Here is a 144,179-nt window from a genome sequence, read left to right as displayed (position 1 = left end):
TAGCCCAGGCTGCCCCGCTCACTCCTGCTACAGGCAGCACTGCCAGTGGGTCCTTCCTGCAGTGAACAGGCTGGCTCCTCATTTGTTTCTCACTGTCAAGATGATGAGTCCAACTAGATTTCTTTCTGTTTGTATTTGCTGCTTGTCTGTGCTGACAAAACATGCGTAGTTTGTAGCTCCCTCGCTTCAGCTGGCTGCCGTTCCATTTAATGCAAGGCGCTTCATCAGAGGTCATTTACTCAGTATGTTGCTGGGCCATTTACAAATACGAGCTGATGAATATTTCATCCTTGTTCACCAGGAATTCTGTTGAAGTGTAGAGCTTCATGGCAGTGAGTCAGTACGTGATGCGCTCAACCTGAAATTGTTTCCTTACTGCATCTCTTGTCAGACATGCTAATTGCTGATGTTGAGGAGGTAAAGTTGGTGGAAGGGGGAGGAATACATATATGTATTAATATAATACTCTTTATCTCACCTTGATTCTACTTAAATATCCCTGGAATCAGTGCTGCTTGGGAAGGGGCTCTTTCAATGAAATAGCAAGAGCAGCTGTCTCTTCCCATTTGCTCGAAGAGCAGTACCCAGGCTGGCTTTCCTTCCTGCAGTGCCACACCTCCAGGAGGGAGGCTCTGCTGGACTCGGAGACTCCTTCTTAAGTGCCAGGAAGAGTGAGTACTTGCAGCAGAGTAGGTGGTGAGACCAATTTATCTTGCTGCAAAACGTGCTAGTGGAAGCAGGGCACAGCATGCAGGGCATACATGCTGGTGTTAATGCCTGCCTGAGACTGCAAAGAGCCTGGAACGATAGTTCTGCAGAGGGAGACCCGAGACATTTGTCTCAGAGTCCAGTGATGATTCAGGCACCAGCATCATTAGGTATTTTATTGCTGAGCCAACTAAAGAAAACAGGGGCTGGGATAGAGTACCAAAGTTGACAGCAGGGGTCTATAAAGATAGTTTACCTAGCAGCTGCCAGCTGAGAGGGAGGATGTTGCTGTACCACAGCAGCGGAGTGGCAACAGAACGTCCCAGCTGGATGGTGCAGATGTGCTGGTGCTTCCTGCCTCACCAGTTGACTGGGGAAGAGCCAGTGGGGAGGTGTTCTCCTGTTACAGTGTTGTTTATGTCACTGTAAAACAGTTTGTATTGCACACCTGGATGTTCTGGACTGCGCGGCTTTCATGGTGAATGATGTCTCACTCTCATAACTAGTGCTATGGAGAGCATTAGTGTGTGCTGTGTTTCACTCGTGAGAAAATAATCCAACTAAAGAGGTCCTGTAATCGTCCAAGCTGCTTGAGCCCTTTCCCTTGGTGGTGCTGAAGCCAAGCTCTGGGGGTGTGCCAGTAACAAACGTTATTTGTGACTGTGTCAGACACAGGAGAGGGAAAGGAGGCCACATGTACCTGGAGGTAGTCTGCTTCCCTGCATGCTCAGAAGCTTCTCTTTGCTGCCCAGACCACAGAGATGGGCTGCAAAATGTGCCTGCTCTTCGTTTACTGCTGGCTGGTCATCTGGTGCTTCAGAGCTAGAGCAAAGGAGAGAAGCTGTGAATATATAAAACTTGGTAGGTTTGTGGGGTAGTAGGAGGTCATCCTGACAGATGCAGAGGAGAAATGTTGGTAGTTTGGAACGAGGCTCCACAACTCCTCTGAGGGTGGAAAATGAGATAGGCTCCTCTTCTTTTCATTTTTTCCATCTCAGCTTAGTCTACGTTACACAGTTCATGCAGCTCTCAATCTTGCAGTTGTCTGGCACAGCATGTGCTTATGCAGCTCCCATGCTGCCCTGTAGGTAAGGCCCTGCAAACCTGGTTGGGTGCCCTGCTTTGTGTGAAGCTCTTGCCATATGCTGTGCAGAACAGTGACAGGATCTGGAAACTGGGCAGATGTGGACTTAGCATTGCATCCCCCAGCCTGCTGGCTCTTTTGGGACTGAGCAGGAGTTTCATGCTGGTGACACTGTCTAGTCACTGCTGTTCAAAGGGGTCTGGTGTGAACTCATGGTACATGAACTGGCCCTCTGCACCAAATTGCCTGGAATGAGCTTTAATCTTAATGATCTTTGGGGCTTTTACTTTGGGGTATTTTTTGTTTTATTTTTAAGATTCTCTGAATTCTCTAGGGCGTGGACAGGCCACCACTGTGCTATTCAAGTCTGCCTGTGACTGTGTGCGTGTGTGTGTGTATATATATATATATATATACACATGTGGTATGCGTTCTCTTATTTCATGTTTTGACATAGTGTCTGGAAGCACACCCAGGAGAGGTCTGGTTATCCTAGGTACAATGTCATAGCCATTGGTTCATGGGGTTGGCTCCGCCTAGGAAAGGCCCAAACCCAGTGAAGACAGTGGGAACATTTGCTGTAGAAGTAGGGTTAGTCTGGGATGGCCTTTTCGTGACTGGAAACTTTAATCTCCGTCCTGCCAGAAGCTTCACTAATTTGTCTGGGAAAATCAGCCTTTTTGACTGCTTTAAACCCCTCTGTGCTTTATCTCTACTTTTTTTTGAGTAGGTTTTGGAAGGTTTTTGTTTGTAGTTTGTTGTTGTTTGTTTGTTTTTTTTCTTTAAGCTTGACTAATGTCTTCATGTTTTTTCAGGTTGGTACCCTAGGATATAAAGTGCTCGCTGAAAACCAGTGAAGGGGAGGCAAGCTTGTAAAAGGAGGATATCATCTGGAAGTTACGTGTATGGAAACTTGATGCCAATATTCATGAAATGCAATAAAAGAAGGCAGTGTGGAAAAAAAAATGTGAGGGTATCCTAGACTCCATCGTAGTCTTTATTGGACTTCTTAAATTTTTTAAAAATATAATTGGATTTTTAATTTGACCAATTGTAATGACAGAATGAAACTGATTCTGTAGCCAGTTCTTCCAAAACAGCTCAATTAACCTGTAGATCTTTAATAACTTTTTGTAGAGTGAGACTTCTTTTCTGTGGGGGTGCAAGCGTATGTGGGTGGTTACTGAGAATACACTTCTCACTGTCTCTTCCACTCTCTCTTTCTGATGCACACAGATATTATGGGCCAAAATTTGCCACTTCTGTCATCTCAGAAATAAACAGGACTAGTCATAGGGCAAAACATGGCTTACTACAAATAAAAGTGACAAAAACTGTACCTGAAGAAGGAACAAAAATGGTCATTTTTAATAATACTTGGTTAGTTTCTGAAGTGAAGAGTGAACAAATGAACTTGTATTATGCTCTAAGAAAAGAAAGAAGAATTATTACTGTTCTAGAGAAACTTGGTGAAGGGAGGGCAATTAGAATGGAAATTGCTATTTGAGGCAGCGTGTCTAAATTTTGATTCAGGGTGGGTTTTCTCAGCAGCATAGCTGACATTTCTTGGTTTTTCACACTATGATTTTACAGTATTTCAGCCATGAGTTAAGTAAGTTCAGATATTGCACAAAAGAGTAAATATAGCAGATTTTACTTTTTTACTTAAAAAGTAGATGCTGCACCTGTCCATGCCCTCCATTAGTCACTTTTCTCACCAGACATGGATGCTGTATGCTCTGTCAGTCCATCTGCCAGCTTATGTCTTTGCTTGTCCATCTCTTAAGCAAGCCTGCATCATCAGCCTGTCCATCAAACGTGTTTCAGACCTCAGTGTAAACTGGTCCGAGCCCTCCCACTGTTCTTGGCTGTTTCCAGGGCTGTGGTTGGGCAGGCAGGGGTGCTGGTAAGAAGCCCGAAGAAACATGGAGGGGGAAAATCCCTCTGTTTCTCTTCTTGTTACCAGCTGATGCAGAACTGTTTGGCTGCTTCCATCTCTGGCAGCCCTGCATTTGGTGATACTGAAGACCAACTGCAGACTGAGCTGTGTTAGCAGGATCTTTTCCATCAGGTCAAGGGAGGTGGTTATCTTCCTTTTGTGTGGCACTTGTTAGGCCATGTCTGGTGTACTGTGCCCTGTTCTGAGTCCCTAGCACAGGAGGGATATTGGCAAGTTGGAGTGAGTCTACTAAGACATGTAGGGGACTGGAGTATATGACATACAAGGAGTAGCAGAGGAAGGATGAGAGGCAACAGGCACAAGTCACAGCATGAAAAATTACAGCTAGATATAAGAAAGAAAATCTTCAAAGGCAAGGTAGTCAAACACTGGAAGAAGTTGCCCAGAAGTGCTGTGGGATCTCATCTTTGGAGGTATTCAACTTTGGAAGTTGGACTAGATGACCTCCAGAGGTCCTTTTGTACTTAAATTATTCTGGGGTTCTATGACTTCGTGCAAGAGTTTGAGCAAGTGTCTTACGTGATCTGTACCATCTCTGTAATGCACCAGAAAGACTTCCAAGCAAGCATCTTTGCACTCCCTTTCAGAAACAAAACTCCCTCAGGACTGTCCATACCATGAGCAGCTTTGCCACAACTTTGCAGGCTGCCACTCTTCACCCCATGCACAATGAACTTTGTCTTTGCCTGTATTTTCCTGTATGTGAAAATGGCTATTAGAACCATTTCCAGCTGAAAACATTATCTGCTCTAATGAAAAGCCTGAAACAGTAGAAAACACACTTGAAAATTAGGTCTACTTCAGCCCAGTGCTTTCCATGTATTTTCCTGTGCTCCTCCACAGATTCTCATGGAAAGCTTCTTCCTCTGGCAAGTCTTACTAAGGGACTTGTGAGGGAGGGTGGTTCTCTCTTTTCACCAACAGATGTCATTGATGAACTCTCTCTTCTCTTCCCCGCCCCTCCCCCAGCCTTGAAGTTTCAGGCCACCAGGCTTAGACTGTGAAGAGCCACTATGTCAACTTTTAAAATGAAACAGAGAACTTGTCTTGGGTCTCAAGAGGTTGAAATGAGGATCCGTGCTTTGAATCAGCCAAATGCAGTCCATACCAGCATATCTGAATAGGACACAGGGCAAATAGGAATTTTTCTTTAAGTTTTGAAAAAAAAAAAAAATCTAATCTCTTCTTATTCAATGGGAGAAAAAAATTACAGAAGACTTTATCTACAAGTATTCCACGTTTTTACAGGATCATTTGACAATTCAGGTTGGAATTGATCTTGGGAATTCTGTAGTCCCACCTCGTGCTCAAAGTAGGATAGGCAGTGAGGTTAGACCGGGCTACTCAGGACTTTACTCAGTTGGGTCCTTAAAACCTACAAGAACAGAAACTGCACAACCTCTTTGGGCTATGACTTTTCTAAAGAGGTCAGTTGTTCCAAATTTTTTGGAAAAACATTGGTAAGATGAAGCCCTAGTTCAAAGGAATATGTCGCACTGTCAGCAGAGAACTATGAGCAACCTGAGTACAGCTTGAATAAGTCATTAAAATGTCCTCCAGCTTTCCCTTTGTCAAGTGGATCCAGTAGCACTGGAGGTGCCAGAAAGACTGTATCCTAGTCTGAGTTGCAGCTGAGCTTCAATGCAATCACAAGTGCTGGCACTCTCATTGCCTTCAGCCTTGGAACTCATCCAGTTCTGGACAAAGTCATGCTGGCCGTAAAACCCAGAGCTGAACTCTGGAGGCAACGTGGGGTTTCTTTGTTAATTTAGAGTGAATGAAGGAAACAGTCATTGAAGGGCACTCGCTTGTTAGCAGTCAGTAAAGTAAGAAAGTTCAGGATTTCAGTTTGAGATCTCATGCAAAGATATGTTAATTTTGAAACTTCTTCACAGAAGCTACTGCAAGCTGGGAATGTTGCAGCATATGCCAGCTTAGCAGAAAGATGCCACAAGTTACTGAGTTTGACCCAGGAATTCTTGGTTGAAAGAGTATGGCCTGCGCTCTGTGGGAAGCCAGACAACTGCCAGGTTTCGGATCAGCAAAGTTCTTGAGCACTGCGTAAGTCCCCTTTGCCAAACTTTTTGTGGTCTCAATATTGGGGCTGCTTTCATGAGTTTTCGTGAGTGAGTGGATCTGTGATGGGAGTGTAGAAGAACAGTGTGGTTAACTGAGCTAACATCAGTCGCAGAAGCTTTTTTGAAGCATCTGCTCTGAACACCGACAAAGACTAGCTAGTGTTTTGATAAGATGGAAAAATTTCTTGCTCCTTTGTCCCTGTCTCCTTTTCTATGGACTTGAACTTGATGAAGCACCTTTTCTGGGTCAGCTTCAACAGGATAGATGAATTTCTGGCATTTATCTTGATACCAATGCCAGAAAAAAAAAAATCAATATTTAATAATTCCTTCTTAATACAGCCCTCCTGTGTCCCTACTCAGAATATTCAAGGTCACCAAGTGCTGTTCAAAGGCATGGGAACAGTAAAAGCTGTGCTCTGAACACTATCATACACTATGTGTTGTTAAGCTCATAAGTTGCTTTCAAGGACTCCCCATGACAGCATTTAACAGTGATCTCAATCTGATGTACTCAAATGGCTTCCTTGTTAACTGAGCAAGAACAAGAAACAGCTTCTTTGAAATGATGCACATGTTTCCTCTTGATAATGATGCTCTCCATCAGCCTATTAATAGTAGAAGCTATATTTAATTAACAGCTTTCCTACAGCCCCTGTTCCCCTCCGGTCTGGCTCTGAGCTCAGTCATGGTGGCTTTTTCTCATTTGTCCATTGCCATAGAGGTCTCTCTTTTTGTTCTTCTAGAAATGGATGGTGAGCTATTGTTTGTATTTTGGGATCAGTTAAGGAGATGAACATGTAAGACAGTCTGCAGACTGCTGAGTTTACTTCGCTTAAAGGGAGTGAAGGAGTAAAAATCATCAGAAGTGACACAGGCTCCAAATTTAAGGAGATTAGGGTACCTAGAAGCCTGAATTTCACTGGTAGTTAATGAGATCTATTCCCAGGTTTTTTTTACAGGATGCTGTACCGAAATGTAGACATTTCCCCCATGCTCCAGTCAAAGGACAATACAGACAAGCTTAGGCTTGTTTTCCACAAGGCTCAAAGTGCTTTTCAGCAGTTGTTTAATTTCATAGCGTATACTACACATTCTCTTTATTTTTTCTGATTTTCCCCTTTCAAACTGTGCTGTTATATATCCTTTACGGTTCTTCCTGTTGTTCCATGTAGGGGTTGAATCCTTATGGGAGGAACCCGTCTGCAGTCACTGATCCTCGGATAACTACCTGTAAGATTCATGCAACTTAGTGCATATGTGGTCATATTTTACCTCCTGTTTTGATCAACTCTCCTACTTTTTACTTTCTACACTGTGCTCCAAGTTTCAGGGATATTTGCTATTTTTAGCTGTGCTGGCCCTACTTTTAACTTAATTTTGTATTGCCTTTCTTGCTACCTTTTGCAGATAATCTGCTAGCAAAGTTGCACTTGATAATGAGCAGGTAAAACCTCTCATGCTACTGAGTAACCATAGGCCTGTATTTATGGTTTCACATGGACAGAGCTGTGTTTTAGAACCAGCAGTTTCCATGATGAGCAACTTTTTCCATGTTGACACTGCAAGTAACAATTGAAAAAGTTTGGAGACCTCGTCTCTGCCTATAAATACACCAGATGAATCTTTCTTAGCCCCTTCTGAGGCCTTGTAACTTAAACTATGTGGTAAAATCTAGCCACTGAGGATTTATGAAGGTTGGGTAATGGCAATTTATTGACTTCAGCGTTCTTGCTCATTTACAAAGACAGTCAGCTGAAGGAGAAGCATTCATACTTTATTACTCTTCCTTGAACAATGACATTTTTATTTCTCAAGAATTGTTTTTCTTTTTAATTTAAAGGCAAAACACAAGTTCCCTTAATTTGACACATAACAGAAGATTGGCCTGAGATGCTTTGAATTCATTTTCTAATAATTACAAAATTCACTGTCCAATCTTACTTTCTAATAACTGTAGGATTAAAAGTTGAAAAACAGACTGCTCGAGAAGAATAAGTCATTGCTAAGATGTCACAGTTACATTTAAAAAAAAAAAAAATTTTTTTTGACCGCTCCTTCACAAATCATCCTAATTTCTGTGAATGCTCTGCTATTACCAATACCTCAACAAAATAACAGAAACTGTTATGAGAACAGCAGAACTAATTAGACATGGATGCCTATGAGTTTGTGTCCTAAACCATACACCAGTGCAAAACTACCAGCTCTGGCAAGAGCAAACACCAGTGATGCTAGTCTGCCGCCAAATGTGTACGGGTTTGTTGGCTGTCTCAGGCTTGCTGGAATATATAGTGGCTGAGTTTTGCCTGCTTTCCCTTAATGGAAAGCACTAATTTTGGTCTTTCTTGTCTCTCCAGCTGCCAGATCCCTGAAACTTATAAAAATATAATTATCTGTGAGACTCCAGCCCTTCTTTCAAATTTGGTTAAAATTAGCTAAGGAGAAAATTCACTAAAGGGAGCTGACAGACAGGAATTGGGCCAAAAATACATCAGCTATCATGTCAGTTGTGTGTGTCATGGGTAGCTGTTATTTTAATACTGCATTTCTCCTAGACCAGCCTGTGGGGATAGCTACTCCAGCGTCCAGGAGGTGTGATTATTCTGTGCCTGTTTCAGTGAAGAGCTACTCGGAGATGTTCAGGTCCACCTCCTCCAAGCACTGCTCAGTGTTGAATGTCATTTCACGCTATCGGGGGGGCTCGGCAGCCCCAGGTTTTCTGTTCCTTGTGGATTTGGGGGCACACCAGACGGCTCTGCGCGAGGCAGGTGGGACTGGCCCTACAGGTTTGCTTGTGGCTACGCGCTTTAGGTAAAAGCGTCAACCAGGCTGTAACAGCGTGGGGCTCCTCTCTGGAGGAAGACGTTGGCCCTTAGCAAGCGCCAACCCTCCACGCACAAGTTGGTTTTGCTTTGTTGTTATGGGCAGAAATAACCAACCTTTCTCTCTAGATCAGAGCTAACGCAGTAAGTCCCTCTGTTCCATCTGAATTTTTGACTGTACAAGACTCAGTCCAGCTCTTACGTTTTGAGCCTGTGTAGTATAAGGTGCATTCAAGTGTGCAGTAAGGGCTGTATCCAAAGTACAACATCCATTTGTGTTCGGCACTGTCACCCCCATAGCATGATATCTTGCACAGGCTCTGTTGAAGAGCTAGTTTTCATTGCTTGGGGTGGTTACCAATTTTAGGCCCTACTGCTGCAGAAGACCCATATGCCTGGATTTAACTTTGTGCCCGAGAGCACTTCTGTCAAAATTTGTAGGTATATTCATCTATGTGCATTTAAGCTACCTAGGTTGTCCTGGCTGGGGTCTTTCTGCAAGGTATGTTTAACACCCTATGTCTGCAAGGGTACCACAGCCACTATTCTAGGGGTATAAAGGAGATAGTGTGATACCTGTCTTTTCAAGGTGCCCTGCACTGCTGAAGACTAAAAAAAGTATTTCTCCGTTGCACAATGCAATTTGGTGAAGAGATTTCAGAGAGACCTCTAAACTAGTTAGCTGTAAGTACTGTAAGCAATATAGCTGCATTAGCACAGAGCTCAGCTGGGTAAATTAGCATTGTGCAGCATAGACATATCCTAAATTTCTGGTATGGTTTCCTCAGTGACACTTTTTCAAACCACAGCTTGAAAATAAAATACGATTTTTTTTTTTTTCACCTCTCCAAAACACTGTGCTAGGAAAGCTTGCATACATTTTTCTTTTTTATTATCTCACTATCTCCTCTTTTAAAATAAACTCTAACCTGACTGCCTTATTTTATTTATTTTTTTGCTTTTATTGGTGGCATCCTCTCATTCATCTGAGCCTGGATCCCCTGTAACCAAAGCTGTTTCAGCTGGGGCACAGAAGATACTGCCTCTGCATTATAAAAAGCTATTGTTTCAGTTCCCTCATGACCTTGTGATGGAAGGCTAGACTTGATCAGAAAAGGAATGGAGATCTAACATCATTATGTCCCTATATAAATCTATGCAGTTCTGATCATACCGTTTCAAACAGGACGCAGTAGGACTGGAAAATGCTCCAAAAAGGGCAAGAAGGATGATAGATGCTGTAGCTTTTATAGCATGAGAGTAAGTCACGTTCTCCAGTCTAGGAAAAAAGTGACTGTGGGGAGACTGTTGAGGGGTGCCATGGAGGTCTGCTGTGAACAGTATGGAGAAAGTAAGGAACTGCTATGGGCTACCACAATGCAAGAATACCTGGTGAAATTCACTGGGGAAACAGGTTTAAAGGTCTTCAAGGAAGAAATCTCCTTACAGTGATTGATGAGCAGTGGAACTCATTGCCACAGCATGCGGGCAAGACCAAATGTTTAAAAGGAGTTGAAATGATGATATGGATGAAGGTAATTACCTTGATGGTAGTTCAGTAATGATTAAGTAGGTGGAAATCAGGAAGGTAAGGATGGGTTATTCCTCTCAAAGGGAGAATAAGAGATTATTATCCTTTGTCCTTCTTGGAGTGGTTGCTGGCATCACTGGCTAACCCACTAGGTTATTCTAGGTACTAAGCTGTCTCTACATGTGACAGCAAAACTACCATTTTACACGGTGTAAGTTCTTAAGATAAAGCTTTGAAGAGCAAGGGAGAAAGATACAAAACACTGCTGGCTGAGGAATATTTGCTCGTTCAGTCTCCCAGAGGAAGAGTAGCATCATAACTGTACCTGTTTGAAAAGACTGTAAGAAAATGAAAACTGCTATGGTGTGTCAGAGATTGATGCTTACCCTGACATACCTCTCCTGCATCCTGCAGTCAGGTGCTTAGGGAATTCCTGAGATTAAAGTTACATCAGGATTGCTCTGCTTAATCAATTACAGTAGCTGTATTAGATCCCTGTAAATTGGAAATAAGGGCAGGGAAAAATGAGATACAGCCAAGATCATAAGAACTTATATGAGGCTTCAGTTCTGCAACTGTTTAAACATACTGTATAAGGTTCTCTTTCAAGCAACTTGCTAAGGAGAAGGTGTTTTTGCAAGGAAAGTCTTGGCTCAGTAGAGAATGGACTATATTCAATATTTGTTGAAGTCTTATATAGCTAACTTTTCTTAACAGGATGTAGTTTTCTGTGGCATTTGTTTAATGGCTACATGGTGTTTTTCTTTTTCCTGGCTCCACCATCCCAAGAAGTTGATGAATGAATGGAGTGAAAATCATGGATTGTTGGCATTTTTCCATCCTCAAAAGTGGTACAAAACAAAATTTTAAGCTTATGATTGATATATGGATTTTGGAGTTGGTTTCATATGGGGGAGTAAATACGAAGGTTCTGAGATCAGATAATTTCTGTCCATCTTGAATGCTCATTCTGAGGCAGAATGATTACCAGAAACTGGACTGCAGGCAGTAAAATACAAGTTTCGACACACAGAGTTTGGAGCTGGCTAAAAAGATAGCATGACTGATACTAGAAATCTGATCCCTGATCTTGGTTATGTGCGAGCAGTCAAAAATAGTGTTATTTTTGCTAGAAGAGTTTGTTCTGTCTCTGCCTTTATACCTGGCAGAGAGGCAGTAACTCCAAGGCACAAATCAGGAACTCCCACACACAGCCCTTGATTGCTTCTTTTTCAACTCACCATGCAATTGCCATATGTGAATCTAGCAAGTGACACTTCCTAATGTAAAGCGCTATCACTTTCCTAAAAGTACAGGCTTAAATAGACTGTATGATTGTGTAAATTAAATCAATACCAAGCCTAGCATGTGAAGAAGGATGGACTTCTAATAGGACAAGTGCTCTCTGCTAATAACAAACAGTAGTTATTGATACTGTCGGCAAAAGGTCAAGAATTTGGATGTCACAGAAACCTGGATTCCTGTGTGCACATGAAATAAAACCTAGTGAATTCAGGGTATATTGACACTCTGCTATGGTGGTCAAGTTGTCCCCATCCCTTTCTGTTTTCATCCTCTGCCTGTTCTGCTACTGAGCTAGTCAACATATAGATCAGGGCAGAGCAGTGGGTAATCACACCTAATCCTTCACTTAGTGCATATTTTCCAGTATTTTAAGACCTATCTTTCACAGATTGTCCGAGTATCCCACCAATACGCATACAACATATAGAGGTTGTTTGTAGAGAAAAGAGCGAGGCAGCCTGGGAAATGTCTGTCTTGGTCTTCTCCATGTTGAAACAACAGCGCTTCTTCAGAAAAGATCCAGAGCCAGCATGCGCAGGCACTGCAGGGGTGAGTAAGATGGATTTGGGTCTGGATATCTAAAGCACTGACAAGTAAATTACAAAGGGCAGAATCTTCATTACTCGTGATTTAGGAGGCATAAAGAGACACAACTTGATTTGTGGATCCCAAGTGGAGTTTTCAAGGCTGACAATTAATAATACGAAATCGACTTGTAAACTGAATGAATCTGACACAGGGTCATGGAGAGAAAATTAAATTTGGAAGCACTAGTGTCATTTTTCTAGTTACTTGTGAGAAGTGTGGAACTGTGTGTGCAGATACCTTTCTACTTCTCTCCTCCTGTGCTTTTCTCCTGCCCTCCCACCCCCAAATTCAAGCCTTTCTTTGGGCATTTAAGTATTTAACTTCTTAATCTTGAAATTTGAAGTCACAAGACAGTTGGGTGACATTTTACAAGACGAAAACCATTGAGTCACCCTCTCATAACTACACAACTGTTAAAGTCCCCATATGACTATCTCTAATTCCCAGCAGTCTACTGCAAATAAAATCATATATTGAACTGTGCTACTTTAATATCCCAAATAAAGCTCCCACATGACTTCTAGTTCAGCTTAGAGCTTGGTTAGCCTAATACTATGGTGATGTTTATACAGATCACAGACTGTATTAAATAAAATTCTCCCCGTAAATGTTTGTGAGAGATTATATTAAGATAAACAGTCTATGGAATCTCCTTAAAAATGTAGGGTGCTTGGCCTCATGCGAAAAGGTATTTAGGAAGATTAAGCCACAACAGTACTTCTGAAAGCGTATCTTTACTCCTCCACAACCGAAGGACTGTTCTGAAAAAAAAGGTTCCTTTGCCTATGCTGATTTTCAGCCCCATCCTTTCAAACTCACATGCAAAGGGCCCTTTGGGAAGTAGCATGCTTAGTGTGATTTCCAGGCGCAGGTTTCCAGGCCCAGGAGATCTCATTTGCTCTGATTCCTTTCCAACTATCTGCTCACAGGTGATCTTAGGGGATGTATGATATTTATACTCTTTCACAGTTTCTCCATTAGCTTTCGAAGTGACGGGATGATTTCTGAGTTGGAGGCAAAGGAAAGGATAGCAAGAATCAAACCTGTGCATTTGCAAAGAAAAGATGGGGCATGGTCTGTGCCTATTTTTAATGGCATCTAACCCAGAGGTAGGCAAGAAGCTGCTTCTGGGCTTCCTGGGGATTGCAAATCATTGAAGTGCAGCTCTTCTGTGCAGCACAGGAGCTTTCTTCTGTGAGAGCAAAGTGTGGCTCCTCTGCCTGCTTTCAGAGGGACAGGCAGCACCTTGGGTAAGAGCTGTGGCAGGGCTGGGGTCCTCCAGGCCCTCGGACGCAGAGAGGTTTGGGGATGGATCTGGGCTCTCAGACAGGGAGGTGTCTGAGGGTGAGGTCCTAGCTGGAGGAGGCAGAGCGAGCAGTAGGAGACTGGTACATGGTAAATGAAGATTTTTCTATGTGGCTGGCTTGCTAGATCAGGAAGTCTGACCCTTTCCTTTACCCGCTTTTTAAAGAAGGGCAGTGGTACAATGGTTGTGTATTTTAGCACTGTAATATATACTGTATTTTCAAAAATGTCTTTTATCTTTGCTAGTAGATGTGTTTCACTTAAACTGCAGTTTCAACGCTTTGTAAAAAAACTCGAGCGTTACTAATTACTGTGCTGAGGAAGCTTCCAGCACGCAGTTAGAGCTGCCCTGTATGATACAGTATTAGGCCTTGCATGTTTCTCTTCGCTTAGCAAACACTGCGACTCAGAGGATGACCTTGTGCCACTGTGGATTTTTGTAGTATTTTTATTGTGAAACACACAAAAGGAGCTCTCAGAAGTGCTGTGTGATGTACGGTCTGCGTGATTGCCATCAGTGATATGTTCCCGGTACCTGCCATGGGAAAGGGAAATGCAAATGAAACATTTGTTTCCTCGGAAAAGGCTCTAACTGCTTGAATCAGAGGGACAGGCTCAGGCTGCTTGGCAGATCAGAGCTCGCCTCTGCCCATGCGGCAGAGAGCAGAATCTGCCTTTGCACTTCTTGACTGTTGGTACAAATTCGTGGTGCCTGCTCACCAGCTGGTGACATGAGGTGGTGGCTCCTGCTCCTGCCCGTGGCGGGGAGACCCTGCATAAAATTAACTGATGGCTGCAAACTTGGCGCCTTTCAGCAGAAAAGCTAAAAAGGCACTGGCTCGGAGTCCGACTCTCCCCCCGCTGTGGTCCCTTCGCATTGGGCTGGCGCGGGGGGACATGCAGCCCTGCCCGCTGCGCCGCAGATGCTCTGAGTTGCAGCAACGCGCTGCTTCGGGCTTGTCGGTCCAGCAGCCGTCGTGGTCCCTGCATGGATGCAGACTTTTAGAAGGAGCTGCAAAATGTCAGGGATTTTATCCATGTGACCTGCCCCTGCTGTGCAGACCAGAGTTGATGCACAGCACAGAAAGGCAGGTAAGCTTATGCAAATAAGCACACAGACACGCATGAGAACTTTTGCTGAGTTTAATTATGAGAGGGCGCTTTATTTTTAGGACATATGTTTATTTCTGATGGCTATGTACGTGCCTGTGCACAGTGGGCTTTCACCTCCTTCTGAGAGAGAAGACCCCCTGATCTATCCAGGGTAGCAGCAGGGTTTTCATTCACTCCTCTACTTTGGGCTGCTGTTTTAGCATTTTTGTCTTAGCACCCCACCTGGTTACAGTGCCCAGCTGCAATCATGTTGTCTTTTCCGAGCTGTCTTGCTACCACTGTTCCGTAGATGAAAAAGGCAGGCGGTGGGACTACAGCTTGGTCCCCATTAGGCCTGGAGAATAGCACCTCTGCTCACATCAGAGGTAAAAGTCTTAGGAATCGTCTTTGCCATGACACCAGCCTCCCACAGAACAGATCCCAGCTTAATGGCAATTGTAGTGAAATGCTGAGAGAATTGAGATGTACCAGCAGAAAGAAAGGAAAAACTTTAAAGGCTGAAGTGACATAAATGTTTTGATTCTGGTTCTCTGTGTCTTTTCAGGTTTTTACTTTGTTTTTTGTCACTCACAAGTTTTTCTGAGACCATTTATGCTGCCAGTGAAAATCTAACTTGATCTTTTTCTTGGAAGTAAATATAGTCTGGTTTGATCAACACTGGTCAGATGTTTCTAGTTAGAAGGGGGAGTGGAAAAGGAAAACTCTTTTTTGTTATATAAAACAAGCTTTGGTGTCCCCTACACCCTCTGGCTTTTTAGCAGCTCAAATGGTTTAGAGAAGAAATAAATTATTTGGTGTGAATATATTCCTGGAAGAGTAGTACCCTGAGGTTTCCCAAGATCTGAAGTTAGTTTTTATGTGACAGCGTTTTCCTACCTGTGCATCTGGTGTGTTTTGTGGCACATCAAGACTTAGGTCTGTGTGCACATTTCCTAGACTCAAAGAAGACAATCAAAATTTTGTCCCTCACTTAGAGGCTTCTGGCTATTGCTTCTGGTTTCGTTGCAATTGAAAGTTAGGGACCAAGTGTATTGCTTATTGACCTCATGCCATAGCCACAAAAGGTGCAGCTCCGTCCCCTGCACCTCCGTGGGGTGCTCATGTGAAGAGTCGCGGTTCTGCTCTTACCTGCTGCTTTCCCTACTGCCGAGGGCGGGGATCTCTCACCCTGCTGCTGCCTCTTGTCTCTCAAAAACCCAAGGACTGCCTATGTCTGGTCCTGACACTTTGCTTTAGATTGTCTACAAAGCTTGTGAAGTTAAATAGGCAAAGCTGTCAAGCTTCATGCATTTCTTTTGACTATGTAGCATGGACTGCTGGAACCATGTTATTTCATGTAACTTTCACTTGTCTATTTTTAAAATATAAGATTCTGACGTTGGTGGCTACAAAGAAGAGTTTGAGAACCAAAACTCATCAAGGTCAAAAATCTGAAGACAAATCCCCTCAGAATTCATAATTGTTTAGAAAACTGTTCTGTTTCTAAAGTAGTCTGGTGAGGAACTGAGTCACTAATTTTGAACGCTAATGGCTGGTGAGTACTGGTGAGAAGGCTGGGTATGCACTCCAATGAATCAGACATGGCTGAGTTTAATACTGATCAGAAGATCTAGAAACGTTAAGGAAAGCAATGGCACATTTGGGTTTTATTGTAGGAAACCCTGCTATTATGCTATTGAGAAGATTTTCAGCTAATGAAGTGTGTGGGATATTTTCACTGCATCTAGCCAAACATGTAAAATACTGTGTGAAAGAGTAGGGTAAAGATATGTAAAGACCAAGAAGTTGTTAGTCTTGTATCTATGTTTCCTGGGCCACCTAAAAGGTAGGTGGGAGATCCCTTTTGTTCTTGCCTGTGACTGTGTCTAGGCTAAGGCATATGCCTAAACAGCTCTGTTTCTGGTATTTTTGAGTGTTGCTTTTTAAAATTCTTTTTACAGTTTGCACATGCTTTTACCTGATTGTTTGCAAGCACATGGGGCCTCAAAGATATGTAAGCTAAAGCACCTTCAAGTTCTTCATGTTTTTCATCATTTTTCTTCAAAATAACAATAGAAAATGCCACAAGGAAATCCCATCTTGTGAGCAGAGATAAGTGTGCCTGATTTTCTGTGATAAGATTAACAGTGTGGAATAGCAGCCACTCCACAGTAAAAGATTCTTTTGCATTTTTCCCATGTTTTCCCACATGTCTTTGAAATGTAGAAAGTCATACTTTTGAACACGTTTGAGAGCTAACAGATGTTGTAACTGGGATATTTGAGGTTGATGCTATTAGAGGCAGTAACCTACCTGGGTGTGAATGTGGTACTTGCCATACGCAGGTTCCACAAAGTAGTTTAGCCTAAAATTTAGGGTAAACTTTTTAGTATGGCTCTAATATGGACGTAATAAGGAGAATATACTCTGCAGATTGATGAACTTAATACTGCCTTTATCCTACTATCTGGGCTAAGGTCTCAGGTGAGGGCCTCCAAAATCTTCCAGCATGCAAAGACCACAGAGGGAGATCCTCTGTGGTGAGTCTGGCAGAATGAAAGTGGAAAAAGAATGTTTTTGGAGATTGGGTGCTCATAAGGAGTAGTGTGGGTTATATAGATGTTATTCACTACCTAGGTTCCTAGGCAGAAGGCTGAGCATGCAGTACTTTTTGCAATCTGTTCTTGTGCTTGAGAATGATCTTGGCAGAGATGCATACTCACAGCATTGTATTAAAAGTAGGTTTGATTATTTCTCATGGCAAAAGTAGAGCAGTGGCTGTGGCAGTAGGAAGAGAAACGGTAAAATGAGTGCAAATGGAAGCTCATTTCAGTGAACGTTCCTATTCTGCTGCTGGAAGAAATGTGGCTGAGAGATAACACAGACGGTGCAGCAGCCTGTCAGCTACCTTTCTTCATTAACTTAGACTGCAATAAAACACAGCTTTTTAAAACAAAGTTCAAGTAGCCAAAGCCGCTCTGTGGAAATTAATTTCCTCTGGAAGCTAGTTTCACGTAACTCATCACCTACTTCACTGAACATTATTCAGCCCTGTCACTGGTGACAGAAGTTCTTGACAGAGCTGCTGGAAACTGGGTCATGTGGTGGATAAAACATAGCCCGCTTTCCTCAGACTGCTTTTAGCGTGGACCTCCTGAGACTGCAGTAAATAATAAATACCTGCACGCCACCGTGGACACTTTGTGTGGTGTTGCAGAGCTCATCTTCGTTCCGTGAGAGGAGGAGATCATATAACAATATAAAACCACAAAGCGTCTATGTAGAGAGAAACTTTTGGCTGCCCATCTCTGTTTCTGAGCTGTTACTGTGCTGATTTTTTTCTTGAGTATGTGTAGGTGTACATTGTTGGACGATGCAATTTGTACCCTCACAGGCCTGCCTCCCAGACTGGGGGTGACTTCTGAGGACTTCATTGGTGTGCTGGGAGCGGCTGTTGGTCATTGATGCCTCAGCAGTCGCACTGACAAGAGGAGCCCTGTGGTAAGCACCCAGCTATGCCTGGTTACAGGGGGAGATGTTTGTGCTGTGATGGCAGCGGTCGCTGCCAGAACAGCGATTTCATGTCTTCCCCATAGGAAAAGGCTGTGCACCACATGGAAGTTAATGTCTTTAAGAAGTCTTTATTAAAAAGGCAAAGCAGTGCTGTTACGGGCTTTTAAAAAGTCACATCTTTTAGTTGAAAAGGAACCTGCAAAGAACTAAAAGAAAAAAAATTAAATTTGTGATCTATTTTTGTGGTATATAAAGATCTATTCCTTTCTCTTCCCTTTCCCTCTCCCCTTCCTTTTCCCTTTTCTATTTCTCCCTAGAAAGGTTAGGAGTTTTCCCAGTTATTGTTTAACAGCTTGTTATCCAGCCTGTAAATGCTGGATTTCAGTGCTTCCTCTCACTGGAAGAACCAAGGTACTGAATCATTAACAAGGCTATCCTTTGTGCCAAATGTTTGTTTGTGATTAATGTTAAGCAGATTTAAAAAAAAAAAAGGATTAAAATATCCTCTTGACTAAAATACTCATCCTGCAATTTTCTTCCACAAAAATGCATGTTTCGGCAACTCTATTCACGTACATTTTTCTTTTTTTTCTGTCAGAGCATACTCCAAAGAATTTTTACCCTTCCTTCCTCACTACTCTGCTTGGATGCCTTCATAGCAACGGGAGACAACATCCGCGTGATCCCAAAGGTGAAGTTGCGTGTTATGGCTGAGTCTTACAAACAACTTACATTTGCTGAGGGGGAGAGATCCTCTTCCTCCTTGTCCTCCCTACCCCTGCACTTGCTCTCAGCTGTGCAGTCTCGTGCTGACTCTGCAGCTTCTAAAACTTTTCACTGAACCAATTTCACCCCTATCCTGGCAGAAAACTCAATTGCTTTTTCTGAGGTAATTTGTTGCTGGATTACTGGGTTGTATCAATTCCCAGAGGCTCCCGGCAAGCACCAGAGCTGGTGGAAGGTAAGCAAGAGAGCATGTCTAAGAGTGATTTAGGGGGTGTAGGACTTCCCCCTTTCAACAGTGGCAGCAAAATATTGGATGGGCTCAGCTGTCCTGTGCTGCTTCTCCACTGAGATGGAGTCACTCGTTACTTGAGCCGTAGTAACTCACCGCATGTGAACTCTCAGCCTGCCTCAGGACTAAAAGGTGGATGTGTTCACATAGAAATACAGTCCTGAGTGTTCAGGTGAGATGAGTGTTCCTGCTGTCTCTCAAGCCACATTTCACCAGGATGAGGGCTGCTCTCACAGCAACTGATCTCTAGTAGCAGTGTATCCCCTTGGTGTGGATGGGAGTATTCCTTCAGGGGATTTCTCAGGGTAGAGAGAGATGTGGGTTTCATCCTTCCAGAGTTGTTTTTTGTAGCGATGGGTCCATGGTTAGCTTTGAGGTGATGCTAGTCAGAGGAAAAAATGAAGAAGAGAGCTACCCACATTAGAAGTGGAAAATTGGATTAGCAAATACAAATTGCAAAGGACTGCAGAGATAGGAAAGACAATGCCAGTGGATCAGCTCTCATTAATCTTGCCACGCTGTCAGCATTTCATCCCCATTGTCTAGCAGTTACATCTGGGTGTCTCCCAGTTGTCTTAGTACATGCAAGCGAGGAACTGGAGATCCCTCCTGGGAAACGACACCTTTGTTAGGCTTCCATCTCAGTTGGTGCTACACAAAAGAAAAAAGCAGGAAGGGCTTTAATAAAAACATAGAGAGCCCCAGCAGTCTGAGCAGCATGAACATTATGTTGGTAGACGGGCACTGTTGCCTTTAATAGGTTATCTTTTTCCATTAGAAGACTGTTTAAATTTTTAAGTGGTGCACAAGCTCATAAGGGCTTTTACAGTGTGGGTTCCGATTTTCATGTGGGTTTTGAATGTGTGGGAGAAGCTGATGCATTAAGAACTGCTCATGAATCTCCTCTATTTCCAGTCCTCCCCCTGGGAACTATTGATGGTCATTTCATCTTTCTTATGTGACTTTTAAGATCCTCAAAAAAAAAAAAAAAAAAAAAAAAAAAGGAAATGGTTTTCTGGTTACTTCCCAGTGGGATATCTTACAAAGAAATACCAGGGCTGAAAACGAGGAGTAGAACATAAATTCCAAACAGCTTAGATTCAACTAAACCCACAGTCAGGATTCTCAAAATTTATTTTGATGGAAGTTCCAAATAAAGTTAAAGCCGTGGAAAAGTAAAGAAAAAAATAGCAGAAATAAATGACAATTTTTCTATTGTGATTTTGGGTTAAGAGTTTTTAAATAGTTGTGCTGATGCACAATATATCCAGTGATATGACTGGCTTCCAGATGGGAGGTGGGGAACTGTATTAATGAATTAAGGGTCTGATGAAAGGTCATTTTTTTTCTATCACATAGACTTCAAATCAGTCAGTGTGTCTCACTTGCTCTTTCTTCTAATCAGAATGCTGCATATTCCAAAATCTCTTTTCCCTGGTGTTTTGCAGCTAAAGTAATTTCTAATTTGCTTTTTTAAACTTGTTATAGGTATGGAGAGAAGCTTAGTCGTATAGAGAAAATGCTCCTTGCTTTGAAGATCTTGTTTGAACTGCTGATGGAGAAATGCCCTGAAAATAAAGATATTTTCAGGTTCAGAGAACAAAAGGGGGAAGTGCACAGACCAGAGAAAGAAAGGTAAGCAACTATCTATTGGAGAAATTGCCTTGAAGTAAGTGAAATTATTTCCCCAGAGATAATTTGGTATTAGGAGTCAAATTGTCACTAAACAAAAAGGCAAATCAAGAGCAGAAAATTGATTTTGCTTCCAGTGTGTTTCCTCCATTTTTTCCCTAATTAAAAATTGAAGAAGGATGTGATAAATCTAGCTATTTTTTTTCCTCACTGTTGTACTCGACACTGAAGAACCTCTTCACTGTATCTGTTTTATTGCAGGGGTGGAGTGAAAGCCCCTAGGTTAAATTTTCAGAGGTGAGCACCTATGTTCAGTTTAATTGGAAAAGCAATGGTTTTACAGATAGTGAACATCTGCATCCTCTGCCTATCGTTACGGAAAGTTGTATGTCCAGCATGTATGAGAAAAGATACACAGATGTGAAGTGTAATCATTCAGGTCAGTGGTTTTGGACTGAGTGATCTAGTCAAACACATACAGAAACTCATGGTGGGGAAGTGAAATGAAAAGTTATAAAAAAATTAAATAATTAAGGAGTTCAAGTCTCTCTCTTCTGGACAAAAGTTTGCATGTGTGTCTTTTGCGATCATCTGTTTCCTCTCCCAATACATGCACGCATAGAGACTACATATTTCTTCCTGCTTTTTGGTCTTGCACAACTTTCCTTCACTGCTCCTGGACACTCAAAGCACTTTGCACGATACTTCCCTTTTGGCTTCTCATTTTGCCATATCTGACGCTAGCATTTCTCACCAGGTTCCTTCTCTCTGTTGTTCATTTGTTAAATGAACACTTTCTCCCCTTAGTTGTTGTTGGTTTTTTTGTTTTTTTTTTCTTTCCTGGAGAATGGATGACAGGGATGCACAAAATACATCCAAGCATTGCTTGCATGTTTGGAGACAAGAAAAGCAAGGTGCCAGCTCTAGGGGAAAGCTCAGGGTTTGCACTGTGTAATTTATGTTTAATGCCACAGCAGAATCTGTTTTTTGTGTCTGGCTCTTCAAAGATGTAACTTCTGTGGCATGTTTTGCAGCTCCTCTTGTGCATGAGAGAGTAAAGGACACTTTGACTCACTAGTCCCTAGTGACTTTCACATCCCTAGAAATGTTCAAAAAAGAAAGGGAAGAAAAAAGTACAAGAAAATACACTCATGGAACTGCTGAGGTGATGTAATCTTTCGTGTGTATCCTTTATTTTCCCTTCTATCTCATCAAATTTAAACAAGCTAATCCTATGAAGGATTAAAGCTGTAATGTCTCCATGCCATGTTTCTGTGTTCTGGGCTTTTCTCGTGGGTTAGCATTTAAGCTGTAATGAGGTTTGGTCAAAGCAGAGGCAGCAACTGCTTACACATGAAATGGTAGAAGGTAGTGCCTTTTGGTGAAGGGGTGTTATTCTTATTTTCAGTCACGATGAAAACCCTTCACTCTATGATATGGCCCCTTAAAGCACCTGGGAAATGGGATGTTTGATCTGGGTTCATTGAGACCTGATTTGCCCTTTGTGGGTGAGAGGGAGGAGAGCTGATGCTGGAGGAGAGATGGCCTCGACACAGTTCTTGTTCAGGGTGCCAAAACCAATTCTGCTCTGCAGAGGCACCTATGTACCTCCGTGTGATGGCATGCAGAGCTCAACGGTTACTTCTTTATGAATGCAGAGGGGCCGGCACAGCTAGTGCTCGGGCTGGGGCCTGCTGCTACTCGTGCTGTCAAAAAGGGTGGTGGTTGAGTTCAGTGGGAGCAAGGAACAGCCTGGAGAGAATAAGGGAGTTATACAGAAAATTAGTGTACTGTTAGAGATGTGGAGAACATCATGCAGTGACCTGCTCTGGGACAGAGCAGAAGAAACTCATGGTGATGGAAGAACCAGGACCGCTGCCTCCCCGTGAGGAGAAAAGAGAGTAAGAACGGCATCGGGCAGACAGGCAATTGTACCTGTGTTTTCTGGAGACGTAAAGCAGGTTGCTGCAGGACTGGTTGGCTTGATTTTATCCAGGTAAGGAAGCTGGTATCTTCTGGTATGAGGGTTGGGAAGTTTCATGTTGTAGCCTTCCTGTTACTACATGATGGGCTCCATGATGTTTGCTTAGGTCTGGCATATCTGGCAAAACAAGTGTGAAACCCGACTATGGAAGATCTGGGGCTTTTTGGCAGCCCCGACGTACAGTGCATCTGATCTCTGTCCCAGTGGTTGCCCAGTTGCTCCTTTGTTTGGCTGTGCTGGGTGCCTGGGCAGCACGCGTGGAGCAGTCCTGATTGCCCAGGCTTACACCAGGGGGGTGACCAAGGCTGGCTGGCTGCCTGCTGCCAAAGTCAGTGCATCTGGCCAGCGGTTTTCCTCCGAGTTGCTTCCAGGCCCATCACGCCAATAGGAGAGGAAGTCATGAAATGTGTGTGTTTTGCCTATTGCTGGTTAATCTCTTTTATAAACACCTTGGGCTCGATCCAAATAGCACTGAAGTCAGTAGGATTCTTTTGAGTCTAAGGAACTGGACCCAGCCTGTTTGTAGCGACATACTGTGAAAAACCAAAGAGCCACATTCAGGGTGCATCTCCCTTGCACTCTAATACTTGTTCCCATTATGAATTTCGTTCAGTGTGTCTCTGCTTACAGCCATGATAATTTGGGCCATGGTCTCTGCCTGAAGCCCATTGCAATCCAATATTGACTTAGTAATTTCCTACTGTGATTTATAGTTCAAAGAAAACACCCCGGGCCTTAATCTGTCCTCTGTCCCATACTCTGTTGGGTTTACTCTGGGTTGAGATTGTCCTGAGTGTAAATGGTAGTTGGTCATGAGGAGTCTGAACAATTCTCCATAATGAGGGAGAGCTGGTTACCTTGTGCTCTATATGGTTAGATGTTCACATAGGGAAGTCCTGGAACTGAAATCCTGTCTTTCTGCAAGTGCATAGCGCAGACGCTGGCGTTACAGGCTGCTTAACTGCTCCAAGTGGGAAGGAGAGTTCAGTCCTTGTTCATGGCCCTTGTAGAAGCAACTTGCAAAAAGTGACAGTGAATTCTAACTGCAATATACTTACAAGTCTGCTGTGGAGAGGACTGGCTCCTGAAACTGGCTTTTAAAGGTCTGTCTCACTCTGATCTGACCTTCCTAGTTATTTGCAAGCACAGTTTGACATTTGGATAATTAAGCATATAATTTATGGCTGAAAAGGGAGGGCAGTTTTTTTTTTCCTGGGGTCTGACCCAAGATGTGGATAGGTCACGCTAATAGGAGTCCTTATATCTCTTTCCTGACTTCAGTAAACTCACCCTGAATAAGGTTATAAAACTTATATCAGTTAAGTCTTGGCTCTGAGAGATAGCAGGTATGGACAATCTCTACTGAAGCGAGTTGGTACTGTTGTAGTTAGCGTGCTTCAGGATAGTCTCAAAGGAGTCCCCGCTATCCTTTCTTCTACATGAAGATAATGCTTGTATTAAATATTTATATGGGCAGAAATGTTTTCTTTGTGGTTGGCACTGTGGTTATACTATAGTAAGATAACCAGTGGTCTATCTAACTGACATAATATCCGCTGGGGTGAATAATAAGGCTGGTCTGAATCCGAAATGGCTTGACAGGCTTTACTTTATCAGTCACGGCATGAGCACACAGCTGGGATGAAGGGGGGAATCATTTCAGCATGCAATGGGAGCACAACAGCGCAAGCCAAACAAGCACCTCTGTCGTCATGAGAAGCTGGGTTTCTGGAGAGAGCTTTCCACTTGCAGAAAGCCACCTTTTGTTGTATTTCATTAGTTTCCATGTTTTCTGTAAGTTCAACAAGTATACGCATGCAAAGACAAAATCAACCCCTGCTGTAGATTTATGGGAGCAAAGCTTTCACGAATGATGAGCTGCCTCGCACACAATTCACCACTAGCAGCCGTGGCTGGGTGCGCGCTTACTGTTTTGTGCCGGCATAACGGTCAGTAATTGCTGTGTGGTGCTTGGCTGCGATATGGACAGCACTTCTGCCTCTGGACACCCTGGGTGGGTGCAAGGAGCTGGCAGCTGTTGTCCTGAGCTGGACGTAGCATGTTTAAAAAGAAGATATCAACATTACACTTGTCCAGAAAAAGCCTTCTTGCTTACAGCTTTTTTTGTTGAACCCTCTTCATATTAGTTTAGATTACAGTTGTACTGCTTGCCCATTGTAAAGGTGGCACGTACGTCTCTGTTGGTGAAGGAAGGGATGAGTGACTAGAGGTTGGTCCTAAACTGGACCTCTGGATCCAAACCCCATGAAACTTTGAGAAAAGTCTGCTTCCCATATTGAGCTCTAGGGCTCTGGGTCGTGGCTGACGGGCAGCTCTAAGGCTGGGCTGCAGCATTGATGTACAAAACCAGTTGTGCTGTCCGAGTTTGTTTCTAACTGTACAACACTAGCTAACGCCTAGCGCAGAGGCCTCTCAGACCAGCTCTGTGATATGCTGCAATCTGCTTGCGAAAGGGAACTCGGAACTAGTTCTTGTGTTGGAAATGCTCTCTAGAGCTTGTAATGCCAGAGCTTGCTTGGGTATGACCTTGCGCTTTTTAGAGCCACATTTCCAAACCTCACGTCTGTTGCGTAAAAGGTGTAGACGTACTTGAACACCCAGATAGTTCACTCTGTGCCCACCGCTCAGAAGCATGTTTCTGTCACCATTTTAAATACAGTAGCTGTGTTTTTCCTGAGACCCTGTAAATTTCCTGCAAGGACATCAGGGAAGATTTCTTGGTTTACTTTAGATGGTATAAATAGCCCCATAATATCCAATGCTGTGTTTTGTGATACAGCTTTAGCTTGCTGTTATTTTGCATGTTTCCACTGGTGCAACCGGTTCCCCTTTCTGGGTATTACAGTGAGGAACCGGTCTTGTAACATTTGTCAACACAAGTTTCTGTTTTCTCATTGTTCACTTGAAAAAGTGAAGGAAAAACGGGCTGGTTTAGGAGAATGGGGTGTTCTCTGCTACTCTAGAGGCGGAAAAAGTTCCTGCCTTTCATAAGTGATTTTTTTTGTAACTAGTTTGTAGTCTCCTCTTTCTTAACCTTTCAGTGCCTAAGGGTTAAAATGGAAAGAAAAAGTGATGAGAACGAACCTTCTTGGCAGTACCCATTGAAGCTACAGCCTGGCCTTCTTGCTACTCTGTGTTTTGCTTTATGGGACCTGAGCCTTTACTGACCTGTTGAACAAAGATGATCAGGTCAAATGAAGATCAGGCTATAGCTCTCCAAGAGCCATTTGTTTTGCAGGAATGCTGATTTAGGCCTCAGCTGAAGGGTATTTTGAAGCATGCTGGTCTGGAGAAAGCACAATAGTTTCTTTTTCTTTTTTTTATATTTTTTTCACTTCTTGGGTTTCTCATCACCTGAAAAACGTGCAACCAGCTGAATGGTATTGAATGTTTTTAGCCTCTCGAACTGAAAACACTGTCTGTAATTGATGGTTTGTTTTAAGACCACAGGAAACTACTTGTCACTATCCATTAATGAGCACTTTGCTAGCTGTTTGCCATCTTAAGAAAAAGAGATGATGAAGCAGAAAACCCCACCATCCACAGTCTGCTATTTTATCCTTCCGTCAAACTAATACCGAACTAAGTCTGTGTACAAAACGCCATTTTCATTATCTGTGCTCACTATTTTTTTCCAGCCTCATTAAAACCTGCCAGAATAAGAAAAAATGAGCTAAATCCACAGTGAGCTCATTCTGTCTTGGGAGCGGGGAGGCTGTTGCTCCTTCCGATGGTGGCCGAGTCAAGGCTGGACCCTATTCAGTGCAGGAGGGGCAATAACTGTCCTGGCACATCAGTAGGCATCTACGGGGCTATTTGTCCTAGCTTGTATGGAGAAAAAGTGGTGGAGAAGACAGAGAGGCTGAGACACTGACCCACGTTCACAACCTGAGTGCATAGGCAGCATGGCAACAATCTCATCCCTGCAGAACAGGCACCTCTGGCTGCAACAGCAATGTAAATAATTTAACAGTGAGATTTATGGGCTTCTTTCTCACTGTGGTGCCTTGGATTGTATTTAGTCACATTCACCAAGATAATTGCCCTGAACTCATATGCTAATGGTACGTTAATGTGTAAGAGCAGAGCTGACATCTTCAGGTCACTGATTAAAAGGGAAAACCTCTCTTCTCTCAAAAAAAAGTGTGAAAGACTATTTTTATTTTTTTTTTAATTTATTTTTTGGGGGCAAGTTTTCAAAGGCACAATGGAATATCTCTCTACAGGTTGAATTGGCATCTGTTTGAATTCAAAGCTCTTTGGCTGTAAAAGCTCATTGTTTTGCTCATTCTCACAGTAATCAAACCACTGTGTCAGACTTGATACCTATACTCATACAGAGGAGGATATAGCAATTGCTTTGTGAGGGGGAAAAATGGAGCCATTGCTTGCAGATAACCTATTTCTTTTTAAAAATTGGAAAAATTCCCTTATTGTTTATTTGCTGCTCTGAATAATTGATGTTTTTCTGTTTTCCACAGCCATTTTCTGACATGCAAATAGCAATTTATTTTTATGTGGGATAAATCCTTCCTGTGTGCTTCCCACTCTGTGAAATGGGGTTGGGGGAAATATGCCTTTTTCCATGAAAATACTAATGACTGAATTAAAGCATGACTCAAGTGGGCAGTGTTCTAAGCAATAATATCAAAGTTGTCACAATTGTGTGTGGGCTTTAATGTTCCTGGATGGTGCTTGCAATTAGTCTGCAGATCCATGAGTCAAGGCAACTGTTAAAATCTCTCTGAACCTTAGGTGGGGCCCAAATGACTTATTTTGAGGTGCTAATGGAGTCATTTGAAGACATAACAGAGAACTGACGGCAAAACAGGGCCAGCTGGGAGCGCAGGGGATGTAGGCTGTTGCCTTGGGCAGCAGCAGCCTGCCAAGGGCACAGCAAAATGGTCACGTCTTCATCGCTTGCTCTGCCTCTGCCTGGGGAAATCAGGTTTGCTGCCGCTGCCAGGCCAGGGATCGGGGTGTGTGAGATTGGGGCCAGCTGCTTTCGGCGGTCACTGCTCCCACCTGGCTATTTACCTTCTGACAGCAGGAGCTGCCCGAGTTGAGAGGTATGGGTCATGATTTAAGGGGATGCTTTTTCCCAGTGAACATAGACATGATCCTTATCAACTGTGGTGGCTTGTTCATATCCTGCAAGATTTGTAGCTTGTGTGAGCATGGGTAGAGTCTCTGCTATGTCCCTGCTACCAGCCTGTGGTGCAGCTCGGCTGGAGGCCATAACCCTCCTCCTCCTCCTCTGTCCTCTGAGCTGGATTTTGTACGAGTGCCTGGTGTTCCCGCGGATGGGATGTGGCGATGCGGTTTGGAGCTCTGACAGCTCTCCAGTGCATGCAGGGTGGTTATATTTTCCAACACGTGGAGGTATGGATGTTGTCGGAACCTTTTATAGTGAATTTCAATGTAGAAGTAAAGTAAATTTTATTACAGTCCATAGAATTTATGTCATGTGAAGAAAACTTTATTAAAAGTTCAGGCCCCCAAAGACTGATGAATCTGATGTTCTGGAGTCAGTGTTGCTTGTGGCTGACAGGCTCCTTATTGCTTTGACCCTCTCTGTCCACGCCGATAAATCTTGATAATTAACTAAGTCAACTACTTGACTCCCCTTTACAAAATAGTTGTGTCTGCCATGATCTTCCACAACGCTGGGACTATGCAGCAAACTAGAGTTAGGGAAACCTCCTCGTGGTTTCTGGAGACAGAACCCTCTGCATAGCATAAGCATCAGTTCAGAGTAGCTTTCTAAAGGATGTGCCCAAATTTCACCATCTCATTTCATGACTACTCTCTTCAGTAAGGACTCTTAGTGAAACAGAAGTACAGTCCCAGCAGTGTACTGAGAGGCTGAAGCAGAGAGCTAAACAGAACTGGGCAGAAAATGTTATGTTCCAGCTGGAAAGGTGTCATTTTCTGGTAATCCTTGCCCAGTGCCTACACATACTCTTCAGGCAGTTGTATTAGAAACAGTAGTGGATGCTGCAGTATTGATTGGTTTCAGGAACAGAATGTAAAGTATTTCTTTGAGAGTTTGAAAGCCAGAAATCATTTTGCAGTTGGCTGTAGGATGGATGTCATTATTTCTGAAAGTAACAGCACAGGGCAGTGTGACTGGCTTGGAACAAACATCCCAGGCAAGGCTTGCTCAGGTGGTGATCTTTCTAAGCACTTCCTCCCTTTTGTTCCCATAATTATAGAAGTATTTGTATAGGGGGAATATGTTGACCATTTTTAACCTGGGTTCCACTAATTAATGTCACAACAGTCATCTGACACTGCCATAGTGGTTTCACTGGCAGAAAGTGGTGGCAGAGTACCAGAGACTGGCAAATACAGGGTCATAAGTGATTTTCTTCTAGTAGCTATAGAAGGTAAATTTTCTCCTTTGCTGTTCTAAGAGACAGCATTAAAGACAGCATTGTCTGTAACCATCTTATGTATCTGTTTTTAGAGATGCTTCTGTACAGTTGCAAATTACTAGTTTATTGTGTCTGACCAAGTGAGCTCTCATCAGTGAGCTGAGCTGTGGCTGCTGAACACATGCCTTCTTGTAACCTATCCCAACTGCTAAGGAAAACACATTAGTGTAAACTGCTCCCTGACTGTCTCCAGTGTAATAACCCTCATGCGGCACTTCAGATATGAAGAGAAAAATCCAGGTCACTGGAGCTCTGTTGTTGATTGTGGTGAGATTGGAGACGTAACCGCTTCAAGTTGCCTGTATTTAAGCACCTGAAGTAAGACCTTGTTCAGTTTTGGTCCACGAAATTCAGCTCCCTACTTTTGTGTATAACTGAGCAAGCCCCACAGGAAAAAAAAAAAAAAAAAAAGAGAAGCTTTGGAAAAAAATATCTCTGTAGAATAACTAAAACTTGGCAGAAATGTTTCCAGGCTCTCCAACTACATGGTTAGCTCCAAGTCCAGCACAAAAGCAGTATCTTCCATTGAGACTGTATGAAATGTGTATGCATTTAGTGGTACTTCAGTAGTGAGTGGGGCAGTATATGTTTTTAGCTACATACTTTTTTTTTTTTTTTAAACATAAAAAGGAACATATTTGATCTCTTCAAAATTTGGGATTATGGTATGTGAGGTGGGTTCATACTTGCTTTTAAATGTGCAACTGTTTTATGGTAGGGAGTATCTGGCTCAAGGTGGCTCCTCAAGAAAGGGGATGCCTCCTCTGAAAAACTCTGTATACCTCTGATGGACATACACAGTGCCTGCAAACCCTTTGGAGTGCTGCAGATTGAAACTTGACCAATCCTAGCAGTGAACTAGATTACTGTAGCATCAAAGAGGCTTCAGTACCTGATGGTGAACTTTAGGTCAAAGTGCTGCTTAAAATGAAAACCAAGTGATTTTCAAAATATATCTTTCTGGCAAATAAGTTGCAATTTATTGCCTTATTGCAAAATAGAGTACTCTGGATAATTCTAAGGCAGTTGTCACTGTTATCTAAGCACTGGTACTGCCACTGCATTGCCCTATGGCAGCAGGAGCAAACCACTGAATGATGGATATTTAATGAAAAGATTGACGTACATCCACAGTGAATCATTTGCTACAGAATTTTAAATAAAACGGTATTTATAATTCAGTGCCTAGGGCTATTTAAGTATACCACGTGTGAGTTGTGTCCACAGGGGAGAGAAGCTAAGGTTAGAGTAGCCTGGGCTGCAAATTTGGTAGTATATAAATATATATTTTTATCTGGTGGCAGCAGGAGTTGTCTGGATCAATTTTCAACATGGGTGTGTGTGTGTTTGTACGTCTTTGTACCAAAAGCTAAATGTTTAGATGTGCCTGATTTAAATTCAGCTGTCCAAACTCCTGATTTGTCCTCCCATCCTTTTCCACTGCTGTGTGTGTGTTTGCATTAAGACAGTCTTCAAGTAGGTGGTCACACTGTGTTTCCTCACTTTGGACTTCCCACCTCAGTCAAGATGGATGGTGCTTTTTCATTTCCTTTTATTCTCTTTTACATTACTTCATACATATCCTCTGACCCCCTCACTGAATATAGGCTCTCCTCAGGGACTGCAAATGCTCTCATCATAGTTTCTAAGCTGTTCATGAGCACAGGTGGATTTCTGCCAGCAGCTAGCGCTCTAGTGAGGTGAGGTGGTGTTAGCCCCATCTTGTATGTGAGCCTCTGAGATGCAGATGTTAAAGCCGTTACTGCCTGATGTGCCTACTTGTTTTGGATTCTATATCTGGGATACGGGGGACTAGGCTACTTAGCATTTTCTTCTCTGCTTGTATTTGCATTTAAAGCACAGCTCCCGTTGACCTTCAGTGGGAGGTGGGAATTCTTATGCGTTATGCATGTACCAAATGTCCCCAAATGGACACCTGGAAAATGAAACATGTGTACAGTCAGGATGCTGGCTTAGGAAGGGCCTTGGGAAACTCCATGGTGTAGGAAAGCTGTGCCCAAAGAAGGGTGAAAATCTTGTTTTCCAGGGTGGCACAGAATTTCCAGTACTACAAACCCACCCTTTCGATGCAATTTGGGAGACAGCTCAATCTCTGTCGCACCTGCTGTTGGAATTACAGCTCGTCCCAGAGCCAGGCATTTTGGCTGTGCGTCTCTCTCCAATGTTGACCATGTAGGCACTTTTTACTGTCAGCCCCTCTGTCCACTGCTCAGTTTGAGGGTGAGGACCTCTGGGCCTGAACAAGAGAAGCTTCTCTGCAAAACCTAAAGCATTTCCGTATCTTCCCTGTGGACTGCTTTCACCCTTTCACAGCCCCAGACGTTCCCATCTATGGCTTTCCTTTCTCCTCTGCCACAGTCTCCTAATGACCTTGCAGGAGGGGATTTAGGGCAAGAAGAGGGGCTCCTGCTCCACACTATATGAAGCCTCCAGTTCTTGTGTGGGTATGCAGGAAGGCAGTCCCTAACACTTTTCATTTGTACAGCCACTTTATCTCCAGGTTTATCGTCAAAGGGAAGCACCACACATCTCCCAACTCCTGTGACTGTGAGTCCTATCAACCAGAATTCACTTTAATATGCCTCCTTTGTGTCCAAAGCAGAATTCATCCTATACATTGAAGGAAGCTGGAAACCATGGGAAAATGACATATAACTAAACATCGGATCCTGGAGCATACAGTCCGTGGGAAAGAATTAGGGTCTGCACAGGCATCTCCCGACTTTTGGGGGATAGAATTTGCAACACTTTATTTCTTTGAACTGAGGGATATGAACTACGTGCCTGGCCTTCCTGTAAGGGAGGGAACTAGCGTCTGCAGGCTGCCTGAAAATGGGTCTTTGGTTCAGTTTTTTGCTCTCTGTGGTTATGTGATTTCTTAAGACTGACTTTATTCCCGAACTTGAGCACCTTCCTTGACAAGTAGCCTCACAAGTTCAAAGCAGTGTGCTACAAAACAGCACTAGTGTGGAGATCAGTATCTGGCAAGACTGGCTGTTTTAAGTGCTGTAGAAAAATAGCAAGAAAATAAGCGTATGTGAGACCAGAAGGCCGTTTATCCTACTAGCAGTTCTCATATGTGCTCACTCAAGCTTGCTGTGACATACCCTGGGGACTCAGCCTAATGGCAGAAACATTAAACTTTGGCATTAAGGGAATGGACTGTGTAAGTTGGTTGGAAGGGTACCCAAGAGATTTTATTATTTTGCTTATGATATTTATGGTGAAGCAGCTTCAGTTTTCTAGGAATATGTCTTATTTAATTTCCTTCTGATACTTCTCTGTTATACGAAGTGTTGATTTAAAGAAACTATGCAGAAGTAAGCAAACAGTAAATTTCTCAGAAATTTTTCCATTCTGTTTTTCCAAATGCTGTAGGCATCTAAAAATCTCACATTGCTCTGCGAGACAGGATGAAAACAGAGCTGAAGATCAGTTTGGGGTTTTGGCAAACAATACATATTCATGGGGCCAAAGAGAGTGAGAATATCTTGGTATCATACCAGCCAGGGCTCTTAGTGGGAAAAGAGACACCCGGTTTAAGTATGTTAGGAGAAGAGGAACCAGGAAAAGCCAGAACTTCAAAATACTCTAGCAGGTGGAAAATTCTCTTAAGAAGATCAAATCCTGCTCCTGTTTTATTAGAAAGGAGAACCCTGGTCTTCAGTGTCCCAGATGAATATCTTAATTGCTGGAAAACAGTCAGAGGTTTCCCCCCTGCCACCGCAGACTTGGTGTGAAGCACACGTGTGAAAAGTTTCCCTTCCTCATTTTCCTCCTGCTTGGATTCAAACATTAAGTCTGATCCCAGATTGATTCCATATTCCTTTTTCCTGAATTTCAAAGTCTTTTTGAGGGGGATCCATCCCAATGTAACCGACTATCACCTCCTCAAGCCGCTGACACAAGCTATTGCAGCACGGCTCCTTGCAGGGCTGGCTGAGCCCCGAGGGGCTGGCAGTGAGGGAGTCAGCCAGAGCTGCCTTGGACAACGCTGCCTTTGAGCTGTTACTGCTTCAGCTCTCGGCCTGACAGAGAAACAAAATGGAAATTAATAAGGAGCAGGAACTAAAGCAGAGGAGCTCCTGGTACGGGTGGAAGAGGCAACCCAGAAGCCTTCGGCAGAGGATTATAGATGTCAGCTTTTGTGTGTTTCCTTGGTGAATGAGGCACTGTGGCTGTGCGTCTTCCCTTTTTAAGCATTCACAACAGCATTTTTTTTCCCTGTTCATATGACTACTTCCAAATACTAACTTCAGATACATCCATGTGGGCTTTTGCAAATCTGTATGAACTCTCTCTGCTTTGCTGGATAGAAGCCAGCTTTGACCTAGCAGCTGTTTAGCCCTGTTTGCGTGGTCCAAAACTTGGCCTGATCTCTCTGGCAGGGTTTAAAAGCTCAAGCTCAGATTTTGCTAGCTGGCTTTCCATTGTAACAGTGGGTTCTTGTGCAGATGGATCAAAATAGAGGCAGACTGAGCTTGCAGTTACTTGCAAAGTAAGGCTGACTTTATCCTATGAATTTGCAGTATAAGAAACAACAAACCTAAATAGCATGTCAGTTCCTGACTCCATTTTTCATTGCTTCTCCTGTTCTGGGGGAGCTGCTACCTTGTCAAAAAAAAGCATGTACGGGAGAAAATACCGAAGAGAAAATCAAGCAACATATGGGACGTTCTCATAGTATTCAATTTTGTGGTGGAAGATGAGGACTGTTCCCTGTGACACCATGTACTAGAGATCATGCCCTGGTATATAACTTTAATTTGAACTTTCTCACTGCCAGTTTTGTTGTGTCAATGTTTGAGTGCTCTGCTGAGTCGGCACCGCCGGATGCAGGTTGTTCCTTATCAAGTGCTGGCAGGAAACGTTGCACCAGAAGGGTGGATGCAGAGACCCTGGCTGCTGGGTATTTGCAACGGGAGATAGTTTTCTAAGTGGCATAAGACAGTGTGGTTTTTTCATCATGTAAAAAGCCGAGCTCTCGTGGCATTTTCCTCTGATTGCTAAGTCCACTGCAGAAGAGTAAAAACATATGACACTTAAAAATAGGATATATCCTGAACCATTGCAAATGCCATCTGTTTCTCCAAGAAACAACTGGTAGGAAAAAATAACCTTGGGTTGAAACCTTGCATGAAGTTGCCATTTAAAATAAGCGGGGTTGGCTTTGTTATTTTTATTTTTTGGAGGTGTGGAGAAAGGGCTGTTTGATGGCAACCGAAAGAAAACAGAAATCTGGAACCAGAGTGTACGTGTTACTGGCATGTAGAGAAGTCGTGTTGTGAAGACCTGTTAAACAGCAAACTCTGGGATCTAAAATCATAGTGATACTGGAAGGGACCCATGGACTGTTTTAAATCATCTCATGCAGATGACTGCAGTAAGGTCTCTGCCCACCACCAGAAGGTGGTTTCTAGGGAAAATGTCTGCCTTACTAGTCATAAACAGATAAGACAATTTTCCAGTTGGGCCCAATTCTCTGGTGAATGGTATGGCTTCCTCATCCATTCAAATTCCTTCTAGTCTGGCAGCGAGGGGTGGATCCATAGCTTAAGGAATACTGACTCCATCCCTGTATGCTGCTCCCAAATCACAGCCAGGGCCACCGCCTGTGGGAACATGACCAAAGTCTCTTTGGACTTCGGCTGTTCCCAGTAGTCAGCACTGCTTCTTCTGGCCCTGTTAGGGTGTGATTATGTGATTGAAAAGGATTGAGTTTTTCTATAGTGGCAAGTTGCTGTCCCCCATGGAGGTGCAGTAACTAGCCATGCCGCCTGGCCGAAGTCTGATGAAGAATCCTGAAAGCCCGTTAGCAAACTTGGTCCCTTGTATGGTTTTGGATACCCTGCTGAGGAGTCAAGTGGTATATCTTTAGCGTATTCCCATGATTTCCTTTGGTACTGGAACAGTGTGAAAGTGAACAGCCAGTTACTGAGCTGAGGAGCAACTCACTTGCCTCCTTTTACGTGAGCTGATGGCCTCAGAGCATGTGGACTACATGCAGGTGCAGTAGCGTATGAAATCAGCCTGCCACAGGAGTGATATAAAGGCTGTGTCTTGGGAGTCTTCTACGGGTTAGAGATCTGAAAATGGGATGCCTGCATTTCAATGAGTTTATCCCTGTTCTACACTAATGTGAAGAGCAGCAGACTTGTACCTAAGACACTTGCCAAGAAACTGTGTGTGAGGTGAAGGGAATGAACACGGCATGGTGTTTGCTCAAACAGGATAGTCATGTTCCAAGGGAGTGTCCTAATCCTGTCAACCTCACTGTTTTTGCTAATCCCAAGTGGGACAGCGTGGTGAGGTAAGAAAAGGGCGTTTTATTGAATAGGCTTGATAGTGATATTTCTGACTCTTTTCTTTTTTTACATCTCACAGCCCAGGAATAGCTGCAGTGATGTAATGTTGCTATTTAGAAATTTTTCAAAGGATGTTTTGAGTTTGGTGTCTGTGGGATTGATAATTTTGCTTTGGAAATTAGTGCACCTAAGGTAAAAGGCTGTGTGCATGCATTTTCAGGCTCTGTCGGGCTATCTGAACTGGTCTGCTATGCTTCCGCTCCTCTTATTTCCAGTCTGAACATCTAAAGAGTTGAACAGTACTAGCTTGTGCTCGGCGTTTGTGACAAGCAGCTGAGGGATGGGACAAATCTACTAAACACGTTCTCTGCTGTGCGGGGGAATAAAGCAATAACCTGCTTGCCAGCGTTTGGTCCTAGTAGACCTAACTCCTGAGATTAAGACCTTTTGGTACTTGCCCTAGGGGATGAGTAAGTCTTTTGTGATGTGCTGCCACAGCACATTTCTGCATTCTGGAGACATGCCTTAACTGTGCTGCAGCAAAACCTGGCTGCATTGCCCCACAGTAGAGTGACAAACCACTGTGACCTCGAGGGTAAAACTCCCTGGAAGCATGAGTGATGTGTCTGGCATAGTTCACAGTGGGTGGGAGAGCAAGCTTCTGATTTCACAAGTGACAGGAAGACAAAAACCTCGGTTTTGCAGGAACTCTATTTTTTTTTGTCTGAAGTAGTTTCATACTGGAACAGTGCTGCTAACTTACCAGCCCGCAGAGAGAGGTAACACCGAGCCCTGTTTAAAACAAAATATACTGTTCTTGCAACACAGCTTGTATTTCTAGATTTGAGCCTTGCATGTGGGTCAACTATAGTTAATGTTTTAATCATCTAGCAATATTTCGAAAACACTCTGCTTTTGTCTACCAGCTTTTTCACTTCTTGGCAATGACAGTCTTGATCTCCCATGGCAGAAGTTCGATATCTCTCTAAAGTTGAAGTAAAATCTTCTGTACTCTGAAATGTTAGATCAGCCTTTTTTTTTTTTTTTTTTTTTTTTCCAGCTGTCAAGCTTAATGCATTTTTAAAGCATCCTCCTACTTTAAGGTACAGCTAAAGTTGTGAACAGTGAATATGTAACAGTGCATATATATTTACTGTACATGGATCTGTTCGTGAGAGACCTGGACTGAAAACTAAATTCTGCCACCCGCTAAATTTGGTGGAAGTTCAGCCCTGCTCACGGGTTTAGATCTAGCTGTGAAGTTTATAGCTTAGTGGATCTTTATAGTGGGTTAAATGAAAACCATTTTTAGGCAATACTGAATTTTGGCCCAAAATGTATGAGTTGGCTTGCAGTATATTCCCACCGTGGGCTTCTATGTCTGTATCCTATCACGTTCTCTTCTGTGACTTCCACCTCATGTTTGCCATGCTGCCTAATACTTAAACGAGTTCATTAGATAAGTCCGTGTTTTAAAAATATAAGCTGCATTTTTCAGGCTATGGACCAACATGTTAAAAACCATCTGTGATATCAATTGCTCAACTTATGCTCTCGAAAGAGCATGCTCTACTTAAGGCGAGTGCTCTGCACTTACAGAAAATTAAGATGGTTATTAAGTACCTCGATTCACTTTTGAATATTTCAGCTGAGACTCTATTGTTACAGCTTTTATTGTATCTAACCCTGTGGGCTTTTTTGAAAATGCAGTGGGGTTAAGTGCTTCTGCCATTTATCCTAGTTATTTGTGAGCCCCAATGTGGAGTTAGGTAACTAATTTCATACACATAACCTTGAAAACAGGTGGTGAAAGTGGTGAGTAAAAACTAAATGAAATTCCACAGCCTGAGGCTTAGGCAAAGTGTCCCTTTGGCTGTTCAGGTTAATGTGATTACCAGGGGAGGCTTCTTTTTCCTGAAGCATTTATTCCAGATATGTTTCTTTAGCCCTCTGTTCTGCTTGGCTGACTGTTTGCGGCCCATCCTTGCTCTTCTGTACATAAATAAATTGAATTGTTAGATATCGAATTAGGAATTCTCTTCTGCTATCAGAATGGTCTCTAAAGAGCGTAAGAATACTTCTGAAAAGAAAAAAAAATTATATTTCTAGGTTGGATTTTGTAAGCCACGCTGGTATAGCCATGCTGGGCATTACCTAAAATTGTAGCCCTGTAAAATGCAGCAAAGCTGCCATAAAAGTGAAGGGGTAAATGCATGTCGCACAAAACCCCTGTGTTTACAAAGTGACCTTCTGCACTGCAGGGACACTTTGAAGAGAAACGTTAAGGGTGATAAACCTGAGCTGTAGAGCTCTTCTGAATTTTAGTCCTTTTAAACATATTTGATAATCAGTACTTTATGCCATGTGGGAATAACAAAGGACTCCTCAAAACAGCAACGCCAGATACTGCCAAACTGAGGTAAAATATCCTAACACTTTCTCATTTCTTGCTCAGTATGTGCTGCTTCTGCCCTCAGCCACTACGAGTGGTGGGCATCTTGATTTAACCATTGAAGTAGACAGGCTTTCTGCAGGTCACTGGGGATTTCTACTCTGTCATTTAGTTCAGAGAGGGAAAAAAAAAAAAACAACCCACCTCCCCCCTCCGCCCGCCCCAGCCTAGGCTGTGAGCTTTTTAAACTAATGCTTGGATGTACTCCTTGGCTAACGTAACCCTACATTCAGGTTCTTCAGCTGTGGGGTTTTTTTGTTTTTTGTTTTTTTTGTTTTTTTTTTACTGCCCAGAATTTGAGGCCTTCCGATTTCTTCAAGGATTCCTGGTAGTTTTGTAGCCTGGTTGCAGTAAAAGCAATTGCAGCAGCAAAAAGAGCTATAATAGTTCCAGCAAGACTGCGGACCATGTGGAAACCTGGTGTGTGTCCCCTGTGGATGTGCAGACCCATTGCATAGCACCAGCGCTGTTCCTCTCAGTTCTGCCTGCGTGAATCTCTGTGCATCCTGGAAATGCTGGGCTCGCAATGCATGCCCCATGTTGTGTGTATGCCTATACTTCTGCCTGGGGAAGCTTTACCCTCTGCGTAAGCTTCTGAGTACATGGCCATGAACAGCCACAATCACCTGTTATAAATTTGTTTTCACATATTACAACTGCTACAGCAAAAATTAATAATTCACCACTGGTCAGGAACCAAGACTGACCTTAAAGAGAAGTAGACTCAGTTCTTATTTGTATATAGACCCTTTTTTATGCGCTTGATGTGTCATCATCAACAGATAAGGCCCTTTGCCCTTGCAAGAATGCTACAATGGGTTTTGACATATGTAAGAATCAGGAGCAAAGTATCTGAGAGTGCTGAATGGTTTATGTACATACTTTTAGGTAAGAGACAGATGACCACAGCATTCCCTGTTTCTCTTTTGTGGTTTAACCCCAGCCAGCAACTAAGCACCACACAGCCGCTCACTCACTCTCCCCCTCCGCCACCCAGTGGGATAGGGGAGAGAATCGGGAAAAGAAGTAAAACTCATGGGTTGAGATAAGAACAGTTTAATAGAACAGAAAAGAAGAAACTAATAATAATGATAACACTAATAAAATTACAACAGTAATAATAAAAGGATTGGAATGTACAAATGACGTGCAGTGCAATTGCTCACCACCTGCTGATTGATGCCCAGTTAGTCCCCGAGCGGCGATTCCACCCACTCCCCCCAGTTCCTATACTAGATGTGATGTCACATGGTATGGAATATCCCTTTGGCCAGTTTGGGTCAGCTGTCCTGGCTGTGTCCCCTCCCAACTTCTTGTGTCCCTCCAGCCTTCTTGCTGGCTGGGCATGAGAAGCTGAAAAATCCTTGACTTTAGACTAAACATTGCTTAGGAACAACTGAAAACATCAGTGTTATCAACATTCTTCTCATACTGAACTCAAAACATAGCACTGGACCAGCTACTAGGAAGACAATTAACTCTATCCCAGCTGAAACCAGGACATTCTCTAATGCTTTTTTTTTTTTTTTTTTGCATTCAGAGAGTAAAATGTCGAATGAAGCAGGGTGTCTGAGGGCACACCTACATAAATTAGGGCTGACAGCTTCACCTTCTCTGCTCACGCTCTGAGCTATGTAAAGTCACCATTGCTCCAAGTCCAGCCAACATGGAGCATGGGCAGTGAAAAGTTTGAGTCTGTGACAGTCTGCGTGCATGTGCCTTTCTACATTTCTTAGTTAACACTGTGGCTTGGGTCTCTCTTGCAAAGCTGCTGTCAGCCACTCAAAGTGGCCTATTCTTCCAATAAAGATTTTAGATTCCTAGAATATATGCCTTTTGTTGTTAACTGTGGCTTCTGGAAAATTCCAGTATCTTTGTGCAAGACTGTATTGACAATTACAGTTTGCGTAAGACATGTTGAATCATACGGTACAAACTGTCTTTAGTCGTGCACGTACTTGGCTGTCACTGAACTTTGCTCAGCCATCTACCTCCACCAGTTTCTTCCTCAGAATTCCTCAGGTTATTGCTTTGGTCAAGCAAGACTCCAGGCTCCACTTCTGTACTTCTAGATTTTCCTAGAAATACCTGTCTTCATGTTTGATTAGTTTGTGGTCAGCATTCTCTGATTCACTGTTAGTGTCTTGTCATGTGAGAGGCCAGCATTTTTTGGCTCAGTTTGGTCCATTGCTGATAGAGTACAAAAATGAACAAACTAATGTGAAACAGCTCTGTACTGGGACTGGGATGGTCCCCACACTTCAGAGTAGTATGGCTGGTTTGTGTTTTTGTAGAAATATCAGTTGAAAATTTTCATGAGCCTTACTTGTTTTAGTTCTTATTTGTTACACTCAATTCTGTTTGTTTGTTTGGTTTTTTTTTTTTTGTTTTAGATCACCTCAGAAATTCCCTTTTCATACTGGGTTCCCAGCTTACCACGTGAGTATATCAGCATCCATAATAAAATACAAAGACCTCATTGACATACCTTTCTTTATAAAATAGTTGAGATTTGTCAAATTCTGATGGTATAGTTGGTGGCTGAGTTACCAAGATAGCAAAGTTTCTTCAGAGCAGAGGTCTGCTGCTGTGCTTGGCTGATTAGCTCTCCCATTTTGACTGAGTGGTCATAGCTGAAATTAAAAAGCTAAAGGAAAAATTTCCGCCTTCACTTAGCAAGAGTTTGTGGCCAAGTTAATCAGCTGCATGGAGTTGCTGCATGGCGTGCAGAAGGCACATCTGCTCGTTGTCGCCTTTCAGGCCAGCGACACTGTAGAGGCACAGAACATTGTTGCCAATAATGCTCTCAAATCTGTTGCCATTATAACACTGGCTAATCATGCAAAGATGGTCTGAATTGTGTAGGTAATATTTTGCTTACTGAGAGAAATGTCTGAAGAGAAACGCAAAACCACCTTGTATTAGCTGATGAAGTTGCCCAAGGTTCCCAGAAGCAAATGGGAATCTGAAAGTTTTACCTGACTAAAGAGAAGGAAAAAACCCCATAGTACTAGGACCCAGCTCATGCTTAGCTATGCTTTACCTAAGCAGGTATTTCTGTTCCTACTTTAGTGTATACTAGAAAAGCAGATTCTGGATAATGATCTTAATTTTTCAAACAAAAATTTCTTTTCTGGTAAAAATCTGTTCTTTTGAAATTCAGATTTTTTGGATACAAATATATTTTTAAAAAATGTACAAAATGCTCTTTTCTTAGGTCAGCTTTGTTCACTTTTGAATAAGGGAAATCATGTGGTTTTAATGAAGAGATGTGAATAGGGCACTTGGCTGAGGTGTTGAATATGGTGTGGAAGCCCATTTCAGTAAAAGCATAAGAAAAAGTGTATTACACTCAGCTCCTAGCCAGGAAATAATGTCCTTGCAGAGAACCCCCTTTCTTTTCAGCCTGTAATCTACAGTTTGAGATGGTAATAATGATTCTAATATTGCTGGCTGAGAAATGGAGACATTCATATTCTCACAGAGAACTCACAGCAGTGACTGTAAATTACATGGTATTCTGGAAACACAGCAGGAGGTGTTTCCTTCCTCGGACAGTTTAATATAGGGCCTTCATCCCATAGTGTATTACCCATATTTAACTTGCATTTTGAGCAATATCACTGTGTCAAATAACAGTGTTGTGGAAGCTGTAGCACGTCTCCTCCGGGATAGAGGGCTGGCGGGAGTGCCTGTCTGTGCAGGTGAGCCGTCCCTCGTGGGCTGTGCCTTAACCTGTGCGAGAGCATCGAGACATAAGGTCTGGGCTGAAATTTTCAAAGTCTTCTTAGGGATTTACCTACTGTTTTTAGCAAGATTTATGAGGATTAACTCTTTCTCAGCCTTGAAAAGATCTACTCTATTGTCTTTACTCACAGCAATGTCAAAGGTTTTGAGAAGTTTCTTTTGCTTTATCTGGGGCCATTGTTTTGGGTGTGAGATGTTATCACTGGCAGTATGGGATTTTCTTCTAAATAATCATAGCATAAGATTAAACACTTTGTGGACATTAAAGGAGGACCCTGTCTGAACATCCTGGGTTCAATCTAAGGGGAGAACCCTATGTTCAGCTGGGATGTATGTTTTACTAGGGACTCTTCTAGGAGTTGTCTCACCTAACAGTGGTGAATAGCGATGACTGTTACTTAGTCAGGACAAATTAAGACACATTTGCATAATAAGGATATATTCAGCTGGAACCAAGTCATTAAGTGGTGCTTAAATTCATATTACAGTCTAAACTTTTGGAAGTTTCCAAATAAGCATTAAATGAAGATGTAAGGCAACAAATGTAATTTTTAATTGTTGAGGGTTTTTTTAAATTTTTTTTGGCCATATTTTACATCTCTTAACAACTATTTAGACTAAGGTTTTTAAATAGCTTTTCTTTTTTACAGCTGTTAAAATAGAACAATTTACTGTTCATGAAGCTGCCTCAATTCAGAGGATTTTAGTATATTATTATTGGCAGGTAAAAGTACATTTTTTTCATGTGCTTTTTTAAGTGCAAGGTTTTCCTCTATGGGCAGTTTTTCTGCACATTCTTGCAAAAGCTGCGACACAGTAGTGTTGCCTGATGTCAGTCACCTGGTTACCGCAGGCACGGGCTAGAGCAGCGGGTGGAGGAGGCGATGTTCTCAGGTGCTGCCCCGTGCTTGGCGTGAGGTTCCAGAAAACAGTAGCCAGCCTTTTGCCAGCATGGCACTCATCTCTGAGGGGGTGGGGAGGGACCTCAATGCACATGGAAATAGAGGCACCAGAGTGCTGGGTTGGGGGGGAAAAGAACCCTCAGAGAAATGGAGGAGTTGGTGGAGTACTCCATATTTTCTTGAGGAGCTGCTACAGGGCTGGGACCTTCCCTGCTGTTACTTCTGTATTTCCGAGACCCCAGCAGCATGCTATCCCCATGGGGATGGGGAGGAGGTCTGAACAATTAAGTTGCTCAGCATTGTTACTGGTTTGATTCCCACCTGAACGTTGCCTGTGAAAAACTACATCTTCCTGACAAGAAATCAGCTGCTGCCTGAAGCCTTTGACTTTGAGTAAAGAGAAACCCAGAAGTTGTGTGTGTGTACTTGCACACGTAAGAGAAGGGCTGATGGGTAATCACAGTCTGTGTGATAAAATGAGTTCAAAGAAAGATTACTGCAAAAATTCTGACTTTGAACAGACCTGTGATGTCTCTCAAGTGGGATGTTCAGGTGACAGTTTTGGCCACAAATGTTTTCTTGCTGATATTTTGGATCAGGTGCATTGGTTAATCATTAACGAGAACCAGAAAACATTGTTTAGAGGATCGGATGTATACTTAGAGGAAAAGAGCCAGAGTCTCTGCCACCTTAGATCAACAGCTTTATTGTGAAGTCACACGAGTACAGCTCTGCGCCACCCTGAAACATCAGTCTCCTTTGGCTAATCTTACTGAATTAGATAGGCTTTATTTTGCCCTCAGAAGGTATTTGATTTGGTTTTACAAAGAAAAAGTTGGTAGTTTTGATGGATGGATACGCTTGTTACACGCCTACTTGTATGCCAGTGAGGGCTTGAAAGCACTTACACTTCTTATCTTTTACACGGTCCTGAGACAAGGAAAAAAATATTTCTTTGGAGCATCTTTGTGGCTCTCGGATCTGAGGTCAATAGTATTCCTATTTTTACTTACTGTGACATAGTGCTATAAAGCCATCCTAGCTTCAAGTGTAAAAATGAGGAGCCTGAGACCCGTGCTTTGTCATTTGTCTCCCTGGCAGGGCAGGGCTGAGTTTCCCCGTGGTCTGAGAGGATGCACGCAGGGTGATTTTCCCAGCCTTGCTGCAGTGTGGTGTCTCAGCTGGCAGAGCAACACGTTGCCACAGGGCAGCAAGCCAGGTCTGAGGATTTCCATGTACACCTTCCTCCTCAGGCTGTGCGTTCATTTATGCATGCAGAGGAACTGCGGCTGAGCGCTGCACAGCGGGTGGACGTGGGAGCTCTCTGGGAGGCCACGGAGGAAGGCGAGCAGGAGCCTAGGCACAGCTCTGACTGGGTGCCAAAACCTCAAGCTTCTCAGAGCGCCAGGATTTAGACCTGTGGCTAATAAACGAATGAGGCATGGGGAGCAGCCCTGTGGAAAGGGACCTGGGGGTCCTGGCAGACAGCAAGTTCAACATGAGTGAAGAGTGTGCTGCTGTGGCAAAGCAAGCCAACAGGGTGCTGGGTTGCATCAACAAGGGCATCACCAGCAGAGAGAAAGAAGTCATTATCCCACTCTACTCAGCACTCGTCAGACCACACCTGGCTCCATACTGCTTGCAGTTTTGGTCCCCGCTATGCAAAAAAGATGCGGACAGGCTGGAGAGGGTCCAGAGAAGGGCCGCAAAGATGATCAAAGGACTGGGAAGCCTGCCATATGAGGAAAGGCTGAGAGAGCTGGGTTTGTTCAGCCTTGAGAAAAGAAGGCTTAGGGGAGACCTTATCACTGTATTCCAGTATTTGAAGTGTGGCTACAAAGAAGATGGAGACTCCCTTTTTACACGGAATCACATGGAAAAGACGAGGGGTAATGGGTACAAGTTACTCCTGGGGAGATTCTGATTGGACACAAGAGGAAAATTTTTCACATTGAGAACAATTAGCCATTGGAATATTTCCCCAGAGAAGTGGTGGATTCCCCAACATTGGACACTTTTAAGATTCAGCTGGATAGCGTGCTGGGCCATCTTGCCTAGACTGTGCTTTTGCCAAGAGAGGTTGGACCAGATGATCCTTGAGGTCCCTTCCAACCTGGTATTCTATGATTCTATGAAACAAATGACATCCAGCACTGCTGTTCCAGTTATGCTGTGACAAGTAGTGGCTGGTTTCCTACATTACCTTGTTTATCCACCTTGCAGTCTCTCCGCTGTGCTGCGTGCTGCTGGTATCAAGGACCATGAGCAGAGCAGAGGTCAGTCTCTCAGCTAGTTGTGTTTTAAATGCAGCACAGAGAGAGGATTTCATCTGTTGGAATACCTTAACTGCTTCCTGGGCAGGCTCCCTGAAATTCAGGAATTTACCTTGCTTTAGGCATGTGGAATGTGGTACTTAGCTTAAAATGGAGACTCCTTTTTCTCTTTGACTGGAAATCTCTTTAAAATATCAGCACACCCACACACTGAAGGTTGGGCTCATTTGATGCATACCCAAGATCTCCTGGGTGGTACAACACATTGCTGCCTCTGCACAGCTTTCCCTTTAATCTGCTGTGCTGGACTTTTTGGCAGTGAGGCTATTGCAGTCTCTCAGAAGCACTTTACACTATTTCTGTGAGAAAAAGGGTGAGTTTTTTAAAAAGGATGTACTCCCTGTCTTTCTAAACAAACATGGGGTTTTGGTCTTAATGTGAATCTGTAGCCTTAGCTGAAGTATATGTTGATATGCTAAATATGAAGAGAGATATTTTCCTTCGTGAAACATACACTGTCTTCTGATTCTCTCTATTATGGTAAGCCTTAAGTCCTGTTTAAATTCCCATCTTGGTCATCCAGCCTACTTACCAAAAATGGCATAATGCTGAAATACAGTGGAGGGAAATTATTTTATAGCTGTCATAATGGAGGACACTATTGGCACAGTAATAATGTGATTATTTCTATTTAGTGGAGTCAATGCCTTTAGGGCTGAATTATAGCTCCTCTTGATAATACCTTCAAAAAGTGGATGGAGGACCAGGAAATGCCTTTATTTGGGGAAATTTCTTGCTAATCCTCTTTGCTGGAGGAGCATGATCTTAGCACCTGCTGTTTTGACTCAGTTTCATGGCTTGCTTCTCTATAGTGCCATCTCTCTGGTGCCTGTTGGCGTCTGTTTTAGCACCATTAGCTGAGGTGAATATATTATGGAAGAGAGAAAAGGAAAATGTGGCTGCTAGGGAACTTTGACAATGCATCAAGTCTTTAAAGTGAGTAAATCATGGAGAAGAAAGAGTTACAGAAGATAGAAATGAGCCGAATGGAAAAAGGTGATTAATTAAGGGGTTTATTGTTATACCCAGGGTCCACTAGATTCTGACCATGTAAGTTTATCTCCCTTGGTCCTTCACAAGTGAGAATGAAGTTCAGACAATGACTTAAAGACTTAAGAAGAGCCTACTAAAATGAAACCTGAATGATAAAGGTCATGAAAAGAGGGATTTCTGTCCTTCAGTATATCTGGATGTTCTTCTTTTGTATCCAGATCTACTTCAGGTCACACCACTCACAAACCCAGGTCTCATTCTCAAGGTGTCTAATTACTAGGAATCAGTGATGTAAATTTCCTCAGTCTGAAACTTTCTTCAAACCTGGGGCCTGTGCTAGACTGTCCTGGTTTTGGCTGGGATAGAGTTAATTTTCTTTCTAGTAGCTGGTGTAGTGTTATGGTTTGGATTTTGTACAAGAAGAATGTTGATAACATACTGATGTTTTCAGTTGTTGTTAAGTAGTGTTTAGTCAAGGATTTTTCAGCTTCTCATGCCCAGCCAGCAAGAAGGCTGGAGGGGCACGAGAAGTTAGAGGGGACACAGCCAGGGCAGCTGACCCAAACTGGCCAAAGGGGTATTCCATACCATGTGATGTCGTGCCCAGTATATAAACTGGGGGGAGTTGGCCTGGAGGGTGGATCTCTGCTCGGGAACTAACTGGGCATCGGTCGGTGAGTGGTGAGAAATTGTGTTGTGCATCACTTGTTTTGTATATTCCAATTCTTTTATTATTGTCATTTTATTATTGTTATTATAATTATTATTTTCTTTCTTTCTGTTCTATTAAACTGTTCTTATCTCAACCCACAAGTTTTACTTTTTTTTCGCATGATTCTCTCCCCCATCTCACTGGGTGCAGGGGAAGTGAGTGAGCAGCTGCATGGTGCTTAGTTGCTGGCTGGGGTTAAACCATGACATAGGTATTCCAAGGTCTTTGCTTTAACCTTTCACAAGAAACTCATTGCATTGGCAGCCTTTGAGTCATATCTATACTTGCACTGATAGAATATTTAAATATGTTATTGCTGGACAAAAAAAAGTGTTTTTCATTTCAGTGCCACTTTTCAGTTCACTTGCAATGGGGATACTTATGGTGGCAAAGGAGAAACCAGCATCCCTTATCCTCTTCCTCAGATGGAGTGGCTTGTTGAACTACAGTACTCATGAGGGAGACCCACGTTAAAGTTCCTGTCCTGCTGTTCTCCTGTGTCTTCGATGAGTTCTCTGAAAATCAGCAGATAACTGCTGCTCTAGAAGTCAAGAAATCTCACATGAGAAACCCTGTTGATGAATTTTTCAGGATTTCAGAATTCAGAATCAGATTTTTCAGAATTTAGAATTTATTTTTCTCTGAAATAGTTTTTGATGACCAATTTGGTGTATTCTAATAACAGGGCTTGTTCTGGAGTACTTTTTGGTAATCCCTCATATGGATAGCTTGTGTAGAGTCCTGGCCATAACTGGAATGCAAGTTATAGTTCCAGGGGATGAGAGTTGCGAGGATGGATCACAGTGCTTTTGGAATAAGTTAGAGGCAAATGCCTGTACTCATTCCAAAGCAGACCTTTGCAATCCCAGCATTTACTCACCTCTGAAGAAAATAACAATTACTGCCCTTCTCAAACTCTTATTCCACTATGGCAGCATATCTCTAAGTAGTGCAAATCATGGAAGGTCTGAGTGTATCTTCAAACAGTATCATGCAGCATTGCCCCATGGAATAGCCATGATTCAATGGTGGCTGGTTTTTAGTTCAAGTCTTAGATCTTTTAAAGATCTTGGCATCATTGAAGATGAAGGTTGTAAATCATTTTGAGAGGAGCAGATTTAAAGTAGAGAAATTTTCTTTGGGGAGACAAATTTAGAAACCTAAAATTGATAAACAGCAATAAATGTATCTGGAATGACTGAGCATATCCTGCTGAATTTTCTCTTCTTGTGTGAAGTATAATCATGAGTATTTCTTGTTTTTCCAGAAAGTTGTACCTAAGTTAGAAAGCACTGCTATGACAATTCTTAGTCTGATAATAAGATAATAGCCTGAACTCCCAATGTTGACCACTGAAGTGCTGCTTCAAACATCTCTTTTGAATAGTGCTGGCTGTAATGACAGTAACAATCACACTTGGAGGTCCACGTGAGGAAAATATGTTTGTGTAATAGGTCAAATTGGAGTTCTCTTTCTCACATCTCTTGCAAATACACATTAGAGTAATAGTCACTCCAAAATATTCATACTAATGGTGCTTGTTAAGGCCAGCCTTGTAGGTCTAGGTCTCTGGTTGACCAAATGATACTGTGTCAGTGGAAACAGTTGTCTTTAAAGAAATTGCATCTCTTGGCCTTTTAGTGAAGAAAATATCAGGCTTCAAAGATTAGGCAAAAAATGCAACCATCACAATGTGCAAGACTGCATTGCTTAATATTACAGTATTCCACAGCTGGAGAAAAATTACTCTGATGGTTTGCTGAAAGAAAAAAAATCCAGACCTCTACCACCTCTTCTGATCAACAGTCATTTTTATAAAATCTCAGACAGGCAGAAAAGTTGTTTGGCTCTAAAAGCTGAAAGAAAATAAGCAGGTGGTGAAACGAGGTGGCTTAGGTTTTCTGGAATTCCATGGAAACACTTGTGTCTTAAACATTAATTTTTAAGCACCATTTGTCAAGTCTTCTTGGGCAGCACCCCATTACTGACTCAATAAATGTATTACTGGTGCTGTTCTGCCTCTCCAGAGCAAAGGCACATTTGAACACTTCACAAGTCTGTTTCGAGTGGTGGTTTTGCTACACTAACCACAGCTGCAGCCACAACAGGCTTCCCACGACTCTTACTGACTCCATGCAATTCAAAAGGTGTTGGTTTTCAGAAACCGCTGTACTTCCAAGAGCAGATACAACCCTTATCTAAAGGGTTGAGCTCAGCCAGGTTACATGTGGGTCTAGGTGTCGTGTCAATCCGTCCTCTCAGCTCTGATGTGCCACATGTCAGAGCCCTCTTACCGCTCCGTTGCAGCTGAAGCTGAGCAGCGTATGTGCTGTAGACTTTAATATTCTTGTTCTTCCAGGGCAGAACTTTTATTTGGTAGAGCCTACCTTGCATTAAGGAGCCATTTCCAGTGATGGCCTACATAGGGAATCTTACAAAGAATTTGAAAAAGCATTTGACAGGGTGAAGTGAAAACATTTCATGCTCTTTTGTGCAACATGTTGGAATATAGCTTTTTTTTTTTAATAAAAAAGAGAAGGGGTTATTTTAAAAATTTTTTCTTTCTGTATCTTCACGTATTTGTATTGAGAATCAGTCCAAAAAATTACCTCTCTCAAAAAAAAAATTCATTTTGACTTTGAAAAACTATTTTAAATCCCGTTTTCGCTTATTTTTTTTCCTGCTCACTGCTCTTTTATAGATACATACATATTATATATATATATGAAAATGAGAAATGGAAAAATAAGCCTGAACCTTTTTTTTTTAATTTGAAGATGCCAATTTGGAAGGTTCTCTATTAAAATAGGAACTGGTAAAAACGAGTATTTCACTTTATTAATTCAAGTTCTGCTTGTGAGAACATGAACGGAATATTTTTATAGTCTAGAGATTTTTTGCAAAAGCTTGTTTTTACTAATTCTAAAGAACTGGGTAGCGCTAATTTGACAATATTTCTGGAAAATCGAATAATTGAAGGGATAAAAATGGGTGTATGTTATCTTTGGGTTTTTACTGTTACTTTGCTTTAGAGATTAATATGTAAAATTCAGTTACCTTCAAAAGGCTTCACAATCATCATCAACTGCTCAACTATTGTTATATTAACTATTTATTTTGGCAGAAGTTATTTATTATCCGGTATCCTTATCTAACTAGTACCCGATCTTACTAGAAAACAAAGCAAAACAGAGATCCAAAACTTAAAACCTGGCTTTCTTAGGAACTGAAATATCAATTCCACAGGAAATTCCATTATCTCTAATGCCAAATATTGTGTATTTCTTGGAAAAACAAAAATTGCTTGGTTTTCAAGTAAAGGGTATGGAACTATTTACGTATGATGGTGGCAAACACATCTATTTTTTTACAGTGTTTTTATTTGTTCTGTATGCATTTACTTTTAAATTATAGCAAGATATCAATAACATTAGATGTATGGTAATGGAATGTCCTAAATTAGGCTCTTTAAGATCAAAACTGTGTACCTACTTCCCCAGTGCACTTTTTTTCAGGAAGAGGGTCTACAGAACCAGCCTGGTTTGGGATTTGATCTCACGGGCATCAGGGGTGGAAAAAGGGTCTTCCACAGACTAGTGACATCTGGGAAAAATCTGTGGCTTGTAGCAGAGTGGCAAGCAGATAGCCACAGCCCTGGAGATTCAGGAAGGAATTTATTACATACACATAGACTCATAACGTGGTATTTAAAATGACATGTTCATCCTGAAGCAAGAGACACACATTTCAATAGTGTGCTAAAGAAATACTCCCACTTTTCCTGATGTAGAGTACCTGTAAATCAGCACTTTCTTATTTCTATGTGTCTTTTGAAATTTCTCTGTTCAGAACATCCCACCGTTGGAAAATCACAGGCGTGCCTGCAACCCTCCCGAGGAGACAGAGTGATTCAAAGGCCCTTCTTAGACTGTGATGGCAAATGGAGAACCAGACTTCAGGTGTAAACTGGAGAGGGCTTTGCTGCCAGCAAGACGTCCTTTGAGGTAGCTGCAGCTCAGAAGACTGTTGAAATAAGCAGAGCCAGAATTTGACTAGAAGCCAAGAAAAAGAGTAGCTTAGGTCAGTTAATCTACCACGTTGCATGTGGGGGATCTATGATATGACACTGTCTCTGCCTGCTCTGAAATAGTGTAATTGAAGGGATACAGTCTTCAAACGTATCCTAGCCTGAATGGGAGCTGTGAGGGCTTGCTAGACACCGCTGATGTAGGACTTGGGAAACTACCCCGGAAAAACCATGGAACTGGTGAGAGAAATACTCATGTAGCAGCTTGTAGAGCTCGCAGGAGGAGTCTTTGGGGAGAGATAGGAAAAGTATGGAGAGGGAGACTAAGCTGTCGAGAGGTATGAAATAACTTCTGTACAAGCAGCAGCTGAATAGAGTTGGACTCTTCATCCTGACAGCAATGGAGGGCCATGACAGAGACTGATAAAATCATGAGTCTGAGTTGCTTGGTGACTTGAAGGTGACCTCTGTTTTTGTTATTATTCTTAGTTGACATTTAGACACCCCAAAGCCTGAGCAAACCTCCTGTGCTTTACACACAGCTTTCGTGACATCTCAGGATACTTGTTTTGCAGACACTTATAAAATCATGTTAGGAGGGGATGCAGGAAGCAGAAGTATTCAAACCTAAAAGGATAATGGAGCTTGGAATAACAAGCATTCAAAGGGGTGATCTGAAATCACGGGCAACACATTCACCATCATCTCTCTATTCTGAAGAGAATTTCAATGCCAAAGTGGTGATATTTCAGTACTTCGCTGATATGACAAAAACAAGCGGAAAGAACTGTAACTATTGGAAGGGTTAAAAAAACCCCCAAACATCTCTCACTTTCTTGAAAATGATCCCCTCCGTCTTTTCACCGCTGTCATCACCCATGCACACTCACACCTACCCACAGTCTCCTTCCCCCAAATCCTAAAGGGCGAAGCCCTCAATGGGTGATGAAGAAATTAAGAAGTCTTAGCCCAGCTGCACAAGAAGATATTAGCTCATGTCAAAAATCTTGTTTGGCATCCCAGCAAGTGTACAGGGTTGATGTATTTCTGGAAGATACCTCTGTGTTTTTCCTTTAACCTCCTCTGACTTCTGAGAACTCTTGCATAATTGCTCATTTCACAAATCTCTAGCTGTACCAGAAAAATTTCTTGCCCTGAGGTCAAGATTCAGTTGTGTTGTGTCATCGTTGAAGCCTGTTCTCATTTCTGGTTCTGCCAGGCTGGCTACTTGGCTTCAACAAAGGTGATCTGTGGGAACTCCAGTCCAGATCTGAAGACATAAGCAGAAAATTCACAATGGTGAAACTGGATCATTTTAATGCAAATCTGAACATCGTAAATACATGCTTGTAGCTTCTTCCACAGGTTTTGGAAATGTGATAGAAATTTCCACTGAAAATTTCAGCTGATTCATAATGGTTACTGCTGTGGCTAACCAGGTTTGGAGTGGGTCTGCTGACTGGATTTGTTGATCCCTTGAGCAATAAGCCTTGCAGTAGAAGCAAGCAGAAAGCAGAAGGATTCTAATGGAATTTCCACCTAGAAAATTTCATTTGAGCATAACCCAGGGAGACGTGTACAGCTATGGAGAACCTGATCTTAAAAAGAGCCTATTCCTTGACTCCTTCCATTGTATTTGATGGCACCTAGCACTTTGTGCAATCAGGTAGTCATGGATTTCTTCATGTCGGTAAGAGCACCGGCCAAAATTTTCCTTTAGAAGCAGTCATGTAGCTCAGAGACCAAAGTTAATCCCTTAATTAACTGATGATCCAAGTGAAGTTACTCTTTCAATACTATTGTTACTGGTCCCGTGTTGGTGAAACAAGCATTTGCTCTGAACAAAATGACTTATCTCCTTCCAGACAAAAAAATCTGAGCTCTGAAGCAGAGCTCTGCCTGCCCCTGTCATGCTAGGGTTGTCATGGTGTCTCAAAGGACCCAGGGAGAAGGTAGAGAGAACTCCTAAATAACTTTGCAGTGAGGAAACTGTCCTCTTATAAGGTTTTCCTTAGCACTCTAGAACAAGATCTATCTGTCTGACAAATAGCTGACTTCTAGTTTAACAGTTAGAGGCAGATTCATATTTATTTTTTTAAACTTCTTCTAAATATAAAGTAATTTATATTTCCAGTGCGGAGACAGTCGGAGAAGGTATGTTGCTTATGAGGCACATCTGTCTTAAGTCCCACCCTTGGAGCATGTTAATCTCATCTGGATTGAATTCACATGGACTTTTCTGGGAGTACTGGACCACATTACACTGAAATGGCAACAGCTGAAATTATATTTGAGTTTCATCAAGTATATTTGAATGATCTTTCTTACCTTAACAACAGTATCGATGATCCCTATCAATCCTTCCAAAAGCAGTTCCTCCTATTTCATGCGCGCTTTTAATTGCCAATTCAGCTAGGCCAAATTCTTACTGAGCTTTCATTTGGGGAAAAAACTGCCACAGAAATGCCTTTGAGAACTTGTATAAGTGAGGGCTCAGGAAAAATGTAAGCTGAAAGATTTGATCTGCTTTAAGAGATGTAGAAAACTGCTTCTCTCTGTTGTCCCATCACTGTGCTATCACTGGTTGCCCCAAATTGAGCTTTTTTTTTGCATGTTTGCTGTTTAAACTCTGCTGTCCTTCCCTGAATTCCTTCACAGGCTGAATATCAAGCTGAAACTTCTCCTATTCAATACCCTTTGCTGTTGCTGATGTTACTGACCTTGCATCTCACTAAATACTCTGTGCTGGGCAACATTTCCATCCTCTTCTTGGCGGTTGTATTTGTAGGTCCCTTCTGGGCATTAAAGTCATATTGAAGGGCTGGCTGTGCGAGAAGCTGCTGAAGAGTGTCTCTCTGACCTCTTGAGTCCTCTGTATTTTTTCCTTGGTGGCTCCAACTAGGGTGCGCGGCAGCTTTTCTTCATGTGTGCAGCAAGGACTTGCGGACTCGTGGAATAGGTGGCATCCGTTGGGATAGGAAGGTGTCCAGCTCTCTTTGGGTGCTCCGCTCGGGGTGCCCTGAGCTCCTGAGGCACCCTGAGCACCATCACATGGGCATTTTTCAGGAGGGCTCTGAAAGACGAACCAAAATGTGGCCACTGTGCATTAAGTCACCGCCCTTGCCTTCATGTGTGGTCTGTATGGAAAGAGTATTGATGCTGGAGTACTTTTGTTCTGTAGGTGTATGTGCACGCAAACACAGTCAGTCACTCGGGGACTGCATGGTGCTGTGGTTGACGTAGAATTATACTTGTTATTTGGGCTGTGGCTTTGCCAGTTGTACGGCTTATAAGCTATGTGGGTTTTCCTAGAACATAACTCAGTAGAAGTAATCAAGAACTATTTTAGACAGATTGGGAAAATATATTGGAACTGCTTTTATCTGTTCATAAAGACAAATGCTTTACTTAAATGTTCTAATTTTTAGTGTTAAAAAGTGACCATAAAATCCCAGAAAAAGTTAAGTAACCTTATAAAACTAAATGGAAGCCTCAGGACTTTCTAGGGCCCCAACTAAGTCCTTTCTGCTTCCTGGAAAAACTGAAAATTCCCCATGTCCTTTGTCACAGAGCTCTTATTTCAGAGTTGGTAGGATGGGAGAAGAGGAAACTAACAAAAAGTCCTGATTCTTGGGCTGTAGGGTAGGCAGCTTATTTAGAGCAAGAAGGAGAGCAGCTTTACCAGGTTGATTTATAAACCGCTGCTATTTGGAGTTACCTGTAGAATTGGGATGTGTTATCCTATAAATCGCAGAGATAGATGACTAGACAGAGGACAGGGGAAGCCGCAGGAGAGATTCACTTATTAAAAATCTCTACGATTTATTGTGTGGTGATCCCAGCTAACCTGATGGACATCATGGTAGCAAGGGTCACGTAATATACAACTGAAAGGTTCCTGCAAATCTGCAAGGGACTGTTACTAGCCATTTTCCTCTCTGATTTACAAACATTTGCTCAAGAAAAGGAAGTAAAGCTCTATTAAGTGAAGTCCTTTTATCTGTAGCAAAATATTTTAAGAAAACCTGTTTGGGGCAAATGCTGTTCTAAATCTCTCTGGGTTATTTTCTTTCTTTTGTGAGATGACTTTATTATCTTCCTGGGTTTTTTATCAGTATAATGGTTGTGGTTGGTGTGAAGGAAGGGTCTTATGGTTAATATTTTATTCTGGCAAAGATCAGATCAATACATTGTGCTCTTTTTTAAAAATTTAATTTCATATAGGCAGCTGCTTTTCCAGAGTTGGCAATTTACTCCACAACCTTTCTGCCTGCAGGTCTTTGAAACTGATGTGAATTTGTCTCTCTCAACTTTTGACTTAATATTGATGTTGTGACTCAGAACAAGAGCTCCAGGAGAGGGCACGATGAGGTGTCCAGCCTTTATTTGCTGTGCAGCCTTTATTTTCTCTGCAGCCTTTTTTGGCCTGTGAGTCTCAGCTCTCATAAATTATGTAGACTCAGGCTTGAGCCCAGCTTGTCAGGAAAGCTGTAACCTTCCTGCACCTCGTCATCACCTCAAAGAATACTTGGAAGGAGACACAAGTAGGGAAAGAGAGTAAGAAATTTTTGAAGGGCACAAACACGTGACCTAGTTTTCACTGCCTTTTGGTAAAAAGTGTGTGTCTGACTTCTATTTCTAAGTTCATAATACTTTTTTCCATTAAATAATGGTCCAAATAACGTTACAGAAAAACCCTTTTCCTGATGCCTGCTTGTACATCTACCTGGTGGAAACCTTTCTGTTGTGGTGTTCAGGTGACAAACTGAAATGTTTCACAGAAGCATGTATTGGCTCCAGTGACAATTTCATTTCAGATATATTATACTCTATTCATTTATGTAAAAGTCAAAAAGTTAATGATTTTATCCAAACAGTCCTTTTGGGCTTTCCAAAAAGCATTCTAATGAAATATTTATAGAGGATTTTGTTTCATGAAATATTTGGAAGTTTTGACTTTGAAAAGTTTTGAAAAGTTTTTGGTTTTTTCCTTGAATCAAATCTAGAAGTTGGTATCTTGGAATTTATTGCATGATGGAAAATTCATCTTTTAATTAGCTATATTTGTAATGAGGAAATTTCCCATCTCTTTTTCATAAGAATAATAGCGCTCCCTCCAGCTAAATGACTAAATTCTACTCTGCATCTTTCAGGTTGTGAGAAGTCTTAATTGAATGTGATATTCTTCTTTGCTTCTTGACCTATGATTACGCGTAGTCAAACAGCAGTGTTGTTTTGCCCTGGAGTTGAATGCATTTTAATTCCAGATTAAATGAGTCATTCTACATGGTGACACAGAAATGTTTGTATTCTATAGGTGTTAATAATACTGGTATACTAAAATGCAGAGCTGTGTAATTATGTGCATTTATCCTGCACCATTAAATACCTGACTTTTACTCAGTCTGAAATTGCTAGTTCTCTCAAGAATCCCTGAATATCCAGAGCGAGAGCTAGAAACGGAAGTGTAATACTGCTGAAAAGCAGAGCTTACCAGCATTACAACATGCTGTACAGCTTTTGATTCACCCTAGAAGATTCTGAAATGAAAACGTCTTTTGGTTCATTTTTTTGTGATGTTTCTTTAATTATCTCCCTTTTGCTCCTTCTAAGATCTGTAGAGTTGGTACAAGCAGCATGTTTCAGAAATCATCCTAGTAAAACAAAAGCTATACTCTAAAAAACTTGCTTAGCTTAGTTCTTACAGTAACATATCTGCAATATGTGTATAAATTGAGGTGCAGCTTAAAAGCTTGGGCAATTGTTTGGGGTCCCCTTCCTAATGGGTTGCACTCCTGGTGAGAAACAGGATCAGATATCATAAACTGATTGCCAATAACATTTTTCTGAGATTCTTGGTCTTGGGGACCACTACTACTGGCCTCATGCGATGATAACCCTCTGGCCCTCTACATTGTGCTACAAAATGAAGGGATACAGTGGGTTTCCCTTTTGCTGGGAAGGTACCACTGAAGAGAATCCCAATGTGAAAAAAAAAATGACTGATGCTTTCTACAACTCCAAGGAGTGTGGCTGAAGGGATTGGCAAGCTCTCAGGAATGTAGTTCTTGAGAGTTTGTGTGTTTTTCCATCATGAAGAACAGCTTTGTAGTTTTCAGAGGACGACCTGCATGCAAGCAGATGTCAAAAACTGGTAAATGTTTGCCTGTGACCTTCCTAGCTAAACCTCAGGCTGGGCTTCTGCCTGTGCTTCTGAAATAGACTCTGCTGGAAGATGTGCCAAAGGACTCTGCTTCTCTTCCGGATTTTTATCTCCTTTTGCTGGTTTTGTCATATGAGGATCTTTCACGCAGATTGCACTGCCTTGCTGTGCCTCGGTGTAGCAGGAAGACCAGGGCAGGTCTCAGATGTAGGCTGGTGCTCATCTTGCACCTTTGTCTCCTCAGAGCTCTGCGGAGCAGCCCAAGAATGCCCACAGAACGTCTGTGGCTTCATCCATGTGAGAACCTGTGTTGTGTAGACAAGCTGATGAGATTTTAAATAAATGAAGTAAATATGGGTAATGATTGTTATATTTTAGCTTCTGAAGACCATAAAGGCAAGAGCAAGATGCAAGCATCAACAGTTTTAAAATATGTATACTCTAAAAGAGCACAGGTATTTGTGTGCTGAAAGGAACTGGAAACTTATATGTTCACTGGTATCCTAAATATCCCTTGTAAGGATATAAATTACTTAACTGGAATGGACCGTGATCCTTGGCTGTCACTGACTTCCCTGAAAGCAGGCTTGGGCTTGTGATCTGGAACAATATGCAAGGTGGGCTTTTAAGCCAGTGATAAACTGCAAATTTATCAATTTCTTAGTTTCTTTTCTTTTTCTTTTTTTCTTTTCCCCATGGATAGGCTGTCCCTCCCACCTCTGCCAACGTTAGGAGCCCACTAAAGGCTGGTCCTCTTTCAAGTCGTCCAGTAAACACAGGGGTTGTTCACTAGAAATCCTGTTCCCCATCTCTCCTTCCCAGTGGATCACATGCCACGCTCCAGAAGGAAATACGTCACTCTTCCAGGTCAAGTGGGATCCTATCGTTCTCACGCACGTGGCCAGGCTCTGCCCTTTGCTTTACTATTGCCTTCCACAGCACATCAGTGAGGTGCACGAGGGTGGCCTTTCTTTTGTTGAATTGATGAGTGATAGCATGATTTTACTAATAACCCCGTATGGTAACTCAGCCTGGAGTTGGTTCATTATTTCAGTACTTACTCTTTCTCTGCCAGTTTGGATAGTCTGACAACATATTTTGGTGGTCTGTCATACAGACTCTTTTTTGTGTTTGCTCAGTGGGCTAGGCATTTATTGATTTGTTTGGGGTTTATCACAACAACCAGGGAAAAATATTTTGAACAGTATTTTGGACAACGTCTGCCTGAAAAGCTGTACAAATTGGCAAGGGGAATGAAGAGACCTGAAATAACTTTTAACTCTATTATCAGGATATGTCCTAAACTGACGGAATATTCATTTAGACAGACTTGTGAAATCAGGAGAGGAGATTGAATTCTTTTTTGTTTATAAGTAGGACTCACTGTCAATAAAGATATGCAGCCTCTGACTTGACTGTGCATTGCTTATGTTGGACTGAGAAGGAAGGACATAAAGGAAAAATGAGACTATAGATGTGGGCATCAGTAAAGTCTTCAAGATTCCCTTTTACATGCCTGGTAAGAATAGGACTCCTAATGATAATGAGCAGAGAGAGAAAAATCAAGGCAAGGAAGAAAGTACATATGAGACTATTAAGAAGAAGCAGACTTGAGAAAAGGTGAATTTGTTGATTTACAAAGGAGACAGTCTTTTCACTGAATGATGATAATATTTTGGGGTTGTTTTGAAGATTGGGGTGGGGAAATAGAGGTTCAATCTAGATTTATCTCTTTTTATTAATGTTATGTTTTTGTAAGGATATATAGAGATTTCTTTCTTATAATAGGCATTCTGTATTACTTGGAAAACAATCAAGAAAGGATTCCCTGCATACAGAAAACACTTACTTTCCAAACTCAAGATTCACTTGGCAAGGAGAATCAACTGGTGCTGTAATGACTTCCTGATTCTGAAAAAAAATTGGAAGGGCATGGTGAACAAAGAAAGAAATGTTCATAAATCCAAGGTGTCCTTGAGGGAAACAAGGCTTCTAAGGCTTAGAAGATAAAGCAGCAAGCTCTGAGACTCACGGGGGAAGAAATTAATGGCAAACAGGAAAAGAATTAAAAGGCTTCAATCGTTAGTAGTTTCAAAGGAACTGTTTCCTTTGTTTTCCTTGCCTTAAACGGAGGCTGATGTGGATCCTGGAGAACTAGGCTTAACCTTGATGCAGAGTCTGAAAAGAAGTTTGAAAGAAACATTTGTGGCTGTTGATCCAAATGATAACCTAACATTGAGCATGGTGTTGCACAGAACTGATATCAGCCCCAGAGACCAGTGCTGAATATGACCTTCTGGTCTTTGCAACCTCCTGGGGACACCAGAAATCACACACCCCCTCCCCACCCACTCCCCCTAACTTGAAAGTGATAATGGAAAGGACAGGACATCTGGGCTTCCAGGGGAGTGAAACTCTCTATCAGTCAGTCAGTCTCTGTCTTTCAGATCTTTCTTACTCATGCTCTAAGGTGGTACTGCCAAACTGTAGCTATCTGAATGTTCAGCTTCTCATCTTGGAGCTTGCTGCCTGATCTCCTGCTCTCTCTAAGGTGACACATTCCTCCCCTCGCTGGCATACCTGAATACAGTGGGATGAACAGCCCTCTGGAGCTGTCTCTCTCCATTTACTGCAGAGAAAGCAGAGACAACTGATTTGATTTTAGGCTATATCAAACTCTTAGCTGGCTGTGGTGAGAGAAGTATCCAACCCTAGCTCACTGGGGATAGGTCTGAGTATGACAAAGAAAGAAAAAGAAAGAGCGAGGGCTGCAGTGAAGGTGGGTGAGAAGAAGCTAAGTGGAAATAAAGATGACAAATCCTTACTGCAGGCTTTGTAAGGTAAAATGTGATGTGTGGATGTGACTGGGTTAATGGCACTTGCTGTGATACCATTGCCTGCTGAAGCCTGGCTATCCCAGAGGACAGTTACAACTGGTGCAAGAGTTACTCAAGGGGCTAGCAGAGGATGATATGAATGGTCACCACATCTCATTCCCTGGTGTCACTGGCTGTGGTGAGCTCCTGGATGTGCCTCAGAGAAAGGACAGTTGTGGGCAAAGAGGAGACAAGAGGTCTAGGCTGACCAGGAGGGTGGACGATGAGAGATGGCAGAGTGAGGAAGTGTCCAGTGAAGTCAGGGAAGGAAAAGGGTCCAGCCTTCCTGAAGAAGCCTTCTTCCAGCAGCGAAGTTTAGGCATGTCCAGCTGAGGGGGACCATGTTTATGTCTTGTATCAGGCCCAAAACCTGACTTCATGAAAGAGAGAAACAAGATATCAAAGATTTTCAGAATGATGTAGTGTTGAGATCTGGGTCATTGGGCTGAGATGCAAAGAACTGAGAAGCGCCAGGAGAAAGCAGGAGGTCTCTGGCTTCAAGTTCCTGCTCTCTTCGCAAGGGTTGCAATATGAAGGGAGGACAGTACTTCTCCCTAGGAGAAGCAAAATTTGGCTAACCAGGTACCTTGATGCCCTGTTAATTTCTGTCTTTTTTTTTTTTTTTGCTTGTGACCTCTTCAGACAGTTACCACCTGGAACATGTTGTGCTGCCATTTCATTCACTTTCTTTCCATGGAGGGGGAAGCTGTGCAAAGCCTGTTGAAGAATACGTGCATTCCAGAGCTTTAGGTAACACTTGTGAGTTCTTTGATAATTTTTTGAATTTCTGAATATATCTACTTTTGCAACCATTCTACAAACTGAGAGAAATGTCTATAATTCTCAACCAGGGAGGTGGGGTAGCCACAAGATCTTCACAGAGTTCACATCATATTGAAACAGGCCAGTGGGAGGCTATGTTGGGGATGTCTAGCAGTTTCCATTCTAATTTAGAAACAGCCTCTCTGTATATCTGATTGCTCTGGTCCTAAGCTATCACCTTGGACCAGAACCAAGATGGCTGGTGATCCAACATCAGCTGCATTTACGTGAGTGGAAAAAGTAGATGAGGGTGGTTTGGGCATAGTGATCCCTGAATGCTAATGAAAAGAGAAACATATCTGGCACCATTAGAAGTCAGGCACTCTGAGGATTTCAAAATTGTGTCTTTTTTTATAAAAACAAATTTGTTAGTTATGTGGGGAAACACTGTGAAAAATGAATGTCTTTTACTGCATTCAGAGCCATTGCTCCAAATCCAGTGAGATAATGGCCAATAAAACTTTGAGCTGGGAGGTTGAGTTCTGCATTGCTAAAGCCTTCATTATGGGTGGTTTTAGCAAATATACACGTGCCAGAGTGTCCCATTGTTCTTTTGCTGTTTTATTATTTTGTCAGTATGAAGTGGCTCTGATTCCAGCTATGAAATGTAAGTTTAGCTTGTATTGATCCTGCTGTCCATGTATAGGTCCTTAGCAGCTTTGCAGGATGCTGTTAAGAGCAGTTAGGTTTTATTTCCAGTTGAATCATACCGTACTCTGTTCCCTATTGAAACAAATTGCATCTCAGTCCGAATGTACTTGATTTTCTTTTTTTTTTTTTTAAATTGTAGAGGGTTGTAATTGAGATCCCCTAATTTTTTTGAATGCTTAGAGGGAGTCAAGAGCTAACCTACTTGGGTATCCCAAGGCAGGGAATGTGACTTTGCGGTTCCCAGAACTGCATTGTTAAATGGCAGTCTCTGCTCTGGGCCCATAGCGTAGCATCCATAGTCTGACCAGACTACTCTTGTCTTTACAGTATAGGCCAGATTCTTCATTACATGTTAGGCTGAAACTCACCATTAGGTTATGTTGCAGCTTCTAGGATAACTCGTGTTTCCTTTACATCTTTGACAAATCCAGTAACTCCTTGTTTGACCAAAGTTTATATTTGGTCAGGCTGGAATGAAATTAGGAGCTCTTCTATAACCAGGTTCTGTTTTCAGCACTCAATGAATGTACTTCATCTCCTGAGAAGTTAACATCTGAATCTGTAGGTACGTCACATTACAAGTCCACTTGTTGGTTCTTTAAACGTTATAAATCCAATTCACAGCAACGACACTTCCCGTGTAGTGTCTTTTTTTTCCTAACTGGTGTACAGTTTAAAAAATGATCTATACGCTAGCACCCTTCTTCACATCCTTGGAGGGATGGTGTTACAGACACGACGACTTCAAACAGCATTGAAATACTGCAGCCTTTAGGGTGGGATATGTGAGGTCTTTTTGTGTGCTAGAAAAAAAGTAACACCTCAGGCTGGAACAAAGCCAATAGACAAGGGCGTGTGCTTGCATAAAAACCCTACCTAGGCAAATTACAGAATATTTTAAAATAGAAGAATGAAGTGGTACCTAAGAAATGAATGAAGAGATTGTAGGTTTAGCGTAAATCAGGCAATGTTCTGGTAACACCAAGGGTCTTGTGAAAGATTACAAGGACTGTGTATTAGTGCAGCATCATTGATATATCTCATCAGATCCAAACTGAACTCCTTGAGGGGCTGTGCCATGTGTTTTCTCAGCATAGATGGATAAATGCTTGATGAAATGATGCTTATAAACAGCATTGAGCCTTTGCAGGGGAAACTGGGCAAAAAGCACATTAAGACCTTACCATTTAAAACACTATGCTGGCAGGAGCGTGGCAGTAGAGTTGGGTATGGGCTGGTTCCTGCCATGTTCTGCTCCAAAGGACACCCTTCTGGGAGGGCAGCAGTGTGTTGGTTGTGGGTCCCCTCCTTGGGCAAGGAAAGCTCAGTGCTGACAGTCTGTCTGCCAGAGGATCAGAGAATGGAAATTGTTATTCTCCACTACCTCTTTCCTATCTCTGACACATTGTCTGTAGTACAGAGTTTTAGCACAGTACTATCCCATGCATCTGTCTGGGGCTGTGTAATGGGTGTGCTGTACCAAAAGGGGGTAGACAGATTTGCTGTTCCTCATAGCAGGTTACAGCACAGACGTACCACTAGGAAAACTCTTCCTGAAGTCACCTGACCAGATTTTATTGCTGGTGATATACATTTGGAGAAACGCCATAGCGTTCAGTACTGTCCCTTGGATTGTATACAGGCAATGGTGGGGGATCAGGCACTTCTTTTTATCTAAGGAGACAGAGGCAATTGCAGTCAGAGGATTTTAAAGGAGAGATCTGAAATCAGATAATTACTTTAGTTTTATTTTAAAGACAGACATTAAGGTTTTGAATTTGTTCTATCTGGCCGTCAGATGCAGTCAGGTTTACCATGGTTAATTTTAGAGAACTAAAATATAAAACAAAATCACTTAAAACCAGAACCAACTTCCATCCTTTCCCAGCCAGTGTGTTTGTAAACAATACTGTATTACAAAACATACTTCTAATTGTGTATTACAGTTTCCCCTGTAAGGATGAGCAAACATTTGCACCCATGGGGAGCAGTGTTCCACTAAATATTTGGAGATTAGCTGCAAGCCACAGAAAGAGGTCCAGATGGTTCCCTGACATCCACATGCTTTTGATAACCCAGCGCTCTTTCTCCTCTGCGACCAGGGAACTCTTTCCTTAGTCCTCCGCTCCTTCTCCTACTGCTGGCCAGCAGGCTACAAACCAAGTCACCCTTCCAGCTCGCTTTGTGTTTGCTGAAACTCTGCTAAGTCCACTCGGGCCAAGTGCTGCCAAACGTCGTCATCTCCCTCCTCGCTCCCTCATCCCTGTACTCTTTTCTGGGGACAAACACAGGCACTTAAAGGACTTCAGTTGCCTGCTACTGTGGCTTGCCACGTTGTATAGTCCTGCTCAGGAAACAGCATCTGTAGAAGAGTGCCACTGAAGTCCTGTCAGATGTTTTTGGCAAAGAAGCAAAGGGGAAGGCTCAGTTTGAGCGTGGGAGGTTTAAAGCTTCTGTGCTGGTCTCCAAAGTCTCTCTGGGGCCAGGGCATTCGAATGGGAGCCTTACGTGAGGTGGGTAGGTTTGGGTCTGCACCAAGTCACCGGACTGAGAGGTGAGAAGATGGAGGGGTTGCAGCTCAGGGCACGCATCTTCCATAGCTCACTTATTTTCTGATGGGAGGTGAAATGTTCAGCCCCTCTCCTTTTCTCTTTTTGGAATTGCTTTGCCCACTGCTAATTTACATCTTAGGCATGAAAGAAATCTTTGTGTTCAAATGAAAAACATAAAGCTTCACTCTAGAGGTGATTAAAAATGAACAAAGTATTATAATATCCTGAACAGTATTCAAATGTTTTTTAACTTTTTCCAGAAAAATGTGTCTGCAGATCTGTATGTCATTGCAGAGATTAGTCTAGAGGGATTTCATGCATCAAATAGAACAGAATATAATGACTTTTGATCTTTACTGAAGTGGTGAGAGAATGGAAATAAGAAAAAAAGAAGGAAAGCAGCACAGAAGGTAGAAATTGTGGAGAATACACCAGGAATTTCTGGAACATTTTACGCTTCAAAAATATGCACATGTGGATTGTGAACTGCTTCATAATTGTTCTAGGACCTGCCTCAAAAAGTCTGTCGGAAACGCCAGGGGGCCCAGGCCCTCATTTCTTTCTAGACCAGACTCTGACAGTAAAGCAAACCCAACAGAAAGGTCCCCAGGAGTCTTTTATAGACATGGTGGCCACACAACGCAGAACACTGGTGCCATAAGTATCATTCGGGTGTCTCCAGGTAAGGTTCAAATGTCCAAAGACTGTCTGAGGTTGGAAATGGCAATGACAAATTTTATGCTGGAGCAGATATTACCTGTATCTCCGGTACTACGACTAGCCTGATAGAAATGCAGTCTTCTGCCCAGATCCAGTCCTGATCAAATTTGTCCTGCTGAGTGGTCTGCTGGTGGAGAGACCCAGAGCCTGTGACTGTGAAACCCTAGTAAGATACTCTGTTTTACCCATCTTCTCCCAGTATCGAATATCCTAGTTTTATGTCACATACAATATATGGCACAACAGAAAGACAGAGCTGATGGTTCCCTATCTATCACCTGAAAGTTGTCTATCTAGCCTAGGGATAGTTCTCAAAGATAAGCTTCTTGCTTTTCTTATGGCCAAACTACTACAGAGAAAGGATTTCTTAAAACACAAATAGAAGAGAGGTAGGAGGGCAGGGGGGAGCTACTAGGATGGGGTAACTTTCTCTTGAAATAGTGCAATTAGGTTGTGTTATGATCAGACTCTGTCATGGAAAATTAGCCCTGAAGAGGACCTTAAGAGATCATTAAACCACCTACCACCTTTCCTTCTGAAGTTGAGTGCAACTATATCAACATCATGCCTGACAGATGTGTGTCTAACTCCTCCTTAAAGGTATCCAGAGGTGGAGGCTTGAAGTTGAGGGCTCAAAGATTCAATAAGCATTAACAGGCTATAGAAACGAGCAGCTGTGATTACTAGAATTAAGCCTGTATTCTAAGGAGCTGGGAAAATTAATCATCGTTTTAAAATATCAGTGTGTGGGCTAATTAGCCAAGCCGCAAAGCTAATTCAAAATTAAGCTCTGGAGAAAGGTGAGACAGTAAATATCCTGGTCTTGCTTTCCTGCTCCCCCCTGCCCCTTCAAAATTGAGCTGTCTTTTATGATACTGATTTGACTAAAGATTCGTAAACATCTTAATACCTTTTGGTAGTGGGGAAGGAGGGAGGAATGCAGTCAGAATTGAAGGAATTCAGTCTGATTTTAACTGCGAGTTACCTTCTGCCTTCATTTCACATGGAGTGGATGTAAGCAGGTGGTGTGTGGTAAGGCAGTAACTAGTTAAGACACTCCAACTTCTTACCTGCCTTGACTTAGGAGCTGCTAAGCTCCCCTCTATGGGTTTGCAAAAACTGCTGCTGAAAATCTGTATTTATTACTAGCTTGTGTTTATCTGGTTTAAATATCTAGCCAACTGTTTTTGTCTCTTTTGTGCTTACTATGGCCTTCTTTTAGCACTCTTTCTCTCCAAAATTGCTGAGGGATGTATGGGGAAAATTATCTGTGAACTGTAGCCTTGATTTCAGAATTGGGTCATGAGTTATTGTCTCAGAATTTGGTCCTTAAAACTAAACTGTCAGCAGGAATCATTGAAATTGCTAGGTAATACACTGTTAAAAAATTCAGCTTGTTTTTACCTGCACAACTTCTTATCAAGCTCTGCGGGGATTTGATACCAAGTCCGGTACAGCCAGAGGAGACCACTGTTTGTACTTCAGCAAGGCTGGGATTTGGGCATAAGTTAGGCTTGCTTCATAGCACAGACTTAATTCTGTCACATACCTTCATCCCTTTCCAATATTTCGCTCCAGAGCCCATGTAGTTAAGGCTACAGGATTTTGAGCTGAGTGCATCCTTTACCGATACAAATCCCTTTTCTAAAACAGGAAAACGAGAAGTATATTGTGACTGACAGCTCAATCTGAGCTTTGCATCTAAGCAAAACCCCAGTCCGTGTGTGAGGCAGGAAGTGAATTGCAGAGCTTCAGAAATAGCACAGAAACCTACATTTTGCTTGCAAATGCACTGTTCATAGCTCCCGCAGGGGCTGTAGCTCAGCCCCCTGCAACAAAGGCAACAATCCGGGTATGGAATAGCACGTAAAAAGCTATGTTATGATGTATACTCACAATAAGGCTGCCTTACAGCAGGTAGGAAATCTTCTAATTGCTTGGAGTATGTGTTGGAAGGTTGCCTTAATGCAGAGGGTTTGCGTGGAAATGGAGCTGAATGCAGCAGAGGGGGACTTTGAAGGTTCAGTCTGGTCCCATGAAGCTGCAGTTAGGTCAGGCTTGGTGCATGCTAAGGGGAAGTGATCCAAAATCCAGCACCTTCGGCTGAGCAGGGGAAGCGAGACCTGGCATTTATGGCTAATGAGAGGTGTCAAAGTAGCTCTAGGCAGGCTGGCCTCCATCCAACAGTGTCTGCTTTGCTTTGGTTTTGTTTCTCTTACAGTAGGTTTAAATTACAGTGGGTCTGTGGAGTGAAGTCTGACTCTTTTAAGATGACCCAGAAAAGAGGTTCCGCTGACCCTGCATGCTTCTTCCCAGCTGTCAGGGCTGTCACTTCCTTTCTTTGCAGAATTCTGTCATTTCTAAGGCATAGTGTGGGCAAGAATACACACATACACGATATGCATAAACGCGTGCCCGCAGATTACTCTGGTAGTGGTGGCATCACAGTATGGGACAGGGCACTGGAAGGGCCAAGGTGAAAGCAAACCAGCTGTCAAATCCTGCCCTCCCCACGCCAGCGCATGATTAAGATCACAAGCTGGATTATGCCTGCGTGGTCTGGCGAGGGAATTGGCGTGGAGCAGCGACGTGCTGGCTGCAGCTGTGGGAGGCCTGCTGGCATCGTGGGGATGAGCACAAGCCCAACGTCCCCGTTCAGCTGCTGCGTAGGATCCAGGGCATACCCAAAATATCACGCAGGGCACAGTCTAGCCACACGTGCCTGTCATCCGTGTCCATTGCCTCTGGAGATCAGTGGGAAGGTAGAGTCCAAGTGCCCTCACCAGGCTGTTGACGGTGGGAAAGGATTGGAGGGGTGGTAGAAAGCCGTGTCCCAATTCCACCAGTGAGGCACAGGTTGTTTTTTTGTACCACTGACGTAGTTCGCTGCATCAACAGGCTGCCGAATCTACCAGCTTCTATCCAGGGAGTGTTAAGACCACAGAGGATTGAATTGCTTTTTTGGAAGGCATGAGTTTCTAGCACTTACTGAAAACTTGCAGATGAAATCCTAAAAATCCTGAAATTTCTAGAGAGGCAGAGAGAAACAAAAGACATAGGCACATTCGTGCTGGGGTATTCTGTCATCACGTTTAATGCAGTTCATAGTAAATGCATGCGTGTGTCTGTATGTAAATAGATATATAGGCATCTGTTTAAGTAGTTTCTCTCCCTGCTTATGATTCTAGGAGTTTTTCTTATAAAAATGAAGAAAATATATGGTTTCAGATAACCTATATTTGCAATCCCATTGTAAAAGAAAAGCTTTGTGGTAGCTTTTGTTAGTGCATCTCAAGAACAAATATCTGCATCTGGTTTATTCAGATATGCTAAACACACTTGGTTGCAATGATGGAAATTATAAAACCTTCTAGAATGTCACTTTTTATTTGCCTGAATGGAAAATAAACAAGCCCCTTGTTCATTCCCAACTCAAAGAATAATAATCTGGAAACTGTTTTAAATGCTGGAAAACACCCATAGGAGACACAAAATAGAGAAACAGAATTGTCAACTTTCCCGAATGATTAATTCTGGATTTTAAACTAGATGAACAAAATTTCATCTCCAACAATAATTTTCAGAAAATCACGACTAAATGAGAGGACAGCTTTCCATTGGCCCAGTTGAGTTTATTTTCATCTATACTGCATGGTATCCTTTTCCGTGATTAATCCCATGGGAGAACTCAATGTGAAGCAGGTTATGGGAAAGCAGTCTAATGAAAGTAGTTCTGCAACTTTAAAAACACAGCCATTCCCAGGATGCTCGGCTTTGCTATTCAGAGTGAAGGGAAGGAGACAAGCGCAGGATGCTTGAGGGCTGGACCTGCACCCCCCCATCAGCACCTCCTTGTGTGCTGTGTACTACTGCCATGCAATGGCAGAACTACAGGTTTGGGGGGCTGGTGCTACCACCCTTACTTTGCTAGAGCCACGCAAGGATATGTCTGCAGCCCAGGCTACAAATGGGAATAACCTGCCATCAGCCATTTGCATCAGTAGGAGAAGTTTTGTACTTCTTACTGCGTGTAACAGTTTTCTCTGCCGAGCAGCTTCACTGATCAAAGTATAAATGAAGGTAGGGAGCTAACATTTGCTGTCCTCTCCACAGAGAGAGGAATGCTGGCTCTGCAACCTCATGAATGAAGGAAAAAAATGAAATCACCTTGCTTCTCTTCTGCAGAGCAGTCATTAACCTCGCTAACGGGGAAGGAGGTAGCTTTTTTAAATCCCATGCCTGGGAGATTACACATGCAACTACTCTTAATGCCAGCATTGATGTTTCTGAGTAAGTATGTACCCTCCTGAAAACATAACCCCGGCAAGCAGAGGTTCTGACTATGCAGATTTATCCCAAGGGGGTGGAGGAGAACAGGGGTTACAAAATAAAGGCCAAAACCAGCCCTGTTTATGATAAAGGAATATCTACATGTTTTCATTTGTAAATGTGAATTTCAAGGAATAAATATATATAATATTCAGTGTGAAAAAGAAAAGGCTATTCACTAATGTTTTAATATTGTGCCTTCATAAAATTCCACTTTCCAGAGACAGTCATGACTTTAAGCCAGATCATGGCTAAAAAATATTAAGGGAAGGATCACCACAGCAACAATCACATTGCTTCCTTCCTGCAGAGGAAATGGAAAAACACTCAAACCTTGCCAATCTGAATAAGTTATCCAGATTATCAGAACTGTTAGGAAAGCTGTATGTAATCAGCTCTGCGTGTGTGTACCTGTGAGTGTCCACACACGTGTTAACTGGTTTGCAGCCCATTAAATACATATGTCAAAGGGGACAGTTCTGAAAATATGCTCAAGAGAAAAAAATTACCATAGTTGTACTTTAATTGGCCAGCAGATACCATGCACGGTGTGGTGCTCACTGCAGTGCTGGGGGACTCCAATCCAGCTGCTGGGCTGGGCTCTCCTGCCTGTGGTGGCCTGGAGATGGGATGGAGGGCACCAGTGCTCTCTTGGTCTTGCTTCAGTGTGAAGCTGGGAAATGGCTAGTTTGCTCACCCTGATTTGGGAGCACAGATGCACTCTTATTCCAGTCCGGCAGTTGTTTTTATGTGTTGGGTGCGGTTTGCTTTGCTAAAGAAAATCATCTCGTTGGCCAAGGAGGGAAGAGCAGGCGTGGAAGGGTGGGGGTCTGGAGCAATATTGTCACTGCTTGACTTTAAGCACCTTGTGCAGGAGTGTGCACTGGAAGCCTCCTCTTACCAGGCTGCCCGTATGGTCAGTGGAAAGAGGCTGGCTCTTTTAGAGGCAGCACAAGGAAAGGATGTGACTTAGAATAGTGGTAACGATGTCAAGATCTCTGGCAAATTCAGGATGCATCACAGACTCCAAAATCACATTAGGGAGGCCCAAAAGCACATGGTTTTCAAGCACAGGAGGACAAGGTTAGGCTTGGAGTGCAAAGTCTGTGTGTTCCCAGTCCTGCTTCTCTTGCCATTAGGAAGAGCGCTTATTTAGCTGTTGTTTGGTCCAGTACTAAACCCTGGATTGTTGGCTGGGCAGTGGGCTGCCATTGTTTTCTGGCTTGGATTTCTAGCTAGAAACATGCCTCAGTTTTTCTGGGATCACACATTTTAAATAAATGGTGCGTGACTGGTCTGTGTCTTTAGCCTCTTATACTTTGCAGGCTCACAGATGTTTTGCAAAGGAGGTGTGTGCTCCTGCTGAACAAATTTAAGCCTACTGATAACAGACTTGCTTTTCTTTATTTGCTTTTATGCAGGCCAGTGCAGGCTTGGGCTCGGCTAGATAAGCTAAGTAATGCCAGTGGTATCCTGGCCCCATTTGGAGCATCTACTGAATGATGGGTCCAGTATATGCGATAATGTTGATGCAGACAGAACGCCAGCCATCACCCATACCTGACGGTAACGTGGCTGGAAACCGATTAAGATGGCTGCAGTCAGGAGTGTATGGGGCTTTCTCCTGACTTGCAGTACATGCTGTTCAGGGCCCTCAGGTACCAGTGGCAGAGGGGTACACGAGCAAGCAGGAGGTTTCAGTTTGATCATGGCTGCAGAGCCTCTCTGGCTTTCACTGCCGTTACCTCCAGCTTGTTGTAAAGAGCAGTTTATGGCAAAATTGGTTGCTCTGCAATATTCTGCTTTTCAGTTTTTAAGGTGCAAATTTTAAAATTTGCTTGCCAATTCATTTGAAGAACTCTATGGGCCCATCCACCCCTTGCTCTCTTTTCTGTCCTTTGATATCTGCCACCTTGCCGTGCCCACTGTGGCTCCAAGGCTGGCAACCTGCTGAACTGCAGAGCCTTGCCACACGGCACATGCTTTTGGGCAGGATTTTGTGCTGTCTGGCAGTGATACTGAACCATTGCAGGTGGGGAAAAGCTAATAGCGGCAGCTGGAGTTACTGAATCCTACACCACCCTGGAACAGGGACGGGAGTCCCAGAGCTCAGGGGGTTTTCATGGAGGTCTGCTGCAACCTTGATGTGCAAGTGACTGGAGGAGATGAAAACACATCTGGATGGACTAAGGAATATGTATGCACTTGAATTTTTTTTGCATTATATTTAATTCAGTGCTTGTTCATTAGGGTTTTTTTACCATCTCTTTTTAAAGTTTGCTTGTTTTTCTGGGTAAGGAAAGATATGAGTGGTGCATATGGTTAGATGAATGTCTACTATGATTCTGTTATTGTGTGCTGGACCTTTAAAAATAAAGTGTTCCCCAGGCTGTAGTCTAGGAGGAATTGCTATGCATCAATGCAAGATGGCCCTTACAGTGAGTTACATGCTTGTTTTTCTCATGTGTAGTTGTTATTTCTCTCCTTGCTTGTTTGATTTAATTTGAAACAACAGCTATTCTGGTTGTAGACAATTTTGATTTAGGTGTTCAGGAAATGGAACAGGATTAGGTCTGTGGAAAACATCACTGAGGATATCCTACAAAAACAACACGTTGCTTCACCCACCATCCTGTCAAAGCCAGGTCTGGTCAGGATGTCTCCTCTGTACCATCCCAACCTACCTGTCAGGAGGACAGATTCTGAACTAGATGATAATCCACACTGATTTTCTTTCCCCTTCAAACTCCCTCCCTCCAAACTAAGGTCCATTTATTATAACCAACACCCTGATCTAGAAAGCTGAATGGATTCCTAGCTGCAAAACTTGTATCTGCGTTCCTGACAAGGAAATAATATCTAAAAAGCCACCAATTTCTTTCATCCAGATCTACTGGATGAATGTCTCAAATATCAGGGGTGTATCTAGACCAGCTGTGGGTCAGATGCTTCTGCTGCGTATGTATTTTTGTTGCAGAATCAGCTTGCTTGCATTATAGTTTGGGAATAAGAGACTCGGCAGCCTTTAAGCTGAACTCAGCCTCACAGAGTGCCTTCCTGGGGGGCTATTTTATTCTCTTTGTTGTACCTTCCTGTCAAGTATGATGGGAAATCAATGATGAATAGGAGGTCCCTAATCTCTGTGGATGCTTGTCCCTGCATGGTGTCAAAATCTGAGTTGGCTGTTTATTTTCTTATATTTTACATGTGACTAATTTACTTAGGAAGGGGAGGTGAAAGAAGGAGGTTATTTGGGGTTGAAGTAAAAAATGAGAGAAAGGAAAGTTGGCAGTGGTTCTCAACTGGAGCTGCTGGGAGTTCTCCAAAAGCCTGTTTCATACCTGCATCCCCTGAGCTTGTCATCAGCTCTCACGCTTTGTTCTTTGCTCTCAGCGGGGTCTCGAGGGAACACAGCTGCTGCAGCTGCTCATAGACCAAAAGGTGACCTTTTGAGTAGCTGAGGAATAATGCATTATTTAGTGCATTCCTGGCTAAAATGGAAATGAAATGATTTCGTGAGCAGAATGGTTTGTTTGTCCTTTCACTTGGATGCATCCTCTTTGCACCACACAACAGTGTGGCGTGCACACTACTCCTCCTGGTTTCTTCTGGGTAAGGTTTTTGATAAGACAAGTATTGCGCTTTGAAAAACACTGACTGTTAACTAGAAAGACCCTACTAGCCAAATGTCATAAACTTCAGTTTAGAGGTACTAAGTTTGCAAAAACCAGCTTCTATTTAAATAATGTGTAGGAGTGAAAGTTTCCTGGTGAAGTGTATGTCTCTAGACTATCAGCTGATACTGGTAAGTATCCTAACCAGCTGTTATTTCAACATGAAGTATTTTATTTCTTTCAATTAATCAAGAGTCTCTTGGGAGGTGCCATAGCAGGACATTCATTACAGGAATGTCTAATGAATAGAATATTTGTCATTCGCATAGACAGAGGCTTCAGCAACTCCCTCCCAGTGATCTGTGATAGCCAGGTACTTAGGCACTCTGCATATCTGTTGGGCGAAGGAGGGGAGGCAGATGGGAACAATTCTTCACAATGTCTAACTTTAAATTTCCTATGTGGTCTTCCAGACAGAGATTCAAAGAACCTGAGGCTGGAGCCTACCTCTCCTGCTGACTGTGAATGAAGACTGCAGTATACTCTGGTACAAGTCCATCCACTCTTGAACTTCATAAATACCTTTTAAAAGGTCTAATAGTGTTCTTCCTTTGAAGTTTCTAACACCATTTTTGAAGGCTTGAAAGTGGTATTATTCATGTGTTTCAGTTGAAGAGAGCTGAATTATCAAGGTAACAACCGATTTGAGAATGGCCAGTTTTCTCCGAGAGATGTGCTCATGGAGGGACCTGGGGGAAGATCCAGTGCTTACCAGGGATTTCACTGAGCTCAACAAGCCCTGAAATGTAGGAAGGAGAAGAAACCTGCACAAATGAAGAGGTGCCCAGCAGACCATGCTATCTCATTGGAGAACCTAGTGGTAAAAATTCTTCATAAAATGATAGGTATCTGCTGCTATGGGATTATTTTTATTAGTAAAAGATTAGATAGAGTAAGGCCAGTAAACAGGGATTCTGTAGATGACAAGTGTTTCACTTGCCTGTTTGGCATTGTCTTAATTGTTGCAACAAACAGTACAAGATGACGAAAAATGACCACCTTTCTACTCGGAAGATAAACTGCCTTTAAAAAGAAAGGAATGAAACCCAGCTTTATGATTTCTAGGATCCCAGTTAATTAAAATGGACATGACTGGAGAAGCATAAACACCTGAGCAGCTTTCAAGACATTTGTCTGGCATGTTCTTACTGACTCTGAGCCCTTATTTCCAACCACAGTGTCTGCTCATCCTATTTCAGCACCATTCAAACCAGCCTCCCCCAAAGGATCCAGCAAACGTGGTCTGAGAGAAGAGCTGAGCACAAGCTGGTAAGCATTCACTGCAGGGAGTTCGAAGTGCTGTGGGATTTAGTCAAACAGCAAAGTACAAGCTTCTACTATGACTCATCTGGTGTAAAACTAGTGCTAAGTATTGTACATAATTAAGACAACATTATTACAGTGAGATAGCACTTCTTTTTTTGGCATGGTTAAAGTCTTAAAAAGGTGTAATGTTTTTATCCTTCAGAGCTGTGAAGAAGATGAAGAGTTCTGATGGGAGTTCATTTGAAAAGATATCATGGCTACAGTGAGTTTAGATCACAATTTGCGTTATTCCTGAAGCTCTGCGTGTATATTTCAGTTGCCTTCATGAAAAGCCGTGTTTTTTGTGAGAATAAACACAACGTTAAAGTAGTATTCGTTAGATAAGACTCGCAACAGTGGCCTCTCTAGACATGCCAGGGGTTTGCTGATTTTTATGCCCGCAAATCACGTATTTTATTTTGAGCCATATTTCTTAAAGAGGTACTATTGGTATTTCAAGTAACAGACACAAAAAAATATATTTCCTATTGAATGCAATAGAAAATGTTGGCAACAGTGCTGTCAGAGCACTGTACAGTGCTGTAGATTCAACATTTGAATACCGACTGTCAGTAGTTATGGAACAGAAATATTAGTCAGCCAATGGCCCTACCTATGGGAAAACTTAAACAAGTAGGTCATTACAACTTGCCTACCTGCCCCAACTTTTTCCTTCAGAGGTCCACAGATCAACTTTTCTTTTTATGAAAGCATGTTCTTGATTAAAATTTATTGTGGTACAATGCAAACAAATACAGCTTAATGGTTTTTCAAAAGCCATTTATTCAGGTTACTTACTTCTCATTATCCTTAACTAGTAACTGCTCTTTATGGTGTTATGATATTGTTCCTGTTCATTGATTAGCTGTCTGACTTGCAAGCCAGAGGTGGGAAATCAGACTGCAAGATGGTGACATGGACCATTTTAAGGGATAGGGCTTTGAATGAATCCAATTCCATCTGTGTATTCCAGTGGATGGATGCCTTTGAAGCATGTTTATGCTCTTACTTGAAAATACATTGGCTACTTCTTCAAACTAACGTTACCACCACTTTTCTTATCATTTCCTAACGTGCTGCTTGTACCCCATTTTCATGCACATGTCCAGGGAATTATCCAAGTAAGTTACAGGGACTACAGAGTTTCAGGAGAAATCCCAGGCAAACAAGGCACTTGGGTCAAGACATCTGAGCCACAGCCAGTGAGCCCCTTCTTTTTGTATGAGTTGAACAAACTATAATTTTTTACAAGTCTGAAGATTAAGAATTCCAAGGGCCTTTCTGAGAAAACGGTCGTTTAATATAAAAGATACATCAATTCCTATTTTATTTGCACTGCTGTTTTCCGGATGAGTTTCCAATCTATCAGTGAAGTAGTAAATGTCCCCCCCAGCAACCAACCAACCATTGATGTTTTGAAAGGAAATCAAAGCAGTGTAAGGTTGTTGAAGAAAATGGCTTGAAAGGAAAAGAGTGAAAGTTCATATCATTCCTGTGATAGCTGCAAAAGTTTGTGAAGATTACAGCTGAGAGAGAGATGGGCCAGAGAGAGATCAAGGAGTCAAGGGGAAGATATCTACCTGCAGAGCTTTATCTTAGCATGCCTTCTTGCAGGTTCACAGCCTAAAACTTTGTAGAGGTTCTGTTAGGGGCACACAACCGGAGGTGGAATTGCAGGAGAGGATGGATAAGCCTCAAATGGAGAGGGCATCTGTTGACTGTGGTTGTTGCCTTGGACTTTGTATGGCTTTGACAGGATTTCCACAGCTTCTGGACACGAGAGAAATACTGCGCATACCTATTCTTCATAACGTAGGGGTTTAACATTAGCTGAGAAGCCAGGGACCTTGCTGTGGGTGCATGCTGGAGTTGCCTTCCTGATGCAGTGTCTCTCAGCTGATCTGACTTTTATCTTTACTCCAACCATAAGCTCAGTACGAGCATAAAGGGAAAAGTATTTGTATTCTACTGCGCACATTGACAGTAATTTTGTGGATGCAGCACAGCACTATAGAAAGAGACAGGTATATGGAGCATTTAGAAGGCATTAATTTCTTCTTACGTTCTTTTTCAAACCATGCTGCAAAAGTTTATAGTAGGAATAGCAAAGGAAAGAAATTGCAGACTTCACAAAAATCAAAGCCTACAGCTTGTGCTGGACGGGTATATTTGGCACACATCTGTGATTATGAAATGACTTTTAAATTGCTTTTGAACTTCATCTGGATAATGATTCATCCTTTCAATTTCCTTTCTTCCTCCAGAACATCCGCCATTAACAAACCAACCAGTTGTGATATTTTACAATCCACATTTGAACCTACTTCTCAAAACATTGCACACTTCCTTAAATAAGCAATTATCCAGCTCATTTGCACAAAGATAAGGTCAGTCTTGGGGCTGAAAGATGGTTCAACAACCCACTTCTGCAACCATCTTTGAAATGAGTCAAGAAGCAGTTGCACTAGAGACTTGTTAAACTGCAATGTCATGTTGCAGAAATGCAACATCAACAGGCAGCGTGTTTCTGTACAAACAGATATTATACAGCCCTGATTTGGTTGATCTGAGCCCATTACAGGATTTAGGCATATGCCTAAAGATGGAATTACTTACATGACTGAAGTTAAGATGTGCTTAAGTGTTTTGTTGTGTATGGGCCTACACACTACATCTGTGTTTGTATTAAGAGGAAAAGCTGTTCTACAAGACATTCGGGCGTTTAAAAATGTATTTTTGTTCTGAACTGGAACAGGAAGTTTTACCCTGAAATGAAATTTAGGAAATCTTTAATTCCAGAAATCTTGTAATTGAGCGTACTTGAAACATTGTGTGTCAGTAATGTTGAAACGCTTTGTGACATTAAGACTGAAACATTGCGTGTTCACATATGTTACTAAATTAATTAGAAACAAGTGTCAACTAAGCATGCTGGGATTGCCTGGGTTGTGCATTACCCACCCCCTGGATGCAGGAAGAGCTCTGGTCTGATCTAGCTTCTTGGCTGAGGTGCAGTGCTCCATGACCACTGTTGTTCATCCTAGTACTAAACCAAGGATGTTCATCTGTGCATGATGTAGATGATGGACCTACTAAACCCTGCTCAGCCCAAATGGCTTTATGTAGGGACATCTCAAGTGTCTTGTACTAGGTCTTTGGCATGAGTGCTTCAGGGACAAAGGGCACAGACCCTGTGCTTCTGCTTGTAGGTTGTTTGGGTCTTCCTTGGCTTATCGGTTCTGGCCTGGATGTATCCAAGACGACTCCACACTGTCCAGAAGCCATGGTAGTTTGGGCACAGCACAAATGGATGACCCTCATTTGCATCTGATGCTGTATGTGACAAGTGAGGCCCTGTGGAGCTGAGGGCTGCAGCTCTGCAGCAGCCAGTCTGGGTGCAGGACTGAGCTGCAGCTACTTAAACGCAAACTGGGTCTTTGCAGAAACTTTAAGGTTCCCTTCCCTGAGCTCCCCAAGCCTGTCCTGCCATAGACATCCCAGTACCTGGGGACTGCAGCCTGGCTGTAAACTTAAAAGCTAAAATGACCAACTCAAAGCTAAGCTTGTTTTGGTAACTTCTTACTAACTGTTTTACATTAATCAATTGTTATTTTCTTGAAAATGTTTCAGTGTTGTGGAATCAGCATTCCCTATAAGGAGAGTGATGCATTGGAAAAAATTCAAGCAGCTCTCTGAGTGTATAGCAAGAATGATAGACAAAGTCTTACCAGACTGCATATATTGTTTGCTCTGCCCGTCCCTAGATACAATGGCTGTTCAATAGGGAGTATCTGTCAATAATCTCTGAAAGGGGATCATACAAATCATCTGTTTCCACTGCTCTTGAAGTTACAGTCCCTCTTCTCAGTCTCATTGCCTGATGGACCAAGTAGGGTTGATCCCTAGGCCAAGAGCTTCTCTTTGGGTATGTGGGGTTAAGAAGACAAAGTGGTACTGAGGTGGTTGCTTTAGAAAAGTCTCTTTCTTTGGCCCAAACACGCGGCATGTGTGATGAAATTTATTCAGACAAATGTTTTATCTAAAATGGCTTTCCCTGCTTAAGTCTCTAGGTAGTTATGGCTTTGGTTTAATGTCCTGTCCTTTCCTTTTGGGTTTGAAATAAAAATCTAAGGTCCACAGCCTTTTTGTCTCTATCAGCTTCTGGGTCAGTTGGCCACAGCAGAGAATTTATCCAATCCCATTTTTGAGAGATGTTCTTTAATCCTTTAAAGGCCTCAATTCCAGTGAAACATAAGCCAGTAAACTTAGCTGGAGTCTGTGAATATCGTCTCTTATGAGAGACCCCTTTGCCCTAGCTTGGCTTCTCCCTTACTCTTTCTGTAAGAAACAAAGGCAGACCCTAGTACTCGACCAACTGAATGCTTTGGATTCAGATGTCAGTAAGAATAGGAGTGGGAACCTGGATTGTATGTTCATAACAGACAAGACACTTGTTTTCTTATTTTATTGCAGTTACCACACCTACAGTTATAGTTCTGTCTGAGGAAGCAAGATGCCTTCACAGATGAGTACAAAAAGATGCATGTGTTTTCCCAAGCCTGAACTCATGAGTTTGTATGTACTTTACTGTAATCTGACGCTTATTGTAAGAAATATATTTTACATAATTGGCAGTGGCAGCCATATATTCTGAGAGAAAAAAGCGTATTGAACTGTATACTGTGTATCACTGATACTGATTTGCAGCAGTATCTTCCATAAAAGTAAAGGATAATTTAGCACTTGAAGGCCAGGCCTCAAAACCAAAATAAAATCCTTTTCTTTTTCTGTGCCTAAGCTAGGATTCATCTCACCTCACTATAGGCAGCGTAGACACATATGGTAGGACCCATCACCCCAAGCTCCCTTTGCAGTCAATATAGGGAACAGGCACTTTTAGGCCATGATTCATCTGACCTATTTACATGTCTGCTGTAGGAGGAGATGAATCACTGCCTAGACTAGATCTGTGCGGAGGATAAAGGGAGCCTAAGATGGCCAGCTCAGATGTAGATGCTTATGCAGATCTACAGTTTGAATTTAGACTTGCAGTTTGAAACAACAGTTTTTCAGAGAAGAGTTAAATTTCCTAAACCACATTTTCCCATCAGACTGTGTACACGAATGTGTATATATATACACACGTTTTTTTTCTTCCTGCAACAGAAACATTTGCAACAATATCTTTTGAAAACTGGCCCTGTATCCCCTTCTCCAAATGTTCCACTATCTGAAGAGCTGCCATTTTATCTCTCTCTGCCTCTGCCCCTCTTTCACACAAACACAGACATGTGTACACGTGCCATGTTTCAGAGCTGGGCCTTCTGCATTTTCAGCATTAACTCAAAAATACTCCTCTGTGTGTGGTAGCCAGAGATGTTACACGCAGACAGATATATTAACTGCTTTTGTTTTTTAAAAAACCCAAAGCAAAATGTGCAAACAAAACCACCAAATGAACATTTCTGAAATTTGCTTCTGTTTAAAAAGAACCTTTTTTATTCATATTTTCTGCTAGAATCTGCTCTACTCTGCCTGCAGCCTTGGTGAGGCAGGGCATCGTAGGAAGAGGAACATCAGTTTCTGGGAGACAAGTACTGATGCAGAGGAAGGGGGAAGACAGACCTGATCATCTAAGAAAGGGTGCAAGTTCCCGAGTGAAGCTCTGAGAAGACAAGAGAGAGGTAACGTCGTGTTACTATGTATAAAAGATCAGGGTTGAGAGAGTCTGGTTTATGGGGAGTGACGATGATGTCCTCACAGGTACACTTGTGCACATGCTGGGGTAATCATGTCCCAGTGCATCTGAACACCCACCTAGACTGAAAATGGCATGAGGGTAATATTTTAAAAAAAGAAGAAAGGAAGTCACCCTGTTGCAGAACTTGACAATGCTCAGCTGCTGCCGAGGAGTGCTTGGTGTAGCTACAGTAGTGGTAGGGAAAATATCTCTCCCATCCAGCCATTGGCACGCAGCACAGCAACCCATTTATGTGAGCACCTGGTTGATCAGTTTGCTTGTGACAGATCTTGGCACGCCCTCTCCTCTGGCTGTAAAGCTTTAGTGACTCTTGTGTTCTGAGGGATTTTTTTTTTTTTTTTCCCCACAAACTCTTATCCAGCATGGGAGGACTTGGAACAGAGTGACATTGGCTCTGACGACAACAGGAAACTGCATTTTGGATAACTTTTTAGGTGCAAGCTTTGCAGCCATTTAAGGGGTTTTCTGTGGGGATCGGGAGGAAGGGCTGTCCGTCATCTGAAGTCTATTGCAGCGGGAAGGGTGCCCGTGACTGCAAAAGGTCTTTGGCAAAGGCCACGAGCATCCAAAGGCTGCCTCTGAGAAATGGGCATGGGCTCGTGGCTCCCCACAGGGTGCAGTGCAGAAGCGGCTTCGGGAAGAGAGAGCGCTCTTTGACCAGTCATCCCAGTGCATCATTCATTAAATATAAGGCCCTACAGGAAAACCAGGGCTTAGTGTTCTCTGTGCCCCCTCCTGCATCAGCCCTGACGTCAGTAGTTTCGAACCGTGGAAGTTAAATTAAGGCCAGCGCAGTCTAATAGGCAAGGGAGAGCAAATGCTAAGGAGTCAAGGTAATGAGAAAATACCTGCCATCTGGAGCTGTCATAAGCACAAATTTACATTACTCCCCACAAAATAAATAAATTACAGCCTGCGGAACATTACTCTCCCTGGATGCAAAGCCCCCCTCCTGCCGCTACCGCCAAAAATTTTGGCCTCCCCCTTTTCCGCGTGATCGTTGGCTTCTGCTGAAAGCCCTGGAGAGATGTGCACGGGCACGGGGAGACATCTGCAACCGCTGGCTGTTTAAGCGCAACGGCTGTAGTGGGATCTGTTCGGCTGCATCCGCTCGCTCCCTTCCTCGCTCTGACAGAAAGTTTTCCTCCCGGCTCTGACAGCGCCGCAGCCACTTGGGGAAGCACATGACTTCCTCGGGAGATGGCGTTTCTTATTTGTGTTGCAGGCCTCCAGCAGGCATGGCACCGAGGCAATATTTATATCAGTTTTTGTAACGTCGTCGCAGCAGCTGCAATTTTGGGAACTGAAGTGCTGGCTGGAAGTGGAGAGAGAGGCACAAAGCACACCATGCCATGTAGAAATCAGAGTGGAAGGTGAAGGAAAAAAAAAAAAAAAAAAAGAGAAAGAAAGAAAATCGGCAACCGGCCTCCTTCCCCAGAAAGCTCATTGTGTTCCTGGGTGCCAGGGGTGCCGCTTGCCCTCCAGATGGTTATGGCAGGGCCCATCTGTGTGAAAGTGAGTCAATGGAAATTGCAGCTCGGGATGCCAGTGATGGGACCAGATCTGTCCCCGCAGGGTGCTTGTGCTCCTGGGGGAGCAGGGCAGGGGAAGGGGAGTCCCCTGGCTAGGTAGCTGTCTATGCTACGTGCCTAACAGCCTGCTGGGGGAGGCAGGAGAGAGCTCAAGGCCTTTGGCTATGAGACAGCGTAGTGCAAAGCTGGGGTGCGGATAGCGAGGCTGCCTCCAAAACTGCTGCAGCCTGGTGCGGTGCCTCGGCGATCAGCCCTAGCAGGCTCGTTAGCCTGGCTACAACGCCGTGCTGGTGCAGCCACGCTGCTCCCAGGTCCCCAGCTGGCATCTCTGCCCCGTGCCGTGCAGGTGTCCTGGCTTATGTGGAGCTAAATCGCTGTGGCTGGGAAATCCCCAGGGAGCTAGGATGGGAGTCCTGTCTTCCAGATGATTTACTTGCTGCTTGCTGTTACAGGAATGTGGCCTGATTCTCTCTTCTTCTGCCTTCTGGCTTGATTTCAGTGGTGTTAAGCCAGCAGAGGTTTGAGGCTTCACTGATGCTATGGGCCTGGAAGTCATAGCTGGCTGAGTGGAGTCCTCTTCACTGTGTCTCCTCGCTCCTTCATCCACCCTGCAACTGAGGCAAATAAGTGGTGTCAGAGGGGCTCTCCACTGTCCGTGCATGCTCTTAGTAGGTGACTTGTACCTCTGCTGCTAAACAGCAGCAGCTGGCAGGGCAGCGGGCCTGAATTCTTCCCTGTACACTGCTTTTTCTCCGTGTAACTCCACTGGTCTGTGGAGTTATGCCTGACAGAGGAGGTGTCACACAGTCTCCAGTTATCTTGGAGCTTGGTGGAACTGAACAAAGTTGACGTGGAGCTAAAATGCTTCCACCAGGTACTGCCCCAGACCCTGGTTGTTAGGTGATGCACATTTTATCATGAGCAAGAGCTGAAGGTCATTTGCCCCAAACATAGCTGGTTGGTGCAAAATACCTTCACTTTCCTGAACTGCATAGGTTCTCAAGAAAAAGGTCCTCTCCACTGGGCCACCAACGAGCTCTCCATGTCCACATGCCCCACAGTCCTCTGAAAGGACTGCCGTGAGGCAACCAGGCAGGGGAACCTGGTCACTGCGTCTGCCTGGGGTATTCTGAAAACCAGCACCTGAAGTTGCATTGCGGGCACCCTGAGGTAGAGACACCATTAAAGACTGGCAACATAGTGAGCATGGGTTCTGGGGCTGTGTCCCTCAGAAAATCCCCTCCATTCTCCCGCTACATATGCCCTTGTGCTATGAGCAGTTCTAGTCCGTCTCGCTAAGAACTGAAACTTAAGTGCCCAAGATGTTTCCTTAGCCCTAGCACTCTGAAATGCTCCTGGTGAGCAGAGCTGGGGTAAGATAGGCAGGGAGAGGGAGGGAGTAAGCAAAGACGTGCCAGCCGTGGTGGCAGATCCTCAGAGGTGGTGTGGGGAGGGCTTGGCAACCCTTTCAGCACTGTCCTATTGCAACAGGAGGGAGGAGGATATACAGAGGTTACTTAAAAGCCCCCAACTTTTTCCAGGCTTCTATTGCTCTTCAGAAATTCTGCAAAGGAGAAGAAAAAAAAAAAAAAGACTATCTGAAAAGAAGGTATCCATGCTAACTAAAAAACTTCCTTTAAGAGCTTACTGCTATTAAATAATTGCTACATTTTGAATTGCTGTTTTCGGGAGCTTTGGGAAGAAGTCGTGTTCTCAGCCACTAATATTTTCTTAGAAGGATGGCATGGCTTTTTCATTGCTACATGCTTACACTGAAATAGATGTGAGAGCAGTTTTGACTAGCTCAAAGAGAAGTCTCTGATCAGCCTACATCTGAGACTTCCCTTAAGGTCATTAGTGGGAGAGAAATAAGTGGATAAGTGCTTTTTTCTGTTCTTTTTTTTCCCTTCCCCCCCGCCTCTTTTTTTTTCTCTCTTTCTCAGAAGTGGATTGTCTGGGTGCAGGAGTTAGCCCTTTAAATATTGGGTGTTTGCATGCACAGGGACAAAAATACAATTCTCTAGTAATCATCCACAGACTGTTGTAGGCTGTAGTATTTGGGATGATTGCAGTATAACTTAGAATGTCATTTTTATTAGGGGGAGGTAGTGTGTGATGCACTTTCTGGAAATATAATTTGCTATTTTGGATTCAATAATGCTGTTTTGGAGGGTGGGAGAGTGAGTGATTTTCCAGTTCTTTTACCTGAAACTCCCTAATGTTTTTAATACCCTGCTTCTCCTAGGCAAATACTCCTGTGTTAGGCTTCCCTCTCCTTCTCCCGCCCCCCTTCTTCTCTTATTCATATGTTTTGACAAACACAAAATGCCTTCCAATCCTTAGAGAGCTGTACTCCATCATTAGACTGATGTTTTCTGCCTCTCAGTTTTTATTTATGTGAGTCTAAAAATGTGTAGCTCACTGGCACCCCACACTGTTTTTGGTTTCTCCCATCTTACGTGTGCCATGCTGGCTCATGTTTGCTTTTTCCTTGCACTCTTTCTTTCTTTCCGGTTATTACAACTTTTTTAATACAGGATGTCTGAAACAATGAGCACCAACGAGAAGAAGAAACCTCCTCTGAATGGGAGAAGAGCCCTTCCATCAAACAACTCCAATGATGAAGAAAATGAGGTCCCTGAGATGGAGGCTTTTGGATTGATACCTAGAGGATTTAATCCAAAAGGTACAGTGTACAATTAAGCCATGAGTCTATTTTTACATCTTCCATACTCACCTCTGCCCAGGTCTGTGAATTAAAACCAAATCACTTTTTTCCTTACATGTTTTGATCTCAGATAGCTTTTATTGCTGCTCATGAAAAAACTTGCTAAAAACACCCATGTGCATGGAAATGCTACTGCAGGTTACGGGTAGGGAAAGTGAGGAGTGGAGAAGCTGAGTGACCAGTTTTTGGCTTGAACTGTGGGAGTGGTTAAAAAAAGGCAAGAATGGGTTTTCCCAGTTTGATCACCATCACAGAGTCACTTTAGGACCTGATGGCTTCAGGCATGGCTGTGGCAGCACTGGGGTGAGGGGGGCCTGGGGGACCCTCCCCTCTTAATAGCCCTTCTGGTTTGTATGGCCTTAAACTGACCGTGAAACTACTGCAAAATGCCGGCTGGCAGGGAAAACTTTTGCTAGATGTTCAGCTCATTCATAAAAATGAATGCAAAACTAAAAGGAATCCCCATATTTTTAATTATTCTCCTGTGAAAAGTGTTTCAATCGTTTGGCTGGGGAGACAAAACAATATCATGGTAGGGAATGGGGAAATCAAACCACATCCTCAGTGCCAACTCTTTGGAGTGAATCTGAAAAAAATTAGGTAGGTTTTGGTTTAAAAGAAATCAGGATTGGTTCCTGAATGAGTCACCAACCAAATGACGTTAATTTTTTGGCCTATTTGAAATGAACAGCAGAACTTGTTGAACGTGGCAACTCAGGGAAGCCAGATGTAATAATACTTAATGTTTGTATGGGACTTTTCATCCAGGGTTGAAAGAGTGCTTAATAAATGTGGACAAGCATTAATTACTGCATTATACACACTAGGAAACAGGCAAAGAGATTTTATGCAACAAGTTCAAATTTTTATTGCAAAGCATTATTTCTGTAATCCTAATCATGTGCCTTAACAACACGTCCCCCCTGTTTTAATACACACACACATCTTTAAAAAGCATTTCTTTTAAGAAATGCCTGAGCAAACCAACTGGCACGTTAAGATTGTAGAAACTTTGCGTGAACCTTTTCAAACAACCCTGTAGCTCTGGGGCAAGTATATGTGTTTAAATTGTCAAACGTAAAGCAGTACAGGTCCTGACTAGACATTGTTTCAAACCCAATATGCTCACAGAAGCTGGAGATGTGTAAGAGTGTGGGATACCTTAGAGGAATGCAGCCTGTAGCTAAAGCCCACCAGTACCAGGAGAAAGATTCCTACTGCTTTTTGATGTGCTTCACATCAGGCTCTGAATGAAGTACGGTGCTGGTGGGCGGGAGCCTCTTGCTATTCAGAAATGCAATGGAAACTTAGGAATGTCAGGTCAAGTAAGTTGAGGCAGGAACCCAACATGTGCTTAAGGCGATACTGCTAGTGAGAAAAACAGCCCTTGTCCAAAGCAAGATTTTTTGTGGCCATAGGATATACCTGGGACTGGTATGGCTGAAAAATAAATTTGTGCATAACAGCAAAACTCTTTTTGTACAGCTGGATCAGCTCTGCTGTGCAGTTCAGCTCTGCAATGCTTGTAGCAACAACATGCAAGGGCTAACCTGAAGGGAAAGGACTGCAGCAGCATTCCTGTTTCAGTGCACATCAGCTGTGATCTAAGCCTGTGATGCCACCTGATATAAGTGTGGTCCCTGGACATGCTGTTTTGGGGTAGGATGCTTAAGTCACCTGTCAGACCATGTTAAAGTTTTATAGCCCAATGGAGCTCAGACTGGGAGCTGAGCCTGCCCAGAGCCCTCACAGTGTTGTTCTTGGGGGATAAAGTGAGCGTCTGCAGGCAGAGCAGGAGCGGCACAGTACGACAGGGCTCTAGCACCGTGAGCACATCCTTGCAGACAACTGCTTGTGCCACCTCCTTCTCCTGCACACCTCTATGCTTCTGGGTTGTCCAAATTTTCTGTAGTGGTTCCCACATTTCATTGCTATAACACGCTGAAAAAAGCATGTCAATGCTTTTATCCCTGCTGTTACAACTGAGGTGTTTTCTAGCCTTTGGGGTGGGATTGGACACCTGCTATAAACATCTAAACTTCAGTGTCTTCACCTGTGTCAGATCATAGTCAACACAGAGCCATCCGTGAGTGGAGGTGAGAGCACAGGCTGTCCGGAGAGGCAGTGGGAGTCCCTTTCAGGGTGATCTGTCCCCTTCTCTCAGCTCCACTGGCTGCAACAACCAGCCACCAACTGGCTGTAATAAGAGGTTACATACCAGGCTCACATCATTTAGGTGCCTAAATTTAACTGAATCCTGCCCTTGATCTGTGCAGTGTAGGTGTCTACAGCTGAGCTAGTCACCCTCGTTTCCCTTGACAGCCAACAGAGAGAAACAGGCATTTTTAGGGTGTGATTCATTTGACCTATTTTAGCTACTACTCTAGGATGAGGTAAAACCCTGTGCTTGACTAGCTCTCTGCTGACACCCACTTCCACTCCGCTGAATCACAGCCGGAGCGAGCGGCCGAGGCTGCCAGGGATGGCTGCCTCCCCAGCCCGGTCAGTGGGCTGCCTGCTGCGGGACCCCCGCTTGCTTGCGGGAGGGATGCTCAGTGAGGAGGACGCGCAGCCCCCCCGAGTGCTTCTTCAGCAAGAAGCCTGTGTCTCCGTGACCACGGCTGTGCCGTGTCCTCCCCCTGGCTCTTCCTAGCCAGCTCATCTCACCGCAACGTGTAACGAGTGGGCCTGGCGCTTGCAGCCGCTCGGTGGGAGGACACAGCCCTGCGGCCCCACGGTCTGCAAGCTCCCCACGCACCCTCCTTTGCAAAGTTCGGCGACTCGCCAGGGAATCGTGCTTCCCCTGGGCACCTCCTTTGGAAACTCACGCTGTTCGCTTTGTAATCCAGAGCTCTTTCTCTCTGGTCCTCCAAGAAAACCTAATGTTTGAAGGCTATTCTTGTTATTCGAAAAACAGCTCAAGCTTGTGCTTATTTATTTCCATGCAAGCTTAACATTGCAAAAGCTTTAAGAAAGCATCGGACTGCTGCCTCTCGAGCAGCGAACCTGCTTGCACTAAACAGCAGACCAGGCTATGGGCAGACCGTCAAATGGACCTGACTTCAAAGGACGCCTCGATGGCCACCTGTGCCTCAAGAGCAGATGAGCGCTGATGTGCGCATCGCCTGGAACCTTCCTTTTGATCGCACCCTGGTGATGGTGTTAGCACATCCCATTACCCTGCTCATGTTTTGTCCTCCGCAATTACCATTACTGTAATTAACACAGGCTCCGGTCACAGGTTATATTCATCTGGCAAGCTCAACGTAGGTTTTAACACTGAGAGCGAAAGCGAAATGTGTTTTCTGCAGATGTGTATGGCTGTGTTTTGACGGGAGCCATGTAAAGTCCTGAGATAAAATGAAGCAAATGCTGAACTGACGGCCCAGGGTGGCTTAGCTTTACAGTTCCTTGAAGGGGCTAACCTGTAAAGGAAGGGCAGGGTCACTCACTGTTGTCTTTTATTTCAGAAGACAAGATGAAAACACAGCAAACCCTCAACTCCATTTTTAAGCCTCCTTGAAAGGAGAGAGAAGCTGAGCCAAACTTACTGATAGCATCACCCCTCACAGAGCCCCAAGATATGTGGCTTTTACATGCAGTGCTTTCAGCCTGGGAGGGGTTGGGATAGATGATGGGAGACACTCTCCTCTGCCCCCACTTTACCCCCTCTCCAGGAAATTCCTGCCTCATGCAATTCAGTTGTAAGCTTTGTCGGCATTATTGTGAGTGAGCATTAGTAAGTTTTGCAGAGAGGGAGGCAAAGATATGCCCCACTTCACAGAGGGGCAATGAGAATGATTTCTGAGCAAAAACGCGTTTAGTGTTTCACACAAAAACCATCTCTGTAACTTTAGCCAGTGCTAAAGCCAGTGGGGATCTACAGAAGTTACTCCAGAAGCCTGGCAAATTGAGCAGAGAATAACAATAACGTTGCCATGGGACTTTAAGCCTGCCTCAGGATTGAACAGGGTATTCCAGCCTTTCCACAGATTAGGGTTAGCAGGAGGTGAATGGTTTTGGGTTCAGTTGTCCAGGGCTTTTCCATGAAAGGATCCTCATCTTGCTGTGTCCTCGGGCAGTTTCCTTTCCTTCTGTTGCCTGAAGGGCAGGGCTAGGCAGCTCATGATGACAATGCAGGAGCGGGACCTGCTCCTGCTGCCTTTATTTCCCCCTCTCCCGTTAGCTGTCACCCAGAGCCCAGGCTGGGTGGCTTGGCTGGGGCAGGAGAAGGACCATGCCGGTGTCCAGGGGAGTTGCTGCCTGCAGGGCTCTGCTGATGTCTTGAACACATCCCTGCAGAGGGGCATGGCTAACGCACAGGCTGCTGTAGGCCTGGGGGCTACACACCCAAGAGGGAGCTGCTCTGCTGCTTGTCCAGAGCTGGCCACTATGCAGTGTATCCTTGCCTTCAAGGAAAAGCGGTGTGTAAAGCTGTTGTCTGAGCTGTTGTCTGTGAAATGGGCTGCGTTCAGCCCTCAGTGACTTGAATACCCGACTCAGTCGCTGAGCACATCATTCCTGCTCACAGTGTTCTCAGCAGCAGGCCAAATTAGCCACCATCATGAGTACACACAGCTCTACCAGCTGCTGTAAATGTGCACGTCTTTTTGCCAGACATGAGTTTGGCTCTGTCACTGTCAGTATAAAATGCAGAAATTAGTTTCTAACTGTCAGCACCTGGAAAGACAAGCTGAGAGGTGCAAATCAAGCTTTACTCTTCTGTCTCTCTCCTGGTGGTGAGGACCAGCAATGGTCCTCCTGGCAGAGGTTTCGTGATTACCTGCCCAAGCATGCAGGCAAAAGAACAACGTCCAGTTCATTTTCATGTGGTTGCTCATTGTGTGAGAAGACTCCTGTTGTGAAGATTCCCGGTATCGTACAGTCATGTAGCTTGTGGCGACTGCAAGTGCCTTTGGCCATCCCAGTGCCACCCCACATAGATCATTAGCTGAGCAAACTAACTTCCAGCAGTGGTAGGCTATAACCCTTTAGACAGCCCTAATTTGAAGGGAGCGAAGCTTTGCCCATGCATGTTATAGATACCTACTGCTGTTTGCCTATAACTCTATGCTGTAATTATATACTGTAATGTTATATTTAGTTTTCATAAGAAGACACTAATAGCAGTGGAGGTGTACTGAGAAGCTGAGTCTAGACACATACAGTACACCAAAACCTTATTTAATACAGACAATCCAAGCTCTCAGCTGAATGCAAGATCATTAAATGCCTCTCAGGCTCTTCAGCACTCAATAGTAGTAGCGCTTTGCAAACATTAATGTAATTAAGCATCAAAAAACCCCTGTGAATTTGCATTTTACAAATGGAGGGCTGCAAGAAGGGAGATATGAAGCCACAGCTGTCAAAGGCCCACTGGTTGCACTGGTAAACTTGTGACAGCGAGGCCCAGACTTGCAGAAAGCCGATGCCAAAGGAAAGGTGGAGCCCAACTCTCCTTGGGGACATTCAGCTTTCCACCCATAGCAACCTACTCTTTCTGCAATTGCTTTCACCATACACTAGAAGCCTTACAGCCTCTGTGAAAATGGCAGGCGGACAAAGAAGTGTCAGTCCACAAGTCCATGCTCAGCCAGGAGGATGTAAGCCCCAAACAGATCCAGCATACTCCATTGCATGGTGTTCCTCAATGAGGCAATGCTGGGGAAGGGGAGGACAGGGCCTCTAACGATGTTGAGATCAATATTGACACTCCAACATACTGACTTCTTACTTCTGTGTTCATTTATGTGTCCCTGCAGATTACCTGCATGTTGTGGACATTCATATGTTCAAGGAGCCCCACGAGATCAACAAGCAGCAGCACCACACAGACAAGTACTACAACCCCAAGCTGATAGTGCGTCGGGGACAGCCTTTCCAAATCCAGATTGACTTCAACCGACCCTACAAGCCAGAGACGGACCAATTCTGGCTGGAGTATTTGATAGGTAAGTGCCTGGCAAAGGCTGTGTCATATCAGCAAAGTAAGGCTGAAGAGTCTCTCGTAAACAGGAACACAGCAGTACTTAATGGCTGGGTTTTTTCCTGTTATGATTGATAAACCATAAAAACAGTCTTAACCATAGGCAAGGAAGTGCTTCTCTAAACAGGGTCAGAATTGCTTGTGAGAGAAGGAGCAGTATTTGGGCTTTTTGTTTAGCAAGAAGTTGTACTTTATTGAGCTTTCAGAGTTATTTCTGGTTAATGCTGTATGGCAATGCTGAAAGGTAGGTGGAACGGGAAACATCTTTTATTAGTGTTTAGGAGATGCAGCGAGGAGGGGTCTGGTTTTTGAGGTGGGAGAGATGACTATGTATGAACTGGGATAAAAAAAAGTTGAGTACGCAAGGGGGTAAAATTACGCAGGGTGGAAGAACAGGAGGCCTTGCAACTTTGCAGCCTGCATTTACAGCCAACTTGGTAACAAGGGAGAAGGTTCGGAGATTATAGCTTTGGACCAGAGACTTACTCAGGGCCACATCAGAGGCTTTCTTGATTTACTGCAAAAAGAGCAAGAAAGCATTTTTCCTCTCACTCCGAGACCCTCATCAGAGACCCAGCTCCTAATACACCTGTTGACGTGTTGAAGGTACAGGACCAGAGAAGGGCATGACCTCGCTAGAGAAGGGGAAAAGCAAGCAACAGAGCAGGGCTTCCTGCTGTGTGCCAAAGATGGCCCCAACGAATGCTGCTCCCTACATCACAGCTCTGGGAAAGCCCCAGCTTCATCTAGAGTGATCTGGGAGTTTCTGTGTTAAGACGTCAATGTTCCCCTTATAAACTGTTTAAAGTAGGTTTGAATTGATGTTTTAATTTACTTTCCTGAGAGATGCAGTTCAGAAATTTGTAACATTGATTTTTTTCCACCATTGAGTTATGATGATGTGGCCATTTATTAGATTTGTTGCCTTTTAAAGCTAGATGGGCGTTTATCTCTTAAACATATGTGCAATGAAAAGGTTACTGTCTGCACGTTTTTTTTCATGGGTCTCTTCTTTCTAATTTAAATTAGGGTTGGGAGGCATGTTATGACAGTCCAGTGAATGATTGGCTGAACAGGCACAAGTGCCTTTAAAAATTTAATATGCATAAATATCATTAGTTCTTTGGGGATTTAATTAAATTCAAGACTGTTCCCTTAATCTTTATACATTTAAAACAAACAGCTGTAGCAAGAAGAAGTGGAAAATGGAACATTTGTTTTTTATTGCATCGTGTGCAGTTTGCATTTGTTTTAATCAGATATTCTATATTGGAAGAAGAAATTTAACACTTCTTTTGACGTTGCACAGTCCACTTAAGAGAACGTATTCACTTATTTTCCTGTTGCTCCTTCCTAACACATCTGTCCGTGGTTTGTACCTTGAATCCCTAAGCACGGATAAAAATCCCCTCATCCTCAGCCATGGTAGGAATGGGGTTAAACACAGCCTGAGCCAGGGGAGACTTTGCAAAAACTCAGCTCTGAATTATTACTTTGGAGTCAGCCCTGAGTCTGTGGTTGACTTCACCTTCTCATTCTTCACTGTTACTGTCCTTTCTGTGAAATGGGAATGGTAATGCTAATGTCCCATCTGTGGTGGCTGGCAATCAGCTGAAGGAAAGTGCTGCATATACAGGATAATATCAAATGCTATTGCCCTCCCCTGCTTTTTAAGTGTCTGCTTCTGTGAGCACCACTGCCCTCTTGCTACAAGGAATTTAGCTCACAGAGATTGAACTGGGAGAAGAGATGTTCAAGCTCCTCTTCTAGGAACTGGTTAATATTCAGTGCTCCACAAATCTTTCTCTTTATGCACATGTGGTGAAAACACAGTACGTTTGTTCTCAGATGCTAGCAACAGAAAGCAAAACAAAAACAGTCCGCAAAGGAGAAGGAAATTATTCAGAGATGATCTGCTTGGTTCTTGTTAATTCTCCTTCTCATGGCAAGTCCAGTGTTTAATGCCCTGAAGAGGAGAAAGAGATTTCTTGTACTTAGGAAAGGGCACTGAGTGCTCAAGGTTTCAGTGCTGTGCTCTCAAACCTTTTGTCACGGGCAGACATGGCAATTTTCATCCAGTTTTTTTCTGTTTGTCTGCCTGAAGAGCGGGCATTCACCTCTCGTAATGTCAGCTGCCCGAAAACCAGAGCCCAGTCCAAAAGCTGCTGCCTAGACTGCCTCTGTGCTCAGAGGAGGGAGGCAGGCAGCTCCAGGTGGCAGTTTAGCCCTGCTGTCTGAAAATGGGATGAACTCCCTTCTGGAGTTTTTGTCTTCCTCCGTTGACTCTCCCCCATAGACCAGGCTCTGACTTTAAGGTCACCGAAGACAGGGGAGGCGAGTCCTGCCCCTACCCTTGGGACTGTCGGGCAGGAGCTGCACCGAGGGACCGGCTCGGACAACAGCCGGACAGCGGAGGCAGCTTGGGCTCAGGGAAGCTTTTTGCACTGAAACAAGGAGTACGCTTCCTAGGAAAGTGCTGAGTTTGAGAGGTTAAAGTGATGGACACACAGAAATATTTGCAGGTTGTTGTAGAATGACCTTTCCGAGGAGCTCTCTGTGTGCCCGAGCAGCAGATTTCAAACAGTGCGGCAAAACTGTAAAATACCCTGGGTTGGAGGGACCTCTGGAGGTCTCCTCTCCAAGCCCTTGCTCAAAGCAGGTCCAGCTTGCTCCGGCTGCTCAGGGCCTTGCCCTAGAGACAGGTTTTGGGTGTCTCCAAGGGTCGGGAGGTTACCCCAAGCAATGTGAACCAGGCTACCCAGAGCTGTAGAATCTTTTGGGTGTTTCAAGGTGCTGTTCTCGTAAGGTACAAAGATACTTTTGGCAGGGACGGCTGGCCTTGGCTCCCAGGGAATTCAGCTGGAGCTGGGAAAACTCAACGTCTCTTTTTGCAGGGCTGTGCCTACAGTGAGGGCTGTTTATACAACAGCACCGTATAAAGCTATTCAGAAATGATTAGTTCCTAGCCCTGGAAATTTCCCAGCATTTATGTTAATCCATCACAGAATTTTTATCCATTAAAGACTAATTTTGCCTCTGAAAAATGTGACAATGGTAATGACTTGATCCTGTGTATGTGAAGAACTATTCTATTTCCTTTATTCCCTAAAATTTAGTTTTACTTTTCTTTTTTGCTCCTATTTTTGCTTCTTTTGCATCATTAAAAAGATGATTAATGAAGCAAGTAAAGCAAGTAGAAACTGCTTAATCCTTCTAATTGATAATGAATCAAGGATACCTGGGACAAATGCTTCTTGCGTCATGTCAAACTAGGTCTGAAACACTCACAGAACAATACTTGGTAACAATCTTTTTTAATCTACAGTCCATTTAAAGACCATTCACACAGAGTCTAGAATGGGCTAAATTGTATAAACAAATATAGATATACGTGTAAATATATAAATATTTCAGCCTAATCTTTTGAAAGTCATTTTTACTGAAATTCTTCTGCGATGGTTCCTTATGACTAAAGTCCTTTTTGCTTTAGCAGACTGTTTCCTGTAGAGTCACCATCGGTGAAACTAGCTGAAGTGCTAACATGTGAATTATTATAATTCAGTTTTGCACATAATGCTTCAGTAAATTAGGACCATACTTGTCTGCCAAAGTATGGAAAACAATGAATGTGCCAAAAAATCCACATGGAAAAATATCCACTTATAAAGAGTAATGGGATGTTATTCCAGTTCTCGTGCTGGACTGCAGCCCTGCCTCCGTACCTGTGGTTTGGGAGCTGCTCCATCACCACATATTTCCTTCCTCTCAGCCCACTTCCTGGCTTTAATGAGAGGAAAGGTGAGCATCACCCCTTGGGAAATACTTATTTTATTGGCCTGGGGTTGAGATGAAAGAGCCACAAGAGAAGCGTAGATGCTGTGCTTACATCCAGTTTCCCACAGCGGGAACAAATTCAGTTTGCTTGGAGCCCCAGGGAGCCCGGAGGAGCCAGTGACTCCTTCACCCATCCATCTTGATCTCTCCTGACTACTGCCTTCATGGTGATGGGGATACTTCGTGTTGCTCTTGGCTTTCCACAGTGTGTTGGGCTCAGCCTGGCTGAGCACGGCTCCCACACCTGTGGCAGCCAGTTTGGCATGAGTGCTGCAAAGTTTCCACAGTCACTGCTGCGCTGGCAGTGATTCCTCTGAAAAGCAGATGTATGATTAGATGGGCTTATACGGCATTCAATCTTGCTTTTAGTAGTAGTTTCCTGTACATGGCTGTAAATCCTAGAGTGGTTGATGAGTTTATATAGTGCATCCTTACTCTAATGATATATTTCCCCACATCCTCATAAATTGTTGTCTATTTGTATTTTTCTTAAATGGCTTCATAAATCCATATATATTGGTCTAGCCCTAAATATAATTATGAACGTTTTATTCATTGGCAGACTTCTGGAATGATCATAAATCCCAGTCCTCCAGGCTACTATCACCTTTCCACATGTGTGCACGCGTGGACACCCACTCACCCGCCCATATGCGCTCCTCAGGCTTCTATAAATCATTGGCTTTTGGCCTGAGATGAGAGCAGAGACTTACTGCTCCTTTTTCTACAGTCTTCCCAGGCCTGCTCCAGAGGAATAGTTATAAACACATGAAAGCAGCTAAGAACATAAAGATGTTAGAGCTGATCCCGTAGGGCTTATTTAAGTGACACCAAATTCCCACTTATAGTCAGAGTACAACTAAACAACCAGGGGTCCGATTCAGCACACCCATGCCAGAATCAGTGGTGCTCTTCATGCTGTCCTACAGTGTCCACAGCCTTTTCCTAATTTCACAGCAGTGTTGGGACATGGGTTATTCCGGGAGAGTTAAGGTTTTGTTCCTTTTGTCAGGCAGTAAATCTGTCTTAGTTGGAAGTATTGCTACCCCTGCTGTCATTTGCCCTCAGCAGCTCTGGGGCAGGGCAGGTGGTAGCTAATGGAGTGGCTGGGACATGAGGTGTCCCCTGGCACCTCGGATGGGATGTTGAGCTGACTTCTGCCTCTGGGAAAAAGTTGCTTGTTGGAAAAAGTTGGATCTTGAGTTTTTTAGGAGCCTTCTCGGCATTATACGAAGGTAACTAACTCTGGTGCTGGGGGCAAACACTTTTGGTGTTGATACATAACCAACATTGAGAGTTTATTGAATCACTATATGCTTGTTTAATAAAAAACTACAAAAATTGAGCAAAGATACAGAAACACCTGATGGACTATACATGAAGTCCCATTCTGGGGGAGAAAGAATAATTTATTAGCAGTGGAACACATTTCCCAGAGACTGACTCCAGACAGAGAAGAGACCTGTTTGCCAGCTCTTAGCAAACAACAAACCTCTCCACTTTCTGAACAAAGACATTGGGGTATTTTTTTCCTCCCCTCTGGAATTCCCAGCCAGGCCCCAGAGGAGCAGAGAGGAGGGAGTCCCTCGAGGTACTCCATGAATGCAGTATTTCATGCAAAGGAATCTTTATCTTTATTATGCTCTCCTTTTGCACTGCTGCAGCAGCATCAAGTGGCACATAAAATCTAGCTGTATTTTTTAATGGTTTTAATAGCTAAGGTGGGTGACTCTGATGTGTGTTTTACAACTGTAGAGTAGTAGAAACATTCACTCCTGGGAAAGAGTGGTCAGATGTTAAGGTTTCCTATCTAGAGCCATGAGTAACAATTATCTCAAGATATTCCAGTTTCCTACATTACCAAATTCGTATGCAGCACTTGTGAAGGCAATGGAATTTGAGGGTGGGAGGGACCCAGATGTGATATTAAAGCAGAGGTTTAAGGACACTACTGTTTTTTACAAAAATTTGTTTCTCCTTCTTGCTTGTTTTGATTGTTTGGGATTTTATTAGAGCATTTCTTCTCTTTCTTTTTTCTTTGTTTTACTTTTTCTTCTTTTTCTCTGTTTTTTCTCTCTCTCCCTTCCTTCTCTTCCTCCTTCTCCTCCTTTTGTCCTCCTTTTCTCCTCCTCCTTCTCTTCTTCTTTCTCCTCTTCTTTCTCTTCTTCTTTCTCCTCTTCTTTCTCTTCTTCTTTCTCTTCTTCTTTCTCCTCTTTCTCTTCTTCCTTCTCTTCTTCCTTCTCTTCCTTTCTCTCCTTTCTCTCCTTTTTCCTTTCCTGACATTTGTTGTAGTTATTCACAGTGATTCCTAAGGCATGGTCCTAGTATGCTAACACCCATCCCCAGGCTGCTTGCTACAATAAGGCTTACTTCTGCTACACAGCTATTGTACTTGGGGCTTCCAGCTCAAATTTGTTTATCAACCTGTCACAATTATTATACTTCTAGGGCTGGTATTGAAATAGATTCTTTACCCTTTGTACGAAAGAGTGTATGTAGGTAAAACAAATGAACCTAACAACAAATTTGTTAACCTTCCTGTGTGTAATGTATATCCCAAAGGGAGACAGATTCCTTAACTCCTTTAAAAAACAATCTTCTAAGGATGGTTCCAAAAAGACTATTGAGAAATAGCTTTGTTCACTTCCCTCTCTTCTGAAGTATCCTACTTCCATCAGGGAGGAAACGTCCTCTGAAGCTCACTATACTTCTAATCTCTGTGCTACCAAATTTTCCCTCCTCCCTGCTGAAAGTAAAACATCTACTCAATGGTGTAGGGCCTATCCAAGAGCACCCATCAGTCTCTCGCTGGCTGTGCTACCAGCACGGTGCTAACTCAGCAGCGGCATTTAAGAGCTGTGTAATGCACGCACATGTACAGCAATGTGTATGTCCATTGGCGATCAAGGGAAAAACTAAACTAGATGGAGACAGGGACTTCTAGGGACTGGCCAGGGGAGGAGGAGGAGAAGGAGCATCATCTGAGGAAGCCCTGGTCCCCGTTAGTCACTTGTAAGGAACAGCAGCAGAAGGAGGAGCGCTCGTGTTTTGCCAGCTGAACTTGCTGTACCTATCTCTTGCTCTCCCTCTGTTGCTGTAAATCCCTCTCTGGTGTGGCAGTTTTACCCAGAATTAAATATAGCTTGCCTCTGTGCCTGATGGGCCTGGAGCTGACATGCTAAGGAGCTAAAGCATATGTTAAAAATAACTCACTTTGAATGCATGTGTGTGTGGCCACAGTTCTGTGGTTTAGATGGCCCATTCTTTTGCTGCTGCGTAAATAGGCTTTGGCAAGCTTTAACAAACACTGCACTCTGCTTTTTGCCCCTGTAAAGTGTGTGTGTGTGTGGCAGGGGGCATCCCATACATACCCACATCCACACACGCTTCAGTCAGGGTGCATTTTGCCATGTAGACCTTCACTCATGTTTATTTACTTTCAAAGCCTTGTGATACAGCACTGAGAGAGACCTGAGCTCCTTTTATAGGGACAATAGCTATTTTGCTCCTCTTTTCCTGCATGCCTGGAAACCCCAGGAGATGTAGAGCTCAGCTGAACTGTAACTGAAGTGAGAAGGAGCTTTAGGAGCCGAGCTTGGATAGCTACAGAAACCAAGGTGGGATAAGAAAAGATAAGAAAGAAGTATCAAAGGGTTGCAGGCCAGTGCAGTGTGCAGCAGGGGAAATAGGTATGTTTGTGCCATTAAACCTTCTGTACAAGGGAGGTTTCTGTAAAAATAGTGTCTTCTGGCAGTTTCATAGCTCAGTACCTAGTATTGAAATGCAGAGAATTAAAGGCCCATGAAAGAGGGTCACTGTCAATTCTCTCCTGTCCTATCCTACCTTGAAGGCAAGATAGTCAGCAGCCCTCGTTCAGTGCCTGATATTTTCTAAGCTGCAAAAGGAGCCCATAAAAAATTCACCCTGTGCCTGGTGGTAACAGTGCAGCGACCTCCAGGATTTCTGAGTTCTCAGGCTGGATTTTCCCATTTCCATGTGCTGTTAGAGCAGACAGGGACATCCCAACAGCATGATGTCATGCAACGACTTTGTCTTTCACGGAGCAATTGGCTGTGAAATGTCCTCGTGTGAGGGCCAGGGCCTCTTACACCCAAAGCAGACGTGAGCATCGGGGAGTGAGGCAACCACAAAGAACTGGCTGTGGAGCGTGGTTCAGGCTGCCAACTCCTGGAGCAAACCAGAGCAGGAGAGATCCTGAGCCAGCTGATGCTGCTGGCAGAAGCACCCTCCTGTCAGCATAAAAAGAGTTTATCTTATCTTGTCTACATGGCTCCTGGTCCTGATGTGCACCCAAACACCCTCCTGCCTCTCTGTGGGTTGGGTTAGCACCAGAGACCCTGCAGAGAGTGCTCTGCCAGGCCTTCACCGGCTTTTGGTAATGAGTCTTTGGGTAACATTGAATCTTCTTCCTTAGAGACTCTAACCCAGAGAATGAAATCACCACTGCATGTTATCCCTTCTGAGAAAGGGCTGACACTACAGATATCCCAGCTATGAGCCCAAATGGGCCCTACTTTTCCACTGCAGCTAGAAATACGTGCTCAAGATGTAGATAAAAGTCAAATGGCCAAGCCGTCCTGAGAGGACTTCCCTACAATGTTGATAAACCTTAACATGTAATGCCAAAGTTACTCAGCTTTATAGCGCTCTAGTATCAAGACAACAGATGTGCGTATATGAGACTAGTGTGGCTGGTGCTGTCAGGTGTCTAGATGTGCGATTACAATTCAGCTCCACAAGCTCCTGTCAGAAGTAACAATTCCCTTGCTCTTCCATTTGCATTTCGGTTTTTGTTTCAGAAGATTAGGGAACTTGTCCTCTCTTCAAATAAAACACTGGAAATTGCTCACTATGCTCTTGAGGGCTCTGCCCATCTTTCCAGGCTTCCTCGTGGGTTCAGGCTTTATGCAACCATTAGCGAGCACTGAACCCTACTCCCTGTCAGAAGCAAACAATGTTCTCTTGTGTTTATTGTTTATAACATCTGCAAATTATCCTGACTTCTAGGATGTTCCTTCCCTGGCATCTCTGCTCTGCCTGCAGGGATGCAGGCAATACCCCAGAGCACCTTCCCCTCATGGGTGAGCAAGATAATGCAGTGACCTCTCTCTCACAGCGTGGGAGCAGCTGTGTGGGGCATGCAAGGACTCTGGGCTGAAAGGACCTTGTATACTCCTCAGCAGCAGCTACGGGTTCTCCCTTGTCAAGCGACAGGCACATTAGGGTGTCTTGTGGCTTTGCATGCAAAAGGGACCCCTGTTTGGAAGGGTAAATGGAATTTTGCATGTTAGGGCTTCAGAAAAGTGAGAATACCAGAGGGTTGGTACTTTGCTGAACCTGCTATGAGGTGGCAGTGATGGGGTTTCCATAAGGATGTCTTGCAAAGGCCTCATAGCCTCTTTGAGATCCTATCTGGTTCCTACAGGCAGGTTTACTGGGGAGTGGTTCTGCAGCCTCCCCATGTGCACGTGGTGTGCATGGACATGGTGGTGCCAAGTTCCTGCCAGAGCACAGCTCCTTCTGTCCCCAACAGGCTCCTACACTGATGTGCACCTTCCAGTGAAGATAACAATGTCAGTTCCTAACCACATTAAAATAGTAATTTCTCCCTCCTCCCACTTTTCTGAAGGAGGCAAGGGAGGTATTTTTAAAAGTAGCACTTGTTAATGGTTTTCAGGGATGTCAGTTCAATTACTTGGTTTGCTCTGCTGCTTTGTTTGCATGGACTGCTTTTTAAAAAAAAACAATTATGTCAAAACTAGAGGTAAAATATCAACAGTAGAGGCAAGCTGGGTCATACCCAGTTGCACAACAAAGGACAAGAATATGTTCAGCTCTCAGATCACAATTGTTAGCAGGCGCAAGACTCTCATCTCTGTTACCTCTATAGGCTTTTCTCTCTAGACTGGCTTTCCTTTGATGGCTTATATTTGAAGTGTCCAGTGCTTTATCTTCTAGTGTTTTCTATTGATTTTGCTCTCTTATTCTAGTCCTATTTTCTTCTGTAGATCTTTCCCTTCTGTTGCATCCCTCACTGATCTGAATGGATTTCATGGGTTACAGCAACCCTGGCCGACAAAGTGGGCCATTTATGCGCACTGAACATCTGCAAAATGGAAATTCGTGTGCACCAAATAATCTCTTGGATGAAGCACAATAGCTCCAGATTTCTTAGAAACACGGATGTTGTGGCAGCTCACAAGCTTCAGATTCAAAGCTGGAGTTGTCCTTTCCCAAAATGTAGCAGTGTTCAGATCTGGGATTATCTCTACATCAGCTGTATAAAAATAAGCAAGCAGGAAAATCAACGCCCTTGTGAGTTTAATTTTGTTCTTAAACAGTAGGAATGAAAAATATAGAAGTCTGTCTCTCTGTCTGCCATCGTTGCTTTTCATTACCCTATTTTTGAAAGAGAGAGTCTGACTTTCAGCCTAAAATGTAAAACAAAGAATAGATTTGAGAATGAGATAAGGAACTCAGCCTTCTCACAAGTGTCTATTCTGTCTATACTGCTGGTTGGCTTCCAGATACAGTTTGGCTCTACGTCAGGCTCAAAGGGTGGATCCTCACATATAACTTTGAATCCTGGCAGTGTACATGTTTACATGTAGCCTATCTGTCTAGATGCTTTTTACAGTTGGCAGAGTAAAACAGGCTTCTCTGGGGTGTGATTTGTCTTACTATGAGGTAGACTATTACGTGCAATACTTTGGAGGTGTGTCATACTTTAGGACCCATTGCTTGCAGAGGAAGTTTGGTTATCCAGCCCAGATACGCTCATCTGTACTTTGGATATCCAGAGCTGGTTCCCACTCTGTCCATGAGGAGTGGACGCTTGGGAAGAACTGAGCTTAGGTATCTGCAGGTGGACTGACTTTTATTTTCTCCATCTGTGTGAGCTTGCATGAAAGAGTGCTTGGTCTCTGCTTGTCAGCGCAGTAGTGCAGTGAGAAGAACAAGGTTCTGCTCTGCTAAAGAGACCCAAAGCCTGTGTCTGTGCCCCAGTGGGCACTTGCGTGCTAGCGACGAGGGTGGTGGGTGCATCTGAAGTGGGGAAAGGGCTCTTACCTAAACTTAACAACAACGTAGCTGTCACCAAGGCAAGGAGCAAACTGGAGCGCAGCTTGCTGCACTAGGATAAACAGTGGTGAGCAAGGAAAGTGGGGACAGCCCCTGCTCATGCTGCCCGGGCTACACTCCTGGCAGTGCCCAAGCCAGCAAGACTGAAGCTTTCTGGAGTGAGACAGGTTGGGGTGTCTGCACAGGCTGCCTGCTGGGAGGTGTTGCATGTATTCGTGTGGCTGTACTGCCAAGCGACCAGGCACTGTGTGAAGCAATGAGGGAGGGAGGTGGTTTCCACCCACTAAAAACTTGCCACCTCTGTTGAAAATAAGATAAAGGAATAGAGGACTGCCAGGAAACGAAGAAACGGTCAAAACAAGGTGAACCTCTTCACCTCTCTCTCCAGGTCGCTACCCACAGCAAAACAAAGGCACCTACATCCCGATCCTAGTAGGTGATGTGCAGAAACCTGGAGAGTGGGGAGCCAAGATTACCCACAAGGAGAACAACTCCATTCGCTTGTCCATCATGTCCTCTGCCACCTGCATCGTTGGGAAATTTCGCCTGTACGTTGCTGTCTGGACTCCCTTTGGCATCCTCCGGACACACAGAAACTCTGCGACTGACACTTATATCCTGTTCAATCCCTGGTGCCAGCGTAAGTACCTTCTCAGAGTCAAAGGTTCACATTTTCTGCTGGTGGGCTCATCGGGTTTTGGGAGGGGGTGGGCCAGGAAGGGGAGCTTGGTAGCGAGGAGGTTGGAGGGAGGCCAATTTGGATCTGGAAATTACACAGTAACTCTGCCAAGAGGCAAGTCTTTCAGGCTGGGGAATAGCCCTGCATGAGTGGGACTCCATGCTGCAGACCTGTGCCTGTGCTGTAGCTGCTGTCTGCAGTTTTATGAGACCAAGCCTGGGTTTACCAGCTCAGGCAGCATGATAATGCTCCATTTCTAGTAGTAAATATACTCCGAGGCTTTGCTTCGACTTCAGTGGGCATCAGTGTGAGCCTCCTGCCTGCGTGTGTGTGCCTTAAACTGACGAGTCAATACAGGCGTGTTTTTTTCCAGGATTTGGTGTGCGGCAGGATGTGGCAGCATCCCATACTCTGTTGAGTTACATTGCTGATTGCCACATTTAGGATTGAACATCTGCAGCCGAAAGCCTGCAGGAATTCAATGGGAGCTGCTGCTCCTGCACAGGTTGGATGGCATCAGCCGCTGTGGCATCACTGGTGGTGCCTTCCCGCCGCTACACGATATTTGCCCTTATAACTACCCCTTTAGTGGTGACTAATCACCAGCAACCCTGTCCTCTGTGAGGAACAGAACATTTTGCAAATAAGCCTTTTTTTATAATCCAGTGGGTTGAAGAACAATTTATTTTTTTTAAATCTCCCTGGATCCTGGCTAAAATCAGCGCTTATGCTGGCAGAATTGTATTTTACCTAATGAACTCCATGTGTGGCTTTAAGGAGAGCGCAAGGAGAACCAGAGATGTTTGGCTCAGCCTATTGACAGGCTATAGCACTGTGTCTGAGCTTCTGACACTTGTAAGGCTCCAAGTCATATATATTGCTATATATTTAGGTCACCAGTTAACTTCAATATTCTCCCACTACCCTCCTTCATCTTTCAATTTTTTTACCAGAGTATTTGCATCAAATAATCCCGTACGAAAGAAGGGCCATCCTATCGAGTGACGAGTAAGTTTAGTGTTATTAATAGAGTCCATTATTCAGCTGCACTACTGTCAGTACATCGAATGATTTGTGCTGAATTCATTACGTGCCCCTGGTCCAAGGGAATATAAGCAATGATTAGCTTATGCATTATTTAGAAAGATATATGTTAATGCTGAGTAAAGCAGAGTTAGTTAAGCGGGAACAGGAGGGAAGGGCAGGGCCCAAGGCCCCACAACACAGTGAGATACTTCTGAAAGCAGTATAGAGGTAGGTACATTAGAGCAGCACGCTAAGAGTTTAGTCTGGGAGAGGAGGGACAGTGTGTAACAGAAAGAGAAGAATCATTGCCAGAGATATGACCCACTGGTGAGCAGACAAAACTGCTCAAGGTTTGTGAAGGCATCATCGGTCTGTCACAGCACCAGCTAGGGAGGTGCGATTCTCCACCCCAAGTTAGAGCATCCCTTGGCTTTAGTCCTATCGTAACAGCCAGTTTGTTAGCCAGCACGGTGACTGTAGTGGCTCAGCACCTCCTTGGAAAGGGATAAACCTCAAAGAAAAAGCTTCTTAAATTGCTTCAGGTTGCCTCATGACTAGCACACAACTAGCTAGGGCTGCATGCAGCCCTAATGTGGAGAAAAAATGCAATGTGGGGGCTTGACTACCCCACTGTGGTGTGACTGGGAGCACACAGGCTGATTCCAGGTGCTGGTCAGGGAGTGGGAAGGGGAAAATCAATCCCTTCTTCACACCTCCTTCTGCACCAGCCCAGTGTGCTGACTGATCCATCTCTGTTCATGGCACACGGGTGCTGCGCTCTCCCTCCCTCACACCTGAGCTGAATGGGGCCAAAAGCCAGCAAGGTTAAAACCACAGCATGGGAGCAAACCCGCAGGGAGCGAGACACGCAGCAGTTGCCTCCAACAGCAGCCAAAGGCCGATGGAAAAGCTCTGCTGCAGGAAAGAAAAAGAGAGTCTCTGGGCAGCAGGGATGCGCTGCGTGCCCCCAGTCCCAGGGGAGGCAACTCGGGGTCGCCCCTGGAGGAACACATTCCTGTCTCCAGCTTACATGTTCAGGTGTGTCTCAATGACTTCAGGTCCTGTCCCTTGCTGACTATTGTAGTTTTCATTTTCTGCATGTTTCATTTGGATTTGGATTTATTCTCATTTCTTGCCCCTACTTTTACTGCTAGGTAGTTTGGGCTAATTGGCTCCTATATCTGCCTTTTCGCCCTTTCCTTGTGTTAGAAAACCAGGGACTGTTTCTGCACGCTTTATCCCCTGGCTGGAAAAGATTGTTCAGTGGAATGACAAAAGGGTATAAAAACTGAGGCAGTTAAAGTGCAGAGAAAACAATAGTTTGAAAATCTCCTAGACTTGTTTGCTGGGTTAATAGCTAAGCAGAAAAGTCTGAGTGAAAAGCCTCATTAAAAAGAGAGAAGGCTGGTGCTGGGAACGAATGGGGATTGTTATAGCAGGGAGCAGAGTATGGGTTCTGTCAGTGTCTAGCGCAGATTTCCGACTCATCATTTTGGAGAAACATCAGTGTGTCAGTATCAGCTTTTCTTTAAGACAGAGGCATTTGTGCCCTTTCTTATTACTCCTTTTTTCACTGTAGTTCAGTTTTGACATATCTTCCCAGCCAGGTATGCGGGTTTTTTTCTGCTGTTTCAGAACAAGTTTGAATACTTTACCAGTCAAGCTACAGAGTACTTTGCTTCTGAAATCATCAGATGCTTTTATGTGTTTTAGTCCCCTTAGCTACCTTTAAGGCTGATCACCAAGAATACTTTAGATGCAGGGCCTGATCCTGCAAAATGACATACACCAGTCCCAAACATCTGGGAATCCAGCAAGCTAGTGGATTGAGGTTTCAGATACTCAGGTGAAATTTGCATTACTTAATAAGCAAGGTAAAAAGCCTGTGAGCAGAGGCAACATCCTTTCTTCCGCCAGCTGACATAGTTGGGAAAAACAGATGTGCTTTTGGGCATGCAGAGTCCTCTTCAGTTCTGAAACAGAAGATACAAATGGCAAGTAGTTAAGGATAACTTCTTGGAATTTAACTTAACTCTTAGCCGTATCAGACTACATGAAAGCAGAGAAGGGCTCCTTTGATCTGGATATTGTGAGCTCTTTCTGAGGAGGTGCTGAGTCCCAACAACTTTCTGCTGGGGAACATTCAGTGCTTAGCAGGAAAAGACCTTGCATTGACTTGTGTGGCTCTGTCACAGGTGGAGATGCACAGTGTATCTGAGTGAGCTACAGACTCTGTGGGCTGAGGTGTGCGTTTCATTCACCCAAGCCTCCTGCAAAGTGCATTATATTTAAGCAATTGAATATATTGCAACTTTACTGAGTCAGTTGCACATTTCTTCTGCTTAAATGTCCTAATATGGTTTGAGGATTAGTAACATGTAGTTGACTTCGGACTCCTCTCACATGTTCCTAGTCATCCAAATTTGGCCCAGTAATATTTTCTTGCGTTCATAGCTAAATCTTAAATTTGATCTATTGTATCGCAGATTCCGCGTGCGTAAAATTCACACAGAGCTTCATCCTTTTGCTACATTAGTGTAGGCAAGCACTAGTAGTTGCAAGGCAGCATGGTGATCTTGGTCCTGGATGGAGTGGGTTTTGTAGATAACTGTATTTAGCTCTTGCAGCTCTGGGTTTGCCACAATGCTGTCCTCTACCCAGCTAGAGCCCTGGGAATTTTGTGGTTCCAGCGTTCCTGGATTCCCACAGGAGCGCACTGAAGGGAGGCTGGGTGCTCAGGGCAAGCCTGCTGCTTCCACCGCCACCCATCTGCTGGTGCCGCTGTGCTCAGCGGTCACCGTCTGTGTGAAGAAATAGCATTTCCAACTCCAGGCAGTTGCTGTGCTGGGGATGGGGTCCCCCCATACTGGGTAGGGTCCTCTCGTGCTCATTCACCTTCCCAAATTGAAAGGGCTGCTCTGCACTCCTCACCTCTGTTACAAGGAGCCTGTGTTCAGTGGGATTCCTCACCTGGAGTACTGTCTTCATGCGGAGTGTGTTTTCACCTTATCCATCTTCAAACAGAGAAGCATAGAGGCTAATTTGCTTCTTTGTAGCATTGCTAGTGTCTCAGTAATTTCCCAGGATAAAAGTGAGCAAAAAAACCCCTAAACTGCTAGAGAAAAAGAACAAACAAACCCAGCACATTTCTGTGGAATTCTTCTGTTTGTCAGATGTGAGCCTCCACTTGCACAAAATAATTAGGAGTTGTACTATGTAGAGCATGTTTAGCATCAAAGTAGTCACAAATGCCTCGTATTTTCTTCTAAACAGTCTCAAGGGTAGTGAAAGCTGTCAAAAATCAAAGCAGCTGGCTTCTCTGTGAAACACAGAAGCCCTTTTTACTTTCTCAAAAACCACAAATATTTTAAAATAATTGACAGAGAAGTTAATCAATTTTCATCTGATTTAGCAAAGATCACGCAGTCTCGAAATAACATAAGCATCTCAATTGATACCAACCAGATCAATATTGGTATTTTTAATCCCTGAAAGAAAACAACAGCTGTCAAGAAGGCATATGTGCACACTCCACTGAATGCGTAAGTGTACAGAAGAAGGTGTGAGTTCTTCTTTAAATGAGTTCTCTGTACCATTTGTATGGACATGCTTTAATAAAATCCAAAGCTCAGTGAGAAAATGCATATAATTGTTCAATCAGCAAATCAGGCAGATCCAGCCTAATGAAACAGAGCCTAGATGATCTGTAACATCTGCAACATTTTTAGTGGGATGTTACACAGAACTTGTTTTGAGCTGGGAGTTGGATCTCAAAAAAGTCATGTAATATACAGTTTCGTAAGTATGAGAGTCCCTGCTGGCATAAATAACTGCAGCTTTTTGATTCACTGTCAAGTTTTAACGCTCTCTTGCACCTGGTAGCCTCCGAATATAATAAACTCGTGATCTTCCGCTTTGTGCCTGGGTGCAGGTTGACTAGGTCATGGGTAGTGACAAGCCTATGAAGAAACTTCTGGATGGCCCAGCCCTCAGAAACTGGGTGAATACCAGCACCCCACCAAATGCAAGAGTGGGTCTCAGACCTGCCTGCCTTAGGGAAAACCCGATAAAACCTGCCACTTCTTTATTTGCTCGGATTCAGAGGTAGTCTGCAGCGCCTGTACAGCAACCCTGTCAAAAGCATAATAGCAAGCGCTGATGTCCTCAAATGCAATAAAAGTTTCTTGCATCTAACACCTGCTTCCCTATCATTCCTTGCACACCAATGTGTCATTATGTCACATACCTATGCATAATCCCTTCTGTATGTATAGGCATAGAGATATAAATATATCTTCATAGAAGACAAAACTTCCAGCAGGGTCAGGTGTGTAGACTGGCAAAACCCTTCACCTAGCTGAAGCCAGTGTGAGTTTTGCCATTGTTTTTTTTAGAGGGCTCCGATTTGAGCTTATTTTCAGCCAAATTGCAGTTTTATGGGCAAATGAAGAAGCTTTTGAGGATGATGTTTACAAGGAAGTACAAATCTGATTTGCATTTCAACAAAATACAACAAATCAATAGGCTTTTAAAAGTGAAATGATCCTCTAGTAATTTGTAGTGGGATGCTGAAAGAATCTACTATGGCAGTAGTGAGTGGTAGTTTTGTACTTGCTCATATCAAACTATCAGAGGTTATTGCTTCCCTTTAATTTGCTATCTGGTACCACACTACTGATTTCCTCAAATTAATCAGTTCCCAGACTATTAATGGTTAAGCAGTATCTCTTAGTCTCAAAATACAAGTATTGGCACAGGAAAGGAATCTTCAACTATTCTAGCGTCACAGAATCACGACCTACTTCATACTTACCTATGAACATCTGAATAGTTTCATGTCATTCAGGGTTATTTATGAATATTAATAGTGGGTTATTTATGTATGTGAATCATGTTTGCAGGGTAAGGGTCCACGCTTACGCTCTTGACTCTTGATATAAGACTAATCTAGGATATACCCTTTGTATATGTTTTGATAAAGATGTCTTCCAATTACTTACACTTTTCACTTGGACACTTGAATGTCTCCTCATATTAGCTGGGCAGTCAAGATACATGGAGGAGGCATACTCCAGTCAATAACTTATGTACAGAAAAAGCAATCAAACCCTTCTGTTAATACACTATAAAAACTGTATTCCTTTTTTTTAGTGCACTATGGATTTTTCTTTGACTTGAGCTGTTTTCCATTAACATTAATAGGTTTGAAATTGTTCTTTGATCTGTTTGTATGGATGCAGAATTGCGTCATGGTGCTCCAACCTTTAAATTAGTGGTACACGGTAATCATAAAATTCTTGATAAGACATGACATTTTAATCATACTTTACAGATCCTGAGAAAACAGGCAGGAGTTGTCAGCATTTTTGCATCTTGCATGCTTTTAAGTTGTGTATCATATTCCTAACTGGGGTCACTACCTCCTTATTCTTGTACTCTGTTGAAGCAAGTAATGTTTTGTTTGATGGAAGAGGGGTAATTTTCATCAAAGATGACTGTATTATATGCTAAGATTTTTTTATCTGTCCTATATGAAAACTAAGCAACTGTGTTAACATTTATTTTTGGTAAACTGATGCAGAGGATGCCGTGTACCTGGATGATGAGAAGGAAAGAGAAGAATATGTCCTGAATGATGTTGGTGTTGTTTTCCATGGAAACATCAACGAGATAAAATTGAGAAGCTGGAGTTACGGTCAGGTGAGCTATTTAGACCTTCTCTGGCTGCTCTCAGTAGGACAGCAAGTGAGTTTAATTGACACCAGACTGTGGTTGAGACTGTGGGCTCTGAAGTGCATTATTGGTGTCTCCTTCAGAAAGACGAGGGGCATAATTTTAAAATTGTATGAAGTGGGTATATGCCTAATCCAGAAAAGCAATGTTATAATAGCTAATATTTAAAGATTTTGTTTTAGGAGCATATTTCAGATACTAAGAGGCTGCCTGTTGAAAGTTCTAATCATTAGCTGAGGTTTCCACAGTGCAGCAGTATTTCTGATGCTATGTTGTTGCTACTTCAGGACCAAACCAATTTGGTGAAAGAGTGAAGATTTTTTTTTTTTCTTTCCATTTTTTGGCAATAGGTTGTATTGCTTTTTGATGCTTCCTTTTAGTTTTAGCAGCTTGGTGGAAATAATGCTGATCTTCCCGGGGGTCAGCTTGTCACAGGGTTCCTATGACAAATTGGGATTTAATACCAGAGTTTTAAATTTCCTCACCACAGTGACAAAGGGGGGAACCCCCTCCCTTTGCTGCCTGGACTTGACAACATCAGTCTCCAGTGGCCTCTTGCAGCCAGTGGGAAACACCCCGCTCCAGCCTGGTGTGCGGTACTGGTGTGCCTTCAATAACATCAGACTTACCGCTTGCTTATTTTACCTCAATCTGTTTGTAAGCACTAACCAGCCTGAAAATCCCTACGGGCTGAAAGAGTTAAGTTGTTGTGTGAGAACAGGAAAAAGGCATTAACAAGCAGAATCAAAATGAGCAAAGCTAACCCTAGCTGTCACTCAGGGGTGCTCCAACGGACAGTTATTGGACACGGTGAACTCTGCTCAGCTCACCTCTTGGATTTTCACAGCAGCACAATTAAGAACGTATTGAAGTATTTCCTTAATGCTATGGTGACGGATCCATTCAGTTTTCTTGGCACCTCCCCAGCGCAGCCTTGCAGAAGGGGCCTTCTTGCTTTGCTTTCTTTCCCTCAGCTAAAGCCAGTCTCAGAGCTTGAGCTGGATGGATTGCCAGTGTGCTTGCCCTGGAGAGCTCTTTGAACTCACGTCTCTCTTGTTTTCTTATTTAAGGGTACAATTTCATCTTTTTTTCCTGCGGCAGCACTGCCTTAGGGAGTTCCTGCCTCTGCACCATTCCTTTGGTTGTGTCAGTGCCGTTGTTTGCGGGGTCTGTCATCCTGACTGAGACAAAAATAACCCTTAAATAAGGGGTGGGGGGAGGGTGGAGGAGGGGAGCAATGCCATAAGCTGATGGTGCCTCTGATATAAGAGATGTGGAACCAGATCCTGAGGCCAAAGCTGGGTGTGCATTTAAGTTGACCAAAAATGCCCCCTCCTGGTCCTTCCTTCCCCCTGCAAGTGCTTGTGCAGCCATGCAGTGAATCAGACTGGAGAGCTGATCTAGCTGAATAAGCATCTCCTTGGTTGTTTTTTTTTTTTTCTTTTTCCCCGGGTTATTTTTTGGGCTTGCTCTGTTCCTAGATTTGGGATTTATTCCGTGACAGATGTAAGGGGGAGGGAGGGAGGGGAATGAGTGGCTGGAGGTGGAAGGTGCTGCTTAAACCAGCTGCTGGATTTATGTCCTAAGATGCTAAATTAATGGCCTATGGTGGCTTGGCCTGAGGTGCTTATATTCTGCAAATCTGGCACCTTCCTGACACAAACACCAGCCTCCCTTGAGAAACTGCATTATTTATTTGGTTTTGCTAGGAGGTAGTTCTGTCTGGGAGGTTAGGGCTGTTCGGTAGCCCTTTGTCAAGTACTTTATTCTTGTGTTGTCTGAAATTGGAGGACCTGATTTCCACACTGTACTATGGTGCACCTTTTGCTATCACTTGCCTGTGTGAAAACTGAGTGTGGCAGATGTATCTAAGGGGGCCCAAGCTAAGAGTTTTAATGGAATCAATCATTTTGTATGGGTGTAACAGACATCTCAAACTGCAAAGCAATGGAGAAATATTCTTCTGGTTCCCTCACTTCCAGTGAGATGGAAGACGTGATGTTCCTGATCTTACCCTGACAATTTCCAACCATTAATAACATGCATCTCCCTCATTTTCAGCAATTCCAGATGTTAAGAATAAGAGCATTGCTGTGAATGAGTAAAAGTACTAGCAGCAAGGCCTGTATTATGGATATAGCATACAAGTATGTATTTTGTTTTTATGATATATAGCCCTGTACAACAGTGTAAGTAAAAAGTATAAGGCCACATACAGTCATAGAGGTGAAAGGTATATGGTCCTATAAAAAAATACAGATAGACTTGTGCACGGTAATAATCTTAGGCTAAAAAATTGCCTTGAACAATGACAGCTGGAAGCTTTAACTCAGGTTCTAAATTAAAAAGGAACATACAGTTCAAAACTGGGTTACTAGTGGGAGATGATTCTCACAGCTGCTGTCTTTAATGAGCAGCATCAACATGAGAGGAGGAAAGGCAAGAAAAATGGACCAAGGAAGAAAAAACAACAGACTAGTTGAAACATAGCTGTAATGAATGAGGATGGAGGTGTTCCTTGTAACATGACTGTGATTCCTTTCTTCTAAGAAAGCATAAATAGCCAGTCACTCACAAAAGCCCACAGGGGATTCAGGGGAAGTCTGACTTTGGAAGAAATCTAGGCACATAGGAATTCTCTAGCTGAGAAAGATCAGAAGTTGAATGCTATATTGATCACTTAACATTGTTTTTTTGTGAGAAAAATAAAATAAAAACAGGTGGGCATAGAGTTCTTGTTGCCATCCTGAGTTGTCTCATGTCCACATGTTGAGCTGCATTAGCTTTACAGCCCACTGTGCAAATGTAATTTTACAGCACGTGCATTTGGTCAGATCAGACTGTAGGCAACGTGAGATCACATCTGCCTGCAACTGACTGTGAGAAATACAGCCCTAATTCAACTGGTGCAAAAGGTGATACAGCCCCTCTTACTTCGATTTAAATGGAAGGTCATCTATTAGAAACAGGTTAGCATGAAAGAGGATGCCCACTGAAGGCCAGCCCGTCTGAATGTATTGCTCTGTAACACAATGCACATCTGTGGGCAGACAGAATCTCTGCCTGTGTGTTTTCTCATGCCTTGTTTTCCACCTGAAGTCTTTCCCAGGTGGCTCTGCCAAAGTTTCTTGGTCCTGAATTTGGTTTATTTCCATTTCAGCTAGTGATGGGCAGACAGTGCCTGAGCCTGGCCCAAGTTCACTCACCTGTCCTGGCTGCCTGCTGCTGCTCTGGTTCCCCTGATATTTCAAGGGTGTCCAGCCTTACAAGTGCTATGTTTCTATTCCGCTTCCCTCTAGATAGCATTTTCATGCCAATACAAGAGCAGGACACTGATTTAGTTTGTTTTAATGGTTTTAAATCCCTGGATAGTGAAGAAGGGCAAAACTGGCTTTAGAGTTAAGGCTACTCTGCATCCTACACTACTGCAGCAGTGTAAGGCAGCTAGACTTTACAGTTTGTCCTATCTCTTCTTCTGTTAATCCAGTTATTTCACAAGCATTCATGTCATTTTGTAAATGCTGAGGTGGAAGGCAACAACCCTGACAGCAATTTCTTTCCTCTTTATTCTTTCTGTATATGCTGGCAAGATCGACAGTGTCTCATAAACTGTAGATGAGAAAGATTTAATTTGCAGGGTAAACTTCTTATTGATTTAACTCAGGTCTTGGGCACTGCTGATGACTTAAAGTGCAGAAAGCAGATTTTGATCCTGGTGACAGTGATAAATCATTGGGCCAGATCAGAAGAAAAGTGAACTTGAAGCAGAAAGGATGGCTGTGAGGGCCCAGAGTTTACATTATCTGTTGTGAGCATTCTCCTTGAGAAGGAGGGTCTCCACAGCATGGTTATTCACCCAAGTTTATTTACATCACATACCAGTGGAGTGGACTGGAGAGTCTACCATGCAATTATTCAGCTTCCCAGGGATGATACAATACTAGGAGTAGGTCTCTGGGAAACACTGATGCCTCTTTCCCTATTTGCCCAAACACCATGAATTCAGTTTTGCTCAGACTATAAGGTGTTACTCACTAGTGAATGTCTGCTCCAGAGAAAGTAATCCAATGCAAGTGTGGGTGATGATAAGAGAGGTGTGCTGCCTTGGCGGATGTTTGCTGAAAAGGATCCATACGGCTGTGGTACCCTGAGCAATGAGAGACAGGCAGGCTTGAGGCAGAGGCAAAGAAAAGGACTTTCCCTGGCCAGGACATGGCTGAGAGTGGTGAAACACAGTGGTGCCTCTGCTTTCTTGGCTTCTGCCAAAGCTCGGCTGCTGCCTGGGATGTCACCCCCATCCCTCCCATCTTCCTTGCAGCATCAGCAGCAGTCTTGACTCTTTGGGGCTTCCTTTTCAGCTCTCTGGCCTCACTCTTCCTTCTCCTCCGCCTCTCCCCGGGCTGCCAAAGCAGCAGCTTGGGCTGGGCTCTTGCTCACTTTCTTCAGGAGGCAAAACTCAGATTGCCCTTATCTGCCAAGGAGGCCTAAGCCAGGCTGGAGACAGTTGCAAAATCAATCCAACTCTAGTAGCAGCATGAGAGCAAAAATCCTGTTAGTGTGAATCATATCTTTAAGGATGCAAGTGTAGAACATAACACCTAACGCGGCAAGGGGACAAGCTCCGTGGAGTTTCTGTCACAGCCTTGAATGTTAATATAAGATTGTGTATCTAGAAGGTACTAATTTTATTTTTTTTTTTTAGTTTTATTAATGTGCGTTTCCCTGTCTCCTACTGTTTTGCAGGGGACAGAGGTATTTTCCTTTGCTATGCAGTTTCTCCTAAGGAAAATGAAATACATTGCAGGGCAAGTTCTGTGACAAATAATTTCTGGTCTATTTAGGCACCTCTGCCCTCAATTCATTCTTGTGCTTGTTCATGCTGGATCGAAGAAATTGTACCTTTTCACTATTTTTGAAGAAGACTACTTTAGGTCACTTGGTATTTTTGATGTCTAAGTTTTGTAGACCAGGATTAATCAGTATAGTCAGCTTTTGGCTTGTCAATTTTAAACAGATTTAAAATTAATTTTAAAATGTAAGTGTCTTCAAATTAACGTTGGCAAACCACTTATTGTTCAACTTCCCAGCATTGCATTGGCTGTGTCAGAGAAGTCCTGAAATTAACAGGTCTGGAATCTGTGAAGGACATGAAGTCCTTCATGAGCAGACTAGCTTCTTGTAGTTATTATTATAATATCTTCCTATTATATACTTGTTAGCACTTAAAATTTTATGTCCTGTCAGAAAGGCTGTGTTGTCATTTCAACCTTCTGGAAACTGGACTGAGATTGAACCGAAAATTACACTCTCTTTTCCCTCACAACCACTCACTTTTTTTTACCATACATGAGCAATTATTCTAGAACAAAACTTGTATTTTTAAACGTGGAACTTTGACTTGCCCAGCTAATTTTGAAGCTGATCAGCTATTATAACAGTAATGAAAAAAACTTTGCCTTTGCTTTCCAGAATAAAAAGTGACTCAATTTTCCCTCTGTTTCCCTTTTTATTTTATGTAGTTTGAAGAAAACATTCTGGATGCTTGCCTGTTCCTGATGGACAAAGCAGAACTGGAGCTCTCTGGGCGTGGAAACCCAATCAAAATCTGCCGTGTTGCCTCCGCAGTGGTATGTAATGGATGCCTAATATGTGTCAGAAGCAACTCGTAAATCAAAGCCAGGCTTATTTAACTGGCCCTCTTGCCCCGATGTGCTCACTCCAACAGGTGCCAGATCAATTGTCCATTCTGACCTCTGGGGTCTGGTATTTTGTTTCACTCGGCTAAAGGTGAAATACTTATGTCGGCTCATTGCCTTTTTCTGAGAATGGTACCTCACTGGTAGGAAAACTGCTTTTAGACATTGCACTCCAGGCATGATAGCATTTCTTGTGACACTGTGCTCACTTTCTAGTAGCTGAGATAGCTAAGAAAACTATTTCTGCCATGGACAGTAAGGCAGCATAATGGGTGGAATTTTGGATGGGGAACTGAGAGACTTCGTGTGGACTCCAGCACTAACCTCAATGGGTCTTAAGACACTGCAATGGTGGGTGTTACTGTGTCTGATTTTTAAGCCTAGTCAGGCTGACAATATTTACGTGAGCTACCTTGGCCCCAGAAGAAAACACTGTGAGAGCTGTCCTCCTAAACATGGAGTCCACAAAACTTACCCCATTCAGAATGGAAGTACCTAAAATAACCAGAAGCAAAGAGTAAGGAGAAGACTTTCCATGTTTCCATTCTTTCCAGCTGCTAGGCACCAGGAGTCATGCTGTGGGTACAAGAGCAGCCCCATCCCTAATATTCAAGATGGACATCTCCTCCAGGATGTGGAAGGCAGAGGCTGAGTCCCCTCCTCTGCCTTATAGATGTCTGAATTGATGCCTTCCACTTCCCAGAATAATACTCTAGTCATCGAGCTAGTGTCATTAGATGTTCTCCCAAGTCAGCTACTAAAATAGACTGTCCACAAAAAATGGCCGCTGGAGACAGATGATCCTTTAACCCACTTGTTACAGCATTTTCCCAGGCTTTAAAAGAATGAGCTCTTTGTCTTAGATGACATTGAAATGGGATCTCCAGCCTCTCAGTGCCACATGCTGAACGTTGCATACCATCATGTTAAATAGAATAGCTTCCGCAAGAAGTATTGAGAACACCCCCACTTCTCTTTCTCTTTTAACCTTTTGGTTAGTTCTTTCACCCAAGACATTAGAAATGTGACTTCAGACCTTCAGACAGAAGTAAGAATTGAATGTGGTTCCTCATTGCTGGGCTGGTAGGTGTAAAAGGTCCCTCATGCAGGGACCATGGAAGCCTTAAGGGCAGAATAGCACAAAGTTTATGAACTCAGAGAGGGCTTGGATATTACTTAGGTTTTGAGCCACTCAGTCATTCTAGGGAGGTGGAGAAATTCACCATTGGAAATCCAGGAGTCAATGGACTTTAGGTCTAATCTGCAGGACTAGGCCATAGCGGGGTGGGAGTTTTGGCCATCTGAAATCTGGACCTCAGTAAGAAGTGGCCAAGAGGTGTTTAAGTCCCATCTGTGTTCTTTACCCTCATTCTTTCTCAAGTTGAAATGTGGTAGAGCTGAGTTTGTCTGAGGAGGTGCCCCTGTTCTGGGATCATTCTAAGGTTTCCTGACATTGCAGAACAGGTAGAGTTGCCCCCTTCTTCCTCTCTTTACAGCCAGAGGAGAGCCTGAAGATCAACACGCTGCCTTGTCCTTGAAGTGCCTCTTTTCTTGGCATGTCTCCTACAACAGTGAGATGGGCACAACCCCTTAACCCTTTGGTTATGACTCTGAATGCTTATCTTTATTCAGTCCTAGGGTTCACAGGAAGTCGATTTTCTAATTATAAAACAGTAGTTAATCTAGCCAAAAGCTTTTAAATGAGAATTGTGATTTATTTGGCTGGTGTGTAGCTGTTCCACATTAGCATAATTAAAAGATACAGGGCGAATGAGCTTTTTGCACAGCCTCAACTGGTTTGGTTCAAATTGCTGCTAGGAGATGTATTGCTCGTTAATGCCTATCAGTATAGCCATTAGTCAGCAAAACTCCTTGCTTTGTATAATCTTACCAGGAGAAAACTTACACAGCAAATTCCTTCTTGTTTTTGTGTGTGCTGGACTGTAGAAATTAGTTTCTACTCTAAAAATAACAGCGGACTGGTTCTCCTCTCAATCCCCTGTAAATCAAGAGTGATTTTATTAAAATCTCTGGGCTGATACAGACAGAAAAACAGCCGATGTTAGGAAAGAATCTAGCTCAATATTTCTGAGGCTTGCTTATCAGTGTGTAACTGATCATGTTTATTAAAAATACATAGCAGTAAGCATGTTTAATGTTCATAAAACTTACTAAACTGGCAACATGGATACTCATTGTGGTGATTTAATCTCTCCATTATTTTTAAGTGTCTGACCTTCATTCAAAGTTGTTCAGTGATGGAGAATCCGTGGCCCTTAGCAAGATTGTTCTATTCATCTACCTTCTTAATTAAACATTTCTGTCTGTCTTCTAGCCTAAACTTGGCTATATTCAGTCTCTCCCATCCTATCTTTGTCTGCTGGGTTAAAGAGCTCTTTATTATTCAGTCTCTGACATCCTTAATGCTCATTTCCTTTGTCTTTAGATCAACTCCAGGGATGATAATGGTGTGATTGCTGGATCCTGGGACAATACGTACACTTACGGTGTTGCACCTTCAGCCTGGACGGGAAGCGTGGACATCCTCTTGGAGTATTACAGTTCTAAGCAACCCGTGCGATACGGCCAGTGCTGGGTCTTTGCTGGTGTCTTCAACACATGTAGGTATCAGTGAGAAAAGCTCCACGCTGCTATGCAATTCTTGCTTAACAAGGGAGAGCTTTTAGGTTAAACTGACTAAAATACTTCCTGGCTCTGTAGTGTTCAGGAGTAAATAGTAAAGATACTTAAAAATACATGGCTAAAATAGATGGTCTTTAAATAAACCTTTGGCATCTCCTTCAGTTTGACTGCTCTTTCACACAAATCTGTTAACTATTTATTGGTTCAGTAAAACATATTCAGTGACTCACACGGGTAAGTTTGGGAGAGAGAAAGTTAGTTTTTTGGCACAGTCCACATTTCTGTTAGGAAATCAGAGATGAACAGGGGGTTTGTCGTCTAGACCTGCAACATGAAACTGTAACCCAATATGGGATATGTGGTTGTGTTTCTGCTCCAGAAAGGCCAAATCGCACCTACTGAGGATTGTTCCTAGCAAAATTGACGTGTGCTGTCCCAGCACCTGTCTACTGAGCACTGTTAACACTTTCTATGGAGTTTGTGAGCCAGAACAATGAGGAAAATGCTGGCCTGGTTTATGAATTGTCTAGCGCTACAAGGCTAAGTCTGAACACACTTCCTCAAACTAGAGTTCCAATGTTGCAGCAAACAGGATGTTGCATGTTGTAAAACCCAGTAGGAAAAGCAATGTTGGATTGGTCCCATTTTTTACTGTCTAGCACTTTCTGACAACATCATCTGCTGATACACTGGAACACACTGCAGTCAAGAAAGACTCTGGGAGTGTAAAAAATGTGCATTATACAGATAATGGGGACCAGACATTGGAAGCCGTGCTTATGTCAAGTGCCAATCTAGACCCAGTCAAGCAGTTTCTATACTTATGGCACTGGCCAATAGAAGAAGCTGAACAGAAAGTAAAAGTAAGTGTCTGTCTTAAGCCCAGATGATCTTCGTTAGAAGCACTTACAACATATGCATTTAAGTATCAAACCTGGGAGGACCAGATCAGCTTAGGACCAGGGGGACACAATAGGTATTTCTGCAGGCTTGGAGCCTACTTTGCATCAAGTACTTTTCAGCCACAGTTGAAGGTCTAAGCTTTGGTGCTTGTATTTAAGATGTGAAAAGGAAATTACAGAAAAACTCTTTGTGAAACCTTTCCCTTTTTCATCTGTCTCAATACCATCACATGTTGCTGTCTCAAGGAATAGCATTATACTTCTCTTTACATTATACTTCTATCAAATATGAAGGATATTAATCACGCATTTTCTGCAACAAACATGGAAATTGAATAATTAATGACAAGGTACAAGACTGGTTCTTCACCCTCAGGCAGCCCTGGACATCTCTACGTTTTCACTTTGGTTTTGCCTGTTCTGTACATGTATGTTTCATTGTGTACATAATTTTCCTCCAGTCTGGATAATTGAATTTCATAACTCATTTTGGTTACTTGAGGTAGTTCAAAAGCTATTCAAAACAGTAAGGACCTTGGAAATAAAGCTGTCTTCTGACCACCTAGCCTTCTTCTGGCACACACTTGTCACATCTGCAACGGGGGATGCAGTTTTAGGTTTCTCTGCTTCTCTTTCATATATCTGGAGAGGTACCTGTTTTGATTTGGGGAGGTGTTGGCAGGTGCTCTGTCCTTTGACGCATGAAATAGTTCATTTTATTCCTGGTGCAGTGGGATAATGAGCAATCACTCACATCCAAAAAACCTGAGAGATGTCTACTTCCTTCACTGCCTGAGGTTGTATGGTCTGTGCTTGACGCTCCTCAGCCTCTGCACAGCACAGTGGGTTCAAAAAGGCTCTTGCACGTTTCCTATGGATGCAATTCCTCGCAGCAGCTTCCACGGGCTGCTTTGTCTTCTCTGCCCATTGCCTCATCTGGATTTCTCTAGATCACAGGCAGACAAACGCACACACCAGTTCTCCCACCTTCCTCCCGCACTGGCCCCAAATCACCACTATGCAGTATTTTGCCTGCAGGCCACTGTGAAACTGGGGTGACGCAGCAGAGGCCCGGAGCCTGCTGTGTTAAATGGAGAGGCGTATTTATCTGGGGCAAAACTAGACTCAGTTTGCTGACTAAGTTAGTCAAGTCAGAGACCTGGCACTTTGTACTGCTGCAAGGATTGCTGAAGTATAAAGTTTGTTGAGCATTACGAAATGAAAATGTTGTCCGGTGGCTGATCTGATACATAGCCACTGACATGTCCAGCTGCTGACCGCTGCACAGAGAGGACAGCAAAGGTCCAAACAGCCGTGTGCAACTAAAAGGGTTGTTTTGAGCTGAGTTTGGGTCTTTCTCAGAGGTGCCAATGTTTTATCATTGTGACCAGCCCAGCTTTCCAAGGTTACTATATTGTACACTCTGGATAGTCATCTGTTAAAAATGCTAAAACATTCTGAAAAATGGTCATTAATCTTGAAATTGTCAGACAAATTATTTTCAATGAGCCCTGATGGCTCATGTGCTGGAAGCCTGGGAGGGCACTTGAATTAAGTTTAATCAATAGGTACATATGGTATTGGATGCATCCAGGTAATTTGTCATCCAGGAACTTGAAATGAATGTGTGGTGTTACACTTTATTGGGAGTCACAGTAGTGACACTAATGAATATACAAAACCCAGCAGTACCAGCAAGGGCTGTTCAACGTTGCAGCATTGGAACTATTTTTAAATAGAATTTTCAATAAAAATGTTTTCCCTTTCCAAAAAACCCCCGTTTTCTGCAGAACCATGTTGGCTCCTAAATTGGAAAACAGGAACTTTTTTTGGCTGAGAGACAAAATATTTCATCTGGACAAGCGGAGATGATGTGTCACCCTGCAGCCCCACACCTCCCTCGGGGCCATGCTCCGTGCCTATTTATCAGCCAGGGTGCACCACAAACACAGAAGCCTAATGATGCACTAATGCACTGCAGACATAGCCGTAGCATTTTCACGTTTCCCAAATTTACCACTTGTCAAATGGGGAGAAGAGCCATCAGTGCTACATTGTGATGGTCTGAGATTTAGGGGTGGGGGCTTTTTTTTTGATCCTCCTTTTAAGATCCTTTATGGGAAAGAACTATTGACTCCAAAATACTATTACTTAGCAATCAATACAAATTATGTAATGCATTTTGTTCAGACTCTCTAACTCTGACATTTCACTTGCAAATAATGTAGCTTTTCTCCCTTGTTAGCAATAATTTTCTGCTTTATTCTTTGTGTTCTCCAGATCCCTTCTGACAGCAGATATCAAACAGGAAAACTCCAAATCAACCAAAAGGAGATACTTTCTATTCATTTTCTTTTTAGCACAGACTCATGATTCTCTTGGGTTCCTGATACTAGGAGACCTAATATATTTTCTGTTTCTTACAAGCTTAAACTTACTTTTCTTTGTACCACATTTGGTCATGCAGTTGACCCACTGCACCCAGATTTGCCCTGAAAAGCTACGATGTGGTCACTATGCAAGACAGTTCTAAAACTATTAGTAATCAGCTGCTTAGGTTATAACCATTGTACCACTACCTATCTTGAATGCTCGTCATTTTGGGACCAAATAAAATATTTAACATATTCTATATAAAGGCAGATAGGAGAAATTATTTGGGTTGTTTTGACTGAGTTTTCCCATTTTATTCTAGTTATTAATAGTTTCTCTCCTCTCATCCTGTCATCCATGAGCACAGTCTTTATATTTGTCCTTCTCATCACACTTCTCTCTTTGCCACAGTTCTGAGGTGCTTGGGGATACCTGCAAGACTCGTTACCAACTATTCTTCTGCCCATGATAACAATGCCAACTTACAGTTGGACTTCTTTCTGGATGATGAAGGGCAAGTGGACACCAAAATTACAAAAGACTCTGTCTGGTGAGTTCTCCTGGCAAATGCCTTTAATGTGTCAACTGTATAGGTAGTAAAAAACATGACAGCAATGTCTGTGGTTTATTTATTTCTCTGTGCATTAAAGAACACTGCTAGCTTACGTAAAATGGAATGAATGGATTGTTAGTAGGCGGACTTATACGAAGCGCTTGTCACGTAAAGAGACAAACCCTAGGGGATCCCACTACTAATGTTACCATACAGTGCACATTTAAGCACACTGGAGAAGAGCTGGAATGGGTTTGTGCTCCTTAGGGCCAGGCTGTTTCTAAAAATAGAAAGGAGTAGGATGGGCACTTTCATCAGTTTGGAGCCAGGCTCAAAGGGATACCTCAATATCTATGGAAAAACACCTTTCTTGTTCTGCTTCTGCCCAGTTCCCAAACTTGTAGGCTGGTTTTACATTGTGTTCGTGCAGTCACTGTCGCAAGTAGGTACTTTCTGAAATAAATCCAGTTCAGCTGAAAAAGAAACGAGCCAAGGTATCAAACAACTTACTGAAATGCTATGGCCAGATTTATAAAAAGAAAACTCCCTAGGAACAAGAAATGGAGTCTATGTATTCTTTTGGATAAGACAGTCCTCTGACTTGCTCCTCGAATTCTTACTGTCTCCTGTCTGACAGGAGAAGCGTAGCAGATATTGATTATATGCCCTGTTCAGTAAAAATTATGTGTGGGTTATTGGGCCTCAAGCCTCTCCTCCTCAGAGTGAAGCAGTGAATGTGACCTCTATATTCCTACATTCAGGAGATACTTGTCCTATTCAGTGTTAATACACCTGATTTGTGTCAATATCTTCAACTCATCAGCATAGCTGCTCATCAGCATGTTTCATTAATAACTTAATCTCTGGAAGTCTTTATATTAAAACTGTAATAAACCCATTCTGTGGTGGAGGAAATGACTGTACCTGTTGCTGTAACCTCTTTTATGTGATTTCTATAATCTGTTACCAAGAGGGAATCTAAGGAAAACAATTAGGTTCATTTACATCTGAAGCTTGTATCACAGCATCACAGAATAGTTGAGACTAGAAGGGACCCCTGGAAGTTATCCAACTCCCCTGCTCAAAGCAGGGTCAGCTAGAGCAGGTTGCTCAGGACTGTGTCTAGTTGGGTTTTCAATATCTCCAACGATGGACACTCCACAACCTCTCTGGGAAATTTCTGCCAGTGCTCAATCATTCTCACAGTAAAAAAAGTGTTTCCTGATGTTCAGACAGAATTTCCTGTATTTCAGTTTATGGCCCATTGCTTCTTGTCCTGTCATTGGGGGCCACTGAGAAGAGTCTGGCTCTGTCTTCTTCCCCCCGTCTCCCTAACCAGGCATTTATACACTTGGGTAAGATCCTATTGAGCCTTCCTATCTGCAGGCTGAAGAGTCTCAGCTTTCTTAGCCTCTCCTCATGTACAGCCTCTGGTGTATTAGCCATTCCTTCCAGTTTTCTATACAGGCAAACTTGCTGAGGGTGTAGTAGGTCTCATCATCCAGGTCATTAATGAAGGTGTTAAACAGTATTGGACCTAGTATCGACCCCTGGGGTGCACAACTAGTGACTAGGCTCTAGCTGGAGTTCACACCACTGATCACAACCCTGTGATCCAGGCAGTTCAGCCAGTTTTCAATACACCTTACTGTCGTCCACTTATCTAGTCTATACTTCAATGGTTTGTCTCTGAGGATGTTCTGGGAGATGGTCCTAAAGTCAAAAGAGAAACCAACCCCCATGCACTGGTCTCCCCTTGTCCACTCAGTCATTCATTTCATCAGAGAAGGCTATTAGGTTGGTCAGGCACAGCTGGCCTCTTGTAAATCCATGCTGACTACTGCCAATCACCTTGTCCTTAATATGTTTGGAAATGTTTTCCAGAAGAATTTGCTCTATAACCTTCCCGGGGATCAAGGTGAGGCTGCCAAGTCTGTAGTTCCCCTGGTACTCCTTCTTTCTTGAAGAAGAACAGGCTACAGGCTTGGGGAAGAGTGGCTGGAAAAAGGCCCAGCGGAAAAGGACCTGGGGGTGCTGGTCGACAGCCAGACGAATATGAGCCAGCAGCGTGCCCAGGTGGCCAAGAAGGCCAACGGCATCCTGGCCTGCATCAGAAATAGTGTGGCCAGCAGGAGCAGGCCTCGAGTCCTGTGTTCAGTTTTGGGCCCCTCGCTACAGGAAAGACACTGATGTGCTGGAGCGTGTCCAGAGAAGGGCAACGAAGCCGGTGAGGGGTCTAGAGAACAAGTCTTATGAGGAGCGGCTGAGGGAGCTGGGGCTGTTTAGCCTGGAGAAAAGGAGGCTCAGGGGAGACCTTATCACTCTGTACAACTACCTGAAAGGAGGTTGTAGTGAGATGGGTGTAGGTCTCTTCTCCCAAGTTACAAGCGATAGGACAAGAGGAAATGGCCTCAAGTTGTACCAGGGGATCTTTAGATTGGATATTTGGAAAAATTTCTTCACTGAAAGGGTTGTCAAGCATTGGAACAGGCTGCCCAGGGAAGTGGTTAAGTCACCATCCCTGGAGGTATTTAAAAGACGTCTAGATGTGGTGCTTAGGGACATAGTTTAGTGGTGGACTTGGCAGTGCTACATTAACAGTTGGACTTGATGATCTTATAGGTCTTTTCCAACCTAAACAATTCTATGATTCTAAGGAAGGAGTGATATTTGCTTTCTTCCAGTCCTCAGAAACCTCCTCCAATCACCACGACCTTTCAACGATAGATATGAGTGGTCTTACAATGACATTGGCCAGCTCCCTCAGAACTTTTGGGTTCATCCCATCAGATCTATTGGACTTTTGTGTGTCCAGTTTGTTTAAATATTCTCTGACTTGTCCCTCTTCTACAGATGGTAAATTTCCATTACTCCAAACTTCCACACTGGTCTCAGGGGCTGTGATTCCTGAGGGCAAATCTTAGCAGTAAAAACCAAGGCAAAGACGACATTGAATACTCTGGCCTTTTCTTAGTCCTTTGCCACCAGGTCCCCTGCCCCATTCAGCAGCAGATCCACATTTTCCATAGTCTTCCTTTTGATACTGATGTGCTTGCCTTTCCTACTGCTCTTCACATCCCTTGACATACTCCGTTTGATCTGGGGTTTGACTTTCCTAAACCTGTCCCTGCATGCTCAGACAGTGTCTCCATATTCCTCCTGGTCACCTGTCCCTGCTTCCACCTCTTGTGTACTTTATTGTTATGTTTGAATTCAGTTGGGACCACCTTGTTCACCATGTGGGCCTTGTGCCACTTTTGGTTGGTTTCCTGCACACAGGCAGGGACCATTCTTAAGCTTGGAGGGGGACCAACCAGCTCTCCTGGACCATCTGCTATCTAGAACTGCCTCCCATGGGATTCTTCCAAGCAGGACCTTAAACAGGCCAAAGCCTCCTCTCCTGAAGTCCAGGGTTTTGGTCCTGCTATTTGCCGTGTTCCCTCCTGTTAGGATCCTTGGTGTTCCCAGCTTGCTAAGCTGCATATGGTCTGTGTGACAGCAGGACCTCAGTACATCTCATGGGGCTGGTCCTTCTATGGCTCACAGAGCTGTAAAGGAACAGTCACTCTTCTGACACCTCGTCTGCCTATAAATGATGTGAAACAAGACCCAACGACTGGCTGCCTCACTGCTCAGTCCATATACAGCCAGTAACGGATCATTGCTATGCTTCAGACTTTTCTCTTCTTCTCCCCTTCTCCTAACCTGATCTATGAAACACCTCTCCCCCACTTTTGACATTTCCTTTTATTTCCCTACCTCTCCTTTTCCCAGCTGTTTCCCAAGACTTCTTAATTCAGTCCTGGTTTTTTCCATTCTTTTGGGACAGGGCCAGATCATCCAAAATCATCCTTGCTCCACTGAAATCTATAAGCAACTTCACACTAGTATTTCATCCATCCTACGTTTGGTTTTTTTGGCTTGATTACTTTTTGAACTGCCTTGTTCATCCTTTTATCCTCCTGCTGCATTTATTAGTACATGGTGCACAGAACCCTTTGGGCATGACTTAATATATTACACACCTCTTTTCATTTCTCCTCTGTGTCCTCTCTCTTCATTACTCTGTAACACTCCATGGTAGCCCACATGCCGACTTTAAATGACTTGTGTCTTAACCTTGATTTTATTTTTAATGTCTCTTTTATTTCTTTTCTTTTCTTTTTTTTTTTTTTTAAGAGGACAAGCTCAAGGTATTTGTATAATGATTTTTTTAAATGTATTTCTCACTTTTATTTATAATCTCCTGAAAACTGGAAGCAAAGCTCTTTTTCTTTATTAATATATCATTTCTATTGCCTTGTACTGCTGGAGCTGATCTGTCTTCGGGTTTTAAATACTCTCAGACTTCAGGGATACTTGGAGCCAGGATTTTTAGTCCAATCAATCTCTGAGTGTGGGGCTCCCTCTGAATGTTATCTGACATTTATTTATTTTTATTAAAGATCATCTTCTCCCTCAGGATAGGAAACAACGACAACAACAAAACAGATATACAAAATTACACAGACTTTGCAAAAAGTTATTTTTATAAAGCTGGCCGGATTTGGGCCCATCAGTACTGCCTCTGTCCCCTTACTTTGTTCTCCTTGTCTTTCTTAATGATGATATAAAGACACTTACAGAATATTTATTTTGGATAGGAATCAAGACTCACTCCTACTGTGAGGTACAAGCAGACCCACATCAGTACCTCAGCAGAAACTTGCTCAAAGTCACCCAGCCCCATGGGGGTTCATCCATGGCCAGGCTGTGGAGAGACCCCTTCTGAGACCTCTGCTTTCCCATTCACTTCCAGCTCACTTTTCGCCAGTTTCTCAATAATGTTACCAGTGCCTCTCTCAACCCCAGTGCCTGAGCTTATTAGTTAATGAAAGGGCAGCAGCTGTTTCTAGCATGTGCCTGTCTCATAAGCAATATGAAGTACCCTTCTTAAATTGTCTTCCAGGCATAAAACCCACCTGATCATCTTTTATTAATTTCCCCATCGCTTAGTTTAGTCTATTCGTAATTATCTCTGTAAATATTTAATGGTCACTACATTGATCTGTATAGCCATTCTTGCTTTCTTTAATGTCTCAGGCTTGCTGTAGAATACAAGAACTATAGAATCAGTTTAACAAATTATGGCTGCAGAGCCAGTTCCTCGGCTGTGCTCACTTCTACCAAAGAGAAGTTTCTGCTACGTTTCGGAGAGGCAAATGTTCCCCTCACCCTCCTTTCCTTAATGCTCATGTGCTTTACAAGCAACGTCTTTCTGACCATTCACTTTCAATATCCTTAAATGTCTTTGTTATTTGCATGGCAGCAGACATTAAGAAATTGGCATCCTGTTGCGCTCAACATTACACCAATAGAAACCAGTAAGAAAGGTCCTGTCCCATAGGATGAGTATAGAAAAAAATATAGAAAAAAACTGCATTACCTAATTACAGAATTGAAGCAGAGCTGCCATTTTCCACACTGTTATCCCCCCCTTGGTTTTATCATCCTTCCCTCCTGCCTGCTCTTAAGGTTCTTCGTTTGCAGAACACAAAGCTAATGACACATCTGAGTTTGATTCAAAGTGAACTAGTGAAGGCTTCAGGGCAGGGATTGTCTCTGCCACATGTTGGCATAACAGTTTTCAAAAACCCACCTACCACAAAGTGCGTCCTCATTCTCTGGTAGCCCTCAGCAAAGCTCTGTGAGCATGATTCAGCATTGACTACTCTCAGCAGCATCAAAAATTCTCTGAGTGTGCGTCATTTTCCTTGAATAATTCCTTTTCTGTAGTGCTGCTTCATTAACTCTCCTAACTGACAAGTTTTACCCTGATCCAAGCTTTCATTTCCACTTTGAAATGTCTTGTTAGACAAGCCTCAGATCCTTCTGACTCTGCTCCATGGCTGGTTTTCACCTATTATTAATGAAATGGTCAGAGTTTAACAAACCCCATTTTGGTTGCTAGTATCATTGCGTGTACTATGGGCTGTATCAGCAGCTACACAGATGTAATTTCATTCATATCTGCTGTAGGATATCTACAATTTGCAAGCAAAATTGCCCCTTTCTCTATTCCTTCCTTCTTTTATTTTTTGCAGTAATGAAATTCAAACACTTTGCTGGCTTTACTGCAAGACCCTCTTCCTAGATTCTTTTTTTCTTGCTTGTGCTCTCTCCCTTGAGCACCGATAGCATTGCAGAAGTTACAAGATCTGTCTGTCTTTTCTGCTCATCTTTGAAGCATTCTGGGTGGACTGTGTTGGTGTTGTAGTGGTTTTTTTTCTTTTCCTGAGAATCCAGCCAAGTGAGGGCATTTCAACCCTCAGTGCCTAGATGAACGGCTCTCAGAAATTCACCTTTCAGCATACTGTCCTGGGCCCTAAAGGCAAGACTTGGCACACAGTGGTTGTAGATGGGTTTTATGAAAGCTGTATATTCTGGGAGATCTGATGTCCCTCATTGGCATGACACACTGGGAAGACCTTATAAGGAATCCACAATGAGGATAGTCTTATAAAGCCTATGCAGGGTCTTTTTCTCAACCAACATGGAAACCAGCTAAATATGTTTGTTTTGAGCCATGAAAACAAAGCTACACACTGTATGTTATGGAGTTGATCCTGAAATCTCTTCAGAAGAAATGCCAAAGCTTCAGTCTTAATAGTTATAAAGCAGACCATGCTTCAATGGCTTGAAGAAGATTCAAAGCTTGCTTTAGCAAGCAGACTGAAGTGGAGGTATCTGGCTGGAAAGGGATTGTAGTTTGTGTAGCATTTCATATACCCCAACAACCTCCAAGCACTGAAAAGTTTTCTGAGATATTTGCATTCAGAACACACTAGAAAAATCAAAAAAGCTTCTTCAACTTGCAGTCAAGAAACTACAATGAAGGATTGTGGCCCTCAGGTTTTAACAGATAGGTAACAAACTTCTAGACCTAAAAATCTGTTCTCTAAAAAGAGCCAACTTTTTCACCGTTACATTGGCAGATGTTGTTATTGAAGCAATGGCAGGACATAAATACACAAGTTTATTTTGGTTTGTATGTTTCTTTCCAAGAATTTAATATTCTGGTCTCATCTCTTTTCTAAGGAACTATCATTGCTGGAATGAAGCTTGGATGACCAGACCTGATCTTCCTGTTGGTTTTGGAGGATGGCAGGTTGTTGATGGGACACCCCAAGAAACCAGTGATGGTAATATTGCTTGAAGTCCTCCTTAGCTCTCTTTCCAACGCTTGGGTTCTTTGTGGCAAACAATGAGCTGATGATAGCTGAGCCACTGGCACCATATGGCCAGTGACAATTTCTTGCACCAGATAACCACACTCACCTGTGCTCAGGGCCTTCTTCTGATTTGTTTTGAGCTCCAAAATAAATCTGTCCTTATTATAACACTTGCTCATGATGCATGTGCACAAAATCCTGCATGAGAAGGGCCCTGCTTGCTACAGAATAGATGTAGTCCTGTTGCCGAAAGATGGCTTCTAAAATTTTAGAGAACCTATACAGGAAATTGATCAAATTAATTCTCTTTCATTTTATGTCTGCAGCCCTTACTAAACTTCCTAAGCAGGCAGTAGGCAGGGGAGAAAAAGTGAAAAGCCACTGCTGTTTCTTCCCAGTCCTTAATTTTCCAGTTCTTAAAAGACATTCTTAGCAAATGTGCTTCGAGATCTTTTTCAGTCTGTGGTCTAACTGAGCCCTCCCAAAATTATCTGCTTTAACCAAAGCCAGCTGTAACTCCATTTCAAGCACTTGAGACTTACAGTGGACTTTACAGTGTCATTAACGTACCAAACCATTAGGTTGTTTCAGACTTGAGTCTGTGTTGTCTAGAGGGCTGGTAACAGAAATTAAACTTTTCACTTCTTGGTCAGGAGTTCCTGTAAACTATTGAAAGAGTTCACAAAACCCCCAAGAATTCTTTTTCTTTGAGAAAATAGAACATTTTGACATGTTTTTTATTTAATTTAGTCTCTCACTTTATCTCTCTTCTCCCCATAGGTATGTACAGGTGTGGCCCAGCCTCAGTTCAAGCTATTAAACATGGTCACGTTTGCTTCCAATTTGATGCTCCTTTTGTCTATGCTGAGGTACATACCTGAAAATTTTTAGTGCATTGAGCGATATCAGTGGGACCATAGGCGAGACAGAAGATAGGGCCCCACTGCAATATATGGATTGAGAAGTTACTTCACGTATACTCCATATCAAAGAAAAAATCTCATAATTATATTTTGACATGCAGGCCAGTAGGTGTGATACAGCTCTAACGAATGACAGAGATTTCTCTAATCTCTGCTCACCAATGTAATAAGCAGAAAAAGCTACTCTGGCTCCGATGAAACTTCAGGCTGTGGTCATTCATCCTTCCCAGATTCCAGCTATGCTGGCAAATAAGTCACTAGCTCTAGCTGCTCATCTTCATCCCTTGTTAGCTATTCCCTCCTTGTCAGGCTTGCCAGCAAAGCTGCTTATGTTCTGGCTCCCTTGCTTATTTCAGTCAAAATGGATGCAGTGATTTTAAAGAAGTCTTTGCTCACCACATTCCTTTTGGCTGCAGTGGGTCAAGGAGAGCTCACATGGGTGGTTTGACTGGCAGATCTGAGAGGGAAATATCTCCATGAGGAGCAAGAGGGCCTGGTCTGGAGTTTTAACCTCTTGCACCACCAGAGCTGGTGTGCCCAGAATTGCAGCAGCTGCAGAGCAAGTCTCTCTCTAATTGAATTGTATACAGCTTAGGACAGAAAAGATATTTTATCTATGAAGCATTCACCTCTCTATGGTCTAAAGCTTTTTGGTGCAAGGAATGTGTAATCATGCTCCCCAAGTCCGACCAGTATCTCTGTAGCCTACCCAAGTTTACACCGTCTGTCGTTCTGGAGCTGCAAATAGTAAAATGCATCTGGTCATTATTGTAGCATATGACTAATTTTAAACATGGGACTTCATTGCGAGTAATTAGTGGGACTGCAAGTCAACATGTCATCAGTTTGAGGGGAAATAGGCTGGCTTCCCTTCCTCTCTGTGCTTCCACGTATCTCAATCCTTTTTCATCTAATTTTATAGGTGAATAGTGATATTGTTTACTCAAGAAGGCAGAAAAATGGAACCCAAGTGATAGAAAAAATTGACACAACCCATGTTGGGCAGTTGATTGTGACCAAGGAAGTTGGAGGTGATGGAATGATGGAGATTACTGAGGAGTACAAGTTCCCAGAAGGTAACCTGAAATGGGGTGGGATCATACTGATGTAGATTTACCTGAGTCAGATCTTGGATGGCAGATTTACGAACCTCTGGCACTGAGGGAGCTTCACAAAAAGCTGCCAAGGTGCCCTCTGGAACTCTTTATTTGTAACTCCATCCCAGAAACACTGCAGATGCCTTGATGAGAGCACAAACTTTGCTAATTGGAAATGCTTTGGACTGAGTAAGCTGTAGTGAAAACAAAGGGTAGTCATGGAGGAACCCAAAGCATTCAAAACAATTCAAGGCTTTCCGTACAGCTGTTTAGACATTTCTTACTCAGGCCAGATGTTCGCACAGAGTAAATCAGTGTAGCTCCATTAATATCAATTAAGCTACATCAATTTATCTGGTATGGCTTGAATCTTTAACACCAGCTCACTTGGAAGCTGTGAAGTTCTCCTAATATTAACTTTACCACAGGAAGGTTCACTGTCCTGATCCGTTCATTTCAGCTACCACAAACTATGGAAGAGGCACCCTTGTGATCGGTGAGTGGGCTAATGCAGTACCCCTGTTTCTTTTCTAAATTTGATTTTCATTCATTTCTAGGCTCAGCGGAGGAGAGACTGGCTCTTGAGACTGCTGTGATGTATGGCGTTAAAAAGCAAACTACCCAAGATACCACCTATCAGCCACAAACGGATGTTGACATGGACTTCCAAGTGCAAAAGGCAGTCCTTGGCAGTGACTTTAAAGTCACTATAACTTTCAGGAACAAAAGTCGCAACTACTACACTGCTACTACCTACCTTTCAGGCAACATAGTCTTTTACACAGGAGTCCCAAAAAATGAATTCAAGAAACACTCTTTCAGTGCAAAACTGGAACCCTCTTCATGTAAGACTTGCATAGTTGTTTTCAAACCTGCTAGCTTTTTTTCTGTGTCATTAACTGTCACCAATGTCTCTACCCATGGGTAGAGGCAATTCTAGTAGCTAGGGGTAGGATACTGTATTGGGTATCAGGAGGCTCCACTCCCAAGTCTGGCCTTGCTACCAGTGTCATTTAGAGCTGAGACTGTTTTCTTCAGGCTGTTGCTCCCTGCATAATGCTCTCTTTCACCGAGCTGCATGTCTGAGAACTGTTAATTTTTCTTATTTAGTACAAAAGAAAGCAAAGGAGTACACGTATTAAGCAGCAAGGTATTGTTTTCCATACCTTTAGTCTTCTAGCAGTATCTCAGCAAGTGGAAGAAAAGTTCTGGTTCCTCAGGGTGTCATTTACAGGGACAAAAAGGTGAATATCTTGTCTTACCTGGTAGAAGCTGACAAGCTCTGAGAGGGTTCAAGTGCACATCTGGCTTTGGAGGACTGGGAAGATTTTATGTTTACAGTGATCTAAAAAGCTGATATGTAACTAGAATGTGCTACTATAGAGCAGGAGCATTTGTCAGCTGGGCAGGTACCCCAAAGGTGAGTTATCTTTAGAGATGCAGCATTTGTTTTTCCTAGTGCCCTCTGGACTGCGGTGGGGAGATCCTGCCTCCTTCTTCTCATGAGAAAAGCAGTTCCTGGCAGCCTAGCTCACGTGGCTGAGGGCAGGATTTTGCATTGCTCAAAGTAGGGAAGAGGGACGTTCTTCTTTTTTATTTTGGACATAACTAATCTGTTTCCTGTCAGCCACGGCAGCCCCATTCAGAAAACATTCAGCAAGTGTTGAGGACCTGCTGTACTCCAAAGTGGTGTGGAGCAGGCTGGTTGTAGATCCCTGGCTCCTCCAGCGACAAGTGACTGCCAATCACTTGTTCTCCTGACAGGTCTGTGCTCTTGGGTCAGTGCCTCCAGCTCAGCAAAAGTGATGAGAACGTGTTCTTATGGAGGCTAAGTCAGAGGATCCTCCACTTGAGTTCCCTAGTGAGAGAGTCAGGAGCAATGATTTTGCCTTCTTGATGCTACTACTGGGCAAAAGCAATCTCTGCTGAGCACAGCAGGAGTGGCAGGACTTTGGGAGGCCAAAGGATGGGCCTCCTGATCTGGATCTGGTGCTGGATCACAGCAACCCTGGCTGACCTCTGAGGTTTCTCCTCTGTCTTGTCTATCTCATCCCAGCTCAAGAGACACTGCGAGCCCTCTCTCCTCAAAGAGGACGGGTTTTGTCGCAGTGAGAAGCATCCATGGAACCACAGTTCCTGCCATGCCATGAAAAAAAATCCTCTGCTTTCTTCCTCACTTTGAGCATCATCTAAAACTGCACATTTTTATTTGGAGCTGATTAATCTCCATAAAATAAGAGTCCACTTACAGGGATCTACAGGTGAAGGTTAATAAAAAGTCTACCTCTGGTCTATAACAAAGCTCTGACAGCTGCTTGCTGGTTCTTTCTAATTCCCCAACTCTTTTGCTGGATGTCTGGAAATGGGCTTTGGGTTGTTCTAACACAGTCTATCAAAACACAGTGTGGGGGTTTACAGTGGCTTGCATCAGTTACTAAATATTTGATCTGAAATACTGCAAAACTTTTGGAGACTTGGCTAGGCACAGTAAAAAAATCAATTTCAACTGCTCGCTCTAAATTCTGTGATGCTTCTTTGATGGGGGGAAACTCAGTGATCTTGTAGGACATGTGCAAATACCTGTTACACTTTCTGGCTGTGATTTGTGCTTGGATCCAGGACTTATATCTGCTCTTGCATCAAAGGTCTGTCTAAGGTATTATAACCTAAAACACAGCTTCTGCAGTACTTTGAGGCTCACCTGGCTTTGTGCAAAAAATGAAATGAATAGATGTTTAAGCATCAGTGAGCCTCATAATTCATTTCTTCTAAGTTAAGTAAATGGTTTGTAAAAAGCTTCTTGAAACCATGCTGGAAACTCTGAATTGACTGATGGTGAGTGAACACAGAGCAGAGAGAGGCACCTGAGAGAACAGAACACGGATTTTTTTGCATGTGTAGCGAAAGTATGTCCCCATCACTGCTTCTGGCCAAGGAAACAGGTTTTAAGGTGTTACCACCTTTCAGGGTGTAAATTAGCTTATATCTGAGCTACAGTCATCGACTTGTGGAGCACTTTGTCCCGTAACAGGACAAAAAACCCGCACAAGTTATGCCATCTCTCAAGGCGATACATAAAACTTGAGCATGAATTCTTCCACCTTTGCCTTGGAAAGGAGTACATGTGCAATCAGGAACAATGTCTGAGCAGATGGGCAGTGTGAAGGGAGGCAGCATGATCATTTGCAACTGCATGAGAATACTCCATCAGGGGTGTGATGGGAGGATACCTTCCGAGGCACTCAGGCAGAATCCGTAGGCTTCATTCATGGCAAGAAGTGTACATATACGTCTGGAAGTAACAAAAAATTACAATACAATAAAAATGTGTCAAAGGCATTCTTCCAGCCCGTGCTGCTGAAAGAATGAAGCAAACCAAGTTTTCAAACAGGAAGCGAATGCATGGTTTTCAGAATAATGATTAAAGGAATTGTGTGGGTTGAAAACATCTTTGAGGATTTGAATAGCTTAAACCTTCCAGTGCCTTCAAAGGTGCCTTGCATCTACTCAGTTATATTTAGTTTTCTCTATTTTTTTGAAAGGCTGTAAGGCAGCTCAGTGTTGTGTCTCCCTTGGCTTTCCCAGGTGCAGTAAGTGGTACTGGCAATTTACCAGCACAGCCAGTGCTAAGGGAATGGAAGTCTATTATTCTTTTTTTTTCCTGTGGTGATCAAATTTAAACAGAAAAGTTCATCTTTCCTTCCACTGTAAAGTAAAATTCTCTTCGATTGTAACTAATTTATTTATTTATTTACTTACTTTACACAGATGAGAAATACCTTGCCTGATTTATAATTTACAGCTTGGGGCATTATGGGAAATTCTTTTACAACAGATACAGAGTGAAAGGGAGGGAGAGAGGGAGGGAGGGGGAGGACATCAAGTAAATTTAAGGCTGGCCTGGTAAATCCGGGTCAGGTGGTCACCAAGGGAGTAGCTTTAAAACCAAATCAAGAAACTGGTTTTGAAGTGAGCGGATCAAAAGAGTGAAAAGGGGTGAATGTCATTCACCCGATTGAGTTCAATTATCTCAGTGTGTACAGTGTATGTCACAAATACAATACAAATAATGGATAACAGTAATAATCATAGTTAACAGATGGGAGATCTTGATATGTTTACTGGGGTTATAATGAATGTTTATAGATGCAAGAGCTCCAGGTCTATATATTCTGCCTGGTCACTTAGTTAGCAAGTCTGCTTCTCTGCATCACATTCTCACACCATTGTTGGCCTGGGAATTGCAGTTCGATATGGTTAAAATTAATGATTCCCTGCATCTGAACCATCTAGCCTAGGGGGAGTTGTTCCTTCCAATAATTATTGTCAGGGAGCACGTGAAAGCTCTCTGGAGGGCATGCTGGTGACAGGAGGACCTTCTTGCTAAATTTTGCAGGCAAGTCCAGTGTAGGACAAAGGCAGATATCCAGACATGTCCTGGAGAGCAGGTGGTCTCCCAGCTAGCCTGCACGAGTTCACACCCACCAGTGGCTGCTCCGGTGGCATCCCTCTGCCAGGAAGAGAAGCAGAGAAAACGCAGGAATAAAGTGAAAGAGCAAACATTTACAGGGGGGACACTCAAAAGCTGGTTTGGACCTTTGTGCCCAGCAGCTATTTCTTGCCAGTCTTGGTTCTCAGTTAAATTGTGGTAGTGCCTAGAAACCTTCGACAGTGACCTGGGCCCATGCTGACGGGCACTGGGCAGAGGCTGTGCACAAACCCAGCCCTTGCCCCAGGGAACTCACAGCCTAAATGGAAAGAAGGCAAGATAAGAGGGGGAATGGTGAGGTAAAGAAATGAAGATAGTTTGGGCAAAAAAATCAAAGCCATTCTTTGGTCGTGGGCCACCTTTTTTCCAGGGCATTTGTGTAACTGGCACTAGCCATGATGGGAGGAGTAATTAGCCATTAGATTGCTTCAGATGCCTTTTTTCTTTCCTGTTTCTCCCTTCAGCTAACACTTTTGATGTTCTGATCAAATCGAGCGAGTACCTGAGTGACCTGCTGGACCAAGCCTCCTTTCATTTCTTTGTGACAGCACGGATCACTGAAACAGGGAAGATTCTGGCCATGCAGAAGGCAACAGTCCTGGAAATTCCCACGCTGCGGATCAAGGTAGCTCAAGGCTGCGGTGGAGGGGAGCGACCACCACGCTGCATGCGGGCTGTTCTCTACAAAGCTGTACATTCACTTCTGGGACAGAGGGATGAATGTGTGTGTGCATATTAGACTTTCAATCTAACATGGACCTTATAAAGCAGCAGCTGGCTGGGGGGTGTGAGGGTGTATAGGTATGTTATACGTTGTACTGAGTATCCCTACAGTGAAGTCTGAGGCTGACGGCATCACTGGTAGTGGAAAGCTGGAGTGATCTCAGTGGAGGAAGGAGGGGAAAGATCTGAGAAAGCTGGAGAAACTCAAAGGGTAGGAGAGATTAGTCACTCAAGTCACTCAGGTCTTTAACTACTTCAAAAGTCCATTATATTTAAAACAACACAGCACAGAGGCCTCTTGCTGACGAATGAAGGACGCTGCTATTGAGGTGAATTTGCTTGGAAAGTTCCTGCAGGTGTTGTGGAAAGTTTCTTCAAACTCAGACAGGCAGCATCAATTTGGGACAATGCTTTCAGGATTTCAGTGCTTTGCTGTTGCTCTGCGAGTGTACTGTCAGCAGAGTTCCCTGAAAGCTCAAGCATTTCTGCAGAGTGTGGCATGGTACCTATGACAATGTAGAAGTGTAATGTTTGTGATAGGACAAGGACCCTACATTGTATGGCGGCAAAGGTAGGGCTGAGATTTAGAGTTCTCAATTCATAACTGGGCATCCAAATAAATGGCCTTATTTTCAAAAGTGCTGAGCCTTCATCTGCTTTGAGTAATGTCATTTGGATCTGCTTTTTTCCTAATACTAAAAAAACCCAACAGAACACCTGTTCAGGAAGCTTTACATAAACATGAACGCAGCTCCCTAAAATTCAGGACCTTGAAAGGAATCTAAGTTTATAGACCTTTTTCCCCCTGTATGTTTATTTGAACCAATGTTCAGGTTTCCATATAATAATTTATGTAGTAACCACAGCCTTCTGCAGAAATAGCTTTTTAAAGAACATAGATCAAAACTACAGTGAAGTTTGCAAAAAAATCTACTGCAGAAATGTAGTGATGATCTGATCAGATTATTGGTATTTTCAAACAAAAGTTTTTTGGTTTACTGAGCATTCTAGAGAGGAGGTAAACAAGGCAGATAAACTCTACTTCAAATACCTGTCTTCAATAACCAGATTTTAAAAGTAGAGAGTTCTTTCAATTCAATACTTAAAGAGAACATCTTATACAGCATCCCCAATTTCAGCTTCAAAATAGTTTATCCTTCTTGCTGTTATGAAGAAAGCATGTTTAGTATATAGGATAGGTTGTTGTCCAATAACCGTGTTTTCTGATGAAACTGAGTTTGTCTCTGCTTCTTTGTGATGTGTAAAAATATGCTGAAATTTTAGTAGCTGGATTTTTTTAAGAGAGTGTGTGTGCGTGCATGTGTATATACCTATATATTTATATAGGAAACTTTGCTTTATTGCTTTTTAAAGAAATCTGAGGAAGCTTATCTCCTTAGTTTTCTTGTCAGATTTCTCCATTGAATGTGACTGGCCGACTGGAGTTCTTAATGTGAGAGTAAGAGAGAAGAATGAAAAAGCTTATTTCCCCTTATGTCTTTGGATACACCTTTGATCTTTCTCTGTTGGTCTAAGAAGATTGTCGGAGTTAACAGCTGAGGAGATTACACCATATTCTAATTTAGCTTGAGACCAGGTTACAAAAATGAGCTCAGCAAATACGTATCATGGTCTCAGTTGCATGTGTGGGAGTTCAGGGTGATTTTGAATCCTCCCATGTAACAGTGATTTTAAATGGGCAATTGAAATAAGGAGGACATAAGACCTCCAACTGGGCTAGGACTTCTGAAAATGCCACTGATGTCTTTTTGCAAATTCAGGTGGTCAAATGCTGTTGAGAGCTTAGCTGCGAGTATCTCATCCTTTACTCTAGTCAATATATCGGTATTTGGTGCAGAGCGATCCCTTAGACCGGAGTGTTTCCAGCTTTTTGCAACTGTCATACTCCTTAAAAATTCACAGTAGGGCTGCAGACCCCAGCAGAGCACTTTAAATTTATTGACAAAATACTTGTTTTTCTTAGTTACCTTTCTCAAGGCCCTTTAAAGTAGTTCATGGACCAGCTGGGATCTGCCAGCCGTAAGTTGAAAACCCTTGCCTGAGCCTTTTATATTCTGTGAGAAATGTCGTGTTCCTAGGGGAAAAAAAACCCAAATCCCCATGCATGTAGTCTGTTTAAAACCACCTTCATTTGGAGGTGTTTTCCAGGCAGCTGTACTACCGGCACTGATCTGAAGGGACAGACAGATCCCTTCAGCTGTGTACTGTAACACCCGTGGAAGTCAAGGCAATCTCTGTTCATTAGTCTCGCAGTTTAATATTTTCCAGTGCAAAACGTATTGCTTTTTTGCTGTGTAAGGGTATTGCAGGACAACTGGCTCTCAGGTCTACATAGAGCACGTGCGCAGGGTTGGAAACCCTTCAGAGCACGACAGGCGATTGCAAGGCAGGGGGAAGATAGGCACGACGCTTTTGGGGGGGTGAAGAAATGTGACCCAGTGTTTCTAATTTAGGGTAATAAGATCTGCCCTTCTCTTTCTGGAGTTTACGTCCTGAGCAGGCCATGTACTTCAGTGCTGGTGGGGAGCCTGGGGAGGAGGGAGAGAGGCCCCCTCAGCTGGACTCACCTGCAGTTGGACACTCAGCTCCAGGACTGTGCATGCAGATTTCTCGTTTTTCTATGCAAATGAAAGCCTGCCTCTTGACCTGCCGTGTGGCTTGAGGGAAAATTGCAATGGGTAGAAAAATCCGCAGTGGTACCTATGGGCCCATCCAACAATTTTCTACTGACTGGGCTTTCTCTGCCTCATGCTGTTTTGCTGTGTGCTCCGTTCCCCCTCCTCTCCTGCCTTGCAAGTACTGTGCATTTTACCCTACAGATTTCAGCTTGGGGCATTTTATTATTATCAGCTTGTGGAGCGTTGTCCTTTCCTTGTCTTGCAGACCCAAGGTGAGACGGTAGCTGGTAAAGAAATGTCTGTGACTGTGGAATTCACCAACCCTCTGAAACAAACCCTGGAGAACGTCACGCTCCGCCTCGAGGGACCCGGCGTGCTGAAAACGATGAAAAAGGAGTTCAGGTAGGGAAGAAAGCACAACTAGCTGGGAGTTCATCCCCTGCTTGCTTAGAGGAGGAAGCTCACAAGAGACACTTAACTAATGCTGCACTGAGTAATTCAATTCAGACACTCTCTCCTTACTTTAAAATTCAATGCACAGGGGGCCTATAGGTCTCAATAGTCAGAAGAAGTCAGGCTGTCCAGAGAGACTGTGAGAGCATTTCTTCTGTTCAGTACCAGTGTTGGAGGAAGAGGTAGTGGTTGTGGGTAGTTGCTAATGCAGCCTGAGTTTACTTTTTCACTGTATTACATTATTTTTAGCGCTTGACAATAGCACCTACGAGCTGCTATCACAGAAAGACAGACAGATTTATCCCACACATCAAGTGTTTACTGCCACTTGCTCAGTATGTGCAAATCAAGTCCTGTGCTGTTTTTCAAAAAGGGCTTTTCTCCACTCGTTGATCATGATTATACAAGACGTTCAGGTACCTCAGATGATCTTTGCAAGCTTATGTCAAGACACGAAATGTGTGTCGGATGCAGCAGAGCCCGCTGGGATGGCTGCAGCGTGTGTGCGAGCACACAGCTCCCCCCCAGTAACACCACTGCGCAGGTCTGCTCTGGCACAGAGGCGTCTTCCCAGCACAGGGTGCTCCCAAGCCTGACGAAAAGGAAAGCCACCTTCATTACACTCAGAGTTGCACCTCACGCTGACACAGCGGTACCCATACGCTAAGCGCGTTTTTTCCTAAACCCTCTTTCCATTTGAGTTCAGTGTTATAAGCTCAGCATTAGCCAGTTCCACAATATATAACTGACATCCTTGGAAAATTTTTCAGCCATTGCTTAGTCTTGGGCAGCCAAAGCAATGTTATCTATCATTACCTGAGCTTATGGTCCCCAGGTGTGTGCAAAAGGAGTTTGAAAAATTGCCTGTGCTTCAGCAGCTGCATAAAATGTCAGCATTTTCTGCAGCCAGTAGGGGAGGTCTGAGCCTGATTGCACCTGGGCCAGTGATAAAAAGATCAAAACCAGTCTCCAGAGTGGAGCTGGATAGAAAAATGACTGTGAAAGGGCATCATACTGTGCTTGCTTTGTGCACGTGGTATGTCACAAACTCTGCTGAACATGACTCAGCACGGTCCACATGAGTTACACAAGTTGGAGCGACAGCCCTCGTTGCTACCCAGCCGTGCCAGCCTCCCCTGTTGTTCTGCATCCTTCTCAATCCAAAAGCTGCCATGGGCTGCTCTCACCTTCAAGGACGCAGAAGTTGTCAGGTGCATCAAAGGCACAGGAGTTAGGGAGAAAAATGACTCATGGAACAGACATCATTTTCCTTCAAGTCACCATGTTTTCCCCTTTTCAGTAGTGCCTTTGGCATCATTTAAAATGGAAATGGATCAGCTTAGTCATTTTAAGGTTTAACTTCTCTGAGATGAATGAAGGCTGCAGGTTATACACGCAGAGGACAGAGCAGGGGGCAGTTGTAGTTTATTTAAATAATAATCACATTTGCCTCCGTGCATTCAGGGTGATAAATGGCTCTGGTGTCGTGATGGCTCAGCATATTTACACAGAACCATTCATCACTGAATTCTCTCCCAGGAAAAACAGATTAGGGTGGCTTTACTCCATTTGCAAAGAGAATTAAACCTTTTCCAGGCCTTCCCCACCCTTCCACTGCTTCCCTGTCCATCAGGAACTGTCACACATGGGATGTGGCTTTTGCAGTTCTTTGTGAGGATGAGACTTTTGACCTCTCTGTATTTTAAGGTAGCTTTTCTGTATCACTTGGGTGACCCCACAAAACAGGTATGTGTGATCCAGCTGATACAACATTATTCTGGGAATGAAGTGGCTTGGGGGCTTCAGCCTTGACCATTCATAAAGGAGAGGGGGCGGGCTGGGCTTTGGCTATTAGCCTCAGACAGATAAGAAGCATGATTTATGGAAAAACCTTTAGCAGCAGCAATTCCTACATGGGGCATAGTCATTGCATGACAGATGAGAATTAACCAGGCAGTGATGGATAGTGTCAAAAGAATTTTAGCCAAGCACGCATTCACACTAGCAGGTATGTCACTTCGGGTGTTTCTACATGTCAAAGCTCAGCTAGTATTAGTATTTGCAGAGAGAAGCAAGTTGGTTTAGAAGCAGGACAGTAGAGAAACAGGAAAAGGGGGGTTCAGATTCCCAGCACAGCTGTTGTCTTCCTGCACACACACATATATATAAATGTATATATATATCTGCAGAGATGATAACACTATAAATCAGAGGTGGTAGTGCTACCCTCTCTCACTGGAACACTGTGAAGATGTGGTCTGGAAACCTTCAATCCTTAGAGACTCTGTCCCCCAAGTACTCAAGAAAGTAGACCGAACCTTGCTGCACAGCAGACTTGTATAATATCTTCTTCACTTTCTATACAGCTAATCCCTTGCAGATCATTGCCATAAACTCTAAATTTAAAAAGGTATTTGACCTTGTGCAGCAATTAAAGTCATTGCTTTATCTTGCTACCATTTTAGTGGGCATTTGGTGGAGCAGGCAGGCCAGCTGAAGGGAACAGAATAACTCTCATTAAGAACACAGATAAAAAGAGGGGAAATGCTTGCTGGAAGCAGTCTGCACGTGCTCACACCAAAAATATAATCTTCTGCTTTTTCTTTTCTAAAACTATGTACATGCCCCAGGATACCTGTAACTGTATATGCAAGATGGAATGCAGTGCCATGTAGAGAGATACCTAAGCTAACCTCTAAGAAGCTAGAACACCTCCCATTTTAGCAGGGGCAGACTTGCACTGAAACAAATATTCAGGTGGGAGGATCCCAGGCTAGCTCATTTAGAGCTAATTAAGGTTTCTTGTCTTGTGGCAACTTGTGCTAAGCCTGGGCAGTCATTTCTGTCCTGACCCCGGCAACCGACATGGCATTTGAGAGCCAAATCCTACCAGATGAGAATTTGAAAGAGTGACTAAAGTTTAGGCTTACTTTATTCTGACTTTGTTCAGTTGTTTGCAGAACACCATAGTCATGTGAGATGAGAACACTGGCTAAATTCATAATCGTCTTTCTTAATGCTGAGGAAAAGAACATTCATTTTTACAAATAGCTCCCCACTATGCTACCTTCTCCATTGGTTCCTTTGGAGCAGCTGTATCCTGACATGCCTCAAACATAATCAATCAATCAATCAATCAGTCTATCAGTCAATATCAGCCTTCAAAATCTGCACACAGAATGTAGTGAAAGTACTAAGAAAACACAGAAACCCAATACTTGAGGCTCTCTGTGCATCTTAATTGTAGCAAAAATTGAAAATCAAGAGCAGCACAGAATACAGTTTCTTTATAGTATGAGTTATCAAGAGTCATACATAATGTAAAAGAGTAACTGCTAACAGCAGGACTCCCAAGAACACTTTGACTTGTTTGTCTGGACGTGAAGAGGTCATCTAAAGTGGCCAGTGAGGAGATCTGCTGGTGTTACAACCATGGCAGGGTGGTTCAGGGTAGGAGCTGGTGGAGGGCCTCAGTATCTCATCAGCGCTGCGTCGGGTATGCATGAGAATGCCCTAGATGCTTCATGACAAGGGCTTATTTAACCATTTAAGGAATCATTGACAGGCTATAGGCTATAATAAATGGGTAAAATGGAATTATAAAGTAAAAAAAATATGTTAGCTATAAAGAAGATCATTCTGAAAGTGATTGTGAGAGGAAGTGACAGGAGGCAGAAGAAAATGGATTCATTTTGGAAATTTAAAATTAGCCTGGAGGAAAGGCTAGAAAAGGCTTTGACAGAGTCAGTTCTGAGAGGAATAGAAGATGGAGGGAATAATTTATAGGACGCTTATGAGAATGAGTGAAACATAAAAAATTTGAGACGCATTATACTGTCCACCTTCAGTTTCTCCAGTTGTGGGTCAGGTTGAGAGCACTGGCTGACTGATCACAATATTGTTATCTTTCCTTTTTCCCTACAGGCAAATCCCAGTGAACTCTACCTTGATCTGGGAAGTAAAATGCACCCCAAAACGACCAGGGTTACGAAAGTTGATTGCAAGCCTGAATTGTGATGCTTTGAGGCATGTCTATGGTGAGCTGAACGTCCAGATTCAGAAACCATGAGCCAAGGTGCTGCCTTCATCTCTTATTTAGCTATATTTCAAAATATCACATTGCAGGGAGCAGGGGGGGGGGGGGGAGGTAGAAATCTGCTTATTGTTATTTTGGTTATCCTTGTGCTGAAAAAAATTTGATAAAGAAAACTAATTGGTAAGACTGGGGAGAGCATGAAAAAGTACCTGGATAGTGAATGACTTAAAATTAGATACATGTAATTAAAAGCAATTCTAGGCCATATTATTCCTGTAGTTCACTTGTATTTATGGTCTTTTGCATTAGTGCTGCAAGGGAATCTGAAAAGCTCCATTCACCAAAGTAGTCTGAACTTTAGTTTTAATTAAGGCCTGATATTTCACTGAAAAGGAAAAAAAAAAAAAAAGAACCCAGTGTTATAAATTCTTAGACTGAATTACACAACCCTACGGTAGATCATTCAGGCTGCAATAAAAACAGGTGTTTCTAGCTAAAGGGACTGCTTTATCCTACAATGTTATAATTTTCCAGTTCCTGGAGAGCTTGCTTTGCTAGAAGCATCTCTAAGGATGTGTTATTTCCAGAATATTCCCAGGTCCTTGTTTCCTCTTGCTGCTTCCCTATGCTTTTTCCCCTACTCTTTCATGTGTGCAGGCACCCACACATACTCACTCCTGTATTTCATGCCCTCATCCCACCCCATATGCCATAGATATGCTGTTCCTCTCCTTTGTTTGATGAAAATCCAGAGTTTTTCATGCCCCTGCTCAGAGTTTATTGCACCAAACTTGCATTTTCTGGTCACATCTCGTGTATGATGTGTTCTCTCTTCATCCTTTTCTGCCTTTTCTTCTCTCCTGAACCCACCCCGTAGCCCTATTTCCCATGCATGTGTGTGTCGGGGGGGTTTGCTGTCCCAGAGCAGTCCAGGCTCTGCCAGCTGGTAAATGGGGTGAAAGAGAGAGGAGTGGAGGGAGCAGCCTGATGGTCTCCTCCTGCCAGCCCCGCAAGCCTAGCAAATATCCTGTGCTGGAGCTGGGGGTGAGGTTAGATAAAACAATGCCTGAAAGTTCCCGGGAATCATGGCTGCTGCAGAATGAAGTCCTGTTATTTGAGCAACCCCGGGAATATACAGGGACACAAGCTTAGCTGGAAAAGGAATAAAAATGTATCCTGAGATTCCGAAACTCTGCAAGCTGGATATGCTTTCTGCCTTCCTCGCAGCGTATTCTTCTGTGAGGTGCAGTGGAGCCTCCCAGGGCATCGCTCCTCCCTTGAGGACCTTCTGGCTCAGAAGCTGCTCTGAATCTATGGGTTCCATTAGTCTTCCATGCAGGGTGCTGCTCTGTCCTAAGCCATGGACCCCATTGTGCTAGGGCAGCAGGTGTGTGAGTGTGTTCATTTCTCATCTCCCCTGAAATCCTTCTCGGGATCTTTTTCCACAAGGCAAAGATGCACGTGCCACAGGCTGTGGCAACGCCTCTCTGCTGGCCATAGTGTGTAAGAGCATGTCCCGTACTAACAGCACAGGTGAGCTAACTGAGCTTCCGAAGAAGTTAAAAGGAGCCTCGTGCTCATTAAACACTGGGGCTTCATTGTACCGTGTACGGCCATGTCATTCTGTAGTCTCATTAGTGAGAAAGCAAGGAAGATGACTTGCCTTCTGCTCCTCTTCTTGCCACGCATTGCCTCCTGCAAAACCTGTGACCAGCTATTAAAAATAAGCAAGGCCTGGGAGGGGAGAAATGCAGGCTGCTCTTTTGCTAAAGTATGTGGAACAAAGCAAAGATTCATACCGCCTCATATGGTCAATGAGTACCCCTGGACCCAGGAACACCAGACTTCTGGGGGCTTTCCCTTCAGGCATGGGCGCACACTCATTTTGTACAGCTTATGTGACCACATTAGAAGCTCTGCAATGTCAAAGTCTCCTATATAAGTCCTCTGGGGTACAAGGGACTGAACAGTGTATTGTAAATGCAAGGTGACAATCTCTGTTAAGTAATTAAGCAGTCCTACCAGAATCTACATCTTTTAATAAAATTATCCATTTTTTGCTCTTGCATATAAACCTGCTTTCCATTCCAGATTTTTTACAACTACAGTGTAATAAGAATTTAAAATAAAGCATATCTGAATGCACTTGTGTCTTGTGTTCTGTATTTTGATCAATCACTTCTTCTACATAGTGGCACTATAGACACCACTTGCTGCACCTTAATTGCAAAAGTTAAAAAATTCACTTCTGAGCCATGCTAATAAAGGTGCCTTTTTTTTTTTTTTTTGGTGCTGAGGAGAAAAGCCTATCTTTATTTAAATGAACAAAAAAAACCCCAAACCCAGGCTCACTTTAACTATTTGTCTTTGTTTTTCCTTCTGTTTCAACAAGTGACTAC

The 144,179-nt window shown here is 43.2% G+C and overlaps 1 protein-coding gene and 2 long non-coding RNA genes across 7 annotated transcripts in view; all 3 read left to right on the top strand.

Moving 5' to 3' along the window:
- LOC115353021 overlaps window positions 1-2,768 on the top strand; it is a 58,570-nt gene extending 55,802 nt beyond the window's left edge. Inside the window, exon 2 of the long non-coding RNA XR_005930800.1 lies at window positions 2,608-2,768. This is a non-coding gene — a long non-coding RNA (uncharacterized LOC115353021). The remainder of the gene's footprint in view (window positions 1-2,607) is intronic.
- A 47,628-nt stretch (window positions 2,769-50,396) lies between these two features.
- Window positions 50,397-64,195, top strand: LOC121232422. Its single transcript, XR_005930799.1, has 3 exons — window positions 50,397-50,547; window positions 60,252-60,359; window positions 63,895-64,195. It is a non-coding gene; the product is annotated as an uncharacterized LOC121232422 (long non-coding RNA).
- Window positions 64,196-79,208: 15,013 nt separating this feature from the next.
- Window positions 79,209-143,925, top strand: F13A1 (coagulation factor XIII A chain). 5 transcript variants are annotated; one of them, XM_030041928.2, is made up of 15 exons: window positions 79,209-79,345; window positions 83,468-83,641; window positions 89,446-89,634; window positions 100,993-101,244; window positions 107,891-108,009; window positions 113,562-113,669; window positions 116,185-116,359; window positions 120,068-120,206; window positions 127,287-127,390; window positions 128,201-128,289; window positions 129,266-129,419; window positions 129,998-130,285; window positions 134,394-134,554; window positions 137,557-137,693; window positions 141,669-143,925. In XM_030041928.2, the coding sequence occupies exons 2-15, from the start codon at window positions 83,494-83,496 to the stop codon at window positions 141,811-141,813; spliced, it is 2,208 nt and encodes a 735-aa protein (XP_029897788.1). In that variant the 5' UTR covers window positions 79,209-79,345; window positions 83,468-83,493; the 3' UTR covers window positions 141,814-143,925. The 5 variants fall into 5 exon arrangements, with proteins under 5 accessions (XP_029897788.1, XP_029897783.1, XP_029897790.1 ...); XM_030041923.2 differs by lacking the exon at window positions 79,209-79,345 and adding an exon at window positions 82,389-82,563; XM_030041930.2 differs by lacking the exon at window positions 79,209-79,345 and adding an exon at window positions 82,400-82,564 and having other exon boundaries at window positions 83,493-83,641.
- Window positions 143,926-144,179: the final 254 nt, after the last annotated feature.

The sequence above is a fragment of the Aquila chrysaetos genome, chromosome 18, assembly GCF_900496995.4.
Source record: "Aquila chrysaetos chrysaetos chromosome 18, bAquChr1.4, whole genome shotgun sequence".
In the NCBI taxonomy this organism is placed as follows: Eukaryota; Metazoa; Chordata; class Aves; order Accipitriformes; family Accipitridae; genus Aquila; species Aquila chrysaetos.
This window is presented reverse-complemented; position numbering and strand designations above follow the sequence as displayed.

Coding starts and splice junctions, on each gene's coding strand:
- F13A1 (XM_030041928.2), top strand. CDS start 83,494: ATGTCTGAAACAATGAGCACCAACGAGAAGAAGAAACCTCCTCTGAAT. Junction 89,635..100,992: donor CTGGCTGGAGTATTTGATAG/GTAAGTGCCTGG, acceptor CTCTCTCTCCAG/GTCGCTACCCACAGCAAAAC. Junction 113,670..116,184: donor GCCGTGTTGCCTCCGCAGTG/GTATGTAATGGA, acceptor CTTTGTCTTTAG/ATCAACTCCAGGGATGATAA.